Raw genomic sequence first — 143371 nt, 5'->3', positions numbered from 1 at the left:
TTAGGTGTATATAGTAAAGTAGGGCATGGGTAAGGTGTGTATAGTAAAGTAGGGCATGGGTAAGGTGTGTATAGTAGGGCATGGGTAAGGTGTATATAGTAAAGTAGGGCATGGGTAAGGTGTGTGTATAGGAAAGTAGGGCATGGGTAAGGTGTGTATAGTAAAGTAGGGCATGGGTAAGGTGTGTATAGTAAAGTAGGGCATGGGTAAGGTGTGTGTATAGGAAAGTAGGGCATGGGTAAGGTGTGTATATAGTAAAGTAGGGCATGGGTAAGGTGTGTGTATAGGAAAGTAGGGCATGGGTAAGGTGTGTATAGTATAGTAGGGCATGGGTAAGGTGTGTGTATAGTAAAGTAGGGCATGGGTTAGGTGTATATAGTATAGTAGGGCATGGGTAAGGTGTGTATATAGTAAAGTAGGGCATGGGTAAGGTGTGTATAGTAAAGTAGGGCATGGGTAAGGTGTATATAGTATAGTAGGGCATGGGTAAGGTGTGTATATAGTAAAGTAGGGCATGGGTAAGGTGTGTATAGTAAAGTAGGGCATGGGTAAGGTGTGTATAGTATGGCATGGGTAAGGTGTGTATAGGAAAGTAGGGCATGGGTAAGGTGTGTATATAGTAAAGTAGGGCATGGGTAAGGTGTGTATAGTATAGTAGGGCATGGGTAAGGTGTGTATATAGTATAGTAGGGCATGGGTAAGGTGTGTATAGTAAAGTAGGGCATGGGTAAGGTATGTATAGGAAAGTAGGTCATGGGTAAGGTGTGTATAGTATAGTAGGGCATGGGTAAGGTGTGTATATAGTAAAGTAGGGCATGGGTAAGGTGTGTGTATAGGAAAGTAGGGCATGGGTAAGGTGTGTATATAGTAAAGTAGGGCATGGGTAAGGTGTGTGTATAGGAAAGTAGGGCATGGGTAAGGTGTGTATAGTATAGTAGGGCATGGGTAAGGTGTGTGTATAGTAAAGTAGGGCATGGGTTAGGTGTATATAGTATAGTAGGGCATGGGTAAGGTGTGTATATAGTAAAGTAGGGCATGGGTAAGGTGTGTATAGTAAAGTAGGGCATGGGTAAGGTGTATATAGTATATTAGGGCATGGGTAAGGTGTGTATATAGTAAAGTAGGGCATGGGTAAGGTGTGTATAGTAAAGTAGGGCATGGGTAAGGTGTGTATAGTATAGTAGGGCATGGGTAAGGTGTGTATAGTATAGTAGGGCATGGGTAAGGTGTGTATATAGTATAGTAGGGCATGGGTAAGGTGTGTATAGTATAGTAGGGCATGGGTAAGGTGTGTATATAGTATAGTAGGGCATGGGTAAGGTGTGTATAGTAAAGTAGGGCATGGGTAAGGTATGTATAGGAAAGTAGGTCATGGGTAAGGTGTGTATAGTATAGTAGGGCATGGGTAAGGTGTGTATATAGTAAAGTAGGGCATGGGTAAGGTGTGTATAGTATAGTAGGGCATGGGTAAGGTGTGTATATAGTATAGTAGGGCATGGGTAAGGTGTATATAGTATAGTAGGGCATGGGTAAGGTGTGTATAGTAAAGTAGGGCATGGGTAAGGTGTGTATATAGTAAAGTAGGGCATGGGTAAGGTGTGTGTATATAGTAAAGTAGGGCATGGGTAAGGTGTGTATAGTAAAGTAGGGCATGGGTAAGGTGTGTATATAGTAAAGTAGGGCATGGGTAAGGTATGTATATAGTAAAGTAGGGCATGGGTAAGGTGTGTGTGTATAGTAAAGTAGGGCATGGGTAAGGTGTATATAGTATAGTAGGGCATGGGTAAGGTGTGTGTATATAGTATAGTAGGGCATGGGTAAGGTGTATATAGTAAAGTAGGGCATGGGTAAGGTGTGTATATAGTAAAGTAGGGCATGGGTAAGGTGTATATAGTAAAGTAGGGCATGGGTAAGGTGTGTATAGTATAGTAGGGCATGGGTAAGGTGTGTATAGTATAGTAGGGCATGGGTAAGGTGTGTATATAGTATAGTAGGGCATGGGTAAGGTGTGTATAGTATAGTAGGGCATGGGTAAGGTGTGTATATAGTATAGTAGGGCATGGGTAAGGTGTGTATAGTAAAGTAGGGCATGGGTAAGGTGTGTATAGTATAGTAGGGCATGGGTAAGGTGTGTATAGTATAGTAGGGCATGGGTAAGGTGTGTATAGTAAAGTAGGGCATGGGTAAGGTGTGTATAGTAAAGTAGGGCATGGGTAAGGTGTGTATAGTATAGTAGGGCATGGGTAAGGTGTGTATAGTATAGTAGGGCATGGGTAAGGTGTGTATATAGTATAGTAGGGCATGGGTAAGGTGTGTATAGTATAGTAGGGCATGGGTAAGGTGTGTATAGTATAGTAGGGCATGGGTAAGGTGTGTATAGTAAAGTAGGGCATGGGTAAGGTGTGTATATAGTATAGTAGGGCATGGGTAAGGTGTGTATATAGTAAAGTAGGGCATGGGTAAGGTGTGTATATAGTAAAGTAGGGCATGGGTAAGGTGTGTATATAGTATAGTAGGGCATGGGTAAGGTGTGCATAGTATAGTAGAGCATGGGTAAGGTGTGTATAGTATAGTAGGGCATGGGTTAGGTGTGTATAGTAAAGTAGGGCATGGGTAAGGTGTGTATAGTATAGTAGGGCATGGGTAAGGTGTGTATAGTAAAGTAGGGCATGGGTAAGGTATGTATAGTAAAGTAGGGCATGGGTAAGGTGTGTATAGTAGGGCATGGGTAAGGTGTGTATAGTAAAGTAGGGCATGGGTAAGGTGTATATAGTATAGTAGGGCATGGGTAAGGTGTGTATATAGTATAGTAGGGCATGGGTAAGGTGTGTATAGTATAGTAGGGCATGGGTAAGGTGTGTATATAGTATAGTAGGGCATGGGTAAGGTGTGTATATAGTATAGTAGGGCATGGGTAAGGTGTGTATAGTAAAGTAGGGCATGGGTAAGGTGTATATAGTATAGTAGGGCATGGGTAAGGTGTGTATATAGTATAGTAGGGCATGGGTAAGGTGTGTATAGTATAGTAGGGCATGGGTAAGGTGTGTATATAGTATAGTAGGGCATGGGTAAGGTGTGTATAGTAAAGTAGGGCATGGGTAAGGTGTATATAGTATAGTAGGGCATGGGTAAGGTGTGTATATAGTATAGTAGGGCATGGGTAAGGTGTGTATAGTATAGTAGGGCATGGGTAAGGTGTGTATATAGTAGGGCATGGGTAAGGTGTGTATAGTAGGGCATGGGTAAGGTGTGTATAGTATAGTAGGGCATGGGTAAGGTGTGTATAGTAAAGTAGGGCATGGGTAAGGTGTGTGTATAGTAAAGTAGGGCATGGGTAAGGTGTGTATAGTAAAGTAGGGCATGGGTAAGGTGTGTATAGTATAGTAGGGCATGGGTAAGGTGTGTATAGTATAGTAGGGCATGGGTAAGGTGTGTATAGTATAGTAGGGCATGGGTAAGGTGTGTATAGTAAAGTAGGGCATGGGTAAGGTGTGTATAGTATAGTAGGGCATGGGTAAGGTGTGTATAGTATAGTAGGGCATGGGTAAGGTGTGTATATAGTATAGTAGGGCATGGGTAAGGTGTGTATAGTAGGGCATGGGTAAGGTGTGTATAGTATAGTAGGGCATGGGTAAGGTGTGTATAGTAAAGTAGGGCATGGGTAAGGTGTGTATAGTAAAGTAGGGCATGGGTAAGGTGTGTATAGTATAGTAGGACATGGGTAAGGTGTGTATAGTAAAGTAGGGCATGGGTAAGGTGTGTGTATATAGTAAAGTAGGGCATGGGTAAGGTGTGTATAGTATAGTAGGGCATGGGTAAGGTGTGTGTATATAGTAAAGTAGGGCATGGGTAAGGTGTATATAGTATAGTAGGGCATGGGTAAGGTGTATATAGTATAGTAGGGCATGGGTAAGGTGTGTATATAGTAAAGTAGGGCATGGGTAAGGTGTGTATAGTAAAGTAGGGCATGGGTAAGGTGTATATAGTATAGTAGGGCATGGGTAAGGTGTATATAGTAAAGTAGGGCATGGGTAAGGTGTGTATAGTATAGTAGGGCATGGGTAAGGTGTGTATAGTAAAGTAGGGCATGGGTAAGGTGTGTGTATATAGTAAAGTAGGGCATGGGTAAGGTGTGTATATAGTATAGTAGGGCATGGGTAAGGTGTGTATAGTATAGTAGGGCATGGGTAAGGTGTGTATAGTAAAGTAGTGCATGGTTAAGGTGTGTGTATATAGTAAAGTAGGGCATGGGTAAGGTGTGTATAGTAAAGTAGGGCATGGGTAAGGTGTGTATATAGTAAAGTAGGGCATGGGTAAGGTGTATATAGTAAAGTAGGGCATGGGTAAGGTGTGTATAGTAAAGTAGGGCATGGGTAAGGTGTGTATAGTAAAGTAGGGCATGGGTAAGGTGTGTGTATAGGAAAGTAGGGCATGGGTAAGGTGTGTATAGTAAAGTAGGGCATGGGTAAGGTGTGTATAGTATAGTAGGGCATGGGTAAGGTGTATATAGTATAGTAGGGCATGGGTAAGGTGTGTATAGTAAAGTAGGGCATGGGTAAGGTGTGTATATAGTAAAGTAGGGCATGGGTAAGGTGTGTATAGTATAGTAGGGCATGGGTAAGGTGTATATAGTAAAGTAGGGCATGGGTAAGGTGTGTATAGTATAGTAGGGCATGGGTAAGGTGTATATAGTAAAGTAGGGCATGGGTAAGGTGTGTATAGTATAGTAGGGCATGGGTAAGGTGTGTATATAGTAAAGTAGGGCATGGGTAAGGTGTGTATATAGTAAAGTAGGGCATGGGTAAGGTGTGTATATAGTAAAGTAGGGCATGGGTAAGGTGTGTATATAGTAAAGTAGGGCATGGGTAAGGTGTGTATAGTATAGTAGGGCATGGGTAAGGTGTGTATATAGTATAGTAGGGCATGGGTAAGGTGTATATAGTATAGTAGGGCATGGGTAAGGTGTGTATAGTAAAGTAGGGCATGGGTAAGGTGTGTATATAGTAAAGTAGGGCATGGGTAAGGTGTGTGTATATAGTAAAGTAGGGCATGGGTAAGGTGTGTATAGTAAAGTAGGGCATGGGTAAGGTGTGTATATAGTAAAGTAGGGCATGGGTAAGGTGTGTATATAGTAAAGTAGGGCATGGGTAAGGTGTGTGTATAGTAAAGTAGGGCATGGGTAAGGTGTATATAGTATAGTAGGGCATGGGTAAGGTGTGTGTATATAGTATAGTAGGGCATGGGTAAGGTGTATATAGTAAAGTAGGGCATGGGTAAGGTGTGTATATAGTAAAGTAGGGCATGGGTAAGGTGTATATAGTAAAGTAGGGCATGGGTAAGGTGTGTATATAGTATAGTAGGGCATGGGTAAGGTGTGTATAGTAAAGTAGGGCATGGGTAAGGTGTGTATAGTATAGTAGGGCATGGGTAAGGTGTGTATAGTATAGTAGGGCATGGGTAAGGTGTGTATAGTAAAGTAGGGCATGGGTAAGGTGTGTATAGTAAAGTAGGGCATGGGTAAGGTGTGTATAGTATAGTAGGGCATGGGTAAGGTGTGTATAGTATAGTAGGGCATGGGTAAGGTGTGTATATAGTATAGTAGGGCATGGGTAAGGTGTGTATAGTATAGTAGGGCATGGGTAAGGTGTGTATAGTATAGTAGGGCATGGGTAAGGTGTGTATAGTAAAGTAGGGCATGGGTAAGGTGTGTATATAGTATAGTAGGGCATGGGTAAGGTGTGTATATAGTAAAGTAGGGCATGGGTAAGGTGTGTATATAGTAAAGTAGGGCATGGGTAAGGTGTGTATATAGTATAGTAGGGCATGGGTAAGGTGTGCATAGTATAGTAGAGCATGGGTAAGGTGTGTATAGTATAGTAGGGCATGGGTTAGGTGTGTATAGTAAAGTAGGGCATGGGTAAGGTGTGTATAGTATAGTAGGGCATGGGTAAGGTGTGTATAGTAAAGTAGGGCATGGGTAAGGTATGTATAGTAAAGTAGGGCATGGGTAAGGTGTGTATAGTAGGGCATGGGTAAGGTGTGTATAGTAAAGTAGGGCATGGGTAAGGTGTATATAGTATAGTAGGGCATGGGTAAGGTGTGTATATAGTATAGTAGGGCATGGGTAAGGTGTGTATAGTATAGTAGGGCATGGGTAAGGTGTGTATATAGTATAGTAGGGCATGGGTAAGGTGTGTATATAGTATAGTAGGGCATGGGTAAGGTGTGTATAGTAAAGTAGGGCATGGGTAAGGTGTATATAGTATAGTAGGGCATGGGTAAGGTGTGTATATAGTATAGTAGGGCATGGGTAAGGTGTGTATAGTATAGTAGGGCATGGGTAAGGTGTGTATATAGTATAGTAGGGCATGGGTAAGGTGTGTATAGTAAAGTAGGGCATGGGTAAGGTGTATATAGTATAGTAGGGCATGGGTAAGGTGTGTATATAGTATAGTAGGGCATGGGTAAGGTGTGTATAGTATAGTAGGGCATGGGTAAGGTGTGTATATAGTATAGTAGGGCATGGGTAAGGTTTGTATATAGTATAGTAGGGCATGGGTAAGGTGTGTATAGTAGGGCATGGGTAAGGTGTGTATAGTATAGTAGGGCATGGGTAAGGTGTGTATAGTAAAGTAGGGCATGGGTAAGGTGTGTATAGTAAAGTAGGGCATGGGTAAGGTGTGTATAGTAAAGTAGGGCATGGGTAAGGTGTGTATAGTATAGTAGGGCATGGGTAAGGTGTGTATAGTATAGTAGGGCATGGGTAAGGTGTGTATAGTATAGTAGGGCATGGGTAAGGTGTGTATAGTAAAGTAGGGCATGGGTAAGGTGTGTATAGTATAGTAGGGCATGGGTAAGGTGTGTATAGTATAGTAGGGCATGGGTAAGGTGTGTATATAGTATAGTAGGGCATGGGTAAGGTGTGTATAGTAGGGCATGGGTAAGGTGTGTATAGTATAGTAGGGCATGGGTAAGGTGTGTATAGTAAAGTAGGGCATGGGTAAGGTGTGTATAGTAAAGTAGGGCATGGGTAAGGTGTGTATAGTATAGTAGGGCATGGGTAAGGTGTGTATAGTAAAGTAGGGCATGGGTAAGGTGTGTGTATATAGTAAAGTAGGGCATGGGTAAGGTGTGTATAGTATAGTAGGGCATGGGTAAGGTGTGTGTATATAGTAAAGTAGGGCATGGGTAAGGTGTATATAGTATAGTAGGGCATGGGTAAGGTGTGTGTATATAGTAAAGTAGGGCATGGGTAAGGTGTGTATATAGTAAAGTAGGGCATGGGTAAGGTGTGTATAGTAAAGTAGGGCATGGGTAAGGTGTATATAGTATAGTAGGGCATGGGTAAGGTGTATATAGTAAAGTAGGGCATGGGTAAGGTGTGTATAGTATAGTAGGGCATGGGTAAGGTGTGTATAGTAAAGTAGGGCATGGGTAAGGTGTGTGTATATAGTAAAGTAGGGCATGGGTAAGGTGTGTATATAGTATAGTAGGGCATGGGTAAGGTGTGTATAGTATAGTAGGGCATGGGTAAGGTGTGTGTATATAGTAAAGTAGGGCATGGGTAAGGTGTGTGTATATAGTAAAGTAGGGCATGGGTAAGGTGTGTATAGTAAAGTAGGGCATGGGTAAGGTGTGTATATAGTAAAGTAGGGCATGGGTAAGGTGTATATAGTAAAGTAGGGCATGGGTAAGGTGTGTATAGTAAAGTAGGGCATGGGTAAGGTGTGTATAGTAAAGTAGGGCATGGGTAAGGTGTGTGTATAGGAAAGTAGGGCATGGGTAAGGTGTGTATAGTAAAGTAGGGCATGGGTAAGGTGTGTATAGTATAGTAGGGCATGGGTAAGGTGTGTATAGTATAGTAGGGCATGGGTAAGGTGTATATAGTATAGTAGGGCATGGGTAAGGTGTGTATAGTAAAGTAGGGCATGGGTAAGGTGTGTATATAGTAAAGTAGGGCATGGGTAAGGTGTGTATAGTACAGTAGGGCATGGGTAAGGTGTATATAGTAAAGTAGGGCATGGGTAAGGTGTGTTTAGTATAGTAGGGCATGGGTAAGGTGTATATAGTAAAGTAGGGCATGGGTAAGGTGTGTATAGTATAGTAGGGCATGGGTAAGGTGTGTATATAGTAAAGTAGGGCATGGGTAAGGTGTGTATATAGTAAAGTAGGGCATGGGTAAGGTGTGTATATAGTAAAGTAGGGCATGGGTAAGGTGTGTATAGTAAAGTAGGGCATGGGTAAGGTGTATATAGTAAAGTAGGGCATGGGTAAGGTGTGTATAGTAAAGTAGGGCATGGGTAAGGTGTATATAGTAAAGTAGGGCATGGGTAAGTTGTGTATTGTATAGTAGGGCATGGGTAAGGTGTGTATATAGTATAGTAGGGCATGTGTAAGGTGTGTGTATAGTATAGGAGGGCATGGGTAAGGTGTATATATAGTAAAGTAGGGCATGGGTAAGGTGTGTATAGTATAGGAGGGCATGGGTAAGGTGTGTATATAGTAAAGTAGGGCATGGGTAAGGTGTGTATAGTATAGTAGGGCATGGGTAAGGTGTGTGTATAGTATAGGAGGGCATGGGTAAGGTGTGTATATAGTAAAGTAGGGCATGGGTAAGGTGTGTATAGTATAGTAGGGCATGGGTAAGGTGTGTATAGTAAAGTAGGGCATGGGTAAGGTGTGTATATAGTATAGTAGGGCATGGGTAAGGTGTGTATATAGTATAAGAGGGCATGGGTAAGGTGTGTATAGTAAAGTAGGGCATGGGTAAGGTGTGTATATAGTAAAGTAGGGCATGGGTAAGGTGTGTATAGTAAAGTAGGGCATGGGTAAGGTGTATATAGTAAAGTAGGGCATGGGTAAGGTGTGTATAGTAAAGTAGGGCATGGGTAAGGTGTATATAGTAAAGTAGGGCATGGGTAAGGTGTGTATTGTATAGTAGGGCATGGGTAAGGTGTGTATAGTAAAGTAGAGCATGGGTAAGGTGTGTATAGTATAGTAGGGCATGGGTAAGGTGTGTATAGTAAAGTAGGGCATGGGTAAGGTGTGTATAGTAAAGTAGGGCATGGGTAAGGTGTGTATAGTAAAGTAGGGCATGGGTAAGGTGTGTATAGTATAGTAGGGCATGGGTAAGGTGTGTATAGTATAGTAGGGCATGGGTAAGGTGTGTATATAGTATAGTAGGGCATGGGTAAGGTGTGTATAGTATAGTAGGGCATGGGTAAGGTGTGTATATAGTATAGTAGGGCATGGGTAAGGTGTGTATAGTAAAGTAGGGCATGGGTAAGGTGTATATAGTATAGTAGGGCATGGGTAAGGTGTGTATATAGTATAGTAGGGCATGGGTAAGGTGTGTATAGTATAGTAGGGCATGGGTAAGGTGTGTATATAGTATAGTAGGGCATGGGTAAGGTGTGTATATAGTAGGGCATGGGTAAGGTGTGTATAGTAGGGCATGGGTAAGGTGTGTATAGTATAGTAGGGCATGGGTAAGGTGTGTATAGTAAAGTAGGGCATGGGTAAGGTGTGTGTATAGTAAAGTAGGGCATGGGTAAGGTGTGTATAGTAAAGTAGGGCATGGGTAAGGTGTGTATAGTATAGTAGGGCATGGGTAAGGTGTGTATAGTATAGTAGGGCATGGGTAAGGTGTGTATAGTATAGTAGGGCATGGGTAAGGTGTGTATAGTAAAGTAGGGCATGGGTAAGGTGTGTATAGTATAGTAGGGCATGGGTAAGGTGTGTATAGTATAGTAGGGCATGGGTAAGGTGTGTATATAGTATAGTAGGGCATGGGTAAGGTGTGTATAGTAGGGCATGGGTAAGGTGTGTATAGTATAGTAGCGCATGGGTAAGGTGTGTATAGTAAAGTAGGGCATGGGTAAGGTGTGTATAGTAAAGTAGGGCATGGGTAAGGTGTGTATAGTATAGTAGGGCATGGGTAAGGTGTGTATAGTAAAGTAGGGCATGGGTAAGGTGTGTGTATATAGTAAAGTAGGGCATGGGTAAGGTGTGTATAGTATAGTAGGGCATGGGTAAGGTGTGTGTATATAGTAAAGTAGGGCATGGGTAAGGTGTATATAGTATAGTAGGGCATGGGTAAGGTGTATATAGTATAGTAGGGCATGGGTAAGGTGTGTATATAGTAAAGTAGGGCATGGGTAAGGTGTGTATAGTAAAGTAGGGCATGGGTAAGGTGTATATAGTATAGTAGGGCATGGGTAAGGTGTATATAGTAAAGTAGGGCATGGGTAAGGTGTGTATAGTATAGTAGGGCATGGGTAAGGTGTGTATAGTAAAGTAGGGCATGGGTAAGGTGTGTGTATATAGTAAAGTAGGGCATGGGTAAGGTGTGTATATAGTATAGTAGGGCATGGGTAAGGTGTGTATAGTATAGTAGGGCATGGGTAAGGTGTGTATAGTAAAGTAGGGCATGGGTAAGGTGTGTGTATATAGTAAAGTAGGGCATGGGTAAGGTGTGTATAGTAAAGTAGGGCATGGGTAAGGTGTGTATATAGTAAAGTAGGGCATGGGTAAGGTGTATATAGTAAAGTAGGGCATGGGTAAGGTGTGTATAGTAAAGTAGGGCATGGGTAAGGTGTGTATAGTAAAGTAGGGCATGGGTAAGGTGTGTGTATAGGAAAGTAGGGCATGGGTAAGGTGTGTATAGTAAAGTAGGGCATGGGTAAGGTGTGTATAGTATAGTAGGGCATGGGTAAGGTGTATATAGTATAGTAGGGCATGGGTAAGGTGTGTATAGTAAAGTAGGGCATGGGTAAGGTGTGTATATAGTAAAGTAGGGCATGGGTAAGGTGTGTATAGTATAGTAGGGCATGGGTAAGGTGTATATAGTAAAGTAGGGCATGGGTAAGGTGTGTATAGTATAGTAGGGCATGGGTAAGGTGTATATAGTAAAGTAGGGCATGGGTAAGGTGTGTATAGTATAGTAGGGCATGGGTAAGGTGTGTATATAGTAAAGTAGGGCATGGGTAAGGTGTGTATATAGTAAAGTAGGGCATGGGTAAGGTGTGTATATAGTAAAGTAGGGCATGGGTAAGGTCTGTATATAGTAAAGTAGGGCATGGGTAAGGTGTGTATAGTATAGTAGGGCATGGGTAAGGTGTGTATATAGTATAGTAGGGCATGGGTAAGGTGTATATAGTATAGTAGGGCATGGGTAAGGTTTGTATAGTAAAGTAGGGCATGGGTAAGGTGTGTATATAGTAAAGTAGGGCATGGGTAAGGTGTGTGTATATAGTAAAGTAGGGCATGGGTAAGGTGTGTATAGTAAAGTAGGGCATGGGTAAGGTGTGTATATAGTAAAGTAGGGCATGGGTAAGGTGTGTATATAGTAAAGTAGGGCATGGGTAAGGTGTGTGTATAGTAAAGTAGGGCATGGGTAAGGTGTATATAGTATAGTAGGGCATGGGTAAGGTGTGTGTATATAGTATAGTAGGGCATGGGTAAGGTGTATATAGTAAAGTAGGGCATGGGTAAGGTGTGTATATAGTAAAGTAGGGCATGGGTAAGGTGTATATAGTAAAGTAGGGCATGGGTAAGGTGTGTATATAGTATAGTAGGGCATGGGTAAGGTGTGTATAGTAAAGTAGGGCATGGGTAAGGTGTGTATAGTATAGTAGGGCATGGGTAAGGTGTGTATAGTATAGTAGGGCATGGGTAAGGTGTGTATAGTAAAGTAGGGCATGGGTAAGGTGTGTATAGTAAAGTAGGGCATGGGTAAGGTGTGTATAGTATAGTAGGGCATGGGTAAGGTGTGTATAGTATAGTAGGGCATGGGTAAGGTGTGTATATAGTATAGTAGGGCATGGGTAAGGTGTGTATAGTATAGTAGGGCATGGGTAAGGTGTGTATAGTATAGTAGGGCATGGGTAAGGTGTGTATAGTAAAGTAGGGCATGGGTAAGGTGTGTATATAGTATAGTAGGGCATGGGTAAGGTGTGTATATAGTAGGGCATGGGTAAGGTGTGTATAGTAGGGCATGGGTAAGGTGTGTATAGTATAGTAGGGCATGGGTAAGGTGTGTATAGTAAAGTAGGGCATGGGTAAGGTGTGTATAGTAAAGTAGGGCATGGGTAAGGTGTGTATAGTAAAGTAGGGCATGGGTAAGGTGTGTATAGTATAGTAGGGCATGGGTAAGGTGTGTATAGTATAGTAGGGCATGGGTAAGGTGTGTATATAGTATAGTAGGGCATGGGTAAGGTGTGTATAGTATAGTAGGGCATGGGTAAGGTGTGTATATAGTATAGTAGGGCATGGGTAAGGTGTGTATAGTAAAGTAGGGCATGGGTAAGGTGTATATAGTATAGTAGGGCATGGGTAAGGTGTGTATATAGTATAGTAGGGCATGGGTAAGGTGTGTATAGTATAGTAGGGCATGGGTAAGGTGTGTATATAGTATAGTAGGGCATGGGTAAGGTGTGTATATAGTAGGGCATGGGTAAGGTGTGTATAGTAGGGCATGGGTAAGGTGTGTATAGTATAGTAGGGCATGGGTAAGGTGTGTATAGTAAAGTAGGGCATGGGTAAGGTGTGTGTATAGTAAAGTAGGGCATGGGTAAGGTGTGTATAGTAAAGTAGGGCATGGGTAAGGTGTGTATAGTATAGTAGGGCATGGGTAAGGTGTGTATAGTATAGTAGGGCATGGGTAAGGTGTGTATAGTATAGTAGGGCATGGGTAAGGTGTGTATAGTAAAGTAGGGCATGGGTAAGGTGTGTATAGTATAGTAGGGCATGGGTAAGGTGTGTATAGTATAGTAGGGCATGGGTAAGGTGTGTATATAGTATAGTAGGGCATGGGTAAGGTGTGTATAGTAGGGCATGGGTAAGGTGTGTATAGTATAGTAGCGCATGGGTAAGGTGTGTATAGTAAAGTAGGGCATGGGTAAGGTGTGTATAGTAAAGTAGGGCATGGGTAAGGTGTGTATAGTATAGTAGGGCATGGGTAAGGTGTGTATAGTAAAGTAGGGCATGGGTAAGGTGTGTGTATATAGTAAAGTAGGGCATGGGTAAGGTGTGTATAGTATAGTAGGGCATGGGTAAGGTGTGTGTATATAGTAAAGTAGGGCATGGGTAAGGTGTATATAGTATAGTAGGGCATGGGTAAGGTGTATATAGTATAGTAGGGCATGGGTAAGGTGTGTATATAGTAAAGTAGGGCATGGGTAAGGTGTGTATAGTAAAGTAGGGCATGGGTAAGGTGTATATAGTATAGTAGGGCATGGGTAAGGTGTATATAGTAAAGTAGGGCATGGGTAAGGTGTGTATAGTATAGTAGGGCATGGGTAAGGTGTGTATAGTAAAGTAGGGCATGGGTAAGGTGTGTGTATATAGTAAAGTAGGGCATGGGTAAGGTGTGTATATAGTATAGTAGGGCATGGGTAAGGTGTGTATAGTATAGTAGGGCATGGGTAAGGTGTGTATAGTAAAGTAGGGCATGGGTAAGGTGTGTGTATATAGTAAAGTAGGGCATGGGTAAGGTGTGTATAGTAAAGTAGGGCATGGGTAAGGTGTGTATATAGTAAAGTAGGGCATGGGTAAGGTGTATATAGTAAAGTAGGGCATGGGTAAGGTGTGTATAGTAAAGTAGGGCATGGGTAAGGTGTGTATAGTAAAGTAGGGCATGGGTAAGGTGTGTGTATAGGAAAGTAGGGCATGGGTAAGGTGTGTATAGTAAAGTAGGGCATGGGTAAGGTGTGTATAGTATAGTAGGGCATGGGTAAGGTGTATATAGTATAGTAGGGCATGGGTAAGGTGTGTATAGTAAAGTAGGGCATGGGTAAGGTGTGTATATAGTAAAGTAGGGCATGGGTAAGGTGTGTATAGTATAGTAGGGCATGGGTAAGGTGTATATAGTAAAGTAGGGCATGGGTAAGGTGTGTATAGTATAGTAGGGCATGGGTAAGGTGTATATAGTAAAGTAGGGCATGGGTAAGGTGTGTATAGTATAGTAGGGCATGGGTAAGGTGTGTATATAGTAAAGTAGGGCATGGGTAAGGTGTGTATATAGTAAAGTAGGGCATGGGTAAGGTGTGTATATAGTAAAGTAGGGCATGGGTAAGGTCTGTATATAGTAAAGTAGGGCATGGGTAAGGTGTGTATAGTATAGTAGGGCATGGGTAAGGTGTGTATATAGTATAGTAGGGCATGGGTAAGGTGTATATAGTATAGTAGGGCATGGGTAAGGTTTGTATAGTAAAGTAGGGCATGGGTAAGGTGTGTATATAGTAAAGTAGGGCATGGGTAAGGTGTGTGTATATAGTAAAGTAGGGCATGGGTAAGGTGTGTATAGTAAAGTAGGGCATGGGTAAGGTGTGTATATAGTAAAGTAGGGCATGGGTAAGGTGTGTATATAGTAAAGTAGGGCATGGGTAAGGTGTGTGTATAGTAAAGTAGGGCATGGGTAAGGTGTATATAGTATAGTAGGGCATGGGTAAGGTGTGTGTATATAGTATAGTAGGGCATGGGTAAGGTGTATATAGTAAAGTAGGGCATGGGTAAGGTGTGTATATAGTAAAGTAGGGCATGGGTAAGGTGTATATAGTAAAGTAGGGCATGGGTAAGGTGTGTATATAGTATAGTAGGGCATGGGTAAGGTGTGTATAGTAAAGTAGGGCATGGGTAAGGTGTGTATAGTATAGTAGGGCATGGGTAAGGTGTGTATAGTATAGTAGGGCATGGGTAAGGTGTGTATAGTAAAGTAGGGCATGGGTAAGGTGTGTATAGTAAAGTAGGGCATGGGTAAGGTGTGTATAGTATAGTAGGGCATGGGTAAGGTGTGTATAGTATAGTAGGGCATGGGTAAGGTGTGTATATAGTATAGTAGGGCATGGGTAAGGTGTGTATAGTATAGTAGGGCATGGGTAAGGTGTGTATAGTATAGTAGGGCATGGGTAAGGTGTGTATAGTAAAGTAGGGCATGGGTAAGGTGTGTATATAGTATAGTAGGGCATGGGTAAGGTGTGTATATAGTAAAGTAGGGCATGGGTAAGGTGTGTATATAGTAAAGTAGGGCATGGGTAAGGTGTGTATATAGTAAAGTAGGGCATGGGTAAGGTGTGTATATAGTATAGTAGGGCATGGGTAAGGTGTGCATAGTATAGTAGAGCATGGGTAAGGTGTGTATAGTATAGTAGGGCATGGGTTAGGTGTGTATAGTAAAGTAGGGCATGGGTAAGGTGTGTATAGTATAGTAGGGCATGGGTAAGGTGTGTATAGTAAAGTAGGGCATGGGTAAGGTATGTATAGTAAAGTAGGGCATGGGTAAGGTGTGTATAGTAGGGCATGGGTAAGGTGTGTATAGTAAAGTAGGGCATGGGTAAGGTGTATATAGTATAGTAGGGCATGGGTAAGGTGTGTATATAGTATAGTAGGGCATGGGTAAGGTGTGTATAGTATAGTAGGGCATGGGTAAGGTGTGTATATAGTATAGTAGGGCATGGGTAAGGTGTGTATATAGTATAGTAGGGCATGGGTAAGGTGTGTATAGTAAAGTAGGGCATGGGTAAGGTGTATATAGTATAGTAGGGCATGGGTAAGGTGTGTATATAGTATAGTAGGGCATGGGTAAGGTGTGTATAGTATAGTAGGGCATGGGTAAGGTGTGTATATAGTATAGTAGGGCATGGGTAAGGTGTGTATATAGTATAGTAGGGCATGGGTAAGGTTTGTATATAGTATAGTAGGGCATGGGTAAGGTGTGTATAGTAGGGCATGGGTAAGGTGTGTATAGTATAGTAGGGCATGGGTAAGGTGTGTATAGTATAGTAGGGCATGGGTAAGGTGTGTATAGTATAGTAGGGCATGGGTAAGGTGTGTATATAGTATAGTAGGGCATGGGTAAGGTGTGTATAGTATAGTAGGGCATGGGTAAGGTGTGTATAGTATAGTAGGGCATGGGTAAGGTGTGTATAGTAAAGTAGGGCATGGGTAAGGTGTGTATATAGTATAGTAGGGCATGGGTAAGGTGTGTATATAGTAAAGTAGGGCATGGGTAAGGTGTGTATATAGTAAAGTAGGGCATGGGTAAGGTGTGTATATAGTAAAGTAGGGCATGGGTAAGGTGTGTATATAGTATAGTAGGGCATGGGTAAGGTGTGCATAGTATAGTAGAGCATGGGTAAGGTGTGTATAGTATAGTAGGGCATGGGTTAGGTGTGTATAGTAAAGTAGGGCATGGGTAAGGTGTGTATAGTATAGTAGGGCATGGGTAAGGTGTGTATAGTAAAGTAGGGCATGGGTAAGGTATGTATAGTAAAGTAGGGCATGGGTAAGGTGTGTATAGTAGGGCATGGGTAAGGTGTGTATAGTAAAGTAGGGCATGGGTAAGGTGTATATAGTATAGTAGGGCATGGGTAAGGTGTGTATATAGTATAGTAGGGCATGGGTAAGGTGTGTATAGTATAGTAGGGCATGGGTAAGGTGTGTATATAGTATAGTAGGGCATGGGTAAGGTGTGTATATAGTATAGTAGGGCATGGGTAAGGTGTGTATAGTAAAGTAGGGCATGGGTAAGGTGTATATAGTATAGTAGGGCATGGGTAAGGTGTGTATATAGTATAGTAGGGCATGGGTAAGGTGTGTATAGTATAGTAGGGCATGGGTAAGGTGTGTATATAGTATAGTAGGGCATGGGTAAGGTGTGTATATAGTATAGTAGGGCATGGGTAAGGTTTGTATATAGTATAGTAGGGCATGGGTAAGGTGTGTATAGTAGGGCATGGGTAAGGTGTGTATAGTATAGTAGGGCATGGGTAAGGTGTGTATAGTAAAGTAGGGCATGGGTAAGGTGTGTATAGTAAAGTAGGGCATGGGTAAGGTGTGTATATAGTAAAGTAGGGCATGGGTAAGGTGTGTATATAGTATAGTAGGGCATGGGTAAGGTGTGCATAGTATAGTAGAGCATGGGTAAGGTGTGTATAGTATAGTAGGGCATGGGTTAGGTGTGTATAGTAAAGTAGGGCATGGGTAAGGTGTGTATAGTATAGTAGGGCATGGGTAAGGTGTGTATAGTAAAGTAGGGCATGGGTAAGGTATGTATAGTAAAGTAGGGCATGGGTAAGGTGTGTATAGTAGGGCATGGGTAAGGTGTGTATAGTAAAGTAGGGCATGGGTAAGGTGTATATAGTATAGTAGGGCATGGGTAAGGTGTGTATATAGTATAGTAGGGCATGGGTAAGGTGTGTATAGTATAGTAGGGCATGGGTAAGGTGTGTATATAGTATAGTAGGGCATGGGTAAGGTGTGTATATAGTATAGTAGGGCATGGGTAAGGTGTGTATAGTAAAGTAGGGCATGGGTAAGGTGTATATAGTATAGTAGGGCATGGGTAAGGTGTGTATATAGTATAGTAGGGCATGGGTAAGGTGTGTATAGTATAGTAGGGCATGGGTAAGGTGTGTATATAGTATAGTAGGGCATGGGTAAGGTGTGTATATAGTATAGTAGGGCATGGGTAAGGTTTGTATATAGTATAGTAGGGCATGGGTAAGGTGTGTATAGTAGGGCATGGGTAAGGTGTGTATAGTATAGTAGGGCATGGGTAAGGTGTGTATAGTAAAGTAGGGCATGGGTAAGGTGTGTATAGTAAAGTAGGGCATGGGTAAGGTGTGTATAGTAAAGTAGGGCATGGGTAAGGTGTGTATAGTATAGTAGGGCATGGGTAAGGTGTGTATAGTATAGTAGGGCATGGGTAAGGTGTGTATAGTATAGTAGGGCATGGGTAAGGTGTGTATAGTAAAGTAGGGCATGGGTAAGGTGTGTATAGTATAGTAGGGCATGGGTAAGGTGTGTATAGTATAGTAGGGCATGGGTAAGGTGTGTATATAGTATAGTAGGGCATGGGTAAGGTGTGTATAGTAGGGCATGGGTAAGGTGTGTATAGTATAGTAGGGCATGGGTAAGGTGTGTATAGTAAAGTAGGGCATGGGTAAGGTGTGTATAGTAAAGTAGGGCATGGGTAAGGTGTGTATAGTATAGTAGGGCATGGGTAAGGTGTGTATAGTAAAGTAGGGCATGGGTAAGGTGTGTGTATATAGTAAAGTAGGGCATGGGTAAGGTGTGTATAGTATAGTAGGAAATGGGTAAGGTGTGTGTATATAGTAAAGTAGGGCATGGGTAAGGTGTATATAGTATAGTAGGGCATGGGTAAGGTGTATATAGTATAGTAGGGCATGGGTAAGGTGTGTATATAGTAAAGTAGGGCATGGGTAAGGTGTGTATAGTAAAGTAGGGCATGGGTAAGGTGTATATAGTATAGTAGGGCATGGGTAAGGTGTATATAGTAAAGTAGGGCATGGGTAAGGTGTGTATAGTATAGTAGGGCATGGGTAAGGTGTGTATAGTAAAGTAGGGCATGGGTAAGGTGTGTGTATATAGTAAAGTAGGGCATGGGTAAGGTGTGTATATAGTATAGTAGGGCATGGGTAAGGTGTGTATAGTATAGTAGGGCATGGGTAAGGTGTGTGTATATAGTAAAGTAGGGCATGGGTAAGGTGTGTGTATATAGTAAAGTAGGGCATGGGTAAGGTGTGTATAGTAAAGTAGGGCATGGGTAAGGTGTGTATATAGTAAAGTAGGGCATGGGTAAGGTGTATATAGTAAAGTAGGGCATGGGTAAGGTGTGTATAGTAAAGTAGGGCATGGGTAAGGTGTGTATAGTAAAGTAGGGCATGGGTAAGGTGTGTGTATAGGAAAGTAGGGCATGGGTAAGGTGTGTATAGTAAAGTAGGGCATGGGTAAGGTGTGTATAGTATAGTAGGGCATGGGTAAGGTGTGTATAGTATAGTAGGGCATGGGTAAGGTGTATATAGTATAGTAGGGCATGGGTAAGGTGTGTATAGTAAAGTAGGGCATGGGTAAGGTGTGTATATAGTAAAGTAGGGCATGGGTAAGGTGTGTATAGTATAGTAGGGCATGGGTAAGGTGTATATAGTAAAGTAGGGCATGGGTAAGGTGTGTATAGTATAGTAGGGCATGGGTAAGGTGTATATAGTAAAGTAGGGCATGGGTAAGGTGTGTATAGTATAGTAGGGCATGGGTAAGGTGTGTATATAGTAAAGTAGGGCATGGGTAAGGTGTGTATATAGTAAAGTAGGGCATGGGTAAGGTGTGTATATAGTAAAGTAGGGCATGGGTAAGGTGTGTATAGTAAAGTAGGGCATGGGTAAGGTGTATATAGTAAAGTAGGGCATGGGTAAGGTGTGTATAGTAAAGTAGGGCATGGGTAAGGTGTATATAGTATAGTAGGGCATGGGTAAGGTGTGTATATAGTATAGTAGGGCATGTGTAAGGTGTGTGTATAGTATAGGAGGGCATGGGTAAGGTGTATATATAGTAAAGTAGGGCATGGGTAAGGTGTGTATAGTATAGGAGGGCATGGGTAAGGTGTGTATATAGTAAAGTAGGGCATGGGTAAGGTGTGTATAGTATAGTAGGGCATGGGTAAGGTGTGTGTATAGTATAGGAGGGCATGGGTAAGGTGTGTATATAGTAAAGTAGGGCATGGGTAAGGTGTGTATAGTATAGTAGGGCATGGGTAAGGTGTGTATAGTAAAGTAGGGCATGGGTAAGGTGTGTATATAGTATAGTAGGGCATGGGTAAGGTGTGTATATAGTATAAGAGGGCATGGGTAAGGTGTGTATAGTAAAGTAGGGCATGGGTAAGGTGTGTATATAGTAAAGTAGGGCATGGGTAAGGTGTGTATAGTAAAGTAGGGCATGGGTAAGGTGTATATAGTAAAGTAGGGCATGGGTAAGGTGTGTATAGTAAAGTAGGGCATGGGTAAGGTGTATATAGTAAAGTAGGGCATGGGTAAGGTGTGTATTGTATAGTAGGGCATGGGTAAGGTGTGTATAGTAAAGTAGAGCATGGGTAAGGTGTGTATAGTATAGTAGGGCATGGGTAAGGTGTGTATAGTAAAGTAGGGCATGGGTAAGGTGTGTATAGTAAAGTAGGGCATGGGTAAGGTGTGTATAGTAAAGTAGGGCATGGGTAAGGTGTGTATAGTATAGTAGGGCATGGGTAAGGTGTGTATAGTATAGTAGGGCATGGGTAAGGTGTGTATAGTATAGTAGGGCATGGGTAAGGTGTGTATAGTATAGTAGGGCATGGGTAAGGTGTGTATAGTAAAGTAGGGCATGGGTAAGGTGTATATAGTATAGTAGGGCATGGGTAAGGTGTGTATATAGTAAAGTAGGGCATGGGTAAGGTGTGTATAGTATAGTAGGGCATGGGTAAGGTGTGTATAGTAAAGTAGGGCATGGGTAAGGTGTATATAGTATAGTAGGGCATGGGTAAGGTGTGTATATAGTAAAGTAGGGCATGGGTAAGGTGTGTATAGTATAGTAGGGCATGGGTAAGGTGTGTATAGTATAGTAGGGCATGGGTAAGGTGTGTGTATATAGCAAAGTAGGGCATGGGTAAGGTGTGTATAGTAAAGTAGGGCATGGGTAAGGTGTGTATATAGTAAAGTAGGGCATGGGTAAGGTGTATATAGTAAAGTAGGGCATGGGTAAGGTGTGTATAGTAAAGTAGGGCATGGGTAAGGTGTGTATATAGTATAGTAGGGCATGGGTAAGGTGTGTATAGTAAAGTAGGGCATGGGTAAGGTGTGTATAGTAAAGTAGGGCATGGGTAAGGTGTGTATAGTAAAGTAGGTCATGGGTAAGGTGTGTATAGTAAAGTAGGGCATGGGTAAGGTGTATATAGTAAAGTAGGGCATGGGTAAGGTGTGTATAGTATAGTAGGGCATGGGTAAGGTGTGTATAGTATAGTAGGGCATGGGTAAGGTGTGTATAGTAAAGTAGGGCATGGGTAAGGTGTGTATAGTAAAGGAGGGCATGGGTAAGGTGTGTATAGTATAGTAGGGCATGGGTAAGGTGTGTATATAGTATAGTAGGGCATGGGTAAGGTGTATATAGTAAAGTAGGGCATGGGTAAGGTGTGTATAGTATAGTAGGGCATGGGTAAGGTGTGTATAGTAAAGTAGGGCATGGATAAGGTATGTATAGGAAAGTAGGGCATGGGTAAGGTGTATATAGTATAGTAGGGCATGGGTAAGGTGTATATAGTAAAGTAGGGCATGGGTAAGGTGTGTATAGTATAGTAGGGCATGGGTAAGGTGTGTATATAGTATAGTAGGGCATGGGTAAGGTGTATATAGTAAAGTAGGGCATGGGTAAGGTGTGTATAGTAAAGTAGGGCATGGGTAAGGTGTGTATAGTATAGTAGGGCATGGGTAAGGTGTATATAGTAAAGTAGGGCATGGGTAAGGTGTGTATAGTATAGTAGGGCATGGGTAAGGTGTGTATAGTATAGTAGGGCATGGGTAAGGTGTGTATATAGTAAAGTAGGGCATGGGTAAGGTGTATATAGTAAAGTAGGGCATGGGTAAGGTGTGTATATAGTAAAGTAGGGCATGGGTAAGGTGTATATAGTAAAGTAGGGCATGGGTAAGGTGTATATAGTATAGTAGGGCATGGGTAAGGTGTGTATAGTAAAGTAGGGCATGGGTAAGGTGTGTATATAGTAAAGTAGGGCATGGGTAAGGTGTGTATAGTAAAGTAGGGCGTGGGTAAGGTGTGTATGTAGTAAAGTAGGGCATGGGTAAGGTGTGTATAGTAAAGTAGGGCATGGGTAAGGTGTGTATAGTATAGTAGGGCATGGGTAAGGTGTGTATAGTAAAGTAGGGCATGGGTAAGGTATGTATAGGAAAGTAGGGCATGGGTAAGGTGTATATAGTATAGTAGGGCATGGGTAAGGTGTATATAGTAAAGTAGGGCATGGGTAAGGTGTGTATAGTATAGTAGGGCATGGGTAAGGTGTGTATATAGTATAGTAGGGCAGGGGTAAGGTGTATATAGTAAAGTAGGGCATGGGTAAGGTGTGTATAGTAAAGTAGGGCATGGGTAAGGTGTGTATAGTATAGTAGGGCATGGGTAAGGTGTATATAGTAAAGTAGGGCATGGGTAAGGTGTGTATAGTATAGTAGGGCATGGGTAAGGTGTGTATAGTATAGTAGGGCATGGGTAAGGTGTGTATATAGTAAAGTAGGGCATGGGTAAGGTGTATATAGTAAAGTAGGGCATGGGTAAGGTGTGTATATAGTAAAGTAGGGCATGGGTAAGGTGTATATAGTAAAGTAGGGCATGGGTAAGGTGTATATAGTATAGTAGGGCATGGGTAAGGTGTGTATAGTAAAGTAGGGCATGGGTAAGGTGTGTATATAGTAAAGTAGGGCATGGGTAAGGTGTGTATAGTAAAGTAGGGCATGGGTAAGGTGTGTATATAGTAAAGTAGGGCATGGGTAAGGTGTGTATAGTAAAGTAGGGCATGGGTAAGGTGTGTATAGTAAAGTAGGGCATGGGTAAGGTGTGTATATAGTAAAGTAGGGCATGGGTAAGGTGTGTATATAGTAAAGTAGGGCATGGGTAAGGTGTGTATAGTAAAGTAGGGCATGGGTAAGGTGTGTATAGTAAAGTAGGGCATGGGTAAGGTGTGTGTATAGTAAAGTAGGGCATGGGTAAGGTGTGTATAGTAAAGTAGGGCATGGGTAAGGTGTGTATATAGTAAAGTAGGGCATGGGTAAGGTGTGTATAGTAAAGTAGGGCATGGGTAAGGTGTGTATAGTAAAGTAGGGCATGGGTAAGGTGTGTATATAGTAAAGTAGGGCATGGGTAAGGTGTGTATATAGTAAAGTAGGGCATGGGTAAGGTGTGTATAGTAAAGTAGGGCATGGGTAAGGTGTGTATAGTAAAGTAGGGCATGGGTAAGGTGTGTGTATAGGAAAGTAGGGCATGGGTAAGGTGTGTATAGTAAAGTAGGGCATGGGTAAGGTGTGTATAGTATAGTAGGGCATGGGTAAGGTGTGTATAGTATAGTAGGGCATGGGTAAGGTGTATATAGTATAGTAGGGCATGGGTAAGGTGTGTATAGTAAAGTAGGGCATGGGTAAGGTGTGTATATAGTAAAGTAGGGCATGGGTAAGGTGTGTATAGTATAGTAGGGCATGGGTAAGGTGTATATAGTAAAGTAGGGCATGGGTAAGGTGTGTATAGTATAGTAGGGCATGGGTAAGGTGTATATAGTAAAGTAGGGCATGGGTAAGGTGTGTATAGTAGGGCATGGGTAAGGTGTGTATATAGTAAAGTAGGGCATGGGTAAGGTGTGTATATAGTAAAGTAGGGCATGGGTAAGGTGTGTATATAGTAAAGTAGGGCATGGGTAAGGTGTGTATAGTAAAGTAGGGCATGGGTAAGGTGTATATAGTAAAGTAGGGCATGGGTAAGGTGTGTATAGTAAAGTAGGGCATGGGTAAGGTGTATATAGTAAAGTAGGGCATGGGTAAGGTGTGTATGGATAGTAGGGCATGGGTAAGGTGTGTATATAGTATAGTAGGGCATGTGTAAGGTGTGTGTATAGTATAGGAGGGCATGGGTAAGGTGTATATATAGTAAAGTAGGGCATGGGTAAGGTGTGTATAGTATAGGAGGGCATGGGTAAGGTGTGTATATAGTAAAGTAGGGCATGGGTAAGGTGTGTATAGTATAGTAGGGCATGGGTAAGGTGTGTGTATAGTATAGGAGGGCATGGGTAAGGTGTGTATATAGTAAAGTAGGGCATGGGTAAGGTGTGTATAGTAAAGTAGGGCATGGGTAAGGTGTGTATAGTATAGTAGGGCATGGGTAAGGTGTGTATAGTATAGTAGGGCATGGGTAAGGTGTGTATAGTAAAGTAGGGCATGGGTAAGGTGTGTATATAGTATAGTAGGGCATGGGTAAGGTGTGTATATAGTATAGGAGGGCATGGGTAAGGTGTGTATAGTAAAGTAGGGCATGGGTAAGGTGTGTATATAGTAAAGTAGGGCATGGGTAAGGTGTGTATAGTAAAGTAGGGCATGGGTAAGGTGTATATAGTAAAGTAGGGCATGGGTAAGGTGTGTATAGTAAAGTAGGGCATGGGTAAGGTGTATATAGTAAAGTAGGGCATGGGTAAGGTGTGTATTGTATAGTAGGGCATGGGTAAGGTGTGTATAGTAAAGTAGAGCATGGGTAAGGTGTGTATAGTATAGTAGGGCATGGGTAAGGTGTGTATAGTAAAGTAGGGCATGGGTAAGGTGTGTATAGTAAAGTAGGGCATGGGTAAGGTGTGTATAGTAAAGTAGGGCATGGGTAAGGAGTGTATAGTATAGTAGGGCATGGGTAAGGTGTGTATAGTATAGTAGGGCATGGGTAAGGTGTGTATAGTATAGTAGGGCATGGGTAAGGTGTGTATAGTATAGTAGGGCATGGGTAAGGTGTGTATAGTAAAGTAGGGCATGGGTAAGGTGTATATAGTATAGTAGGGCATGGGTAAGGTGTGTATATAGTAAAGTAGGGCATGGGTAAGGTGTGTATGGTATAGTAGGGCATGGGTAAGGTGTGTATAGTAAAGTAGGGCATGGGTAAGGTGTATATAGTATAGTAGGGCATGGGTAAGGTGTGTATATAGTAAAGTAGGGCATGGGTAAGGTGTGTATAGTATAGTAGGGCATGGATAAGGTGTGTATAGTATAGTAGGGCATGGGTAAGGTGTGTGTATATAGTAAAGTAGGGCATGGGTAAGGTGTGTATAGTAAAGTAGGGCATGGGTAAGGTGTGTATATAGTAAAGTAGGGCATGGGTAAGGTGTGTATAGGAAAGTAGGGCATGGGTAAGGTGTATATAGTAAAGTAGGGCATGGGTAAGGTGTATATAGTATAGTAGGGCATGGGTAAGGTGTGTATATAGTAAAGTAGGGCATGGGTAAGGTGTGTATAGTATAGTAGGGCATGGATAAGGTGTGTATAGTATAGTAGGGCATGGGTAAGGTGTGTGTATATAGTAAAGTAGGGCATGGGTAAGGTGTGTATAGTAAAGTAGGGCATGGGTAAGGTGTGTATATAGTAAAGTAGGGCATGGGTAAGGTGTGTATAGGAAAGTAGGGCATGGGTAAGGTGTATATAGTAAAGTAGGGCATGGGTAAGGTGTGTATAGGAAAGTAGGGCATGGGTAAGGTGTGTATAGTATAGTAGGGCATGCGTAAGGTGTGTATAGTATAGTAGGGCATGGGTAAGGTGTGTATAGTATAGTAGGGCATGGGTAAGGTGTGTATAGTATAGTAGGGCATGGGTAAGGTGTGTATAGTATAGTAGGGCATGGGTAAGGTGTGTATAGGAAAGTAGGTCATGGGTTAGGTGTGTGTATATAGTAAAGTAGGGCATGGGTAAGGTGTGTATAGTAAAGTAGGGCATGGGTAAGGTGTATATATAGTAAAGTAGGGCATGGGTAAGGTGTGTATAGGAAAGTAGGGCATGGGTAAGGTGTGTATAGTATAGTAGGGCATGGGTAAGGTGTGTGTATATAGTAAAGTAGGGCATGGGTAAGGTGTGTATAGTAAAGTAGGGCATGGGTAAGGTGTGTATATAGTAAAGTAGGGCATGGGTAAGGTGTGTATAGGAAAGTAGGGCATGGGTAAGGTGTATATAGTAAAGTAGGGCATGGGTAAGGTGTGTGTATATAGTAAAGTAGGGCATGGGTAAGGTGTGTGTATATAGTAAAGTAGGGCATGGGTAAGGTGTGTATAGTAAAGTAGGGCATGGGTAAGGTGTGTATATAGTAAAGTAGGGCATGGGTAAGGTGTGTATAGGAAAGTAGGGCATGGGTAAGGTGTGTATAGTAAAGGAGGGCATGGGTAAGGTGTGTATAGTATAGTAGGGCATGGGTAAGGTGTATATAGTAAAGTAGGGCATGGGTAAGGTGTGTATAGTAAAGTAGGGCATGGGTAAGGTGTGTATAGTAAAGTAGGGCATGGGTAAGGTGTGTATAGTAAAGTAGGGCATGGGTAAGGTGTGTATAGTAAAGTAGGGCATGGGTAAGGTGTATATAGTATAGTAGGGCATGGGTAAGGTGTGTATAGTAAAGTAGGGCATGGGTAAGGTGTGTATATAGTAAAGTAGGGCATGGGTAAGGTGTGTATAGTATAGTAGGGCATGGGTAAGGTGTGTATAGTATAGTAGGGCATGGGTAAGGTGTGTATATAGTAAAGTAGGGCATGGGTAAGGTGTGTATAGTATAGTAGGGCATGGGTAAGGTGTGTATATAGTATAGTAGGGCATGGGTAAGGTGTGTATAGTATAGTAGGGCATGGGTAAGGTGTATAGTATAGTAGGGCATGGGTAAGGTGTGTATAGTAAAGTAGGGCATGTGTAAGGTGTGTATAGTATAGTAGGGCATGGGTAAGGTGTGTATAGTATAGTAGGGCATGGGTAAGGTGTATAGTATAGTAGGGCATGGGTGAGGTGTGTATAGTAAAGTAGGGCATGGGTAAGGTGTATATAGTAAAGTAGGGCATGGGTAAGGTGTGTATAATAAAGTAGGTTATGGGTAAGGTGTGTATAGTAAAGTAGGGCATGGGTAAGGTGTGTATAGTATAGTAGGGCATGGGTAAGGTGTGTATAGTAAAGTAGGGCATGGGTAAGGTGTGTATATAGTAAAGTAGGGCATGGGTAAGGTGTATATAGTAAAGTAGGGCATGGGTAAGGTGTGTATAGTAAAGTAGGGCATGGGTAAGGTGTGTATAGTAAAGTAGGGCATGGGTAAGGTGTGTATATAGTATAGTAGGGCATGGGTAAGGTGTGTATATAGTAAAGTAGGGCATGGGTAAGGTGTGTATAGTAAAGTAGGGCATGGGTAAGGTGTGTATATAGTAAAGTAGGGCATGGGTAAGGTGTGTATAGTAAAGTAGGGCATGGGTAAGTTGTGTATAGTAAAGTAGGGCATGGGTAAGGTGTGTATATAGTAAAGTAGGGCATGGGTAAGGTGTGTATAGTAAAGTAGGGCATGGGTAAGGTGTGTATATAGTAAAGTAGGGCATGGGTAAGGTGTGTATATAGTAAAGTAGGGCATGGGTAAGGTGTGTATAGTAAAGTAGGGCATGGGTAAGGTGTGTATAGTAAAGTAGGGCATGGGTAAGGTGTGTATATAGTAAAGTAGGGCATGGGTAAGGTGTGTATAGTAAAGTAGGGCATGGGTAAGGTGTGGATATAGTATAGTAGGGCATGTGTAAGGTGTGTATAGTAAAGTAGGGCATGGGTAAGGTGTGTATAGTAAAGTAGGGCATGGGTAAGGTGTATAGTATAGTAGGGCATGGGTAAGGTGTGTATAGTAAAGTAGGGCATGGGTAAGGTGTGTATAATAAAGTAGGGCATGGGTAAGGTGTGTATATAGTAAAGTAGGGCATGGGTAAGGTGTGTATAGTAAAGTAGGGCATGGGTAAGGTGTGTATATAGTAAAGTAGGGCATGGGTAAGGTGTGTATAGTAAAGTAGGGCATGGGTAAGGTGTGTATAGTAAAGTAGGGCATGGGTAAGGTGTATAGTAAAGTAGGGCATGGGTAAGGTGTGTATAGTATAGTAGGGCATGGGTAAGGTGTATATAGTAAAGTAGGGCATGGGTAAGGTGTGTATAGTATAGTAGGGCATGGGTAAGGTGTGTATATAGTATAGTAGGGCATGGGTAAGGTGTATATAGTAAAGTAGGGCATGGGTAAGGTGTGTATAGTAAAGTAGGGCATGGGTAAGGTGTGTATAGTATAGTAGGGCATGGGTAAGGTGTATATAGTAAAGTAGGGCATGGGTAAGGTGTGTATAGTATAGTAGGGCATGGGTAAGGTGTGTATAGTATAGTAGGGCATGGGTAAGGTGTGTATATAGTAAAGTAGGGCATGGGTAAGGTGTATATAGTAAAGTAGGGCATGGGTAAGGTGTGTATATAGTAAAGTAGGGCATGGGTAAGGTGTATATAGTAAAGTAGGGCATGGGTAAGGTGTATATAGTATAGTAGGGCATGGGTAAGGTGTGTATAGTAAAGTAGGGCATGGGTAAGGTGTGTATATAGTAAAGTAGGGCATGGGTAAGGTGTGTATAGTAAAGTAGGGCGTGGGTAAGGTGTGTATATAGTAAAGTAGGGCATGGGTAAGGTGTGTATAGTAAAGTAGGGCATGGGTAAGGTGTGTATAGTAAAGTAGGGCATGGGTAAGGTGTGTATAGTAAAGTAGGTCATGGGTAAGGTGTGTATAGTAAAGTAGGGCATGGGTAAGGTGTATATAGTAAAGTAGGGCATGGGTAAGGTGTGTATAGTATAGTAGGGCATGGGTAAGGTGTGTATAGTATAGTAGGGCATGGGTAAGGTGTGTATAGTATAGTAGGGCATGGGTAAGGTGTGTATAGTAAAGTAGGGCATGGGTAAGGTGTGTATAGTAAAGGAGGGCATGGGTAAGGTGTGTATAGTATAGTAGGGCATGGGTAAGGTGTGTATATAGTATAGTAGGGCATGGGTAAGGTGTATATAGTAAAGTAGGGCATGGGTAAGGTGTGTATAGTATAGTAGGGCATGGGTAAGGTGTGTATAGTAAAGTAGGGCATGGGTAAGGTATGTATAGGAAAGTAGGGCATGGGTAAGGTGTATATAGTATAGTAGGGCATGGGTAAGGTGTATATAGTAAAGTAGGGCATGGGTAAGGTGTGTATAGTATAGTAGGGCATGGGTAAGGTGTGTATATAGTATAGTAGGGCATGGGTAAGGTGTATATAGTAAAGTAGGGCATGGGTAAGGTGTGTATAGTAAAGTAGGGCATGGGTAAGGTGTGTATAGTATAGTAGGGCATGGGTAAGGTGTATATAGTAAAGTAGGGCATGGGTAAGGTGTGTATAGTATAGTAGGGCATGGGTAAGGTGTGTATAGTATAGTAGGGCATGGGTAAGGTGTTTATATAGTAAAGTAGGGCATGGGTAAGGTGTATATAGTAAAGTAGGGCATGGGTAAGGTGTGTATATAGTAAAGTAGGGCATGGGTAAGGTGTATATAGTAAAGTAGGGCATGGGTAAGGTGTATATAGTATAGTAGGGCATGGGTAAGGTGTGTATAGTAAAGTAGGGCATGGGTAAGGTGTGTATATAGTAAAGTAGGGCATGGGTAAGGTGTGTATAGTAAAGTAGGGCATGGGTAAGGTGTGTATATAGTAAAGTAGGGCATGGGTAAGGTGTGTATAGTAAAGTAGGGCATGGGTAAGGTGTGTATAGTAAAGTAGGGCATGGGTAAGGTGTGTATATAGTAAAGTAGGGCATGGGTAAGGTGTGTATATAGTAAAGTAGGGCATGGGTAAGGTGTGTATAGTAAAGTAGGGCATGGGTAAGGTGTGTATAGTAAAGTAGGGCATGGGTAAGGTGTGTGTATAGTAAAGTAGGGCATGGGTAAGGTGTGTATAGTAAAGTAGGGCATGGGTAAGGTGTGTATATAGTAAAGTAGGGCATGGGTAAGGTGTGTATAGTAAAGTAGGGCATGGGTAAGGTGTGTATAGTAAAGTAGGGCATGGGTAAGGTGTGTATATAGTAAAGTAGGGCATGGGTAAGGTGTGTATATAGTAAAGTAGGGCATGGGTAAGGTGTGTATAGTAAAGTAGGGCATGGGTAAGGTGTGTATAGTAAAGTAGGGCATGGGTAAGGTGTGTGTATAGGAAAGTAGGGCATGGGTAAGGTGTGTATAGTAAAGTAGGGCATGGGTAAGGTGTGTATAGTATAGTAGGGCATGGGTAAGGTGTGTATAGTATAGTATGGCATGGGTAAGGTGTATATAGTATAGTAGGGCATGGGTAAGGTGTGTATAGTAAAGTAGGGCATGGGTAAGGTGTGTATATAGTAAAGTAGGGCATGGGTAAGGTGTGTATAGTATAGTAGGGCATGGGTAAGGTGTATATAGTAAAGTAGGGCATGGGTAAGGTGTGTATAGTATAGTAGGGCATGGGTAAGGTGTATATAGTAAAGTAGGGCATGGGTAAGGTGTGTATAGTAGGGCATGGGTAAGGTGTGTATATAGTAAAGTAGGGCATGGGTAAGGTGTGTATATAGTAAAGTAGGGCATGGGTAAGGTGTGTATATAGTAAAGTAGGGCATGGGTAAGGTGTGTATAGTAAAGTAGGGCATGGGTAAGGTGTATATAGTAAAGTAGGGCATGGGTAAGGTGTGTATAGTAAAGTAGGGCATGGGTAAGGTGTATATAGTAAAGTAGGGCATGGGTAAGGTGTGTATGGATAGTAGGGCATGGGTAAGGTGTGTATATAGTATAGTAGGGCATGTGTAAGGTGTGTGTATAGTATAGGAGGGCATGGGTAAGGTGTATATATAGTAAAGTAGGGCATGGGTAAGGTGTGTATAGTATAGGAGGGCATGGGTAAGGTGTGTATATAGTAAAGTAGGGCATGGGTAAGGTGTGTATAGTATAGTAGGGCATGGGTAAGGTGTGTGTATAGTATAGGAGGGCATGGGTAAGGTGTGTATATAGTAAAGTAGGGCATGGGTAAGGTGTGTATAGTAAAGTAGGGCATGGGTAAGGTGTGTATAGTATAGTAGGGCATGGGTAAGGTGTGTATAGTATAGTAGGGCATGGGTAAGGTGTGTATAGTAAAGTAGGGCATGGGTAAGGTGTGTATATAGTATAGTAGAGCATGGGTAAGGTGTGTATATAGTATAGGAGGGCATGGGTAAGGTGTGTATAGTAAAGTAGGGCATGGGTAAGGTGTGTATATAGTAAAGTAGGGCATGGGTAAGGTGTGTATAGTAAAGTAGGGCATGGGTAAGGTGTATATAGTAAAGTAGGGCATGGGTAAGGTGTGTATAGTAAAGTAGGGCATGGGTAAGGTGTATATAGTAAAGTAGGGCATGGGTAAGGTGTGTATTGTATAGTAGGGCATGGGTAAGGTGTGTATAGTAAAGTAGAGCATGGGTAAGGTGTGTATAGTATAGTAGGGCATGGGTAAGGTGTGTATAGTAAAGTAGGGCATGGGTAAGGTGTGTATAGTAAAGTAGGGCATGGGTAAGGTGTGTATAGTAAAGTAGGGCATGGGTAAGGTGTGTATAGTATAGTAGGGCATGGGTAAGGTGTGTATAGTATAGTAGGGCATGGGTAAGGTGTGTATAGTATAGTAGGGCATGGGTAAGGTGTGTATAGTATAGTAGGGCATGGGTAAGGTGTGTATAGTAAAGTAGGGCATGGGTAAGGTGTATATAGTATAGTAGGGCATGGGTAAGGTGTGTATATAGTAAAGTAGGGCATGGGTAAGGTGTGTATGGTATAGTAGGGCATGGGTAAGGTGTGTATAGTAAAGTAGGGCATGGGTAAGGTGTATATAGTATAGTAGGGCATGGGTAAGGTGTGTATATAGTAAAGTAGGGCATGGGTAAGGTGTGTATAGTATAGTAGGGCATGGGTAAGGTGTGTATAGTATAGTAGGGCATGGGTAAGGTGTGTGTATATAGTAAAGTAGGGCATGGGTAAGGTGTGTATAGTAAAGTAGGGCATGGGTAAGGTGTGTATATAGTAAAGTAGGGCATGGGTAAGGTGTGTATAGGAAAGTAGGGCATGGGTAAGGTGTATATAGTAAAGTAGGGCATGGGTAAGGTGTGTATAGGAAAGTAGGGCATGGGTAAGGTGTGTATAGTATAGTAGGGCATGCGTAAGGTGTGTATAGTATAGTAGGGCATGGGTAAGGTGTGTATAGTATAGTAGGGCATGGGTAAGGTGTGTATAGTATAGTAGGGCATGGGTAAGGTGTGTATAGGAAAGTAGGTCATGGGTTAGGTGTGTGTATATAGTAAAGTAGGGCATGGGTAAGGTGTGTATAGTAAAGTAGGGCATGGGTAAGGTGTGTATATAGTAAAGTAGGGCATGGGTAAGGTGTGTATAGGAAAGTAGGGCATGGGTAAGGTGTGTATAGTATAGTAGGGCATGGGTAAGGTGTGTGTATATAGTAAAGTAGGGCATGGGTAAGGTGTGTATAGTAAAGTAGGGCATGGGTAAGGTGTGTATATAGTAAAGTAGGGCATGGGTAAGGTGTGTATAGGAAAGTAGGGCATGGGTAAGGTGTGTATAGTAAAGGAGGGCATGGGTAAGGTGTGTATAGTATAGTAGGGCATGGGTAAGGTGTGTATAGTAAAGTAGGGCATGGGTAAGGTGTGTATAGTAAAGTAGGGCATGGGTAAGGTGTGTATAGTAAAGTAGGGCATGGGTAAGGTGTGTATAGTAAAGTAGGGCATGGGTAAGGTGTGTATAGTAAAGTAGGGCATGGGTAAGGTGTATATAGTATAGTAGGGCATGGGTAAGGTGTGTATAGTAAAGTAGGGCATGGGTAAGGTGTGTATATAGTAAAGTAGGGCATGGGTAAGGTGTGTATAGTATAGTAGGGCATGGGTAAGGTGTGTATAGTATAGTAGGGCATGGGTAAGGTGTGTATATAGTAAAGTAGGGCATGGGTAAGGTGTGTATAGTATAGTAGGGCATGGGTAAGGTGTGTATATAGTATAGTAGGGCATGGGTAAGGTGTGTATAGTATAGTAGGGCATGGGTAAGGTGTATAGTATAGTAGGGCATGGGTAAGGTGTGTATAGTAAAGTAGGGCATGTGTAAGGTGTGTATAGTATAGTAGGGCATGGGTAAGGTGTGTATAGTATAGTAGGGCATGGGTAAGGTGTATAGTATAGTAGGGCATGGGTAAGGTGTGTATAGTAAAGTAGGGCATGGGTAAGGTGTATATAGTAAAGTAGGGCATGGGTAAGGTGTGTATAATAAAGTAGGTTATGGGTAAGGTGTGTATAGTAAAGTAGGGCATGGGTAAGGTGTGTATAGTATAGTAGGGCATGGGTAAGGTGTGTATAGTAAAGTAGGGCATGGGTAAGGTGTGTATATAGTAAAGTAGGGCATGGGTAAGGTGTATATAGTAAAGTAGGGCATGGGTAAGGTGTGTATAGTAAAGTAGGGCATGGGTAAGGTGTGTATAGTAAAGTAGGGCATGGGTAAGGTGTGTATATAGTATAGTAGGGCATGGGTAAGGTGTGTATATAGTAAAGTAGGGCATGGGTAAGGTGTGTATAGTAAAGTAGGGCATGGGTAAGGTGTGTATATAGTAAAGTAGGGCATGGGTAAGGTGTGTATAGTAAAGTAGGGCATGGGTAAGTTGTGTATAGTAAAGTAGGGCATGGGTAAGGTGTGTATATAGTAAAGTAGGGCATGGGTAAGGTGTGTATAGTAAAGTAGGGCATGGGTAAGGTGTGTATATAGTAAAGTAGGGCATGGGTAAGGTGTGTATATAGTAAAGTAGGGCATGGGTAAGGTGTGTATAGTAAAGTAGGGCATGGGTAAGGTGTGTATAGTAAAGTAGGGCATGGGTAAGGTGTGTATAGTAAAGTAGGGCATGGGTAAGGTGTGTATAGGAAAGTAGGGCATGGGTAAGGTGTATATATATAGTAAAGTAGGGCATGGGTAAGGTGTGTATATAGTAAAGTAGGGCATGGGTAAGGTGTGTATAGTAAAGTAGGGCATGGGTAAGGTGTGTATAGTAAAGTAGGGCATGGGTAAGGTGTGTATAGTAAAGTAGGGCATGGGTAAGGTGTGTATAGTAAAGTAGGGCATGGGTAAGGTGTGTACAGTGATCCCTCGCCACTTCGCGGTTCACTTATCGCGGATTCGCTATTTCGCGGATTTTCATAATGCATTTTTTTTTTTTTGGTGCATTGTGCTCTGCATTCTGATTCGCTAAAAACTCACTCCCGCTTCTTGTATCAAAACATGCTACGAATTGTGCTATCATTTTGTCGTCTCGTGCAGTTATGTGTACGTACATAAAACAGCTTGGCAAATTTACATTAAGTTGGCCAAATTATCTTGTAATTTCGAACATCTCCTAAACCCATAATGTCGACGAAACGGCCTGGACCGACAAAAGCACCTGCGGATGGGCCCAAACGGCGGAAGATGCTACCTATCTCAGATAAAGTTAAACTTCTGGACATGCTAAGGGAAGGTAAATGACAAAGCCACAAAGCGACGATGAAAGAGAAGAGGGAGAAGAGGACACGAGAGATGAGGAGGAAGGACTAACGCTTGGTCGCTTAGCAACCATGGTGCGAATGGCCACTGAACTTAAGCGAGTAGCTGAGGAATGGGACCCTTTGATGAGCCGTTCATTACAGTTCTCCAACGTAATCGATGGTGGCATGTCGGTGTACAAGGATCTTTTTGCAAAGAAGAAAAAAGAGCGACAACAGCTGCCTATCACTATGTTCTTCTCCCGAACAAACACACCTGCACCGCGGGCTTCAGAAGAAGAGAACACTGCAGAGCGCAGTCAGGATGCAGCGGCCCAGTCTGAAGAGCAGTGAAACGGCCTACACGTGAGTCACTGTATTTGTATACATGTAATAGTTGCTAATTGTAAAAAAAAAAAGTTTTCTATTTCGCGGATTTCACTTATCGCGGGTCATTTTCGGAACGTAACCCCCGCGATAAACGAGGGATTACTGTATATAGTAAAGTAGGGCATGGGTAAGGTGTGTATAGTAAAGTAGGGCATGGGTAAGGTGTGTATAGTAAAGTAGGGCATGGGTAAGGTGTGTATAGTAAAGTAGGGCATGGGTAAGGTGTGTATAGTAAAGTAGGGCATGGGTAAGGTGTGTATAGTAAAGTAGGGCATGGGTAAGGTGTGTATATAGTAAAGTAGGGCATGGGTTAGGTGTGTATAGTATAGTAGGGCATGGGTAAGGTGTGTATAGTATAGTAGGGCATGGGTAAGGTGTGTATAGTATAGTAGGGCATGGGTAAGGTGTGTATAGTAAAGTAGGGCATGGGTAAGGTGTGTATAGTAAAGTAGGGCATGGGTAAGGTGTGTATAGTAAAGTAGGGCATGGGTAAGGTGTGTGTATAGTAAAGTAGGGCATGGGTAAGGTGTATATAGTAAAGTAGGGCATGGGTAAGGTGTGTATATAGTAAAGTAGGGCATGGGTTAGGTGTGTATAGTATAGTAGGGCATGGGTAAGGTGTGTATAGTATAGTAGGGCATGGGTAAGGTGTGTATAGTAAAGTAGGGCATGGGTAAGGTGTGTATATAGTAAAGTAGGGCATGGGTAAGGTGTGTATAGTAAAGTAGGGCATGGGTAAGGTGTGTATAGTATAGTAGGGCATGGGTAAGGTGTGTATAGTATAGTAGGGCATGGGTAAGGTGTGTATAGTAGGGCATGGGTAAGGTGTGTATAGTATAGTAGGGCATGCGTAAGGTGTGTATAGTATAGTAGGGCATGGGTAAGGTGTGTATAGTATAGTAGGGCATGGGTAAGGTGTGTATAGTAAAGTAGGGCATGGGTAAGGTGTGTATAGTAAAGTATGGCATGGGTAAGGTGTGTATAGTATAGTAGGGCATGGGTAAGGTGTGTATAGTAGGGCATGGGTAAGGTGTGTATAGTAGGGCATGGGTAAGGTGTGTATAGTAAAGTAGGGCATGGGTTAGGTGTGTATAGTATAGTAGGGCATGGGTAAGGTGTGTATAGTAAAGTAGGGCATGGGTAAGGTGTGTATAGTAAAGTAGGGCATGGGTAAGGTGTGTATATAGTAAAGTAGGGCATGGGTAAGGTGTGTATAGTAAAGTAGGGCATGGGTAAGGTGTGTATAGTAAAGTAGGGCATGGGTAAGGTGTGTATAGTAAAGTAGGGCATGGGTAAGGTGTGTATAGTAAAGTAGGGCATGGGTAAGGTGTGTATATAGTAAAGTAGGGCATGGGTAAGGTGTGTATAGTAAAGTAGGGCATGGGTAAGGTGTGTATAGTAAAGTAGGGCATGGGTAAGGTGTGTATAGTAAAGTAGGGCATGGGTAAGGTGTGTATAGTAAAGTAGGGCATGGGTAAGGTGTGTATAGTAAAGTAGGGCATGGGTAAGGTGTGTATAGTAAAGTAGGGCATGGGTAAGGTGTGTATAGTAAAGTAGGGCATGGGTAAGGTGTGTATAGTAAAGTAGGGCATGGGTAAGGTGTGTATAGTAAAGTAGGGCATGGGTAAGGTGTGTATAGGAAAGTAGGGCATGGGTAAGGTGTATATATATAGTAAAGTAGGGCATGGGTAAGGTGTGTATATAGTAAAGTAGGGCATGGGTAAGGTGTGTATAGTAAAGTAGGGCATGGGTAAGGTGTGTATATAGTAAAGTAGGGCATGGGTAAGGTGTGTATAGTAAAGTAGGGCATGGGTAAGGTGTGTATAGTAAAGTAGGGCATGGGTAAGGTGTGTATATAGTAAAGTAGGGCATGGGTAAGGTGTGTATAGTAAAGTAGGGCATGGGTAAGGTGTGTATAGTAAAGTAGGGCATGGGTAAGGTGTGTATATAGTAAAGTAGGGCATGGGTTAGGTGTGTATAGTATAGTAGGGCATGGGTAAGGTGTGTATAGTATAGTAGGGCATGGGTAAGGTGTGTATAGTATAGTATGGCATGGGTAAGGTGTGTATAGTAAAGTAGGGCATGGGTAAGGTGTGTATAGTAAAGTAGGGCATGGGTAAGGTGTGTATAGTATAGTAGGGCATGGGTAAGGTGTGTATATAGTAAAGTAGGGCATGGGTAAGGTGTGTATAGTAAAGTAGGGCATGGGTAAGGTGTGTATAGTAAAGTAGGGCATGGGTAAGGTGTGTATATAGTAAAGTAGGGCATGGGTAAGGTGTGTATAGTAAAGTAGGGCATGGGTAAGGTGTGTATAGTAAAGTAGGGCATGGGTAAGGTGTGTATAGTAAAGTAGGGCATGGGTAAGGTGTGTATAGTAAAGTAGGGCATGGGTAAGGTGTGTATAGTAAAGTAGGGCATGGGTAAGGTGTGTATATAGTAAAGTAGGGCATGGGTTAGGTGTGTATAGTATAGTAGGGCATGGGTAAGGTGTGTATAGTATAGTAGGGCATGGGTAAGGTGTGTATAGTATAGTAGGGCATGGGTAAGGTGTGTATAGTAAAGTAGGGCATGGGTAAGGTGTGTATAGTAAAGTAGGGCATGGGTAAGGTGTGTATAGTAAAGTAGGGCATGGGTAAGGTGTGTGTATAGTAAAGTAGGGCATGGGTAAGGTGTATATAGTAAAGTAGGGCATGGGTAAGGTGTGTATATAGTAAAGTAGGGCATGGGTTAGGTGTGTATAGTATAGTAGGGCATGGGTAAGGTGTGTATAGTATAGTAGGGCATGGGTAAGGTGTGTATAGTAAAGTAGGGCATGGGTAAGGTGTGTATATAGTAAAGTAGGGCATGGGTAAGGTGTGTATAGTAAAGTAGGGCATGGGTAAGGTGTGTATAGTATAGTAGGGCATGGGTAAGGTGTGTATAGTATAGTAGGGCATGGGTAAGGTGTGTATAGTAGGGCATGGGTAAGGTGTGTATAGTATAGTAGGGCATGCGTAAGGTGTGTATAGTATAGTAGGGCATGGGTAAGGTGTGTATAGTATAGTAGGGCATGGGTAAGGTGTGTATAGTAAAGTAGGGCATGGGTAAGGTGTGTATAGTAAAGTAGGGCATGGGTAAGGTGTGTATAGTATAGTAGGGCATGGGTAAGGTGTGTATAGTAAAGTAGGGCATGGGTAAGGTGTGTATATAGTAAAGTAGGGCATGGGTAAGGTGTGTATAGTAAAGTAGGGCATGGGTAAGGTGTGTATAGTATAGTAGGGCATGGGTAAGGTGTGTATAGTATAGTAGGGCATGGGTAAGGTGTGTATAGTAGGGCATGGGTAAGGTGTGTATAGTATAGTAGGGCATGCGTAAGGTGTGTATAGTATAGTAGGGCATGGGTAAGGTGTGTATAGTATAGTAGGGCATGGGTAAGGTGTGTATAGTAAAGTAGGGCATGGGTAAGGTGTGTATAGTAAAGTATGGCATGGGTAAGGTGTGTATAGTATAGTAGGGCATGGGTAAGGTGTGTATAGTAGGGCATGGGTAAGGTGTGTATAGTATAGTAGGGCATGGGTTAGGTGTGTATAGTATAGTAGGGCATGGGTAAGGTGTGTATAGTAAAGTAGGGCATGGGTAAGGTGTGTATAGTAAAGTAGGGCATGGGTAAGGTGTGTATATAGTAAAGTAGGGCATGGGTAAGGTGTGTATAGTAAAGTAGGTCATGGGTAAGGTGTGTATAGTAAAGTAGGGCATGGGTAAGGTGTGTATAGTAAAGTAGGGCATGGGTAAGGTGTGTATAGTAAAGTAGGGCATGGGTAAGGTGTGTATATAGTAAAGTAGGGCATGGGTAAGGTGTGTATAGTAAAGTAGGGCATGGGTAAGGTGTGTATAGTAAAGTAGGGCATGGGTAAGGTGTGTATAGTAAAGTAGGGCATGGGTAAGGTGTGTATAGTAAAGTAGGGCATGGGTAAGGTGTGTATAGTAAAGTAGGGCATGGGTAAGGTGTGTATATAGTAAAGTAGGGCATGGGTAAGGTGTGTATAGTAAAGTAGGGCATGGGTAAGGTGTGTATAGTAAAGTAGGGCATGGGTAAGGTGTGTATAGTAAAGTAGGGCATGGGTAAGGTGTGTATAGGAAAGTAGGGCATGGGTAAGGTGTATATATATAGTAAAGTAGGGCATGGGTAAGGTGTGTATATAGTAAAGTAGGGCATGGGTAAGGTGTGTATATAGTAAAGTAGGGCATGGGTAAGGTGTGTATATAGTAAAGTAGGGCATGGGTAAGGTGTGTATAGTAAAGTAGGGCATGGGTAAGGTGTGTATAGTAAAGTAGGGCATGGGTAAGGTGTGTATATAGTAAAGTAGGGCATGGGTAAGGTGTGTATAGTAAAGTAGGGCATGGGTAAGGTGTGTATAGTAAAGTAGGGCATGGGTAAGGTGTGTATATAGTAAAGTAGGGCATGGGTTAGGTGTGTATAGTATAGTAGGGCATGGGTAAGGTGTGTATAGTATAGTAGGGCATGGGTAAGGTGTGTATAGTATAGTATGGCATGGGTAAGGTGTGTATAGTAAAGTAGGGCATGGGTAAGGTGTGTATAGTAAAGTAGGGCATGGGTAAGGTGTGTATAGTATAGTAGGGCATGGGTAAGGTGTGTATATAGTAAAGTAGGGCATGGGTAAGGTGTGTATAGTAAAGTAGGGCATGGGTAAGGTGTGTATAGTAAAGTAGGGCATGGGTAAGGTGTGTATATAGTAAAGTAGGGCATGGGTAAGGTGTGTATAGTAAAGTAGGGCATGGGTAAGGTGTGTATAGTATAGTAGGGCATGGGTAAGGTGTGTATAGTATAGTAGGGCATGGGTAAGGTGTGTATAGTAGGGCATGGGTAAGGTGTGTATAGTATAGTAGGGCATGCGTAAGGTGTGTATAGTATAGTAGGGCATGGGTAAGGTGTGTATAGTAAAGTAGGGCATGGGTAAGGTGTGTATAGTATAGTAGGGCATGGGTAAGGTGTGTATAGTAAAGTAGGGCATGGGTAAGGTGTGTATAGTAAAGTAGGGCATGGGTAAGGTGTGTATAGTAAAGTAGGGCATGGGTAAGGTGTGTATAGGAAAGTAGGGCATGGGTAAGGTGTATATATATAGTAAAGTAGGGCATGGGTAAGGTGTGTATATAGTAAAGTAGGGCATGGGTAAGGTGTGTATAGTAAAGTAGGGCATGGGTAAGGTGTGTATAGTAAAGTAGGGCATGGGTAAGGTGTGTATAGTAAAGTAGGGCATGGGTAAGGTGTGTATAGTAAAGTAGGGCATGGGTAAGGTGTGTATATAGTAAAGTAGGGCATGGGTAAGGTGTGTATAGTAAAGTAGGGCATGGGTAAGGTGTGTATAGTAAAGTAGGGCATGGGTAAGGTGTGTATAGTAAAGTAGGGCATGGGTAAGGTGTGTATAGTAAAGTAGGTCATGGGTTAGGTGTGTGTATATAGTAAAGTAGGGCATGGGTAAGGTGTGTATAGTAAAGTAGGGCATGGGTAAGGTGTATATATAGTAAAGTAGGGCATGGGTAAGGTGTGTATAGGAAAGTAGGGCATGGGTAAGGTGTGTATAGTATAGTAGGGCATGGGTAAGGTGTGTGTATATAGTAAAGTAGGGCATGGGTAAGGTGTGTATAGTAAAGTAGGGCATGGGTAAGGTGTGTATATAGTAAAGTAGGGCATGGGTAAGGTGTGTATAGGAAAGTAGGGCATGGGTAAGGTGTGTATAGTATAGTAGGGCATGGGTAAGGTGTGTATAGTAGGGCATGGGTAAGGTGTGTATAGTATAGTAGGGCATGCGTAAGGTGTGTATAGTATAGTAGGGCATGGGTAAGGTGTGTATAGTAAAGTAGGGCATGGGTAAGGTGTGTATAGTATAGTAGGGCATGGGTAAGGTGTGTATAGTAAAGTAGGGCATGGGTAAGGTGTGTATAGTAAAGTAGGGCATGGGTAAGGTGTGTATAGTAAAGTAGGGCATGGGTAAGGTGTGTATAGGAAAGTAGGGCATGGGTAAGGTGTATATATATAGTAAAGTAGGGCATGGGTAAGGTGTGTATATAGTAAAGTAGGGCATGGGTAAGGTGTGTATAGTAAAGTAGGGCATGGGTAAGGTGTGTATAGTAAAGTAGGGCATGGGTAAGGTGTGTATAGTAAAGTAGGGCATGGGTAAGGTGTGTATAGTAAAGTAGGGCATGGGTAAGGTGTGTATATAGTAAAGTAGGGCATGGGTAAGGTGTGTATAGTAAAGTAGGGCATGGGTAAGGTGTGTATAGTAAAGTAGGGCATGGGTAAGGTGTGTATAGTAAAGTAGGGCATGGGTAAGGTGTGTATAGTAAAGTAGGGCATGGGTAAGGTGTGTATAGTAAAGTAGGGCATGGGTAAGGTGTGTATAGTAAAGTAGGGCATGGGTAAGGTGTGTATATAGTAAAGTAGGGCATGGGTTAGGTGTGTATAGTATAGTAGGGCATGGGTAAGGTGTGTATAGTATAGTAGGGCATGGGTAAGGTGTGTATAGTATAGTAGGGCATGGGTAAGGTGTGTATAGTATAGTAGGGCATGGGTAAGGTGTGTATAGTAAAGTAGGGCATGGGTAAGGTGTGTATAGTAAAGTAGGGCATGGGTAAGGTGTGTATAGTAAAGTAGGGCATGGGTAAGGTGTGTGTATAGTAAAGTAGGGCATGGGTAAGGTGTATATAGTAAAGTAGGGCATGGGTAAGGTGTGTATATAGTAAAGTAGGGCATGGGTTAGGTGTGTATAGTATAGTAGGGCATGGGTAAGGTGTGTATAGTATAGTAGGGCATGGGTAAGGTGTGTATAGTAAAGTAGGGCATGGGTAAGGTGTGTATATAGTAAAGTAGGGCATGGGTAAGGTGTGTATAGTATAGTAGGGCATGGGTAAGGTGTGTATAGTATAGTAGGGCATGGGTAAGGTGTGTATAGTATAGTAGGGCATGGGTAAGGTGTGTATAGTAAAGTAGGGCATGGGTAAGGTGTGTATAGTAAAGTAGGGCATGGGTAAGGTGTGTATAGTAAAGTAGGGCATGGGTAAGGTGTGTGTATAGTAAAGTAGGGCATGGGTAAGGTGTATATAGTAAAGTAGGGCATGGGTAAGGTGTGTATATAGTAAAGTAGGGCATGGGTTAGGTGTGTATAGTATAGTAGGGCATGGGTAAGGTGTGTATAGTATAGTAGGGCATGGGTAAGGTGTGTATAGTAAAGTAGGGCATGGGTAAGGTGTGTATATAGTAAAGTAGGGCATGGGTAAGGTGTGTATAGTAAAGTAGGGCATGGGTAAGGTGTGTATAGTATAGTAGGGCATGGGTAAGGTGTGTATAGTATAGTAGGGCATGGGTAAGGTGTGTATAGTAGGGCATGGGTAAGGTGTGTATAGTATAGTAGGGCATGCGTAAGGTGTGTATAGTATAGTAGGGCATGGGTAAGGTGTGTATAGTATAGTAGGGCATGGGTAAGGTGTGTATAGTAAAGTAGGGCATGGGTAAGGTGTGTATAGTAAAGTAGGGCATGGGTAAGGTGTGTATAGTATAGTAGGGCATGGGTAAGGTGTGTATAGTAAAGTAGGGCATGGGTAAGGTGTGTATATAGTAAAGTAGGGCATGGGTAAGGTGTGTATAGTAAAGTAGGGCATGGGTAAGGTGTGTATAGTATAGTAGGGCATGGGTAAGGTGTGTATAGTATAGTAGGGCATGGGTAAGGTGTGTATAGTAGGGCATGGGTAAGGTGTGTATAGTATAGTAGGGCATGCGTAAGGTGTGTATAGTATAGTAGGGCATGGGTAAGGTGTGTATAGTATAGTAGGGCATGGGTAAGGTGTGTATAGTAAAGTAGGGCATGGGTAAGGTGTGTATAGTAAAGTATGGCATGGGTAAGGTGTGTATAGTATAGTAGGGCATGGGTAAGGTGTGTATAGTAGGGCATGGGTAAGGTGTGTATAGTATAGTAGGGCATGGGTTAGGTGTGTATAGTATAGTAGGGCATGGGTAAGGTGTGTATAGTAAAGTAGGGCATGGGTAAGGTGTGTATAGTAAAGTAGGGCATGGGTAAGGTGTGTATATAGTAAAGTAGGGCATGGGTAAGGTGTGTATAGTAAAGTAGGTCATGGGTAAGGTGTGTATAGTAAAGTAGGGCATGGGTAAGGTGTGTATAGTAAAGTAGGGCATGGGTAAGGTGTGTATAGTAAAGTAGGGCATGGGTAAGGTGTGTATATAGTAAAGTAGGGCATGGGTAAGGTGTGTATAGTAAAGTAGGGCATGGGTAAGGTGTGTATAGTAAAGTAGGGCATGGGTAAGGTGTGTATAGTAAAGTAGGGCATGGGTAAGGTGTGTATAGTAAAGTAGGGCATGGGTAAGGTGTGTATAGTAAAGTAGGGCATGGGTAAGGTGTGTATATAGTAAAGTAGGGCATGGGTAAGGTGTGTATAGTAAAGTAGGGCATGGGTAAGGTGTGTATAGTAAAGTAGGGCATGGGTAAGGTGTGTATAGTAAAGTAGGGCATGGGTAAGGTGTGTATAGGAAAGTAGGGCATGGGTAAGGTGTATATATATAGTAAAGTAGGGCATGGGTAAGGTGTGTATATAGTAAAGTAGGGCATGGGTAAGGTGTGTATATAGTAAAGTAGGGCATGGGTAAGGTGTGTATATAGTAAAGTAGGGCATGGGTAAGGTGTGTATAGTAAAGTAGGGCATGGGTAAGGTGTGTATAGTAAAGTAGGGCATGGGTAAGGTGTGTATATAGTAAAGTAGGGCATGGGTAAGGTGTGTATAGTAAAGTAGGGCATGGGTAAGGTGTGTATAGTAAAGTAGGGCATGGGTAAGGTGTGTATATAGTAAAGTAGGGCATGGGTTAGGTGTGTATAGTATAGTAGGGCATGGGTAAGGTGTGTATAGTATAGTAGGGCATGGGTAAGGTGTGTATAGTATAGTATGGCATGGGTAAGGTGTGTATAGTAAAGTAGGGCATGGGTAAGGTGTGTATAGTAAAGTAGGGCATGGGTAAGGTGTGTATAGTATAGTAGGGCATGGGTAAGGTGTGTATATAGTAAAGTAGGGCATGGGTAAGGTGTGTATAGTAAAGTAGGGCATGGGTAAGGTGTGTATAGTAAAGTAGGGCATGGGTAAGGTGTGTATATAGTAAAGTAGGGCATGGGTAAGGTGTGTATAGTAAAGTAGGGCATGGGTAAGGTGTGTATAGTATAGTAGGGCATGGGTAAGGTGTGTATAGTATAGTAGGGCATGGGTAAGGTGTGTATAGTAGGGCATGGGTAAGGTGTGTATAGTATAGTAGGGCATGCGTAAGGTGTGTATAGTATAGTAGGGCATGGGTAAGGTGTGTATAGTAAAGTAGGGCATGGGTAAGGTGTGTATAGTATAGTAGGGCATGGGTAAGGTGTGTATAGTAAAGTAGGGCATGGGTAAGGTGTGTATAGTAAAGTAGGGCATGGGTAAGGTGTGTATAGTAAAGTAGGGCATGGGTAAGGTGTGTATAGGAAAGTAGGGCATGGGTAAGGTGTATATATATAGTAAAGTAGGGCATGGGTAAGGTGTGTATATAGTAAAGTAGGGCATGGGTAAGGTGTGTATAGTAAAGTAGGGCATGGGTAAGGTGTGTATAGTAAAGTAGGGCATGGGTAAGGTGTGTATAGTAAAGTAGGGCATGGGTAAGGTGTGTATAGTAAAGTAGGGCATGGGTAAGGTGTGTATATAGTAAAGTAGGGCATGGGTAAGGTGTGTATAGTAAAGTAGGGCATGGGTAAGGTGTGTATAGTAAAGTAGGGCATGGGTAAGGTGTGTATAGTAAAGTAGGGCATGGGTAAGGTGTGTATAGTAAAGTAGGGCATGGGTAAGGTGTGTATAGTAAAGTAGGGCATGGGTAAGGTGTGTATAGTAAAGTAGGGCATGGGTAAGGTGTGTATATAGTAAAGTAGGGCATGGGTTAGGTGTGTATAGTATAGTAGGGCATGGGTAAGGTGTGTATAGTATAGTAGGGCATGGGTAAGGTGTGTATAGTATAGTAGGGCATGGGTAAGGTGTGTATAGTATAGTAGGGCATGGGTAAGGTGTGTATAGTAAAGTAGGGCATGGGTAAGGTGTGTATAGTAAAGTAGGGCATGGGTAAGGTGTGTATAGTAAAGTAGGGCATGGGTAAGGTGTGTGTATAGTAAAGTAGGGCATGGGTAAGGTGTATATAGTAAAGTAGGGCATGGGTAAGGTGTGTATATAGTAAAGTAGGGCATGGGTTAGGTGTGTATAGTATAGTAGGGCATGGGTAAGGTGTGTATAGTATAGTAGGGCATGGGTAAGGTGTGTATAGTAAAGTAGGGCATGGGTAAGGTGTGTATATAGTAAAGTAGGGCATGGGTAAGGTGTGTATAGTAAAGTAGGGCATGGGTAAGGTGTGTATAGTATAGTAGGGCATGGGTAAGGTGTGTATAGTATAGTATGGCATGGGTAAGGTGTGTATAGTAGGGCATGGGTAAGGTGTGTATAGTATAGTAGGGCATGCGTAAGGTGTGTATAGTATAGTAGGGCATGGGTAAGGTGTGTATAGTATAGTAGGGCATGGGTAAGGTGTGTATAGTAAAGTAGGGCATGGGTAAGGTGTGTATAGTAAAGTATGGCATGGGTAAGGTGTGTATAGTATAGTAGGGCATGGGTAAGGTGTGTATAGTATAGTAGGGCATGGGTAAGGTGTGTATAGTAGGGCATGGGTAAGGTGTGTATAGTAAAGTAGGGCATGGGTTAGGTGTGTATAGTATAGTAGGGCATGGGTAAGGTGTGTATAGTAAAGTAGGGCATGGGTAAGGTGTGTATAGTAAAGTAGGGCATGGGTAAGGTGTGTATATAGTAAAGTAGGGCATGGGTAAGGTGTGTATAGTAAAGTAGGGCATGGGTAAGGTGTGTATAGTAAAGTAGGGCATGGGTAAGGTGTGTATAGTAAAGTAGGGCATGGGTAAGGTGTGTATAGTAAAGTAGGGAATGGGTAAGGTGTGTATATAGTAAAGTAGGGCATGGGTAAGGTGTGTATAGTAAAGTAGGGCATGGGTAAGGTGTGTATAGTAAAGTAGGGCATGGGTAAGGTGTGTATAGTAAAGTAGGGCATGGGTAAGGTGTGTATAGTAAAGTAGGGCATGGGTAAGGTGTGTATAGTAAAGTAGGGCATGGGTAAGGTGTGTATAGTAAAGTAGGGCATGGGTAAGGTGTGTATATAGTAAAGTGGGGCATGGGTAAGGTGTGTATAGTAAAGTAGGGCATGGGTAAGGTGTGTATAGTAAAGTAGGGCATGGGTAAGGTGTGTATAGTAAAGTAGGGCATGGGTAAGGTGTGTATAGGAAAGTAGGGCATGGGTAAGGTGTATATATATAGTAAAGTAGGGCATGGGTAAGGTGTGTATATAGTAAAGTAGGGCATGGGTAAGGTGTGTATATAGTAAAGTAGGGCATGGGTAAGGTGTGTATAGTAAAGTAGGGCATGGGTAAGGTGTGTATAGTAAAGTAGGGCATGGGTAAGGTGTGTATATAGTAAAGTAGGGCATGGGTAAGGTGTGTATAGTAAAGTAGGGCATGGGTAAGGTGTGTATAGTAAAGTAGGGCATGGGTAAGGTGTGTATAGTATAGTAGGGCATGGGTAAGGTGTGTATAGTAGGGCATGGGTAAGGTGTGTATAGTAAAGTAGGGCATGGGTTAGGTGTGTATAGTATAGTAGGGCATGGGTAAGGTGTGTATAGTAAAGTAGGGCATGGGTAAGGTGTGTATAGTAAAGTAGTTCATGGGTAAGGTGTGTATATAGTAAAGTAGGGCATGGGTAAGGTGTGTATAGTAAAGTAGGGCATGGGTAAGGTGTGTATAGTAAAGTAGGGCATGGGTAAGGTGTGTATAGTAAAGTAGGGCATGGGTAAGGTGTGTATAGTAAAGTAGGGCATGGGTAAGGTGTGTATATAGTAAAGTAGGGCATGGGTAAGGTGTGTATAGTAAAGTAGGGCATGGGTAAGGTGTGTATAGTAAAGTAGGGCATGGGTAAGGTGTGTATAGTAAAGTAGGGCATGGGTAAGGTGTGTATAGTAAAGTAGGGCATGGGTAAGGTGTGTATAGTAAAGTAGGGCATGGGTAAGGTGTGTATAGTAAAGTAGGGCATGGGTAAGGTGTGTATATAGTAAAGTAGGGCATGGGTAAGGTGTGTATAGTAAAGTAGGGCATGGGTAAGGTGTGTATAGTAAAGTAGGGCATGGGTAAGGTGTGTATAGTAAAGTAGGGCATGGGTAAGGTGTGTATAGTAAAGTAGGGCATGGGTAAGGTGTGTATAGTAAAGTAGGGCATGGGTAAGGTGTGTATAGTAAAGTAGGGCATGGGTAAGGTGTGTATATAGTAAAGTAGGGCATGGGTTAGGTGTGTATAGTATAGTAGGGCATGGGTAAGGTGTGTATAGTATAGTAGGGCATGGGTAAGGTGTGTATAGTATAGTAGGGCATGGGTAAGGTGTGTATAGTATAGTAGGGCATGGGTAAGGTGTGTATAGTAAAGTAGGGCATGGGTAAGGTGTGTATAGTAAAGTAGGGCATGGGTAAGGTGTGTATAGTAAAGTAGGGCATGGGTAAGGTGTGTGTATAGTAAAGTAGGGCATGGGTAAGGTGTATATAGTAAAGTAGGGCATGGGTAAGGTGTGTATATAGTAAAGTAGGGCATGGGTTAGGTGTGTATAGTATAGTAGGGCATGGGTAAGGTGTGTATAGTATAGTAGGGCATGGGTAAGGTGTGTATAGTAAAGTAGGGCATGGGTAAGGTGTGTATATAGTAAAGTAGGGCATGGGTAAGGTGTGTATAGTAAAGTAGGGCATGGGTAAGGTGTGTATAGTATAGTAGGGCATGGGTAAGGTGTGTATAGTATAGTATGGCATGGGTAAGGTGTGTATAGTAGGGCATGGGTAAGGTGTGTATAGTATAGTAGGGCATGCGTAAGGTGTGTATAGTATAGTAGGGCATGGGTAAGGTGTGTATAGTATAGTAGGGCATGGGTAAGGTGTGTATAGTAAAGTAGGGCATGGGTAAGGTGTGTATAGTAAAGTATGGCATGGGTAAGGTGTGTATAGTATAGTAGGGCATGGGTAAGGTGTGTATAGTAGGGCATGGGTAAGGTGTGTATAGTAAAGTAGGGCATGGGTTAGGTGTGTATAGTATAGTAGGGCATGGGTAAGGTGTGTATAGTAAAGTAGGGCATGGGTAAGGTGTGTATAGTAAAGTAGGGCATGGGTAAGGTGTGTATATAGTAAAGTAGGGCATAGGTAAGGTGTGTATAGTAAAGTAGGGCATGGGTAAGGTGTGTATAGTAAAGTAGGGCATGGGTAAGGTGTGTATAGTAAAGTAGGGCATGGGTAAGGTGTGTATAGTAAAGTAGGGAATGGGTAAGGTGTGTATATAGTAAAGTAGGGCATGGGTAAGGTGTGTATAGTAAAGTAGGGCATGGGTAAGGTGTGTATAGTAAAGTAGGGCATGGGTAAGGTGTGTATAGTAAAGTAGGGCATGGGTAAGGTGTGTATAGTAAAGTAGGGCATGGGTAAGGTGTGTATAGTAAAGTAGGGCATGGGTAAGGTGTGTATATAGTAAAGTAGGGCATGGGTAAGGTGTGTATAGTAAAGTAGGGCATGGGTAAGGTGTGTATAGTAAAGTAGGGCATGGGTAAGGTGTGTATAGTAAAGTAGGGCATGGGTAAGGTGTGTATAGGAAAGTAGGGCATGGGTAAGGTGTATATATATAGTAAAGTAGGGCATGGGTAAGGTGTGTATATAGTAAAGTAGGGCATGGGTAAGGTGTGTATATAGTAAAGTAGGGCATGGGTAAGGTGTGTATAGTAAAGTAGGGCATGGGTAAGGTGTGTATAGTAAAGTAGGGCATGGGTAAGGTGTGTATATAGTAAAGTAGGGCATGGGTAAGGTGTGTATAGTAAAGTAGGGCATGGGTAAGGTGTGTATAGTAAAGTAGGGCATGGGTAAGGTGTGTATAGTATAGTAGGGCATGGGTAAGGTGTGTATAGTAGGGCATGGGTAAGGTGTGTATAGTAAAGTAGGGCATGGGTTAGGTGTGTATAGTATAGTAGGGCATGGGTAAGGTGTGTATAGTAAAGTAGGGCATGGGTAAGGTGTGTATAGTAAAGTAGGGCATGGGTAAGGTGTGTATATAGTAAAGTAGGGCATGGGTAAGGTGTGTATAGTAAAGTAGGGCATGGGTAAGGTGTGTATAGTAAAGTAGGGCATGGGTAAGGTGTGTATAGTAAAGTAGGGCATGGGTAAGGTGTGTATAGTAAAGTAGGGCATGGGTAAGGTGTGTATATAGTAAAGTAGGGCATGGGTAAGGTGTGTATAGTAAAGTAGGGCATGGGTAAGGTGTGTATAGTAAAGTAGGGCATGGGTAAGGTGTGTATAGTAAAGTAGGGCATGGGTAAGGTGTGTATAGTAAAGTAGGGCATGGGTAAGGTGTGTATAGTAAAGTAGGGCATGGGTAAGGTGTGTATATAGTAAAGTAGGGCATGGGTAAGGTGTGTATAGTAAAGTAGGGCATGGGTAAGGTGTGTATAGTAAAGTAGGGCATGGGTAAGGTGTGTATAGTAAAGTAGGGCATGGGTAAGGTGTGTATAGGAAAGTAGGGCATGGGTAAGGTGTATATATATAGTAAAGTAGGGCATGGGTAAGGTGTGTATATAGTAAAGTAGGGCATGGGTAAGGTGTGTATATAGTAAAATAGGGCATGGGTAAGGTGTGTATAGTAAAGTAGGGCATGGGTAAGGTGTGTATAGTAAAGTAGGGCATGGGTAAGGTGTGTATATAGTAAAGTAGGGCATGGGTAAGGTGTGTATAGTAAAGTAGGGCATGGGTAAGGTGTGTATAGTAAAGTAGGGCATGGGTAAGGTGTGTATATAGTAAAGTAGGGCATGGGTTAGGTGTGTATAGTATAGTAGGGCATGGGTAAGGTGTGTATAGTATAGTAGGGCATGGGTAAGGTGTGTATAGTATAGTAGGGCATGGGTAAGGTGTGTATAGTAAAGTAGGGCATGGGTAAGGTGTGTATAGTAAAGTAGGGCATGGGTAAGGTGTGTATAGTATAGTAGGGCATGGGTAAGGTGTGTATATAGTAAAGTAGGGCATGGGTAAGGTGTGTATAGTAAAGTAGGGCATGGGTAAGGTGTGTATAGTAAAGTAGGGCATGGGTAAGGTGTGTATATAGTAAAGTAGGGCATGGGTAAGGTGTGTATAGTAAAGTAGGGCATGGGTAAGGTGTGTATAGTATAGTAGGGCATGGGTAAGGTGTGTATAGTATAGTAGGGCATGGGTAAGGTGTGTATAGTAGGGCATGGGTAAGGTGTGTATAGTATAGTAGGGCATGCGTAAGGTGTGTATAGTATAGTAGGGCATGGGTAAGGTGTGTATAGTATAGTAGGGAATGGGTAAGGTGTGTATAGTAAAGTAGGGCATGGGTAAGGTGTGTATAGTATAGTAGGGCATGGGTAAGGTGTGTATAGTATAGTAGGGCATGGGTAAGGTGTGTATAGTATAGTAGGGCATGGGTAAGGTGTGTATAGTATAGTAGGGCATGGGTAAGGTGTGTATATAGTAAAGTAGGGCATGGGTAAGGTGTGTATATAGTATAGTAGGGCATGGGTAAGGTGTGTATAGTAAAGTAGGGCATGGGTAAGGTGTGTATATAGTATAGTAGGGCATGGGTAAGGTGTGTATAGTAAAGTAGGGCATGGGTAAGGTGTGTATAGTATAGTAGGGCATGGGTAAGGTGTGTATATAGTATAGTAGGGCATGGGTAAGGTGTGCATAGTAAAGTAGGGCATGGGTAAGGTGTGTATAGTAAAGTAGGGCATGGATAAGGTGTGTATAGTAAAGTAGGGCATGGGTAAGGTGTGTATAGTAAAGTAGGGCATGGGTAAGGTGTGTATAGTAAAGTAGGGCATGGGTAAGGTGTGTATAGTAAAGTAGGGCATGGGTAAGGTGTGTATAGTAAAGTAGGGCATGGGTAAGGTGTGTATATAGTAAAGTAGGGCATGGGTAAGGTGTGTATAGTAAAGTAGGGCATGGGTAAGGTGTGTATAGTAAAGTAGGGCATGGGTAAGGTGTGTATATAGTAAAGTAGGGCATGGGTAAGGTGTGTATATAGTAAAGTAGGGCATGGGTAAGGTGTGTATAGTAAAGTAGGGCATGGGTAAGGTGTATAGTAAAGTAGGGCATGGGTAAGGTGTGTATAGTAAAGTAGGGCATGGGTAAGGTGTGTATATAGTAAAGTAGGGCATGGGTAAGGTGTGTATAGTAAAGTAGGGCATGGGTAAGGTGTGTATAGTAAAGTAGGGCATGGGTAAGGTGTGTATAGTAAAGTAGGGCATGGGTAAGGTGTGTATATAGTAAAGTAGGGCATGGGTAAGGTGTATATAGTAAAGTAGGGCATGGGTAAGGTGTGTATAGTAAAGTAGGGCATGGGTAAGGTGTGTATATAGTAAAGTAGGTCATGGGTAAGGTGTGTATAGTAAAGTAGGGCATGGGTAAGGTGTGTATAGGAAAGTAGGGCATGGGTAAGGTGTGTATAGTAAAGTAGGGCATGGGTAAGGTGTGTATAGGAAAGTAGGGCATGGGTAAGGTGTGTATAGTAAAGTAGGGCATGGGTAAGGTGTGTATAGTAAAGTAGGGCATGGGTAAGGTGTGTATATAGTAAAGTAGGGCATGGGTAAGGTGTGTATATAGTAAAGTAGGGCATGGGTAAGGTGTGTATATAGTAAAGTAGGGCATGGGTAAGGTGTGTATAGTAAAGTAGGGCATGGGTAAGGTGTGTATAGTAAAGTAGGGCATGGGTAAGGTGTGTATAGTAAAGTAGGGCATGGGTAAGGTGTGTATAGTAAAGTAGGGCATGGGTAAGGTGTGTATAGTAAAGTAGGGCATGGGTAAGGTGTGTATATAGTAAAGTAGGGCATGGGTAAGGTGTGTATAGTAAAGTAGGGCATGGGTAAGGTGTGTATAGGAAAGTAGGGCATGGGTAAGGTGTGTATAGTAAAGTAGGGCATGGGTAAGGTGTGTATAGGAAAGTAGGGCATGGGTAAGGTGTGTATAGTAAAGTAGGGCATGGGTAAGGTGTGTATAGTAAAGTAGGGCATGGGTAAGGTGTGTATATAGTAAAGTAGGGCATGGGTAAGGTGTGTATATAGTAAAGTAGGGCATGGGTAAGGTGTGTATATAGTAAAGTAGGGCATGGGTAAGGTGTGTATAGTAAAGTAGGGCATGGGTAAGGTGTGTATAGTAAAGTAGGGCATGGGTAAGGTGTGTATAGTAAAGTAGGGCATGGGTAAGGTGTGTATATAGTAAAGTAGGGCATGGGTAAGGTGTGTATATAGTAAAGTAGGGCATGGGTAAGGTGTGTATAGTAAAGGAGGGCATGGGTAAGGTGTGTATAGTAAAGTAGGGCATGGGTAAGGTGTGTATAGTATAGTAGGGCATGGGTAAGGTGTGTATAGTAAAGTAGGGCATGGGTAAGGTGTATATAGTATAGTAGGGCATGGGTAAGGTGTGTATATAGTATAGTAGGGCATGGGTAAGGTGTGTATAGTATAGTAGGGCATGGGTAAGGTGTGTATATAGTAAAGTAGGGCATGGGTAAGGTGTATATAGTATAGTAGGGCATGGGTAAGGTGTGTGTATAGGAAAGTAGGGCATGGGTAAGGTGTGTATATAGTATAGTAGGGCATGGGTAAGGTGTGTATATAGTATAGTAGGGCATGGGTAAGGTGTGTATAGGAAAGTAGGGCATGGGTAAGGTGTGTATATTAAAGTAGGGCATGGGTAAGGTGTGTATATAGTAAAGTAGGGCATGGGTAAGGTGTGTATATAGTATAGTAGGGCATGGGTAAGGTGTGTATATAGTATAGTAGGGCATGGGTAAGGTGTGTATATAGTATAGTAGGGCATGGGTAAGGTGTGTATAGTAAAGTAGGGCATGGGTAAGGTGTGTATAGTAAAGTAGGGCATGGGTAAGGTGTGTATAGTATAGTATAGTATAGTAGGGCATGGGTAAGGTGTGTATAGTGAAGTAGGGCATGGGTAAGGTGTGTATATAGTAAAGTAGGGCATGGGTAAGGTGTGTATAGTATAGTAGGGCATGGGTAAGGTGTGTATAGTAAAGTAGGGCATGGGTAAGGTATGTATAGGAAAGTAGGGCATGGGTAAGGTGTGTATATAGTGAAGTAGGGCATGGGTAAGGTGTGTATATAGTAAAGTAGGGCATGGGTAAGGGGTGTATAGAATAATGCTACAGCGCCACATGAAATCGTGTATATATGCATTTATCAACTTCAAGTCAACTATTTTCCAGTGAGCTTCATGCGTAAAAAGGAAGACGTGGGTTCTTGACAATCATCCATTGAAAAACCACTGACTCAAACTAGCTGTATCTATAACCTGGACATTGAGGGCTTTCACCATTTTAAAGTAGTCACCTGGATGCGAGCGATCAGCCAATGATCAGAGCATTGTCTTCATTGGGTGCTATGGTTTGGAAATGACTAAGCTACTGTATATCACAGCCGTCCAAGTGGCCATGAATGATTTGGTTCAGGACTCCAGCACTGCAGATGGCGCTAAATCCCCAATATTAGCTTTACACTTTAAAAAGGAGAGCCTCAATGTCAGACACTCTAAAATGGCACAGATACAAGGATGGAGGCTAAATGAAGATGGGCCACTCAGGCCATTCAACATTAGTCAGTTCAGGTCTGCTATAGGTGGTGGCTAAATGAAGATGGGCCACTCAGGCCATTCAACATTAGTCAGTTCAGGTCTGCTATAGATGGAGGCTAAATGATGTCCTACTCAGGCCATTCAACATTAGTCAGTTCAGGTCTGCTATAGATGGAGGCTAAATGATGTCCTACTCAGGCCATTCAACATTAGTCAGTTCAGGTCTGCTATAGATGGAGGCTAAATGAAGATGTCCTACTCAGGCCATTCAACATTAGTCAGTTCAGGTCTGCTATAGATGGAGGCTAAATGAAGATGTCCTACTCAGGCCATTCAACATTAGTCAGTTCAGGTCTGCTATAGATGGTGGCTAAATGAAGATGTCCTACTCAGGCCATTCAACATTAGTCAGTTCAGGTCTGCTATAGATGGTGGCTAAATGAAGATGTCCTACTCAGGCCATTCAACATTAGTCAGTTCAGGTCTGCTATAGATGGAGGCTAAATGAAGATGGGCCACTCAGGCCATTCAACATTAGTCAGTTCAGGTCTGCTATAGATGGAGGCTAAATGAAGATGTCCTACTCAGGCCATTCAACATTAGTCAGTTCAGGTCTGCTATAGATGGAGGCTAAATGAAGATGTCCTACTCAGGCCATTCAACATTAGTCAGTTCAGGTCTGCTATAGATGGAGGCTAAATGAAGATGGGCCACTCAGGCCATTCAACATTAGTCAGTTCAGGTCTGCTATAGATGGAGGCTAAATGAAGATGGGCCACTCAGGCCATTCAACATTAGTCAGTTCAGGTCTGCTATAGATGGAGGCTAAATGAAGATGTCCTACTCAGGCCATTCAACATTAGTCAGTTCAGGTCTGCTATAGATGGAGGCTAAATGAAGATGTCCTACTCAGGCCATTCAACATTAGTCAGTTCAGGTCTGCTATAGATGGAGGCTAAATGAAGATGTCCTACTCAGGCCATTCAACATTAGTCAGTTCAGGTCTGCTATAGATGGAGGCTAAATGAAGATGGGGTTAGGGTTAGGGTTAGGGTCAGGCCATTCAACATTAGTCAGTTCAGGTCTGCTATAGATGGAGGCTCTCCCATCAGCACCAATGCATTAGCAGCTGGGTTTGGTCCGCTCAGCTCATTGACTGTATATCAATCAGAAGAAACTAGTGAGTGGGATGTGTTGCTTCCTCTTCCCTGTGGTGTCTATATACACAGAGTTAGACGGGGTCAGAGGGACGGACTTCCTGTCCTGATGACCACTTCCTCTCCGGCGGCCAGTCTCCTGTACAGAGCGCTCAGGTCGTCCGGTCCAGGTGTTTGTGAATCCGGCGTAGACGGAATGTCAAAGTCCGATGACACCTGAGACTCCGATTGGTGAGTTTGACTGCCACTCTCCTCCCCCCCAACCTCCAGATTGGTCAATACATCTCCCTGACACCAGTCTTCTGATTGGATGAGCATGCTGTCAGCCTGGCTCAGGCCCCGCCCAGCTGAGATGGGAATGGACGGCAAGGGGATTTGGGCGGAGTCATCAACAAACAGCTCTGGGGTCTGAGAGCCTGTGAGTGTGGAGTGGGAGGGGCTTGTGTGAGAGCAGGAGTGTGGTTGGCTGTTCTGGCTGTCCGTCAGAGTCTCTGTGGTAAAAAACTCCTCCCAGCGAGGAGGAGAGGGGCCAGAATTAGATGCACACCCCTCGTTCCCACCTCGCTCTTCTTCCTCCAAGTCACTCTCCTCTTCCTCATTAGATTCAGTACAGTCCATATAGTCTCCTGTGGTGAGAGGTGTGTGTGTTAGGGGTAGAGGTAGTGGTTCGTCCAGAGGGTTAGGAAGAGTTGTGGGTGTGGCCTCCTGCATCATCACCCTCTTCCTCACAGGGGCCAGGTCCGCCCCCTCAAACAGCCAATCAGCACAGTCCACATCTGACAGACACAACACAGAGCCAATCACAAAGCAGTAAAAGGATAGTGTGAAGTGATAAGGGTTAGTTGTATGTAAGAAGAGCTGGCTGTGGTCAGGAGAGAGAGAGTCTCACCGTGGGTGTGCTGCTCCTGTCTGGTGCGTTTCAGTGTTCCCAGAGGTCTGTAGATCACAGATGAAGAGGACACGTCCCTACACATTGGCTTCAACCTGGAGACACACAGTTACACACAGGCTTCAACCTGGAGACACACAGGCTTCAACCTGGAGACACACAGGCTTCAACCTGGAGACACACAGTTACACACAGGCTTCAACCTGGAGACACACAGGCTTCAACCTGGAGACACACAGTTACACACAGGCTTCAACCTGGAGACACACAGTTACACACAGGCTTCAACCTGGAGACACACAGTTACACACAGGCTTCAACCTGGAGACACACAGGCTTCAACCTGGAGACACACGGTTACACACAGGCTTCAACCTGGAGACACACGGTTACACACAGGCTTCAACCTGGAGACACACAGGCTTCAACCTGGAGACACACAGTTACACACAGGCTTCAACCTGGAGACACACAGTTACACACAGGCTTCAACCTGGAGACACACAGGCTTCAACCTGGAGACACACAGTTACACACAGGCTTCAACCTGGAGACACACAGTTACACACAGGCTTCAACCTGGAGACACACGGTTACACACAGGCTTCAACCTGGAGGCACACAGTTACACACAGGCTTCAACCTGGAGACACACAGGCTTCAACCTGGAGACACACGGTTACACACAGGCTTCAACCTGGAGACACACGGTTACACACAGGCTTCAACCTGGAGACACACGGTTACACACAGGCTTCAACCTGGAGACACACGGTTACACACAGGCTTCAACCTGGAGACACACAGTTACACACAGGCTTCAACCTGGAGACACACGGTTACACACAGGCTTCAACCTGGAGACACACAGTTACACACAGGCTTCAACCTGGAGACACACAGTTACACACAGGCTTCAACCTGGAGACACACAGTTACACACAGGCTTCAACCTGGAGACACACAGGCTTCAACCTGGAGACACACAGTTACACACAGGCTTCAACCTGGAGACACACAGGCTTCAACCTGGAGACACACGGTTACACACAGGCTTCAACCTGGAGACACACGGTTACACACAGGCTTCAACCTGGAGACACACGGTTACACACAGGCTTCAACCTGGAGACACACAGGCTTCAACCTGGAGACACACAGGCTTCAACCTGGAGACACACAGTTACACACAGGCTTCAACCTGGAGACACACAGGCTTCAACCTGGAGACACACAGTTACACACAGGCTTCAACCTGGAGACACACGGTTACACACAGGCTTCAACCTGGAGACACACGGTTACACACAGGCTTCAACCTGGAGACACACAGTTACACACAGGCTTCAACCTGGAGACATACAGTTACACACAGGCTTCAACCTGGAGACACACGGTTACACACAGGCTTCAACCTGGAGACACACAGGCTTCAACCTGGAGACACACAGTTACACACAGGCTTCAACCTGGAGACACACAGGCTTCAACCTGGAGACACACGGTTACACACAGGCTTCAACCTGGAGACACACAGTTACACACAGGCTTCAACCTGGAGACACACAGTTACACACAGGCTTCAACCTGGAGACACACAGTTACACACAGGCTTCAACCTGGAGACACACAGTTACACACAGGCTTCAACCTGGAGACACACAGGCTTCAACCTGGAGACACACAGGCTTCAACCTGGAGACACACAGTTACACACAGGCTTCAACCTGGAGACACACAGTTACACACAGGCTTCAACCTGGAGACACACAGTTACACACAGGCTTCAACCTGGAGACACACAGGCTTCAACCTGGAGACACACAGTTACACACAGGCTTCAACCTGGAGACACACAGGCTTCAACCTGGAGACACACAGTTACACACAGGCTTCAACCTGGAGACACACGGTTACACACAGGCTTCAACCTGGAGACACACGGTTACACACAGGCTTCAACCTGGAGACACACAGTTACACACAGGCTTCAACCTGGAGACACACAGTTACACACAGGCTTCAACCTGGAGACACACAGTTACACACAGGCTTCAACCTGGAGACACACAGGCTTCAACCTGGAGACACACAGTTACACACAGGCTTCAACCTGGAGACACACAGTTACACACAGGCTTCAACCTGGAGACACACAGGCTTCAACCTGGAGACACACAGTTACACACAGGCTTCAACCTGGAGACACACAGATACACACAGGCTTCAACCTGGAGACACACAGTTACACACAGGCTTCAACCTGGAGACACACAGGCTTCAACCTGGAGACACACAGTTACACACAGGCTTCAACCTGGAGACACACGGTTACACACAGGCTTCAACCTGGAGACACACAGGCTTCAACCTGGAGACACACAGTTACACACAGGCTTCAACCTGGAGACACACAGGCTTCAACCTGGAGACACACAGTTACACACAGGCTTCAACCTGGAGACACACGGTTACACACAGGCTTCAACCTGGAGACACACGGTTACACACAGGCTTCAACCTGGAGACACACGGTTACACACAGGCTTCAACCTGGAGACACACAGTTACACACAGGCTTCAACCTGGAGACACACAGTTACACACAGGCTTCAACCTGGAGACACACAGGATTCAACCTGGAGACACACAGTTACACACAGGCTTCAACCTGGAGACACACAGGCTTCAACCTGGAGACACACAGTTACACACAGGCTTCAACCTGGAGACACACGGTTACACACAGGCTTCAACCTGGAGACACACGGTTACACACAGGCTTCAACCTGGAGACACACAGTTACACACAGGCTTCAACCTGGAGACACACAGTTACACACAGGCTTCAACCTGGAGACACACAGTTACACACAGGCTTCAACCTGGAGACACACAGTTACACACAGGCTTCAACCTGGAGACACACGGTTACACACAGGCTTCAACCTGGAGACACACAGGCTTCAACCTGGAGACACACAGTTACACACAGGCTTCAACCTGGAGACACACAGTTACACACAGGCTTCAACCTGGAGACACACAGTTACACACAGGCTTCAACCTGGAGACACACAGGCTTCAACCTGGAGACACACAGTTACACACAGGCTTCAACCTGGAGACACACAGGCTTCAACCTGGAGACACACAGTTACACACAGGCTTCAACCTGGAGACACACGGTTACACACAGGCTTCAACCTGGAGACACACGGTTACACACAGGCTTCAACCTGGAGACACACAGTTACACACAGGCTTCAACCTGGAGACACACAGTTACACACAGGCTTCAACCTGGAGACACACAGTTACACACAGGCTTCAACCTGGAGACACACAGGCTTCAACCTGGAGACACACAGTTACACACAGGCTTCAACCTGGAGACACACAGTTACACACAGGCTTCAACCTGGAGACACACAGTTACACACAGGCTTCAACCTGGAGACACACAGTTACACACAGGCTTCAACCTGGAGACACACAGTTACACACAGGCTTCAACCTGGAGACACACAGGCTTCAACCTGGAGACACACAGTTACACACAGGCTTCAACCTGGAGACACACGGTTACACACAGGCTTCAACCTGGAGACACACGGTTACACACAGGCTTCAACCTGGAGACACACAGTTACACACAGGCTTCAACCTGGAGACACACAGTTACACACAGGCTTCAACCTGGAGACACACAGTTACACACAGGCTTCAACCTGGAGACACACAGTTACACACAGGCTTCAACCTGGAGACACACGGTTACACACAGGCTTCAACCTGGAGACACACAGGCTTCAACCTGGAGACACACAGTTACACACAGGCTTCAACCTGGAGACACACAGTTACACACAGGCTTCAACCTGGAGACACACAGTTACACACAGGCTTCAACCTGGAGACACACAGGCTTCAACCTGGAGACACACAGTTACACACAGGCTTCAACCTGGAGACACACAGGCTTCAACCTGGAGACACACAGTTACACACAGGCTTCAACCTGGAGACACACGGTTACACATTTAAACACACACATATGGTAACAAATACAGTGCATTCGGAAAGTATTCAGACCCCTTCACTTTTTCCACATTTTGTTACGTTACAGCCTTATTCTAAAATTGATGAGGAAAACAATTATTTAATCCATCTACACACTATATCTCATAATGACAAAGCAAAAATAGGTTTAGACATTGCTAATTTATTAAAAATAAACAAATACCTTATTTACATAAGTATTCAGACCCTTTGCTATGAGACTCGAAATTGAGCTCAGGTGCATCCTGTTTCCATTGATCATCCTTGAGATGTTTCTACAACTTGATTGGAGTCCACCTGTGGTAAATTCAATTGATTGGACATGATTTGGAAAGGTACACACCTGTCTATATAAGGTCCCACAGTTGAAAGTGCATGTCAGAGCAAAAACCAAGTCTTGAGGTCGAAGGAATTGTCCGTAGAGCTCCAAGATAGGATTGTGTTGAGGCACAGATCTGGGGAAGGGTACCAAAACATTTCTGCAGCATTGAAGGTCCCCAAGAACACAGTGGCCTCCATCATTCTTAAATGGAAGAAGTTTGGAACCACCAAGACTCTTCCTAGAGCTGGCCGCCCGGCCAAACTGAGCAATCGGGGGAGAAGGGCCTTGGTCAGGGAGGTGACCAAGAACCCGATGGTCACTCTGACAGAGCTCCAGAGTTCCTCTGCGGAGATGGGAGAACATTCCAGAAGGACAACCATCTCTGCAGCACGCCACCAATCAGGCCTTTATGGTAGAGTGGCCAGAAGCCACTCCTATAGTAAAAGGCACATGACAGCCCGCTTGGAGTTTGCCAAAAGGCACTTAAAGGACTCTCAGACCATGAGAAACAAGATTATCTGGTCTGATGAAACCAAGATTGAACTCTTTGCCTGAATGCCAAGCATCACGTCTGGAGGAAACCTGGCACCATCCCTACGGTGAAGCATGGTGGTGGCAGCATCATGCTGTGGGGATGTTTTTCAGCGGCAGAGACTGGGAGAGTAGTCAGGATCGAGGGAAAGATGAACGGAGCAAAGTACAGAGAGATCCTTGATGAAAACCTGCTCCAGAGCTCTCAGGACCTCAGACTGGGGCGACGGTTCACCTTCCAACAGGACAACGACCCTAAGCACACAGCCAAGACAACACAGGAGTGGCTTCGGGACAAGTCTCTGAATGTCGTTGAGTGGCCCAGCCAGAGCCTGGACTTGAACCTGATCGAACATCTCGGGAGAGACCTGAAAATAGCTGTGCAGCGACGCTCCCCATCCAACCTGACAAAGCTTGAGAGGATCTGCAGAGAAGAATGGGAGAAACTCCTCAAATACAGGTGTGCCAAGCTTGTAGCGTCATACCCAAGAAGACTCAAGGCTGTAATCACTGCCAAAGGTGCTTCAACAAAGTACTGAATAAAGGGTCTGAATACTTATGTACATGTTTTTTTTTTTGGGGGGGGGATACATTTGCAAAAATGTCTAAAAACCTGTTTTCGCTTTGTCATTATGGGGTATTGTGTGTAGATTGATGAGGGAAAAAAACATTTAATCCATTTTAGAATAAGGCTGTAACGTAACAAAATGTGGAAAAAGTCAAAGGGTCTGAATACTTTCTGAAGGCGCTGTATATACACACACATATACAGTTACAAATACACACACACACACACACACACACACACACACACACACACACACACACACACACTGTTACAAATATAAAAACACACACACAGGCCTAATTCTCCACAGTCCTGTCATGGATTCAACAGGATTGGGTTAGGGTGTAGGGGTTAGGGTGTAGGGGTTAGGGTGTAGGGGTTAGGGTGTAGGGGTTAGGGTGTAGGGGTTAGGGTGTAGGGGTTAGGGTCTAAGGGCTAGGGTGTAGGGGTTAGGGTGTAGGGGTTAGGGTGTAGGGGTTAGGGTGTAGGGGGTAGGGGTTAGGGTGTAAGGGGTAGGGTGTAGGGGTTAGGGGTTAGGGTGTAGGGTGTAGGGGTTAGGGTCGAAGGGTTAGGGTGTAGGGGTTAGGGTGTAAGGGGTAGGGGTTAGGGTCTAAGGGTTAGGGTGTAGGGGTTAGGGTGTAGGGGTTAGGGTGTAAGGGTTAGGGTGTAGGGGTTAGGGTGTAGGGGTTAGGGTGTAAGGGTTAGGGTGTAGGGGTTAGGGATGGGGTTAGGGTGTAGGGGTTAGGGTTAGGGGTTAGAGTGTAGGGGTTAGGGTCTAAGGGTTAGGGTGTAGGGGTTAGGGTGTAGGGGTTAGGGTGTGGGGGTTAGGGTGTAGGGGTTAGGGTCTAGGGGTTAGGGTGTAGGGGTTAGGGTGTAGGGGTTAGGGTGTAGGGGTTAGGGGTTAGGGTCTAAGGGTTAGGGTGTAGGGGTTAGGGTGTAGGGGTTAGGGTGTAGGGGTTAGGGTGTAGGGGGTAGGGTGTAGGGGGTAGGGTGTAGGGGTTAGGGTGTAAGGGGTAGGGGTTAGGGTGTAGGGGTTAGGGTGTAGGGGTTAGGGTGTAGGAGTTAGGGTGTAGGGGTTAGGGTCTAAGGGTTAGGGTCTAAGGGTTAGGGGGTAGGGTGTAGGGTGTAGGGGGTAGGGGTTAGGGTGTAGGGGTTAGGGTCTAAGGGTTAGGGTGTAGGGGTTAGGGTCTAAGGGTTAGGGTGTAGGGGTTAGGGTGTAGGGGTTAGGGTCTAAGGGTTAGGGTCTAAGGGTTAGGGTGTAGGGGGTAGGGGTTAGGGTGTAGGGGTTAGGGTCTAAGGGTTAGGGTGTAGGGGTTAGGGTCTAAGGGTTAGGGTGTAGGGGTTAGGGTGTAGGGGTTAGGGTGTAGGGGTTAGGGTGTAGGGGTTAGGGTCTAAGGGTTAGGGTGTAGGGGTTAGGGTGTAGGGGTTAGGGTCTAAGGGGTAGGGTGTAGGGGTTAGGGGTTAGGGTGTAGGGGTTAGGGTGTAGGGGTTAGGGTCTAAGGGTTAGGGTGTAGGGGTTAGGGTGTAGGGGGTAGGGTCTAAGGGTTAGGGTCTAAGGGTTAGGGTCTAAGGGTTAGGGGGTAAGGGTTAGGGTGTAGGGGTTAGGGTCTAGGGGGTAGGGTGTAGGGGTTAGGGTGTAGGGGTTAGGGTGTAGGGGTTAGGGTCTAAGGGTTAGGGTCTAAGGGTTAGGTTGTAGGGGTTAGGGTCTAAGGGTTAGGGTGTAGGGGTTAGGGTGTAGGGGTTAGGGTGTAGGGGGTAGGGTGTAGGGGTTAGGGTGTAGGGGTTAGGGTGTAGGGGTTAGGGTGTAGGGGTTAGGGTCTAAGGGTTAGGGTGTAGGGGTTAGGGTCTAAGGGTTAGGGTCAGGGGGTAGGGTGTAGGGGTTAGGGTGTAGGGGTTAGGGTCTAAGGGGTAGGGTGTAGGGGTTAGGGTGTAGGGGTTAGGGTCTAAGGGTTAGGGTGTGGGAGTTAGGGTCTAAGGGTTAGGTTGTAGGGGTTAGGGTCTAAGGGGTAGGGTGTAGGGAATAGGGGTTAGGGTGTAGGGGTTAGGGTCTAAGGGTTAGGGTCTAAGGGTTAGGGGGTAGGGTGTAGGGGGTAGGGGTTAGGGGTTAGGGTGTAAGGGGTAGGGGTTAGGGTGTAGGGGTTAGGGGGTAGGGGTTAGGGGTTAGGGTGTAAGGGGTAGGGTGTAGGGGTTAGGGTCTAAGGGTTAGGGTGTAGGGGTTAGGGTGTAGGGGTTAGGGTGTAGGGGTTAGGGTGTAAGGTGTAGGGGTTAGGGTCTAAGGGTTAGGGTGTAGGGGTTAGGGTGTAGGGGTTAGGGTGTAGGGGTTAGGGTCTAAGGGTTAGGGTGTAAGGGTTAGGGTGTAGGGGTTAGGGTGTAGGGGTTAGGGTGTAGGGGTTAGGGTGTAGGGGTTAGGGTTAGGGGTTAGAGTGTAGGGGTTAGGGTCTAAGGGTTAGGGTGTAGGGGTTAGGGTGTAGGGGTTAGGGTGTAGGGGTTAGGGTGTAGGGGTTAGGGTGTAAGGGGTAGGGGTTAGGGTCTAGGGGTTAGGGTGTAGGGGTTAGGGTGTAGGGGTTAGGGTGTAGGGGGTAGGGGTTAGGGTGTAAGGGGTAGGGGTTAGGGGGGTAGGGGTTAGGGTGTAGGGGTTAGGGGGTAGGGGTTAGGGTGTAGGGGTTAGGGTCTAAGGGTTAGGGTGTAAGGGTTGGGGTGTAATTGTTGGGGTGTAGGGGTTAGGGTGTAGGGGTTAGGGTGTAAGGGTTAGGGTGTAGGGGGTAGGGTCTAAGGGTTAGGGTGTAGGGGTTAGGGTGTAGGGGTTAGGGTGTAGGGGTTAGGGTCTAAGGGTTAGGGTGTAGGGGTTAGGGTGTAGGGGTTAGGGGTTAGGGTCTAAGGGTTAGGGTCTAAGGGTGTAGGGGGTAGGGTGTAGGGGTTAGGGTGTAGGGGTTAGGGTGTAAGGGGTAGGGGTTAGGGTCTAGGGGTTAGGGTGTAGGGGTTAGGGTGTAGGGGTTAGGGTGTAGGGGGTAGGGGTTAGGGTGTAGGGGTTAGGGGGGTAGGGGTTAGGGTGTAAGGGGTAGGGGTTAGGGGGGTAGGGGTTAGGGTGTAGGGGTTAGGGGGTAGGGGTTAGGGTGTAAGGGTTGGGGTGTAAGGGTTGGGGTGTAAGGGTTGGGGTGTAGGGGTTAGGGTGTAGGGGTTAGGGTGTAAGGGTTAGGGTGTAGGGGGTAGGGTCTAAGGGTTAGGGTGTAGGGGTTAGGGTGTAGGGGTTAGGGTCTAAGGGTTAGGGTGTAGGGGTTAGGGTGTAGGGGTTAGGGGTTAGGGTCTAAGGGTTAGGGTTTAAGGGTGTAGGGTGTAGGGGTTAGGGGTTAGGGTGTAGGGGTTAGGGTGTAAGGGGTTAGGGTGTAGGGGTTAGGGGGTAGGGGTTAGGGTGTAAGGGTTAGGGTGTAGGGGTTAGGGTCTAAGGGTTAGGGTCTAAGGGTTAGGGTGTAGGGGTTAGGGTCTAAGGGGTAGGGTGTAGGGTTAGGGTGTAGGGGTTAGGGTGTAGGGGTTAGGGTCTAAGGGTTAGGGTCTAAGGGTTAGGGTGTAGGGGTTAGGGTGTAGGGGTTAGGGTTAAGGGGTAGGGGTTAGGGTCTAAGGGTTAGGGTGTAGGGGTTAGGGTGTAAGGGTTAGGGTGTAGGGGTTAGGGTGTAGGGGGTAGGGGTTAGGGTGTAAGGGGTAGGGGTTAGGGTGTAGGGGTTAGGGTCTAAGGGTTAGGGTGTAAGGGTTAGGGTGTAGGGGTTAGGGTGTAAGGGGTTAGGGTGTAGGGGTTAGGGTCTAAGGGTTAGGGTGTAGGGGTTAGGGTCTATGGGTGTAGGGTGTAGGGGTAGGGGTTAGGGTGTAGGGGTTAGGGTGTAGGGGTTAGGGTGTAGGGGTTAGGGGTTAGGGTCTAAGGGTTAGGGTCGTAGGGGTAGGGGTTAGGGGTTGGGTCGTAGGGGTTAGGGTGTAGGGGGTAGGGGTTAGGGGGTAGGGGTTAGGGGTTAGGGTGTAAGGGTTAGGGTGTAGGGGTTAGGGTGTAAGGGGTAGGGGTTAGGGTGTAGGGGTTAGGGTGTAGGGGTAGGGGTTAGGGTGTAGGGGTTAGGGTGTAGGGGTTAGGGTCTAAGGGTTAGGGGGTAGGGGTTAGGGTGTAGGGGTTAGGGTCTAAGGGTTAGGGTGTAGGGGTTAGGGTGTAGGGGTTAGGGTGTAGGGGTTAGGGTCTAAGGGTTAGGGTGTAAGGGGTAGGGTGTAGGGGTTAGGGTCTAAGGGTTAGGGTGTAAGGGGTAGGGTGTAGGGGTTAGGGTGTAGGGGTTAGGGTGTAGGGGTTAGGGTCTAAGGGTTAGGGTGTAGGGGTAGGGTGTAGGGGTTAGGGTGTAGGGGTTAGGGTGTAGGGAGTAGGGGTTAGGGTGTAGGGGTTAGGGTGTAGGGGTTAGGGTGTAAGGGTTAGGGTGTAGGGGTTAGGGTGTAGGGGTTAGGGTCTAAGGGTTAGGGTGTAGGGGTTAGGGTGTAGGGGTTAGGGTCTAAGGGGTAGGGTGTAGGGGTTAGGGGTTAGGGTGTAGGGGTTAGGGGGTAGGGGTTAGGGGGTAGGGGTTAGGGTGTAGGGGTTAGGGTCTAGGGGTTAGGGTGTAGGGGGTAGGGTGTAGGGGGTAGGGGTTAGGGTGTAGGGGTTAGGGTCTAAGGGTTAGGGGTTAGGGTGTAAGGGGTTAGGGTGTAGGGGTTAGGGGGTAGGGGTTAGGGTGTAAGGGTTAGGGTGTAGGGGTTAGGGTCTAAGGGTTAGGGTGTAGGGGTTAGGGTCTAAGGGGTAGGGTGTAGGGGTTAGGGTGTAGGGGTTAGGGTCTAAGGGTTAGGGTGTAGGGGTTAGGGTGTAGGGGTTAGGGTGTAGGGGGTAGGGGTTAGGGTGTAAGGGGTAGGGTGTAGGGGTTAGGGTGTAAGGGGTTAGGGTGTAGGGGTTAGGGTCTAAGGGTTAGGGTGTAAGGGTTAGGGTGTAGGGGTTAGGGTGTAGGGGTTAGGGTGTAGGGGTTAGGGTCTAAGGGTTAGGGTGTAGGGTGTAGGGGTTAGGGTGTAGGGGTTAGGGTGTAGGGGTTAGGGTCTAAGGGTGTAGGGGGTAGGGGTTAGGGGTTAGGGTGTAAGGGGTTAGGGTGTAGGGGTTAGGGGGTAGGGGTTAGGGGGTAGGGGGTAGGGTGTAGGGGGTAGGGGTTAGGGTGTAAGGGTTAGGGTGTAGGAGTTAGGGTGTAAGAGGTAGGGGTTAGGGTGTAGGGGTTAGGGTGTAGGGGTAGGGGTTAGGGTGTAGGGGTTAGGGTCTAAGGGTTAGGGTCTAAGGGTTAGGGGGTAGGGTGTAGGGGGTAGGAGTTAGGGTCTAAGAGTTAGGGTGTAGGGGTTAGGGTCTAAGGGTTAGGGTGTAGGGGTTAGGGTGTAGGGGTTAGGGTGTAGGGGTTAGGGTCTAAGGGTTAGGGTGTAGGGGTTAGGGTGTAGGGGTTAGGGTGTAGGGGTTAGGGTCTAAGGGTTAGGGTCTAAGGGGTAGGGGTTAGGGTGTAGGGGTTAGGGTGTAGGGGGTAGGGGTTAGGGTGTAGGGGGTAGGGTGTAGGGGTTAGGGTGTAGGGGTTAGGGTGTAGGGGTTAGATTCTAAGGGTTAGGGTGTAGGGGTTAGGGTCTAAGGGTTAGGGTGTAGGGGTAGGGTGTAGGGGTTAGGGTGTAGGGGTTAGGGTGTAGGGGTTAGGGTGTAGGGTTTAGGGTGTAGGGAGTAGGGGTTAGGGTGTAGGGGTTAGGGTCTAAGGGTTAGGGTGTAGGGGTTAGGGTGTAGGGGTTAGGGTCTAAGGGGTAGGGGGTAGGTGTAGGGGTTAGGGGTTAGGGTGTAGGGGTTAGGGTGTAGGGGTTAGGGTGTAGGGGTTAGGGTCTAAGGGTTAGGGTGTAGGGGTTAGGGTGTAGGGGTTAGGGTGTAGGGGTTAGGGTGTAGGGGTTAGGGTCGAAGGGTTAGGGTGTAGGGGTTAGGGTGTAGGGGTTAGGGTGTAGGGGTTAGGGTGTAGGGGTTAGGGTGTAGGGTGTAGGGGTTAGGGTGTAGGGGTTAGGGTCGAAGGGTTAGGGTGTAGGGGTTAGGGTGTAGGGTGTAGGGGTTAGGGTGTAGGGGTTAGGGTGTAGGGGTTAGGGTGTAGGGGTTAGGGTCTAAGGGTTAGGGTGTAGGGGTTAGGGGTAGGGGTTAGGGTGTAGGGGTTAGGGTGTAGGGGTTAGGGTCTAAGGGTTAGGGTGTAGGGGTTAGGGTGTAGGGGTTAGGGTGTAAGGGGTAGGGGTTAGGGTGTAGGGGTTAGGGTCTAAGGGTTAGGGTGTAAGGGTTAGGGTGTAGGGGTTAGGGTGTAGGGGTTAGAGTCTAAGGGTTAGGGTGTAGGGGTTAGGGTGTAGGGGTAGGGTGTAGGGGTTAGGGTGTAGGGGTTAGGGTCTAAGGGTGTAGGGGTTAGGGTCTAAGGGTTATGGTGTAGGGGTTAGGGGGTAAGGGTTAGGGTGTAGGGGTTAGGGTGTAGGGGTTAGGGTGTACGGGTTAGGGTCTAAGGGTGTAGGGGTTAGGGTCTAAGGGTTAGGGTGTAGGGGTTAGGGTGTAGGGGGTAGGGGTTAGGGGTTAGGGTGTAGGGGTTAGGGTGTAGGGGTTAGGGTGTAGGGGTTAGGGTCTAAGGGTTAGGGGGTAGGGGTTAGGGTGTAGGGGTTAGGGTCTAAGGGTTAGGGTGTAGGGGTTAGGGTGTAGGGGTTAGGGTGTAGGGGTTAGGGTCTAAGGGTTAGGGTGTAAGGGGTAGGGTGTAGGGGTTAGGGTCTAAGGGTTAGGGTGTAAGGGGTAGGGTGTAGGGGTTAGGGTGTAGGGGTTAGGGTGTAGGGGTTAGGGTCTAAGGGTTAGGGTGTAGGGGTAGGGTGTAGGGGTTAGGGTGTAGGGGTTAGGGTGTAGGGAGTAGGGGTTAGGGTGTAGGGGTTAGGGTGTAGGGGTTAGGGTGTAAGGGTTAGGGTGTAGGGGTTAGGGTGTAGGGGTTAGGGTCTAAGGGTTAGGGTGTAGGGGTTAGGGTGTAGGGGTTAGGGTCTAAGGGGTAGGGTGTAGGGGTTAGGGGTTAGGGTGTAGGGGTTAGGGGGTAGGGGTTAGGGGGTAGGGGTTAGGGTGTAGGGGTTAGGGTCTAGGGGTTAGGGTGTAGGGGGTAGGGTGTAGGGGGTAGGGGTTAGGGTGTAGGGGTTAGGGTCTAAGGGTTAGGGGTTAGGGTGTAAGGGGTTAGGGTGTAGGGGTTAGGGGGTAGGGGTTAGGGTGTAAGGGTTAGGGTGTAGGGGTTAGGGTCTAAGGGTTAGGGTGTAGGGGTTAGGGTCTAAGGGGTAGGGTGTAGGGGTTAGGGTGTAGGGGTTAGGGTCTAAGGGTTAGGGTGTAGGGGTTAGGGTGTAGGGGTTAGGGTGTAGGGGGTAGGGGTTAGGGTGTAAGGGTTAGGGTGTAGGGGTTAGGGTGTAAGGGGTTAGGGTGTAGGGGTTAGGGTCTAAGGGTTAGGGTGTAAGGGTTAGGGTGTAGGGGTTAGGGTGTAGGGGTTAGGGTGTAGGGGTTAGGGTCTAAGGGTTAGGGTGTAGGGTGTAGGGGTTAGGGTGTAGGGGTTAGGGTGTAGGGGTTAGGGTCTAAGGGTGTAGGGGGTAGGGGTTAGGGGTTAGGGTGTAAGGGGTTAGGGTGTAGGGGTTAGGGGGTAGGGGTTAGGGGGTAGGGGGTAGGGTGTAGGGGGTAGGGGTTAGGGTGTAAGGGTTAGGGTGTAGGAGTTAGGGTGTAAGAGGTAGGGGTTAGGGTGTAGGGGTAGGGTGTAGGGGTTAGGGTGTAGGGGTTAGGGTGTAGGGAGTAGGGGTTAGGGTGTAGGGGTTAGGGTGTAGGGGTTAGGGTGTAAGGGTTAGGGTGTAGGGGTTAGGGTGTAGGGGTTAGGGTCTAAGGGTTAGGGTGTAGGGGTTAGGGTGTAGGGGTTAGGGTCTAAGGGGTAGGGTGTAGGGGTTAGGGGTTAGGGTGTAGGGGTTAGGGGGTAGGGGTTAGGGGGTAGGGGTTAGGGTGTAGGGGTTAGGGTCTAGGGGTTAGGGTGTAGGGGGTAGGGTGTAGGGGGTAGGGGTTAGGGTGTAGGGGTTAGGGTCTAAGGGTTAGGGGTTAGGGTGTAAGGGGTTAGGGTGTAGGGGTTAGGGGGTAGGGGTTAGGGTGTAAGGGTTAGGGTGTAGGGGTTAGGGTCTAAGGGTTAGGGTGTAGGGGTTAGGGTCTAAGGGGTAGGGTGTAGGGGTTAGGGTGTAGGGGTTAGGGTCTAAGGGTTAGGGTGTAGGGGTTAGGGTGTAGGGGTTAGGGTGTAGGGGGTAGGGGTTAGGGTGTAAGGGTTAGGGTGTAGGGGTTAGGGTGTAAGGGGTTAGGGTGTAGGGGTTAGGGTCTAAGGGTTAGGGTGTAAGGGTTAGGGTGTAGGGGTTAGGGTGTAGGGGTTAGGGTGTAGGGGTTAGGGTCTAAGGGTTAGGGTGTAGGGTGTAGGGGTTAGGGTGTAGGGGTTAGGGTGTAGGGGTTAGGGTCTAAGGGTGTAGGGGGTAGGGGTTAGGGGTTAGGGTGTAAGGGGTTAGGGTGTAGGGGTTAGGGGGTAGGGGTTAGGGGGTAGGGGGTAGGGTGTAGGGGGTAGGGGTTAGGGTGTAAGGGTTAGGGTGTAGGAGTTAGGGTGTAAGAGGTAGGGGTTAGGGTGTAGGGGTTAGGGTGTAGGGGTAGGGGTTAGGGTGTAGGGGTTAGGGTCTAAGGGTTAGGGTCTAAGGGTTAGGGGGTAGGGTGTAGGGGGTAGGAGTTAGGGTCTAAGAGTTAGGGTGTAGGGGTTAGGGTCTAAGGGTTAGGGTGTAGGGGTTAGGGTGTAGGGGTTAGGGTGTAGGGGTTAGGGTCTAAGGGTTAGGGTGTAGGGGTTAGGGTGTAGGGGTTAGGGTGTAGGGGTTAGGGTCTAAGGGTTAGGGTCTAAGGGGTAGGGGTTAGGGTGTAGGGGTTAGGGTGTAGGGGGTAGGGGTTAGGGTGTAGGGGGTAGGGTGTAGGGGTTAGGGTGTAGGGGTTAGGGTGTAGGGGTTAGATTCTAAGGGTTAGGGTGTAGGGGTTAGGGTCTAAGGGTTAGGGTGTAGGGGTAGGGTGTAGGGGTTAGGGTGTAGGGGTTAGGGTGTAGGGGTTAGGGTGTAGGGTTTAGGGTGTAGGGAGTAGGGGTTAGGGTGTAGGGGTTAGGGTCTAAGGGTTAGGGTGTAGGGGTTAGGGTGTAGGGGTTAGGGTCTAAGGGGTAGGGGGTAGGTGTAGGGGTTAGGGGTTAGGGTGTAGGGGTTAGGGTGTAGGGGTTAGGGTGTAGGGGTTAGGGTCTAAGGGTTAGGGTGTAGGGGTTAGGGTGTAGGGGTTAGGGTGTAGGGGTTAGGGTGTAGGGGTTAGGGTCGAAGGGTTAGGGTGTAGGGGTTAGGGTGTAGGGGTTAGGGTGTAGGGGTTAGGGTGTAGGGGTTAGGGTGTAGGGTGTAGGGGTTAGGGTGTAGGGGTTAGGGTCGAAGGGTTAGGGTGTAGGGGTTAGGGTGTAGGGTGTAGGGGTTAGGGTGTAGGGGTTAGGGTGTAGGGGTTAGGGTGTAGGGGTTAGGGTCTAAGGGTTAGGGTGTAGGGGTTAGGGGTAGGGGTTAGGGTGTAGGGGTTAGGGTGTAGGGGTTAGGGTCTAAGGGTTAGGGTGTAGGGGTTAGGGTGTAGGGGTTAGGGTGTAAGGGGTAGGGGTTAGGGTGTAGGGGTTAGGGTCTAAGGGTTAGGGTGTAAGGGTTAGGGTGTAGGGGTTAGGGTGTAGGGGTTAGAGTCTAAGGGTTAGGGTGTAGGGGTTAGGGTGTAGGGGTAGGGTGTAGGGGTTAGGGTGTAGGGGTTAGGGTCTAAGGGTGTAGGGGTTAGGGTCTAAGGGTTATGGTGTAGGGGTTAGGGGGTAAGGGTTAGGGTGTAGGGGTTAGGGTGTAGGGGTTAGGGTGTACGGGTTAGGGTCTAAGGGTGTAGGGGTTAGGGTCTAAGGGTTAGGGTGTAGGGGTTAGGGTGTAGGGGTTAGGGGTTAGGGTGTAGGGGTTAGGGTGTAGGGGTTAGGGTGTAGGGGTAAGGGTCTAAGGGTTAGGGTCTAGGAGTTAGGGGTTAGGGTGTAGGGGTTAGGGTGTAAAGGGTTAGGGTGTAGGGGTTAGGGTGTAGGGGGTAGGGGTTAGGGTGTAGGGGTTAGGGTGTAGAGGTCAGGGTGTAGGGGTTAGGGTGTAGGGGTTAGGGTGTAGGGGTTAGGGTCTAAGGGTTAGGGGGTAGGGTGTAGGGGTTAGGGTCTAAGGGTTAGGGTGTAGGTGTTAGGGTCTAAGGGTTAGGGTGTAGGGGTTAGGGTGTAGGGGTTAGGGTGTAGGGGTTAGGGTGTAGGGGTTAGGGTCTAAGGGTTAGGGTGTAGGGATTAGGGTGTAGGGGTTAGGGTGTAGGGGTTAGGGTCTAAGGGGTAGGGTGTAGGGGTTAGGGTGTAGGGGTTAGGGTCTAAGGGTTAGGGTGTAGGGGGTAGGGGTTAGGGGTTAGGGTGTAGGGGTTAGGGTGTAGGGTCTAAGGGGTAGGGTGTAGGGGTTAGGGTGTAGAGGTCAGGGTGTAGGGGTTAGGGTGTAGGGGTTAGGGTGTAGGGGTAGGGGTTAGGGTGTAGGGGTTAGGGTCTAAGGGTTAGGGGGTAGGGTGTAGGGGTTAGGGTGTAGGGGTTAGGGTCTAAGTGTTAGGGTGTAGGGGTTAGGGTCTAAGGGTTAGGGTGTAGGGGTTAGGGTGTAGGGGTTAGGGTGTAGGGGTTAGGGTCTAAGGGTTAGGGTGTAGGGGTTAGGGTGTAGGGGTTAGGGTCTAAGGGGTAGGGTGTAGGGGTTAGGGTGTAGGGGTTAGGGTCTAAGGGTTAGGGTGTAGGGGTTAGGGTCTAAGGGTTAGGGTGTAGGGGTTAGGGTCTAAGGGTTAGGGTGTAGGGGTTAGGGTGTAAGGGGTAGGGTGTAGGGGTTAGGGGTTAGGGTGTAGGGGTTAGGGTCTAAGGGTTAGGGGGTAGGGTGTAGGGGTTAGGGTGTAGGGGTTAGGGTGTAAGGGGTAGGGGTTAGGGTGTAGGGGTTAGGGTGTAGGGGTTAGGGTGTAGGGGGTAGGGGGTAGGGTGTAGGGGTAAGGGTGTAGGGGTTAGGGTGTAGGGGTTAGGGTGTAGGGGTTAGGGTCGAAGGGTTAGGGTGTAGGGGTTAGGGTGTAAGGGGTAGGGGTTAGAGTGTAGGGGTTAGGGTGTAGGGGTTAGGGTGTAGGGATTAGGGGTTAGAGTGTAGGGGTTAGGGTCTAAGGGTTAGGGTGTAGGGGTTAGGGTGTAGGGGGTAGGGGTTAGGGTCTAAGGGTTAGGGTGTAGGGGTTAGGGTGTAAGGGTTAGGGTGTAAGGGTTAGGGTGTAGGGGTTAGGGGTTAGGGTGTAGGGGTTAGGGTCTAAGTGTTAGGGTCTAAGGGTTAGGGTGTAAGGGTTAGGGTGTAGGGGGTAGGGTCTAAGGGTTAGGGTGTAGGGGTTAGGGTGTAGGGGTTAGGGTGTATGGGTTAGGGTGTAGGGGTTAGGGTCTAAGGGTGTAGGGGTTAGGGGTTAGGGTTAAGGGTTAGGGTGTAGGGTGTAAGGGGTTAGGGTGTAGGGGTTAGGGGGTAGGGTGTAAGGGTTAGGGTGTAGGGGTTAGGGTCTAAGGGTTAGGGTCTAAGGGTTAGGGTGTAGGGGTTAGGGTGTAAGGGGTAGGGTGTAGGGGTTAGGGTGTAGGGGTTAGGGTGTAGGGGTTAGGGTGTAGGGTCGAAGGGTTAGGGTCGAAGGGTTAGGGTGTAAGGGGTAGGGGTTAGGGTCTAAGGGTTAGGGTGTAGGGTGTAGGGGTTAGGGTGTAGGGGTTAGGGTGTAAGGGTTAGGGTGTAGGGGTTAGGGTTAGGGGTTAGAGTGTAGGGGTTAGAGTGTAGGGGTTAGGGTCTAAGGGTTAGGGTGTAGGGGTTAGGGTGTAGGGGTTAGGGTGTAGGGGTTAGGGTGTAGGGGTTAGGGTGTAAGGGGTAGGGGTTAGTGTGTAGGGGTTAGGGTGTAGGGGTTAGGGTGTAGGGGTTAGGGTGTAGGGGTTAGGGTGTAAGGGTTAGGGTGTATGGGGTAGGGTGTAGGGGTTAGGGTGTAGGGGTTAGGGTGTAGGGTCTAAGGGTTAGGGTGTAGGGGTTAGGGTGTAGGGGTTAGGGTGTAGGGTGTAGGGGTTAGGGTCTAAGGGTTAGGGTCTAAGGGTGTAGGGGGTAGGGGTTAGGGTGTAGGGGTTAGGGTGTAGGGGTTAGGGTGTAGGGGTTAGGGTCTAAGGGTTAGGGTCTAAGGGTGTAGGGTGTAGGGGTTAGGGTGTAGGGGTTAGGGTGTAGGGGTTAGGGTGTAGGGGTTAGGGTGTAAGGGGTAGGGGTTAGGGTCTAAGGGTTAGGGTGTAGGGGTTAGGGTGTAGGGGTTAGGGTGTAGGGGTTAGGGTGTAAGGGTTAGGGTGTAGGGGTTAGGGTGTAGGGGGTAGGGTGTAGGGGGTAGGGTGTAAGGGTTAGGGTGTAGGGGTTAGGGTGTAGGGGGTAGGGTCTAAGGGTTAGGGTGTAGGGGTTAGGGTGTAGGGGTTAGGGTGTAGGGGTTAGGGTGTAGGGGTTAGGGGTTAGGGTCTAAGGGTGTAGGGTGTAGGGGGTAGGGGTTAGGGGTTAGGGTGTAGGGGTTAGGGTGTAGGGGTTAGGGTCTAAGGGTGTAGGGTGTAGGGGTTAGGGGTTAGGGTGTAGGGGTTAGGGTGTAGGGGTTAGGGGGTAGGGGTTAGGGTGTAGGGGGTAGGGGTTAGGGTGTAAGGGTTAGGGTGTAGGGGTTAGGGTGTAAGGGGTAGGGGTTAGGGTGTAGGGGTTAGGGTGTAGGGGTTAGGGTGTAGGGGTAGGGGTTAGGGTGTAGGGTGTAGGGGTTAGGGTCTAAGGGTTAGGGTCTAAGGGTTAGGGGGTAGGGTGTAGGGGTTAGGGTTTTAGGGGTTAGGGTCTAAGGGTTAGGGTGTAGGGGTTAGGGTCTAAGGGTTAGGGTGTAGGGGTTAGGGTGTAGGGGTTAGGGTGTAAGGGTTAGGGTGTAGGGGTTAGGGTCTAAGGGTTAGGGTGTAAGGGGTTAGGGTCTAAGGGGTAGGGTGTAGGGTGTAGGGGTTAGGGTGTAGGGGTTAGGGGTTAGGGTGTAGGGGTTAGGGTGTAGGGGTTAGGGTCTAAGGGTTAGGGTGTAGGGGTTAGGGTCTAAGGGTTAGGGTGTAGGGTGTAGGGGTTAGGGTGTAGGGGTTAGGGTGTAGGGGTTAGGGGTTAGGGTGTAAGGGTTAGGGTGTAGGGGTTAGGGTGTAAGGGTTAGGGTGTAGGGGTTAGGGTGTAAGGGTTAGGGTGTAGGGGTTAGGGTGTAGGGGTTAGGGTGTAGGGGTTAGGGTGTAGGGGTTAGGGTGTAGGGGTAGGGTGTAAGGGTTAGGGTGTAGGGGTTAGGGTGTAGGGGTTAGGGTGTAGGGGTTAGGGTCTAAGGGTTAGGGTGTAGGGGTTAGGGTCTAAGGGGTAGGGTGTAGGGGTTAGGGTCTAAGGGTTAGGGTCTAAGGGTTAGGGGGTAGGGTGTAGGGTGTAGGGGTTAGGGTGGAAGGGTTAAAACATCCGCATGCTTCCCAGCCGAAACAGTTCGGTAGAGTTTGTGCATATAAACTGAACAACATTATAAACGCAACATGTAAAGTGGTTTTATGAGCTGAAATAAAAGATCCCAGAAATGTTCCATACGCACAAAAAGCGTATTTTTCAAAACTGTTGTGCACAAATGTGTTTCCATCCCTGTTAGTGAGCATTTCTCCTTTGCCAAGATAATCCATCCACCTGACAGGTGTGGCCTATCAAGAAGCTGATTAAACAGCATGATCATTACACAGGTGCACCTTGTGCTGGGGACAATAAAAGGCCACTCTAAAATGTGCAGTTTCGTCACACAACACACAATGGCCACATATGTCTCAAGTTTTGAGGGAGCGTGCAATTGGCATGTTGACTGCAGGAATGTCCACCAGAACTGTTGCCAGAGAATGTAATGTTATTTTCTCCAACATGGTTTTAGAGAACGGGGCAGAACACGTGTAACACACCAGCCCAGCGACTAAGATCTCCTCGACAAAAACATCAACATTTATGACAGATTTATCTTAGATGAATTCTGATTATTTTGAGGAAGTGTGTAATGGCTCGGCGTCTCAAGTACTATTGCCGCTTTTTTCTCTTTCTTCAAGCGAAGGTCTTTTAAGGGAGTATGGAGCAACGCATTGGGTTCAGAGTTCAGAGTTCAGCTAGACACCAGCCGAACTGAAGCATACTGACACCTTTAGGGTGGAAGGGTTAGGGTGGAAGGGCTAGGGTGGAAGGGTTAGGGTGGAAGGGTTAGGGTGGAAGGGCTAGGGTGGAAGGGCTAGGGTGGAAGGGTGGAAGGGTTAGGGTGGAAGGGCTAGGGTGGAAGGGCTAGGGTGGAAGGGTTAGGGTGGAAGGGTTAGGGTGGAAGGGTTAGGGTGGAAGGGTTAGGGTGGAAGGGTTAGGGTGGAAGGGTTAGGGTGGAAGGGGGTTAGGGTGGAAGGGTGGAAGGGTTAGGGTGGAAGGGTGAAAGGGTTAGGGTGGAAGGGCTAGGGTGGAAGGGTGGAAGGGTTAGGGTGGAAGGGTGGAAGGGTTAGGGTGGAAGGGTTAGGGTGGAAGGGTTAGGGTGGAAGGGTTAGGGTGGAAGGGGGTTAGGGTGGAAGGGGGTTAGGGTGGAAGGGCTAGGGTGGAAGGGTTAGGGTGGAAGGGTTAGGGTGGAAGGGGCTAGGGTGGAAGGACTAGGGTGGAAGGGCTAGGGTGGAAGGGTTAGGGTGGAAGGGTTAGGGTGGAAGGACTAGGGTGGAAGGACTAGGGTGGAAGGGCTAGGGTGGAAGGGTTAGGGTGGAAGGGTTAGGGTGGAAGGGGCTAGGGTGGAAGGACTAGGGTGGAAGGGCTAGGGTGGAAGGGTTAGGGTGGAAGGGCTAGGGTGGAAGGACTAGGGTGGAAGGGCTAGGGTGGAAGGGTTAGGGTGGAAGGGGCTAGGGTGGAAGGACTAGGGTGGAAGGACTAGGGTGGAAGGGCTAGGGTGGAAGGGTTAGGGTGGAAGGGTTAGGGTGGAAGGGGTTAGGGTGGAAGGACTAGGGTGGAAGGACTAGGGTGGAAGGGCTAGGGTGGAAGGGTTAGGGTGGAAGGGGCTAGGGTGGAAGGACTAGGGTGGAAGGACTAGGGTGGAAGGGGCTAGGGTGGAAGGGCTAGGGTGGAAGGGCTAGGGTGGAAGGGTTAGGGTGGAAGGGGGTTAGGGTGGAAGGGGCTAGGGTGGAAGGACTAGGGTGGAAGGGTTAGGGTGGAAGGGTTAGGGTGGAAGGGCTAGGGTGGAAGGGCTAGGGTGGAAGGGCTAGGGTGGAAGGGTTAGGGTGGAAGGGTTAGGGTGGAAGGGGGTTAGGGTGGAAGGGGCTAGGGTGGAAGGACTAGGGTGGAAGGGTTAGGGTGGAAGGGCTAGGGTGGAAGGGTTAGGGTGGAAGGGCTAGGGTGGAAGGACTAGGGTGGAAGGGCTAGGGTGGAAGGGTTAGGGTGGAAGGGGCTAGGGGCTAGGGTGGAAGGACTAGGGTGGAAGGGCTAGGGTGGAAGGGTTAGGGTGGAAGGGGCTAGGGTGGAAGGACTAGGGTGGAAGGACTAGGGTGGAAGGGGCTAGGGTGGAAGGGTTAGGGTGGAAGGGCTAGGGTGGAAGGACTAGGGTGGAAGGACTAGGGTGGAAGGGGCTAGGGTGGAAGGGTTAGGGTGGAAGGGCTAGGGTGGAAGGGGGTTAGGGTGGAAGGGGCTAGGGTGGAAGGACTAGGGTGGAAGGGCTAGGGTGGAAGGGTTAGGGTGGAAGGGCTAGGGTGGAAGGGTTAGGGTGGAAGGGCTAGGGTGGAAGGACTAGGGTGGAAGGGTTAGGGTGGAAGGACTAGGGTGGAAGGGGGTTAGGGTGGAAGGGCTAGGGCGGAAGGGTTAGGGTGGAAGGGTTAGGGTGGAAGGGCTAGGGTGGAAGGACTAGGGTGGAAGGGGGTTAGGGTGGAAGGGTTAGGGTGGAAGGGCTAGGGTGGAAGGGTTAGGGTGGAAGGGGGTTAGGGTGGAAGGGTTAGGGTGGAAGGGCTAGGGTGGAAGGGATAGGGTGGAAGGGTTAGGGTGGAAGGGCTAGGGTGGAAGGGCTAGGGTGGAAGGGTTAGGGTGGAAGGGATAGGGTGGAAGGGTTAGGGTGGAAGGGGGTTAGGGTGTGAGGGCTAGGGTGGAAGGGCTAGGGTGGAAGGGTTAGGGTGGAAGGGTGTCTTGGTTAAAGGGATGTTCCACCACTTAAAGTACCAAACATTAAGAACACCTTCCTAATATTGACTTGCCCCCCCCCCCTAGAGTGGAGAGAGGACACTCAGTATATAGAGGATGACTAGAGTGGAGAGAGGATGACTAGAGTGGAGAGAGGACACTCAGTATATAGAGGATGACTAGAGTGGAGAGAGGATGACTAGAGTGGAGAGAGGACACTCAGTATATAGAGGATGACTAGAGTGGAGAGAGGATGACTAGAGTGGAGAGAGGACACTCAGTATATAGAGGATGACTAGAGTGGAGAGAGGATGACTAGAGTGGAGAGGGGCTGACTAGAGTGGAGAGGGGCTGACTAGAGTGGAGAGAGGATGACTAGAGTGGAGAGAGGATGACTAGAGTGGAGAGAGGATGACTAGAGTGGAGAGAGGATGAGCAGAGTGGAGAGGGGATGACTAGAGTGGAGAGAGGATGAGTAGAGTGGAGATGACTAGAGTGGAGAGAGGATGACTAGAGTGGAGAGAGGATGACTAGAGTGGAGAGAGGACACTCAGCATATAGAGGATGACTAGAGTGGAGAGAGGATGACTAGAGTGGAGAGAGGACACTCAGTATATAGAGGATGACTAGAGTGGAGAGAGGATGACTAGAGTGGAGAGAGGACACTCAGCATATAGAGGATGACTAGAGTGGAGAGAGGATGACTAGAGTGGAGAGAGGATGACTAGAGTGGAGAGAGGATGACTAGAGTGGAGAGGGGCTGACTAGAGTGGAGAGAGGATGACTAGAGTGGAGAGGGGCTGACTAGAGTGGAGAGGGGATGACTAGAGTGGAGAGAGGATGACTAGAGTGGAGAGAGGATGACTAGAGTGGAGAGAGGATGACTAGAGTGGAGAGAGGATGAGTAGAGTGGAGAGGGGATGACTAGAGTGGAGAGAGGATGACTAGAGTGGAGAGAGGATGACTAGAGTGGAGAGGGGATGACTAGAGTGGAGAGAGGATGAGTAGAGTGGAGAGGGGATGACTAGAGTGGAGAGAGGATGACTAGAGTGGAGAGAGGATGACTAGAGTGGAGAGAGGACACTCAGCATATAGAGGATGACTAGAGTGGAGAGAGGATGACTAGAGTGGAGAGAGGATGACTAGAGTGGAGAGAGGACACTCAGTATATAGAGGATGACTAGAGTGGAGAGAGGATGACTAGAGTGGAGAGAGGACACTCAGCATATAGAGGATGACTAGAGTGGAGAGAGGATGACTAGAGTGGAGAGAGGATGACTAGAGTGGAGAGAGGACACTCAGTATATAGAGGATGACTAGAGTGGAGAGAGGATGACTAGAGTGGAGAGAGGATGACTAGAGTGGAGAGAGGACACTCAGTATATAGAGGATGACTAGAGTGGAGAGAGGATATATAATAATAATAATAATAATATGCCATTTAGCAGACGCTTTTATCCAAAGCGACTTACAGTCATTCGTGCATAAATTTTTTTGTATGGGTGGTCCCGGGGATCGAACCCACTACCTTGGCGCTACAAGCGCCGTGCTCTACCAGCTGAGCTACAGAGGACCACGTGGAGAGAGGAGAGAGGACACTCAGTATATAGAGGATGACTAGAGTGGAGAGGGGATGACTAGAGTGGAGAGAGGACACTCAGTATATAGAGGATGACTAGAGTGGAGAGAGGATGACTAGAGTGGAGAGAGGATGACTAGAGTGGAGAGAGGACACTCAGTATATAGAGGATGACTAGAGTGGAGAGAGGATGACTAGAGTGGAGATGGGATGACTAGAGTGGAGAGAGGATGACTAGAGTGGAGAGAGGATGACTAGAGTGGAGAGAGGACACTCAGTATATAGAGGATGACTAGAGTGGAGAGAGGTGACTAGAGTGGAGAAGGGATGACTAGAGTGGAGAGGGGATGACTAGAGTGGAGAGAGGATGACTAGAGTGGAGAGAGGACACTCAGTATATAGAGGATGACTAGAGTGGAGAGAGGATGACTAGAGTGGAGAAGGGATGACTAGAGTGGAGAGGGGATGACTAGAGTGGAGAGAGGACACTCAGTATATAGAGGATGACTAGAGTGGAGAGAGGATGACTAGAGTGGAGAAGGGATGACTAGAGTGGAGAGAGGATGACTAGAGTGGAGAGAGGATGACTAGAGTGGAGAGAGGACACTCAGTATATAGAGGATGACTAGAGTGGAGAGAGGATGACTAGAGTGGAGAAGGGATGACTAGAGTGGAGAGGGGATGACTAGAGTGGAGAGAGGATGACTAGAGTGGAGAGAGGACACTCAGTATATAGAGGATGACTAGAGTGGAGAGAGGATGACTAGAGTGGAGAAGGGATGACTAGAGTGGAGAGAGGATGACTAGAGTGGAGAGAGGATGACTAGAGTGGAGAGAGGACACTCAGTATATAGAGGATGACTAGAGTGGAGAGAGGATGACTAGAGTGGAGAAGGGATGACTAGAGTGGAGAGAGGATGACTAGAGTGGAGAGGGGATGACTAGAGTGGAGAAGGGATGACTAGAGTGGAGAGGGGATGACTAGAGTGGAGAGGGGATGACTAGAGTGGAGAGAGGATGACTAGAGTGGAGAGAGGATGACTAGAGTGGAGAGGGGATGACTAGAGTGGAGAAGGGATGACTAGAGTGGAGAGGGGATGACTAGAGTGGAGAGGGGATGACTAGAGTGGAGAAGGGATGACTAGAGTGGAGAGGGGATGACTAGAGTGGAGAGAGGATGACTAGAGTGGAGAGAGGATGACTAGAGTGGAGAGAGGACACTCAGTATATAGAGGATGACTAGAGTGGAGAGGGGATGACTAGAGTGGAGAGGGGATGACTAGAGTGGAGAGAGGACACTCAGTATATAGAGGATGACTAGAGTGGAGAGGGGATGACTAGAGTGGAGAGGGGATGACTAGAGTGGAGAGAGGATGACTAGAGTGGAGAGGGGATGACTAGAGTGGAGAGAGGATGACTAGAGTGGAGAGAGGACACTCAGTATATAGAGGATGACTAGAGTGGAGAGAGGACACTCAGTATATAGAGGATGACTAGAGTGGAGAGAGGATGACTAGAGTGGAGAGAGGACACTCAGTATATAGAGGATGACTAGAGTGGAGAGAGGATGACTAGAGTGGAGAGAGGACACTCAGTATATAGAGGATGACTAGAGTGGAGAGGGGATGACTAGAGTGGAGAGGGGATGACTAGAGTGGAGAGAGGATGACTAGAGTGGAGAGAGGATGACTAGAGTGGAGAGAGGATGACTAGAGTGGAGAGAGGATGACTAGAGTGGAGAGAGGATGACTAGAGTGGAGAGAGGACACTCAGTATATAGAGGATGACTAGAGTGGAGAGGGGATGACTAGAGTGGAGAGGGGATGACTAGAGTGGAGAGAGGACACTCAGTATATAGAGGATGACTAGAGTGGAGAGAGGATGACTAGAGTGGAGAGGGGATGACTAGAGTGGAGAGAGAATGACTAGAGTGGAGAGGGGATGACTAGAGTGGAGAGAGGATGACTAGAGTGGAGAGGGGATGACTAGAGTGGAGAGAGGACACTCAGTATATAGAGGATGACTAGAGTGGAGAGGGGATGACTAGAGTGGAGAGGGGATGACTAGAGTGGAGAGAGGATGACTAGAGTGGAGAGAGGATGACTAGAGTGGAGAGAGGATGACTAGAGTGGAGAGAGGATGACTAGAGTGGAGAGGGGATGACTAGAGTGGAGAGGGGATGACTAGAGTGGAGAGGGGATGACTAGAGTGGAGAGGGGATGACTAGAGTGGAGAGGGGATGACTAGAGTGGAGAGGGGATGACTAGAGTGGAGAGAGGACACTCAGTATATAGAGGATGACTAGAGTGGAGAGGGGATGACTAGAGTGGAGAGGGGATGACTAGAGTGGAGAGAGGATGACTAGAGTGGAGAGAGGATGACTAGAGTGGAGAGGGGATGACTAGAGTGGAGAGGGGATGACTAGAGTGGAGAGAGGATGACTAGAGTGGAGAGGGGACACTCAGTATATAGAGGATGACTAGAGTGGAGAGAGGATGACTAGAGTGGAGAGGGGATGACTAGAGTGGAGAGGGGATGACTAGAGTGGAGAGGGGATGACTAGAGTGGAGAGGGGATGACTAGAGTGGAGAGGGGATGACTAGAGTGGAGAGAGGATGACTAGAGTGGAGAGGGGATGACTAGAGTGGAGAGAGGGCACTCAGTATATAGAGGATGACTAGAGTGAATGATGATTGGCTCACAGCTCTGTGACATCAGCGTGGGTTCGGCCAATAGGAATGACACTGGGGTAGATGTTGATTGGCTGGAGATAAGACAGGAAGTCTTTGATCTGAAAACAGGAAGAAGATAAGAGCATCACACACAGAGCCAGACAGACAGATAGACAGGCAGGCAGGCAGGCAGGAGTGGAGAGAGGCAGGCAGGCAGGCAGAGAGGCAGGCAGGCAGGAGTGGAGAGAGGCAGAGAGGCAGGCAGAGAGGCAGGCAGGCAGGAGTGGAGAGAGGCAGGCAGAGAGGCAGGCAGGCAGGAGTGGAGAGAGGCAGAGAGGCAGGCAGAGAGGCAGGCAGGCAGGAGTGGAGAGAGGCAGAGAGGCAGGCAGGCAGGAGTGGAGAGAGGCAGGCAGGCAGGAGTGGAGAGAGGCAGAGAGGCAGGCAGGCAGGAGTGGAGAGAGGCAGAGAGGCAGGCAGGCAGGAGTGGAGAGAGGCAGAGAGGCAGGCAGGCAGGAGTGGAGAGAGGCAGAGAGGCAGGCAGGCAGGAGTGGAGAGAGGCAGAGAGGCAGGCAGGCAGGAGTGGAGAGGGGCAGAGAGGCAGGCAGGCAGAGAGGCAGGCAGAGAGGCAGGCAGAGAGGCAGGCAGGCAGGCAGGCAGGCAGGCAGGCAGACAGACAGACAGACAGACAGACAGACAGACAGACAGACAGACAGACAGACAGACAGACAGACAGACAGACAGACAGACAGACAGACAGACAGACAGACAGACGTCTCACCTCAGAGTAGGATGAGTGGAAGGAAAAGCAGGCTCTGTAGGAACTGGCGCCTGTCCTGAAAACATTCCACATCTGTGTAAGATGATAGTGTGAGTGTGTTTATACTGTGTGTGTGTGTGTGTTTATACTGTGTGTGTGTGTGTGTGTGTGTGTACCTGACGATGACGTTAGTCCTCTGTGTTCTCTCTCCAAACCAGATAGTGGAGGGTTTGATACTGATGATCCTCAGAGGAGTTCCATCTGGTGCAGAGGAACCACAGGGCAGCCTGCTGGCACGCACAAACTCCTCATCCTACACACAGACCACAACATGCCTAATGTTTCCATTGGTTAGGGCTTGGTAAGGGGCTAATGTTTCCATTGGTTAGGGCTTGGTAAGGGGCTAATGTTTCCATTGGTTAGGGCTTGGTAAGGGAAAGGGGGCGTGAAGCAGCGTTACCTTGGGGTGACGGCAGGCATGGATCTGAGTGGCTCGATCCGTGGTCACATGACTCAGAATCTCTGGCATCTTCTTAAACATGTCCAGGGTGTTGACATGAATCTACAACACACCATGTGTCATTATTTGTCATCCTTAACACAAAGTGTGTGTGTGTTGGTCACCTACCTGTGTGTGAAACTCGTCCCCCAGGTTAGTGAAGAGGTATTCATATCCGTATGCAGCTTTACAGTTGAGCCACACTGCATGGTACTCACTCCTACTGACCCAGTCCTGTACCAGCCCCCGGATAGCATGTAGACACGTCTCCTACACACACACACACACACACACACACACACACACACACACACACACACACAGTCCTACTGACTCAGTCCTGTACCAGACAATGAATACCACAGGACATCAAAAGTAGACTCACCAATCTGATATATTATAAAACTCTCTCTTTGTATCACTCTCTCTCTCTCTCTCTCTCTCTCCCTCTCTCTCTAGCCTCCCTCTCCCTCTCTCTCTCTCCCTCCCTCTCTCTAGCTCTCCCTCTCTAGCTCTCTCTCTCCCTCCCTCTCTCTAGCTTTCTCCGAATCCCACTCACTCACCCTGCTGGGGATCTGGTAGAAGCGAGGGTCGTAGAAGGTGGAGTCCAGATACACACTCTTGATGTCTTTCACCCTGGAACACCACACAGCATACTGTCTGGCATTGGAACTGAGGACTGGTGACAGTATATTGTTTAGGTGTTGCTTGGTGTGTTCACTCCAGTGTGCTGTAAGGGTGGATGTATATTCTCTAGGTGTTGCTTGATGTGTTCACTCCAGTGTGCTGGTAAGGGTGGATGTACAGTGGAGGAAAAAAGTATTTAGTCAGCCACCAATTGTGCAAGTTCTCCCACTTAAAAAGATGAGAGAGGCCTGTAATTTTCATCATAGGTACACGTCAACTATGACAGACAAAATGAGAGAAGAAATTCCAGAAAATCACATTGTAGGATTTTTAATGAATTTATTTGCAAATTATGGTGGAAAATAAGTATTTGGTCAATAACAAAAGTTTCTCAATACTTTGTTATATACCCTTTGTTGGCAATGACACAGGTCAAACGTTTTCTGTAAGTCTTCACAAGGTTTTCACACACTGTTGCTGGTATTTTGGCCCATTCCTCCATGCAGATCTCCTCTAGAGCAGTGATGTTTTGGGGCTGTCGCTGGGCAACACGGACTTTCAACTCCCTCCAAAGATTTTCTATGGGGTTGAGATCTGGAGACTGGCTAGGCCACTCCAGGACTTTGAAATGCTTCTTACAAAGCCACTCCTTCGTTGCCCGGGCGGTGTGTTTGGGATCATTGTCATGCTGAAAGACCCAGCCACGTTTCATCTTCAATGCCCTTGCTGATGGAAGGAGGTTTTCACTCAAAATCTCACGATACATGGCCCCATTCATTCTTTCCTTTACACGGATCAGTCGTCCTGGTCCCTTTGCAGAAAAACAGCCCCAAAGCATGATGTTTCCACCCCCATGCTTCGCAGTAGGTATGGTGTTCTTTGGATGCAACTCAGCATTCTTTGTCCTCCAAACACGACGAGTTGAGTTTTTACCAAAAAGTTATATTTTGGTTTCATCTGACCATATGACATTCTCCCAATCCTCTTCTGGATAATCCAAATGCACTCTAGCAAACTTCAGACGGGCCTGGACATGTACTGGCTTAAGCAGGAGGACACGTCTGGCACTGCAGGATTTGAGTCCCTGGCGGCGTAGTGTGTTACTGATGGTAGACTTTGTTACTTTGGTCCCAGCTCTCTGCAGGTCATTCACTAGTTCGCCCCGTGTGGTTCTGGGATTTTTGCTCACCGTTCTTGTGATCATTTTGACCCCACGGGGTGAGATCTTGCGTGGAGCCCCAGATCGAGGGAGATTATCAGTGGTCTTGTATGTCTTCCATTTCCTAATAATTGCTCCCACAGTTGATTTCTTCAAACCAAGCTGCTTACCTATTGCAGATTCAGTCTTCCCAGCCTGGTGCAGGTCTACAATTTTGTTTCTGGTGTCCTTTGACAGCTCTTTGGTCTTGGCCATAGTGGAGTTTGGAGTGTGACTGTTTGAGGTTGTGGACAGGTGTCTTTTATACTGATAACAAGTTCAAACAGGTGCCATTAATACAGGTAACGAGTGGAGGACAGATGAGCCTCTTAAATAAGAAGTTACAGGTCTGTGAGAGCCAGAAATCTTGCTTGTTTGTAGGTGACCAAATACTTATTTTCCACCATAATTTGCAAATAAATTCATTAAAAATCCTACAATGTGATTTTCTTGATTTTTTCCCCTCAATTTGTCTGTCATAGTTGACGTGTACCTATGATGAAAATTACAGGCCTCTCTCATCTTTTTAAGTGGGAGAACTTGCACAATTGGTGGCTGACTAAATACTTTTTTCCCCCACTGTAGTTTATTGTCGGGGACAGCCCTAGTACATGTAACCCATTCCAATGTGGACTAGCTACTAGCAGATCAACTCACCAACACCTGTGTTGTCTAAGTTGAAATCATTTGGAATCATGGATGAAAATGAGGTATTTGTCTGACAGTGTTCAGGTCTGTTGTGAACAGCCAATAGCAGGGCTGAAAGTCAGTCATGTGACAGCAGGGAAAATATGTTAGAGGGACAATAGAGCCCTGAGTACCAGGCCATTAGGACCTGATGGTTAGAGGGACAATAGAGCCCTGAGTACCAGGCCATTAGGACCTGATGGTTAGGGGGACAATAGAGCCCTGAGTACCAGGCCATTAGGACCTGATGGTTAGAGGGACAATAGAGCCCTGAGTACCAGGCCATTAGGACCTGATGGTTAGAGGGACAATAGAGCCCTGAGTACCAGGCCATTAGGAACTGATGGTTAGAGGGACAATAGAGCCCTGAGTACCAGGCCATTAGGACCTGATGGTTAGAGGGACAATAGAGCCCTGAGTACCAGGCCATTAGGACCTGATGGTTAGAGGGACAATAGAGCCCTGAGTACCAGACCATTAGGACCTGATGGTTAGAGGGACAATAGAGCCCTGAGTACCAGGCCATTAGGACCTGATGGTCGTTAGCCAGTTGGGCTCTACCAATGCATGTCCACAGGACCTGATGATCGTTAGGCAGTTGGGCTCTACCAATGCATGTCCACAGGACCTGATGGTCGTTAGCCAGTTGGGCTCTACCAATGCATGTCCAAAGGTCCTGATGATCGTTAGCCAGTTGGGCTCTACCAATGCATGTCCAAAGGACCTGATGATCGTTAGCCAGTTGGGCTCTACCAATGCATGTCCAAAGGACCTGATGGTCGTTAGCCAGTTGGGCTCTACCAATGCATGTCCAAAGGACCTGATGATCGTTAGCCAGTTGGGCTCTACCAATGCATGTCCACAGGACCTGATGATCGTTAGCCAGTTGGGCTCTACCAATGCATGTCCACAGGACCTGATGATCGTTAGCCAGTTGGGCTCTACCAATGCATGTCCACAGGACCTGATGATCGTTAGCCAGTTGGGCTCTACCAATGCATGTCCACAGGACCTGATGATCGTTAGCCAGTTGGGCTCTACCAATGCATGTCCACAGGACCTGATGATCGTTAGCCAGTTGGGCTCTACCAATGCATGTCCACAGGACCTGATGATCGTTAGCCAGTTGGGCTCTACCAATGCATGTCCACAGGACCTGATGATCGTTAGCCAGTTGGGCTCTACCAATGCATGTCCACAGGACCTGATGATCGTTAGCCAGTTGGGCTCTACCAATGCATGTCCACAGGACCTGATGATCGTTAGCCAGTTGGGCTCTACCAATGCATGTCCACAGGACCTGATGATCGTTAGCCAGTTGGGCTCTACCAATGCATGTCCACAGGACCTGATGATCGTTAGCCAGTTGGGCTCTACCAATGCATGTCCACAGGACCTGATGATCGTTAGCCAGTTGGGCTCTACCAATGCATGTCCAAAGGACCTGATGATCGTTAGCCAGTTGGGCTCTACCAATGCATGTCCACAGGACCTGATGATCGTTAGCCAGTTGGGCTCTACCAATGCATGTCCACAGGACCTGATGATCGTTAGCCAGTTGGGCTCTACCAATGCATGTCCACAGGACCTGATGATCGTTAGCCAGTTGGGCTCTACCAATGCATGTCCACAGGACCTGATGATCGTTAGCCAGTTGGGCTCTACCAATGCATGTCCAAAGGTCCTGATGATCGTTAGCCAGTTGGGCTCTACCAATGCATGTCCACAGGACCTGATGATCGTTAGCCAGTTGGGCTCTACCAATGCATGTCCAAAGGACCTGATGATCGTTAGCCAGTTGGGCTCTACCAATGCATGTCCACAGGACCTGATGATCGTTAGCCAGTTGGGCTCTACCAATGCATGTCCACAGGACCTGATGATCGTTAGCCAGTTGGGCTCTACCAATGCATGTCCACAGGACCTGATGATCGTTAGCCAGTTGGGCTCTACCAATGCATGTCCAAAGGACCTGATGATCGTTAGCCAGTTGGGCTCTACCAATGCATGTCCACAGGACCTGATGATCGTTAGCCAGTTGGGCTCTACCAATGCATGTCCAAAGGACCTGATGGTCGTTAGCCAGTTGGGCTCTACCAATGCATGTCCACAGGACCTGATGGTCGTTAGCCAGTTGGGCTCTACCAATGCATGTCCACAGGACCTGATGATCGTTAGCCAGTTGGGCTCTACCAATGCATGTCCACAGGACCTGATGATCGTTAGCCAGTTGGGCTCTACCAATGCATGTCCACAGGACCTGATGATCGTTAGCCAGTTGGGCTCTACCAATGCATGTCCAAAGGACCTGATGATCGTTAGCCAGTTGGGCTCTACCAATGCATGTCCACAGGACCTGATGATCGTTAGCCAGTTGGGCTCTACCAATGCATGTCCACAGGACCTGATGATCGTTAGCCAGTTGGGCTCTACCAATGCATGTCCACAGGACCTGATGATCGTTAGCCAGTTGGGCTCTACCAATGCATGTCCACAGGACCTGATGGTCGTTAGCCAGTTGGGCTCTACCAATGCATGTCCAAAGGACCTGATGATCGTTAGCCAGTTGGGCTCTACCAATGCATGTCCACAGGACCTGATGATCGTTAGCCAGTTGGGCTCTACCAATGCATGTCCAAAGGACCTGATGGTCATTAGCCAGTTGGGCTCTACCAATGCATGTCCACAGGACCTGATGGTCGTTAGCCAGTTGGGCTCTACCAATGCATGTCCACAGGACCTGATGATCGTTAGCCAGTTGGGCTCTACCAATGCATGTCCACAGGACCTGATGATCGTTAGCCAGTTGGGCTCTACCAATGCATGTCCAAAGGACCTGATGATCGTTAGGCAGTTGGGCTCTACCAATGCATGTCCACAGGACCTGATGGTCGTTAGCCAGTTGGGCTCTACCAATGCATGTCCAAAGGACCTGATGATCGTTAGCCAGTTGGGCTCTACCAATGCATGTCCACAGGACCTGATGATCGTTAGCCAGTTGGGCTCTACCAATGCATGTCCAAAGTGCATAAGAGGAGATTACCGTGACTCAACGGTCACATAGAATTCTACAGCGGTCATGACTCATGACTGCCAGTGTGGCGGTAATTTGGTCACCACTACAGCCCTAGACACAGAACAGCACAGCACAGTGTATGTAGCATGAATGGGCTAAGGCACAGCACAGCACAGTGTATGTAGCATGAATGGGCTAAGGCACAGCACAGTGTATGTAGCATGAATGGGCTAAGGCACAGCACAGCACAGCACAGTGTATGTAGCATGAATGGGCTAAGGCACAGCACAGCACAGTGTATGTAGCATGAATGGGCTAAGGCACAGCACTGTGTATGTAGCATGAATGGGCTAAGGCACAGCACTGTGTATGTAGCATGAATGGGCTAAGGCACAGCACAGCACAGCACAGTGTATGTAGCATGAATGGGCTAAGGCACAGCACTGTGTATGTAGCATGAATGGGCTAAGGCACAGCATAGAACAGTGTATATAGCATGAATGGGCTAAGGCACAGCACAGCACAGTGTATATAGCATGAATGGGCTAAGGCACAGCACAGCACAGTGTATGTAGCATGAATGGGCTAAGGCACAGCACAGCACAGCACAGTGTATGTAGCATGAATGGGCTAAGGCACAGCACAGCACAGTGTATGTAGCATGAATGGGCTAAGGCACAGCACAGCACAGTGTATATAGCATGAATGGGCTAAGGCACAGCACAGCACAGTGTATATAGCATGAATGGGCTAAGGCACAGCACAGCACAGCACAGTGTATGTAGCATGAATGGGCTAAGGCACAGCACAGCACAGTGTATATAGCATGAATGGGCTAAGGCACAGCACAGAACAGTGTATGTAGCATGAATGGGCTAAGGCACAGCACAGCACAGTGTATGTAGCATGAATGGGCTAAGGCACAGCACAGTGTATGTAGCATGAATGGGCTAAGGCACAGCATAGAACAGTGTATATAGCATGAATGGGCTAAGGCACAGCACAGAACAGTGTATGTAGCATGAATGGGCTAAGGCACAGCACAGAACAGTGTATGTAGCATGAATGGGCTAAGGCACAGCACAGCACAGTGTATGTAGCATGAATGGGCTAAGGCACAGCACAGTGTATGTAGCATGAATGGGCTAAGGCACAGCATAGAACAGTGTATATAGCATGAATGGGCTAAGGCAGTGTGTTGTCTGCAAGTAAAGAGAGATCTAAAGATCCAATAGTGAATGACAGATATATACATAATAAATCTCTAATTCACTATACTACAAACAATATGCATGTAATAGTAGCATGGCTGTAATGGCTTCCTGCTATACAAGACAACCCAATGGCAGGCTATACAACGTGACTTCACTCATTAAAGATCAAAGGGGAGCCGTCCACAACTTCAAACCAGGACTGTGATCCTCACACAACTGAATAAACTTGATATGTAAACTTCTAAACAGTTTGCAATGAAATACCCATATATAATATAATAATATGCCATTTAGCAGACGCTTTTATCCAAAGCGACTTACAGTCATGCGTGCATACATTTTTTGTGTGTATGGGTGGTCCCGGGGATCGAACCCACTACCTTGGCGTTACAAGCGCCATGCTCTACCAGCTGAGCTCCAGAGGACCAAGCGCCGTGCTCTACCAGCTGAGCTCCAGAGGACCAAGCACCATGCTCTACCAGCTGAGCTCCAGAGGACCAAGCACCATGCTCTACCAGCTGAGCTCCAGAGGACCAAGCGCCGTGCTCTACCAGCTGAGCTCCAGAGGACCAAGCGCCGTGCTCTACCAGCTGAGCTCCAGAGGACCAAGCACCATGCTCTACCAGCTGAGCTCCAGAGGACCAAGCGCCGTGCTCTACCAGCTGAGCTCCAGAGGACCAAGCGCCGTGCTCTACCAGCTGAGCTCCAGAGGACCAAGCGCCGTGCTCTACCAGCTGAGCTCCAGAGGACCAAGCGCCGTGCTCTACCAGCTGAGCTCCAGAGGACCAAGCGCCGTGCTCTACCAGCTGAGCTCCAGAGGACCAAGCGCCGTGCTCTACCAGCTGAGCTCCAGAGGACCAAGCGCCGTGCTCTACCAGCTGAGCTACAGAGGACCACATCTATATAATTACAGGGCATATAAACAAAGTACTGGGGGACATTATCATATAGAAATACAGGGCTAAATGGCCAAAATGATATGACACTGAAAACGGAGCTAGCAAGCCCGCAGCAGCTAGCTCGCGGTAGCTCGTGCTAAACACTTAATTAGAAGAACCATAAAATATGACAATAACATAGGTAAGTGCATAAACACATGAATGTAGAATATGGGTTAGGGTTAGGGTTAGGGTTAGGGTTATATGGACTTACATATCAGCAAGGACGCACACTGGCCTTGGCTCACACAACGAGAGCTGGAACTTCCTGTCACTAGACTCCTCTAACAGAACGAGAGCTAACTGGTGGGAAAACACAGGATGGCTGGAACTTCCTGTCACTAGACTCCTCTAACAGAACGAGAGCTAACTGGTGGGAAAACACAGGATGGCTGGAACTTCCTGTCACTAGACTCCTCTAACAGAACGAGAGCTAACTGGTGGGAAAACACAGGATGGCTGGAACTTCCTGTCACTAGACTCCTCTAACAGAACGAGAGCTAACTGGTGGGAAAACACAGGATGGCTGGAACTTTCTGTCACTAGACTCCTCTAACAGAACGAGAGCTAACTGGTGGGAAAACACAGGATGGCTGGAACTTCCTGTCACTAGACTCCTCTAACACAACGAGAGCTAACTGGTGGGAAAACACAGGATGGCTGGAACTTCCTGTCACTAGACTCCTCTAACAGAACGAGAGCTAACTGGTGGGAAAACACAGGATGGCTGGAACTTCCTGTCACTAGACTCCTCTAACAGAACGAGAGCTAACTGGTGGGAAAACACAGGATGGCTGGAACTTCCTGTCACTAGACTCCTCTAACAGAACGAGAGCTAACTGGTGGGAAAACACAGGATGGCTGGAACTTCCTGTCACTAGACTCCTCTAACACAACGAGAACTAACTGGTGGGAAAACACAGGATGGCTGGAACTTCCTGTCACTAGACTCCTCTAACAGAACGAGAGCTAACTGGTGGGAAAACACAGGATGGCTGGAACTTCCTGTCACTAGACTCCTCTAACAGAACGAGAGCTAACTGGTGGGAAAACACAGGATGGCTGGAACTTCCTGTCACGAGACTCCTCTAACAGAACGAGAGCTAACTGGTGGGAAAACACAGGATGGCTGGAACTTCCTGTCACTAGACTCCTCTAACAGAACGAGAGCTAACTGGTGGGAAAACACAGGATGGCTGGAACTTCCTGTCACTAGACTCCTCTAACAGAACGAGAGCTAACTGGTGGGAAAACACAGGATGGCTGGAACTTCCTGTCACTAGACTCCTCTAACAGAACGAGAGCTAACTGGTGGGAAAACACAGGATGGCTGGAACTTCCTGTCACTAGACTCCTCTAACAGAACGAGAGCTAACTGGTGGGAAAACACAGGATGGCTGGAACTTCCTGTCACTAGACTCCTCTAACAGAACGAGAGCTAACTGGTGGGAAAACACAGGATGGCTGGAACTTCCTGTCACTAGACTCCTCTAACAGAACGAGAGCTAACTGGTGGGAAAACACAGGATGGCTGGAACTTCCTGTCACTAGACTCCTCTAACAGAACGAGAGCTAACTGGTGGGAAAACACAGGATGGCTGGAACTTTCTGTCACTAGACTCCTCTAACACAACGAGAGCTAACTGGTGGGAAAACACAGGATGGCTGGAACTTCCTGTCACTAGACTCCTCTAACAGAACGAGAGCTAACTGGTGGGAAAACACAGGATGGCTGGAACTTCCTGTCACTAGACTCCTCTAACAGAACGAGAGCTAACTGGTGGGAAAACAAAGGATGGCTGGAACTTCCTGTCACTAGACTCCTCTAACAGAACGAGAGCTAACTGGTGGGAAAACACAGGATGGCTGGAACTTTCTGTCACTAGACTCCTCTAACACAACGAGAGCTAACTGGTGGGAAAACACAGGATGGCTGGAACTTCCTGTCACTAGACTCCTCTAACAGAACGAGAGCTAACTGGTGGGAAAACACAGGATGGCTGGAACTTTCTGTCACTAGACTCCTCTAACAGAACGAGAGCTAACTGGTGGGAAAACACAGGATGGCTGGAACTTCCTGTCACTAGACTCCTCTAACAGAACGAGAGCTAACTGGTGGGAAAACACAGGATGGCTGGAACTTCCTGTCACTAGACTCCTCTAACAGAACGAGAGCTAACTGGTGGGAAAACACAGGATGGCTGGAACTTCCTGTCACTAGACTCCTCTAACAGAACGAGAGCTAACTGGTGGGAAAACACAGGATGGCTGGAACTTCCTGTCACTAGACTCCTCTAACAGAACGAGAGCTAACTGGTGGGAAAACACAGGATGGCTGGAACTTCCTGTCACTAGACTCCTCTAACAGAACGAGAGCTAACTGGTGGGAAAACACAGGATGGCTGGAACTTCCTGTCACTAGACTCCTCTAACAGAACGAGAGCTAACTGGTGGGAAAACACAGCATGGCTGGAACTTCCTGTCACTAGACTCCTCTAACAGAACGAGAGCTAACTGGTGGGAAAACACAGGATGGCTGGAACTTCCTGTCACTAGACTCCTCTAACAGAACGAGAGCTAACTGGTGGGAAAACACAGGATGGCTGGAACTTCCTGTCACTAGACTCCTCTAACAGAACGAGAGCTAACTGGTGGGAAAACACAGGATGGCTGGAACTTCCTGTCACTAGACTCCTCTAACAGAACGAGAGCTAACTGGTGGGAAAACACAGGATGGCTGGAACTTCCTGTCACTAGACTCCTCTAACAGAACGAGAGCTAACTGGTGGGAAAACACAGGATGGCTGGAACTTCCTGTCACTAGACTCCTCTAACAGAACGAGAGCTAACTGGTGGGAAAACACAGGATGGCTGGAACTTCCTGTCACTAGACTCCTCTAACAGAACGAGAGCTAACTGGTGGGAAAACACAGGATGGCTGGAACTTCCTGTCACTAGACTCCTCTAACAGAACGAGAGCTAACTGGTGGGAAAACACAGGATGGCTGGAACTTCCTGTCACTAGACTCCTCTAACAGAACGAGAGCTAACTGGTGGGAAAACACAGGATGGCTGGAACTTCCTGTCACTAGACTCCTCCAACAGAACGAGAGCTAACTGGTGGGAAAACACAGGATGGCTGGAACTTCCTGTCACTAGACTCCTCTAACAGAACGAGAGCTAACTGGTGGGAAAACACAGGATGGCTGGAACTTCCTGTCACTAGACTCCTCTAACACAACGAGAGCTAACTGGTGGGAAAACACAGGATGGCTGGAACTTCCTGTCACTAGACTCCTCTAACAGAACGAGAGCTAACTGGTGGGAAAACACAGGATGGCTGGAACTTCCTGTCACTAGACTCCTCTAACAGAACGAGAGCTAACTGGTGGGAAAACACAGGATGGCTGGAACTTCCTGTCACTAGACTCCTCTAACAGAACGAGAGCTAACTGGTGGGAAAACACAGGATGGCTGGAACCTTCTGTCACTAGACTCCTCTAACAGAACGAGAGCTAACTGGTGGGAAAACACAGGATGGCTGGAACTTCCTGTCACGAGACTTCTCTAACAGAACGAGAGCTAACTGGTGGGAAAACACAGGATGGCTGGAACTTCCTGTCACTAGACTCCTCTAACACAACGAGAGCTAACTGGTGGGAAAACACAGGATGGCTGGAACTTCCTGTCACGAGACTCCTCTAACAGAACGAGAGCTAACTGGTGGGAAAACACAGGATGGCTGGAACTTTCTGTCACTAGACTCCTCTAACAGAACGAGAGCTAACTGGTGGGAAAACACAGGATGGCTGGAACTTTCTGTCACTAGACTCCTCTAACACAACGAGAGCTAACTGGTGGGAAAACACAGGATGGCTGGAACTTCCTGTCACTAGACTCCTCTAACAGAACGAGAGCTAACTGGTGGGAAAACACAGGATGGCTGGAACTTTCTGTCACTAGACTCCTCTAACAGAACGAGAGCTAACTGGTGGGAAAACACAGGATGGCTGGAACTTCCTGTCACTAGACTCCTCTAACAGAACGAGAGGTAACTGGTGGGAAAACACAGGATGGCTGGAACTTCCTGTCACTAGACTCCTCTAACACAACGAGAGCTAACTGGTGGGAAAACACAGGATGGCTGGAACTTCCTGTCACTAGACTCCTCTAACAGAACGAGAGCTAACTGGTGGGAAAACACAGGATGGCTGGAACTTTCTGTCACTAGACTCCTCTAACAGAACGAGAACTAACTGGTGGGAAAACACAGGATGGCTGGAACTTCCTGTCACTAGACTCCTCTAACAGAACGAGAGCTAACTGGTGGGAAAACACAGGATGGCTGGAACTTCCTGTCACTAGACTCCTCTAACAGAACGAGAGCTAACTGGTGGGAAAACACAGGATGGCTGGAATTTCCTGTCAATAGACTCCTCTAACAGAACGAGAGGTAACTGGTGGGAAAACACAGGATGGCTGGAACTTCCTGTCACTAGACTCCTCTAACAGAACGAGAGGTAACTGGTGGGAAAACACAGGATGGCTGGAACTTCCTGTCACTAGACTCCTCTAACAGAACGAGAGCTAACTGGTGGGAAAACACAGGATGGCTGGAACTTCCTGTCACTAGACTCCTCTAACACAACGAGAGCTAACTGGTGGGAAAACACAGGATGGCTGGAACTTCCTGTCACTAGACTCCTCTAACAGAACGAGAGCTAACTGGTGGGAAAACAAAGGATGGCTGGAACTTCCTGTCACGAGACTCCTCTAACAGAACGAGAGCTAACTGGTGGGAAAACACAGGATGGCTGGAACTTCCTGTCACTAGACTCCTCTAACAGAACGAGAGCTAACTGGTGGGAAAACACAGGATGGCTGGAATTTCCTGTCACAAGACTCCTCTAACAGAACGAGAGCTAACTGGTGGGAAAACACAGGATGGCTGGAACTTCCTGTCACTAGACTCCTCTAACAGAACGAGAGCTAACTGGTGGGAAAACACAGGATGGCTGGAACTTCCTGTCACTAGACTCCTCTAACAGAACGAGAGCTAACTGGTGGGAAAACACAGGATGGCTGGAACTTCCTGTCACTAGACTCCTCTAACAGAACGAGAGCTAACTGGTGGGAAAACACAGGATGGCTGGAACCTTCTGTCACTAGACTCCTCTAACAGAACGAGAGCTAACTGGTGGGAAAACACAGGATGGCTGGAACTTCCTGTCACGAGACTCCTCTAACAGAACGAGAGCTAACTGGTGGGAAAACACAGGATGGCTGGAACTTCCTGTCACTAGACTCCTCTAACACAACGAGAGCTAACTGGTGGGAAAACACAGGATGGCTGGAACTTCCTGTCACGAGACTCCTCTAACAGAACGAGAGCTAACTGGTGGGAAAACACAGGATGGCTGGAACTTCCTGTCACTAGACTCCTCTAACAGAACGAGAGCTAACTGGTGGGAAAACACAGGATGGCTGGAACTTCCTGTCACTAGACTCCTCTAACAGAACGAGAGCTAACTGGTGGGAAAACACAGGATGGCTGGAACTTCCTGTCACTAGACTCCTCTAACAGAACGAGAGCTAACTGGTGGGAAAACACAGGATGGCTGGAACTTCCTGTCACTAGACTCCTCTAACAGAACGAGAGCTAACTGGTGGGAAAACACAGGATGGCTGGAACTTCCTGTCACTAGACTCCTCTAACAGAACGAGAGCTAACTGGTGGGAAAACACAGGATGGCTGGAACTTTCTGTCACTAGACTCCTCTAACACAACGAGAGCTAACTGGTGGGAAAACACAGGATGGCTGGAACTTCCTGTCACTAGACTCCTCTAACAGAACGAGAGCTAACTGGTGGGAAAACACAGGATGGCTGGAACTTCCTGTCACTAGACTCCTCTAACAGAACGAGAGCTAACTGGTGGGAAAACACAGGATGGCTGGAACTTCCTGTCACTAGACTCCTCTAACACAACGAGAGCTAACTGGTGGGAAAACACAGGATGGCTGGAACTTCCTGTCACTAGACTCCTCAGCTGATGTTCTCTGAGCTGGAGATCACCCAGCATGCTCTGCTCCACTTCACAGCTCTGATACGATCACCCAGCATGCTCTGCTCCACTTCACAGCTCTGATACGATCACCCAGCATGCTCTGCTCCACTTCACAGCTCTGATACGATCACCCAGCATGCTCTGCTCCACTTCACAGCTCTGATACGATCACCCAGCATGCTCTGCTCCACTTCACAGCTCTGATACGATCACCCAGCATGCTCTGCTCCACTTCACAGCTCTGATACGATCACCCAGCATGCTCTGCTCCACTTCACAGCTCTGATACGATCACCCAGCATGCTCTGCTCCACTTCACAGCTCTGATACCACCAACTTCTCTCTATTGTCCTATGATAAGTAGTATTTCTTCACAGCCTTTGGTAGTCATTCTGTCTGTATATACTGTAGGTAGTATATATATGTGTTTACCTGTTCCCAGAGTGGAGGAGTTCTATGCGGGAGGCGTCTCCCTTTGCCAGTCTGAAGTCTCCTGTGTACAACACCGTCCCCTGGGCCCCCTCTACCAAGAACCTACACACAAACACAAACACACACACTGGGGTTGGGTGATAACCCACACACTAGGGTTGGGTGATAACCTACAGACACTAGGGTTGGGTGATAACCCACACACACTAGGGTTGGGTGATAACCTACAGACACTAGGGTTGGGTGATAACCTACAGACACTAGGGTTGGGTGATAACCTACAGACACTGGGGTTGGGTGATAACCTACAGACACTAGGGTTGGGCGATAGTCTACACACACAAGGGTTGGGTGATAACCTACACACACTGGGGTTGGGTGATAACCTACAGACACACACAAGGGTTGGGTGATAACCTACAGACACTAGGGTTGGGCGATAGTCTACACACACAAGGGTAGGGTGATAACCTACAGACACACACAAGGGTTGGGTGATAACCTACAGACACACACTGGGGTTGGGTGATAACCTACAGACACACACTGGGGTTGGGTGATAACCTACAGACACACACTAGGGTTGGGTGATAACCTACACACACTAGGGTTGGGTGATAACCTACAGACACTGGGGTTGGGCGATAACCCACACACACTAGGGTTGGGCGATAGTCTACACACACAAGGGTTGGGTGATAACCTACAGACACACACTAGGGTTGGGTGATAACCCACACACACAAGGGTTGGGTGATAACCTACAGACACACACTGGGGTTGGGTGATAACCTACAGACACACACTGGGGTTGGGTGATAACCTACAGACACACACTAGTGTTGGGTGATAACCTACAGACACACACCAGGGTTGGGTGATAACCTAGAGACACACACTGGGGTTGGGTGATAACCTACAGACACACACTGGGGTTGGGTGATAACCTACAGACACACACTGGGGTTGGGTGATAACCTACAGACACACACTAGGGTTGGGTGATAACCTACAGACACACACTGGGGTTGGGTGATAACCCACAGACACACGCTAGGGTTGGGTGATAACCTACAGACACACACTAGGGTTGGGTGATAACCTACAGACACTAGGGTTGGGCGATAACCTACACACACTGGGGTTGGGTGATAACCTACAGACACACACTAGGGTTGGGTGATAACCCACAGACACACACTGGGGTTGGGTGATAACCCACACACACTGGGGTTGGGTGATAACCCACACACACTGGGGTTGGGTGATAACCCACACACACTGGGGTTGGGTGATAACCCACACACACTGGGGTTGGGTGATAACCCACACACACTGGGGTTGGGTGATAACCCACACACACTGGGGTTGGGCGATAACCTACAGACACACACTGTGGTTGGGTGATAACCTACAGACACACACTAGGGTTGGGTGATAACCTACAGACACACACTGGGGTTGGGTGATAACCCACAGACACACACTGGGGTTGGGTGATAACCTACAGACACACACTAGGGTTGGGTGATAACCCACAGACACACACTGGGGTTGGGTGATAACCTACAGACACACACTAGGGTTGGGTGATAACCTACAGACACACACTGGGGTTGGGTGATAACCTACAGACACACACTAGGGTTGGGTGATAACCCACACACACTGGGGTTGGGTGATAACCTACAGACACACACTAGGGTTGGGTGATAACCCACACACACTGGGGTTGGGTGATAACCCACAGACACACACTAGGGTTGGGTGATAACCCACAGACACACACTAGGGTTGGGTGATAACCCACAGACACACACTGGGGTTGGGTGATAACCTACAGACACTGGGGTTGGGTGATAACCTACAGACACTGGGGTTGGGTGATAACCTACAGACACACACTAGGGTTGGGTGATAACCTACAGACACACACTAGGGTTCGGTGATAACCTACAGACACACACTGGGGTTGGGTGATAACCTACAGACACACACTGGGGTTGGGTGATAACCTAAAGACACACACTGGGGTTGGGTGATAACCTACACACACAAGGGTTGGGTGATAACCCACACACACTGGGGTTGGGTGATAACCTACACACACTAGGGTTGGGTGATAACCCACAGACACACACTAGGGTTGGGTGATAACCCACAAACACACACTAGGGTTGGGTGATAACCTACAGACACACACTAGGGTTGGGTGATAACCTACAGACACTAGGGTTGGGTGATAACCTACAGACACACACTAGGGTTGGGTGATAACCTACAGACACACACTAGGGTTGGGTGATAACCTACAGACACACACTAGGGTTGGGTGATAACCCACAGACACACACTAGGGTCGGGTGATAACCTACAGACACACACTAGGGTTGGGTGATAACCCACAGACACACACTAGGGTTGGGTGATAACCCACAGACACACACTAGGGTTGGGTGATAACCCACAGACACACACTAGGGTTGGGTGATAACCCACAGACACACACTAGGGTTGGGTGATAACCCACAGACACACACTAGGGTTGGGTGATAACCTACAGACACACACTAGGGTTGGGTGATAACCTACAGACACACACTAGGGTTGGGTGATAACCTACAGACACACACTAGGGTTGGGTGATAACCCACACACACTGGGGTTGGGTGATAACCCACACACACTAGGGTTGGGTGATAACCTACAGACACACACTGGGGTTGGGTGATAACCTACAGACACACACTAGGGTTGGGTGATAACCTACAGACACACACTAGGGTTGGGTGATAACCTACAGACACACACTAGGGTTGGGTGATAACCTACAGACACACACTAGGGTTGGGTGATAACCTACAGACACACACTAGGGTTGGGTGATAACCTACATACACACACTAGGGTTGGGTGATAACCTACAGACACACACTGGGGTTGGGTGATAACCTACAGACACACACTGGGGTTGGGTGATAACCTACAGACACACACTAGGGTTGGGTGATAACCCACAGACACACACTAGGGTTGGGTGATAACCCACAGACACACACTAGGGTTGGGTGATAACCCACAGACACACACTAGGGTTGGGTGATAACCTACAGACACACACTAGGGTTGGGTGATAACCTACAGACACACACTGGGGTTGGGTGATAACCCACACACACACTGGGGTTGGGTGATAACCCACACACACTAGGGTTGGGTGATAACCTACAGACACACACTAGGGTTGGGTGATAACCTACAGACACACACTGGGGTTGGGTGATAACCTACAGACACACACTGGGGTTGGGTGATAACCTACAGAGACACACTAGGGTTGGGCGATAACCTACAGACACTAGGGTTGGGTGATAGTCTACACACACACACTGGGGTTTGGTGATAACCTACAGACACACACTGGGGTTGGGTGATAACCTACAGACACACACTAGGGTTGGGTGATAACCTACAGACACACACTGGGGTTGGGCGATAACCTACAGACACTAGGGTTGGGTGATAACCTACAGACACACACTGGGGTTGGGTGATAACCTACAGACACACACTGGGGTTGGGTGATAACCTACAGACACACACTGGGGTTGGGTGATAGTCTACACACACAAGGGTTGGGTGATAACCTACAGACACACACTGGGGTTGGGTGATAACCTACAGACACACACTAGGGTTGGGCGATAACCTACAGACACACACTGGGGTTGGGTGATAACCTACAGACACACACTGGGGTTTGGTGATAGTCTACACACACAAGGGTTGGGTGATAACCTACAGACACACACTAGGGTTGGGCGATAACCTACAGACACACGCTGGGGTTGGGCGATAACCTACAGACACACACTGGGGTTGGGTGATAACCTACAGACACACACTAGGGTTGGGTGATAACCCACAGACACACACTAGGGTTGGGTGATAACCTACAGACACACACTAGGGTTGGGTGATAACCTACAGACACACACTAGGGTTGGGTGATAACCTACAGACACACACTAGGGTTGGGTGATAACCCACACACACTGGGGTTGGGTGATAACCCACACAAACTAGGGTTGGGTGATAACCTACAGACACACACTGGGGTTGGGTGATAACCTACAGACACACACTAGGGTTGGGTGATAACCTACAGACACACACTAGGGGTGGGTGATAACCTACAGACACACACTGGGGTTGGGTGATAACCTACAGACACTGGGGTTGGGTGATAACCTACAGACACACACTAGGGTTGGGTGATAACCTACAGACACACACTAGGGTTGGGTGATAACCTACAGACACACACTAGGGTTGGGTGATAACCTACAGACACACACTAGGGTTGGGTGATAACCTACAGACACACACTAGGGTTGGGTGATAACCTACAGACACACACTAGGGTTCGGTGATAACCTACAGACACACACTGGGGTTGGGTGATAACCTACAGACACACACTGGGGTTGGGTGATAACCTACACACACAAGGGTTGGGTGATAACCTACACACACTAGGGTTGGGTGATAACCCACAGACACACACTAGGGTTGGGTGATAACCCACAGACACACACTAGGGTTGGGTGATAACCTACAGACACACACTAGGGTTGGGTGATAACCCACAGACACACACTAGGGTTGGGTGATAACCCACAGACACACACTAGGGTTGGGTGCATGGGCGGTGTGTTCAATAGGGCGATATGGGCGACGCACTGCCAAACGGGAAAAGGAAGGGATTTTTTTTCTAATCAATTATATCATGGCAACAGTAGTTCAGTGTTCACGTCTGATCTGCCAGCCACTAAATGTCCAATCAGGCTAAAGTCGTGCTTCAAATGTCCCCGCCCGTTTTGGGGCGATTTCAGTCAGGTTGAAAATCGCCCAGAAGTCTCTCATAGCCTCTAATGTAAAATATTTTTTTTTCAAATTTCTGAGCTTTCAATACATTCTCTATGGGTGTCTGAGGGCTTGCACTTATGCGCTTTCGTCATACGTAACGTAACGTAACCATGAACGGCAGACAGCAACGCTTGGACAGCGACTGGTGTAACCGACATGCACCATCTTTCAGAAAAGATTAAGAAAAATGAGCTGTCAAAGACCCACATTGATAGCTGTTTGAGATTGTCTGCTTTGGTGAGAGTGAATATTGCCACTCAACTGGATGAGGGATACAGGCTAGCTGTCCGCCGCCACAACGATGAGGTTAGCAACAGCAGAGTCGTGAACACTGTCTACGAGAATCGAGACGACCTCATAGAATGTTTTGAAGCCATCCGGACGGGTTCATTGGGTTCATTTGACCAGCCCACCGTACCAGAAGCTACAGAATAAGGACATCGATGCTGTCTTTATCAAACGTGCCCTCGACAGCTTCGCAAGCAGTGTGCAGGCCATAAGGTAAGATAAAGATTAAACAATATCATTCGATCTTTCTCAAAGCAGAGCTTTATTTGAAAATGTATGCATGAAAGGAGACTGCATTTGTGTTTGAAATTACATTATTGTCATTATATATGGCCAGTGGTGTAATCTATCTTATTTTATATACTATGTGTACTGTACAGTGGTGCTCATAAGTGTATGAACACATTCTAAAGCTGACTAAAAAGAGGAATAAAAAAATAAAAAAATCATCTTTTGGAAATTGATCTTAATGACTTAATTAAAAAAGTTGGAAAATCCAACCTTTAAGGACACCAATTTTCTTTTCTTTTTTATTCCTCTTTTTAGTCAACTTTAGCATGGGATCATAAGCTTATGAGCACCACTGTATACTGTGCTGAACATCCAGGCTATGTGAGACACAAAGGCTAACTTAAACACTAAAGACTTTATGCATCCCTGCCCATTTTAAGTGGAACTGAAGTATTTGTACTATACATGGATACATTGCATATACCTGTGCATCACATAGACAACAATACTGTACAAAGCCAACAAACACATTGGTCTGTTTGCCTTCAGGGACTCCTCTCAACAGCAGCTGCAAGAAGCAACAGGAGCCAAAAGACCCAGAACAGCTTTGAGAGAAGAGGAGAAGCAGAGGCTGTCTGAAGAGGTCTGCAACACCATCCTGGATCACACCAAAGAAAGGTTCTCTTTCTCTGGCCACCTTGTGAGTGCTACCTTACTGCAAGCAGACATGTTTGAAAGGTACTGCCATTCAAAAAAATAAAAAATCTGTTCATGTTCATTTTTACAAATCTATACAATTGGCCAGAATATGGTTGTTCATATTTACAAATCTATACAATTGGCCAGAATATGGTTGTTCATTTTTACAAAGCCATACATATTGTTTATGCAGTGTTGAGGAATGTGAAAGAACACCCTTGATTATTTTTACTGTGATAACTTATTTTGCTTTTGTAAGCCAACACTTTTGAGATCAGTCAATAAATGCTTCTGGTATTGACTTATATGCTGCCCCTGTCTTCATGTTGTTGCTGGACATATCTTTTAAAAAATGTGTGTAGGTCACCTAAATCATCAGAAAAATTGCCCCTCCTGAGAATTTTTTCAGGAGCCGCCACTGGTTGGGTGATAACCCACAGACACACACTAGGGTTGGGTGATAACCCACAGACACACACTAGGGTTGGGTGATAACCCACAGACACACACTAGGGTTGGGTGATAACCTACAGACACACACTAGGGTTGGGTGATAACCTACAGACACACACTAGGGTTGGGTGATAACCTACAGACACACACTAGGGTTGGGTGATAACCCACACACACTGGGGTTGGGTGATAACCCACACACACAAGGGTTGGGTGATAACCTACAGACACACACTGGGGTTGGGTGATAACCTACAGACACACACTAGGGTTGGGTGATAACCTACAGACACACACTAGGGTTGGGTGATAACCTACAGACACACACTAGGGTTGGGTGATAACCTACAGACACACACTAGGGTTGGGTGATAACCTACAGACACACACTAGGGTTGGGTGATAACCTACAGACACACACTGGGGTTGGGTGATAACCTACAGACACACACTGGGGTTGGGTGATAACCTACAGACACACACTAGGGTTGGGTGATAACCCACAGACACACACTAGGGTTGGGTGATAACCCACAGACACACACTAGGGTTGGGTGATAACCCACAGACACACACTAGGGTTGGGTGATAACCTACAGACACACACTAGGGTTGGGTGATAACCTACAGACACTAGGGTTGGGTGATAACCTACAGACACACACTAGGGTTGGGTGATAACCTACAGACACACACTGGGGTTGGGTGATAACCCACACACACACTGGGGTTGGGTGATAACCCACACACACTAGGGTTGGGTGATAACCTACATACACACACTAGGGTTGGGTGATAACCTACAGACACACACTGGGGTTGGGTGATAACCTACAGACACACACTGGGGTTGGGTGATAACCTACAGACACACACTAGGGTTGGGCGATAACCTACAGACACTAGGGTTGGGTGATAGTCTACACACACACACACTGGGGTTTGGTGATAACCTACAGACACACACTGGGGTTGGGTGATAACCTACAGACACACACTAGGGTTGGGTGATAACCTACAGACACACACTAGGGTTGGGCGATAACCTACAGACACTAGGGTTGGGTGATAACCTACAGACACACACTGGGGTTGGGTGATAACCTACAGACACACACTGGGGTTGGGTGATAGTCAACACACACAAGGGTTGGGTGATAACCTACAGACACACACTAGGGTTGGGTGATAACCTACAGACACACACTGGGGTTGGGTGATAACCTACAGACACACACTGGGGTTGGGTGATAACCTACACACACAAGGGTTGGGTGATAACCTACAGACACACACTGGGGTTGGGTGATAACCTACAGACACACACTGGGGTTGGGTGATAACCTACAGACACACACTAGGGTTGGGCGATAACCTACAGACACACACTGGGGTTGGGTGATAACCTACAGACACACACTGGGGTTTGGTGATAACCTACAGACACACACTAGGGTTGGGTGATAACCTACAGACACACACTGGGGTTGGGTGATAACCTACAGACACACACTAGGGTTGGGTGATAACCTACAGACACACACTAGGGTTGGGTGATAACCTACACACACTAGGGTTGGGTGATAACCTACAGACACTAGGGTTGGGTGATAGTCTACACACACAAGGGTTGGGTGATAACCTACAGACACACACTAGGGTTGGGTGATAACCTACAGACACACACTAGGGTTGGGTGATAACCTACATACACTAGGGTTGGGTGATAACCCACACACACTGGGGTTGGGTGATAACCCACAGACACTAGGGTTGGGTGATAACCTACAGACACTAGGGTTGGGTGATAACCTACAGACACACAATAGGGTTGGGTGATAACCTACAGACACACACTGGGGTTGGGTGATAACCCACACACACTGGGGTTGGGTGATAACCCACACACACTAGGGTTGGGTGATAACCTACAGACACACACCAGGGTTGGGTGATAACCTACAGACACACACTGGGGTTGGGTGATAACCTACAGACACACACTGGGGTTGGGTGATAACCTACAGACACACACTAGGGTTGGGCGATAACCTACAGACACTAGGGTTGGGTGATAGTCTACACACACACACTGGGGTTTGGTGATAACCTACAGACACACACTGGGGTTGGGTGATAACCTACAGACACACACTAGGGTTGGGTGATAACCTACAGACACACACTAGGGTTGGGCGATAACCTACAGACACTAGGGTTGGGTGATAACCTACAGACACACACTGGGGTTGGGTGATAACCTACAGACACACACTGGGGTTGGGTGATAGTCTACACACACAAGGGTTGGGTGATAACCTACAGACACACACTAGGGTTGGGTGATAACCTACAGACACACACTGGGGTTGGGTGATAACCTACAGACACACACTGGGGTTGGGTGATAACCTACACACACAAGGGTTGGGTGATAACCTACAGACACACACTGGGGTTGGGTGATAACCTACAGACACACACTGGGGTTGGGTGATAACCTACAGACACACACTAGGGTTGGGCGATAACCTACAGACACACACTAGGGTTGGGTGATAACCTACAGACACACACTGGGGTTTGGTGATAGTCTACACACACAAGGGTTGGGTGATAACCTACAGACACACACTAGGGTTGGGTGATAACCTACAGACACACACTGGGGTTGGGTGATAACCTACAGACACACACTGGGGTTGGGTGATAACCTACACACACAAGGGTTGGGTGATAACCTACAGACACACACTGGGGTTGGGTGATAACCTACAGACACACACACTGGGGTTGGGTGATAACCTACAGACACACACTAGGGTTGGGCGATAACCTACAGACACACACTGGGGTTGGGTGATAACCTACAGACACACACTGGGGTTGGGCGATAACCTACACACACACACTGGGGTTGGGCGATAACCTACACACACACACTAGGGTTGGGTGATAACCTACAGACACACACTAGGGTTGGGTGATAACCTACAGACACACACTAGGGTTGGGTGATAACCTACACACACTAGGGTTGGGTGATAACCTACAGACACTAGGGTTGGGTGATAGTCTACACACACAAGGGTTGGGTGATAACCTACAGACACACACTAGGGTTGGGTGATAACCTACAGACACACACTAGGGTTGGGTGATAACCCACACACACTGGGGTTGGGTGATAACCCACACACACTAGGGTTGGGTGATAACCTACAGACACACACTAGGGTTGGGTGATAACCTACAGACACACACTAGGGTTGGGTGATAACCTACACACACTGGGGTTGGGTGATAACCTACAGACACTAGGGTTGGGTGATAACCTACAGACACTAGGGTTGGGTGATAACCCACACACACTGGGGTTGGGTGATAACCCACAGACACTAGGGTTGGGTGATAACCTACAGACACTAGGGTTGGGTGATAACCAGATTAGCATTCCTTTATATTGTTCCTGTACCATACCGGGGTATATGGTATTACTGTCAGTCACTGAATGAATGAATATATACACTACCGTTCAAAAGGTTGGGGTCACTTAGAAATGTCCTTGTTTTCCATGAAAACATACATGAAATGAGTTTGAATAGGAAATATAGCTAAATTAATAGGAAATGTAGTCATTGACAAGGTTAGAAATAATGATTTTTAATTTAAATAATAATTGTGTCCTTCAAACTTTGCTTTCATTAAAGAATCCTCCATTTGGGGCGGCAGGTAGCTTAGTGTTTAAGAGCATTGTGCCAGTAACCGAAAGGTCGCTGGTTCTAATCCCCGAGCCGACTAGGTGAAAAATCTGTCGATGTGCCCTTGAGCAAGGCACTTAACCCTAATTGCTCATGTAAGTCGCTCTGGATAAGAGCGTCTGCTAAATGACTAAAAAAATAAAATAAAAAAAATTTGCAGCAATTACAGCCTTGCAGACCTTTGGCATTCTAGTTGTCAATTTGCTGAGGTAATCTGAAGAGATTTCACCCCATGCTTCCTGAAGCACCTCCCACAAGTTGGCTTGAACTTTTAAAAAGGCACACCTGTTAATTGTATATATATATAATAATATATATAATAATATATATATATATATATATATATATATATAGGATTTTTAAGCCTTGAGACATGGATTGTGTATGTGTTCCATTCAGAGGTTGAATGGGCAAGACAAAAGATTGAAGTGCCTTTGAACAGGGTATGGAAGTAGGTGCCAGGTGCAACGATTTGTGTCAAGAACTGCAACGCTGCTTGGTTTTTCACGCTCAACAGTTTCCTGTGTGTATCAAGGGTGCAACTCAATATTAGGAAGTTGTTCTTAATGTTTCGTACACTCACCTTCATAATATTGAGTTGCACCCCCCCCCCCCCCCCCCCCCCCCCCCTGAATGGCACACATACACAATCCATGTCTCAAGGCCTTCTTTAACCAGTCTCCTCCCCTTCATCTACACTGATTGAAGTGGATTTAACAGGTGACATCAATAAGGGGTCATAGCTTTCACCTGGATTCACCTGGTCAGTCTGTCATGGAAAGAGCAGGTGTTCCTAATGTTTTCAGTTGGGGTCCCAACAAATGCTTACAAATTACTAGCGAATTCCCATAGCGGACGCTAGCTAAATGCTAACAAGCGCACATAAACGAATTGCAAGGACAGACGACCCAGCTCATAAAGTTCTACAACTATCTCAAAAGGCTACTCACAGTTTGCTGCACGCACACAACAGATATTAGACAGCAGGGATCTGGATCCAGACATTGATTGTGTCTGCTGTAACCAAGAGGCTTGATCTTGCCGTCTAACATTTAGCTAGCAAGTTAGCAAACCAAACGCAGAGCTGGATCCCTGGCTGGAGATCCTTTACTTGGTACATCTTAGTTAGTTAACTTATAGTTATAAGCAGTGGCGTAGCACGAAGCCCCACGAGACTCAGAGCTTTAGAAGGCCGCCCCACAAAAATATCCAACTGTCAGTATTTCTAAATACCCCGGTATACGGTAGCTATATAGGGTATATCACCCAAGCCTAACACACACACAAACACACCAGCTAGGTGATAGGTCATTTTACCACATAAACACACACACACACGCTCGCATGCTCACACACACACACACACACGCTCGCATGCTCACACACACACACACACGCTCGCATGCTCACACACACACAATACTCACATGACGGAGCCTGGACAGTGACCTGCAGGAAGCAGAGTCACCACAAGCTCTTCCCTCTGTGGACACACACAATATCAGTCATCAAAGAGGCGGTCATATAGCAAACTAACAGTGATCAGCCCTTATATGACCCTATATGTGTTGTAATGATGAACCAGTGTTGTACCTCTCCTGAAGCCTCATCTATCAATATGACCCTATATGTGTTGTAATGATGAACCAGTGTTGTACCTCTCCTGAAGCCTCATCTATCAATATGACCCTATATGTGTTGTAATGATGAACCAGTGTTGTACCTCTCCTGAAGCCTCATCTATCAATATGACCCTATATGTGTTGTAATGATGAACCAGTGTTGTACCTCTCCTGAAGCCTCATCTATCAATATGACCCTATATGTGTTGTAATGATGAACCAGTGTTGTACCTCTCCTGAAGCCTCATCTATCAAAGTGATTAGTGTGGGACTCTCCAGTTCCAAAGCAACCTGGACAAACAGAAGCATGTCAAATCAAATCAAACAAAACAAAGCTTACCTAGCAATACGTCCATAACCAGTGTTCAGTATTCAGAATGATTTTAGACAACTAGCTACTTACTATGTGATCTTCCCAGAAGGCATATTTTGGATTGCTGAGCAACAGTTCCTTAGTTACAAATGAACAGTACAGTTTGACTGTCAGACTGGAACAAATGAACAGACAGTAACGTTAGGCCATTAACAACATCAGTTAGCCAGCCTTGTACAAGCTTGAAACTTTTCATTGAACTTTCAGACCATCAAAATAAAACGTTGTGAAATCACCTGAATTTCAACTTTCTTTTCAACAGAGGCCCCTTCAGTCCCTTCATGTGATCTGCAGAGAATACATGACAGATAAGTAGCTAGCTAGTTACATGTACACTGTGTAACAGTTAACGTTAGAGCAAATCCTGGCTAGTTATCTTTAGCTAGCTAACTGCTGTTTGGCTCACTGTATTTCAAAGAGTATTTCTTTACCTTTATGACAGTGAGATAAAAAATAAGCCCTTGCATGTAGATTCTCCCTGTCAAAACGGTCCAGCGACATGTTGGGATACTCCTTCATGCGACCGGCGAACGAACTCATTTTGATTGAAGATTAGCTCCAATCTTTTCGAAACTCCCACCCTCTCGTTGACTGCTGCTAGGTGACATTTGTGCTGATTTTGGCCGGGAGACTTGACTAGCTAACTAAGCCACCTAGTGGATGGGAGCCGAAACAAAACGTTGCCACTGCCAGCATTGGATCTCAATTTGACCTAGAAGGAAGGTTTGGGTTGCTAGGCTACTGAGGACAAGCTACCTCATCATCAACACTTGAGACTTGTGAGTCTTGCCCGATACAGCTGTAAGTAACGTGGTATTAGCTACTTAATCAAATTGAGAAAAAATGTATAGCTAGCCAGATTCAGTCTATTTTCGTAATTGTGACTTCTATATTATATCTACCATAGCCTGAAGCTAGTGCTAACATGTTTGGGTTAATTCTAATCTTGGCTAGCTAGCTAACGTTAGCTAGCTAGCAACTGTACGTTTGGCAACGTTAGTGTCAAGTGTGCAAATTCAATTTGATTGGTTTCAGCCAAATATTGAAACTGAAATCAGCTCGAGAAATATGTAGATTGTATTTTTTCGCCATTAAGATGGTTAGCGTGTAAGAATGAAGAGAGCAGTTCTGCCTGGTCTCCCTCTACAATTTCCTGTACCGAGACTGGCTATCTGACAAGTGACAGGCAGAACCACCTGCTGCACCCCAGGACAGGAGAACGGAGAGAAATAGAATATCAGCCATACCCTACTTCTGCCACCTAATGAACATTAGAGGATCCCCCTCCCCATATAACCTACTATGTAATTGCCATTCTTTTTAAATAGTGTTTTACTGTTTATTTATTTTGTCCATATGTATTTCAGTGTCTATGACTGTCATGTGGGTATATAGAGAAACTTGAACTTGAACCACTATTTGCTCCTGTAGGTCGCCTGTGGACATCCTCTCTGCAGCACAATGTCTTGTGCAGCATACTTAGATGGCAACGCAACGCCAAAGTCCATGAGCAGAGCCAAACAATGGACTGACGAGGTGGAGAACTTATACAGATTCCAACAGGCAGGCTACAGAGATGAACTGGAATACAAACAAGTAAAGCAAGTTGACTTGGTAAACAACTTAAATGAATCCTTAATCACTGGCTAAAAGCATTGCCACTGACAGTTGGTTCATTACAAGATGAATGTGTCACTATGGAATTGCTTCTTTGTCTTAGATTGACAGGTGGCCTGAGACTGGGTTTGTGAAGAAGCTTCAGCGTCGAGACAACACATTCTATTACTACAACAGAAAAAGAGAATGTGCAGACAGAGAAGTCCATAAAGTGAAGGTCTATGCATACTAAAGTCAGAAGTGTACAGCAATCTCTTTTCCATTTTGAATAACTTTTCCCATATTTTTGAAGAAGACGTCAGTAGGAAGGAAGGCAGCACCATCCCAGCTGTGGAATGTAGATCAGTTCACTGAATAAAGGGTGTGAGGCTGAAGCTGTCTGATGTGTGTGAACCTGTGAGGGGAGGTATGTGTGTGTGTGTGTTATAAGGGTCCTCTGATGAATGTTTCATTGTGGATCCAGATGAAGTATTGAAGCGTGTGAGAGGGGATTTGGGACGGAGGCTATCACACCCTCATCATGTGATGTTAGTATGAGGACTGGGATTACCGTAAAAAAAATACTTAAACTCTGACCCCCTGACGTGGTTAATCACATACCAGTACACTAACTATGATTCACATATACCAGTACTCCAACTGAAACACAGAGCTGCTGAGGACATATTCTGCTGCATGACATTCATGGTTATTCTATAAACATACATTTCTATATGAATGTTCTGTAAAGTTGCATCTTCCTGGATACTCCTGTGGGTGATATGGGGTCCAGTTAGAGTGGATTGAGAGCTGAACTGGTATGGCAGTTAGCAGGTAGGTAAAACACTTTACAACTATTTGGGCTAAGTATTGGTTCTGATTAATATACTTACAAGTTTACAATGATCATTCATATGATATGAAGATAACGACTGGATTTCCACAAACATTTCTGCAGAATGGTGTCCATAAAGAAGGTTTGCATTAATCTACACTCATCAACTCAATTAAAACAGACCCATCAATGCATGTAGTACACTGTATTGAATAAAGGCAAATCTTTCTTTGCCGAAATGTTTATCGGCGTAATAACACATTTTGCCTTTAAGAGTACTGTCGCGTTCCCTTTAAACTGGCAGGCTGTCATTTCTGGTTGACCCGATCAGAATAAATTTGCTCCTGGAAGTTTTGTGGACACTGGATAAGTGACAAGTAGTTGACACACATTCATCTGAAACACAACCTCTTATTATGCTCTGACACGTAAGTACATTGAAACAAAATAAAAGTTTGGTTCAACCTTTTCGGCAGATGATTGGAACCGTCCTAGCTGTATTATTGTTAGCGGACATGCTATCAATAACAAACTAATGTTAGACAACCAGCAGGCTTACTAGCTAGCTAGCCGTCTTCTATTAAGCTCGTAAATATGTTTTGTGAGCTTTGATTAGTTTTTTAAAATTAATTTTAAATGAAGAACTGCGAGGTCAGCGCCCAAGATAGGCGTGGGTAGCTAGCTAGTTTAGCTAACGACTACCAGCTGTTAGCCGACTATTTCCAACGAGTGATTTAGTTAGCTAGCCAGTTGGGGTTCCCGGATGTCCTAACGTCGTGGAGTAGCCAATATGATTGGCAGTTCAATTGAATTATTTAATGTTCTTCTTCGATTAGGTCTTAAGGCTGTTGGCATCCAATGCATGTTGTATTACTGCCACCTACTAGACTGGAGTATAATGGTTCTAATCCCCGAGCCGACTAGGAGAAAAATCTGTCGATGTGCCCTTGAGCAAGGCACTTAACCCAAATTGCTCCTGTAAGTCGCTCTGGATAAGAGCGTCTGCTAAATGACAAAAACAAAACAAACCTCCCTTATACTTTGCTTGGAAAAACGGAAATAAATAAACAAATAACCTGCTATCAAATCCAGTTTTATTTGTCACTTGCGCCGAATACAACCTTACTGTGAAATGCTTACTGACAAGCCCTTAACCAAGAATGCAGTTCAAGAAATAGAGTTAAGAAAATATTTACGAAAATAAAATAAAAAGTAACACAATAAAATAACATTAACAAGGCTATATACAGTGGGTACCGGTACCGAGGTACAGGTTAGTCGAGGTAATTTGTACATGTAGGTAGGGGTAAAGTGACTGCTTAGATAATAAACAGCGAGTAGCAGCAGTGTAAAAACAAAGGGGGGGGTGTCAATGTAAATAGTCCGGGTGCCATTTGATTAATTGTTCAGCAGTCTTATGGCTTGGGGTTGCAAGCTGTTAAGGAGCCATTTGGACCTAGACTTGGCGCTCCGGTACCGCTTGCAGTGCGGTAGCAGAGAGAAATGTATATGACTTGGGTGACTGGAGTCTTTGACAATTTTTTGGGCCTTCCTCTGACACCGCCTGGTATAGAGGTCCTGGATGGCAGGAAGCTTGGCCCCAGTGATGTACTGGGCCGTACGCACTACCCTCTGTAGCGCCTTACAGTCGGATGCCGAGCAGTTGCCATACCAGGTGGTGATGCAACCGGTCAGGATGCTCGCAATGGTGGAGCTGTGTAACTTTTTGAGGATCTGGGGACCCATGCCAAATCTTTTCAGTCTCTAACTCATTAAAAACCCACCACCCTACTCCATTATTTTAACCTATCTAGTCCTACCTCAGGCCAACAGTTTGAAAGGACTGGACACCACCGCTCAACACACCCTGTAACTCTTCTGACGTCAAATCTCCTACACCCAAATACTTCTCTGCAGCTGCCACCACAACCTCTATTTTCTGCAACTTATGTTCCATCCCTGCAGTACAGTTGATAACCATTGCTATAAATGCTAAAAAGCCAATCTTACTGAAGCATATGTATATCACTCATTGGCCGATCCCTCTGTACTGGTACAGATCTTCTACACACACAAATCCTCTCAGGATCCGTCCCCCTTAACCCATCTTCTACTGTCTCCCCTGCCTCAGCATATGACACACTCTGCACTACTCTAAACCTGGTAACCTCAACCTGCCTCAGCATACGACACACTCTGCACTACTCTAACCCTGGTAACCTCAACCTGCCTCAGCATACGACACACTCTGCACTACTCTAACCCTGGTAACCTCAACCTGCCTCAGCATACGGCACACTCTGCACTACTCTAAACCTGGTAACCTCAACCTGCCTCAGCATACGGCACACTCTGCACTACTCTAAACCTGGTAACCTCAACCTGCCTCAGCATACGACACACTCTGCACTACTCTAACCCTGGTAACCTCAACCTGCCTCAGCATACGGCACACTCTGCACTACTCTAAACCTGGTAACCTCAACCTGCCTCAGCATACGGCACACTCTGCACTACTCTAAACCTGGTAACCTCAACCTGCCTCAGCATACGACACACTCTGCACTACTCTAAACCTGGTAACCTCAACCTGCCTCAGCATACGACACACTCTGCACTACTCTAAACCTGGTAACCTCAACCTGCCTCAGCATACGGCACACTCTGCACTACTCTAACCCTGGAAACCTCAACCTGCCTCAGCATACGGCACACTCTGCACTACTCTAAACCTGGTAACCTCAACCTGCCTCAGCATACGACACACTCTGCACTACTCTAACCCTGGTAACCTCAACCTGCCTCAGCATACGGCACACTCTGCACTACTCTAACCCTGGTAACCTCAACCTGCCTCAGCATACGGCACTCTGCACTACTCTAACCCTGGTAACCTCAACCTGCCTCAGCATACGACACACTCTGCACTACTCTAACCCTGGTAACCTCAACCTGCCTCAGCATACGGCACACTCTGCACTACTCTAACCCTGGAAACCTCAACCTGCCTCAGCATACGCCACACTCTGCACTACTCTAACCCTGGTAACCTCAACCTGCCTCAGCATACGGCACACTCTGCACTACTCTAAACCTGGTAACCTCAACCTGCCTCAGCATACGGCACACTCTGCACTACTCTAACCCTGGAAACCTCAACCTGCCTCAGCATACGGCACACTCTGCACTACTCTAACCCTGGAAACCTCAACCTGCCTCAGCATACGACACACTCTGCACTACTCTAAACCTGGTAACCTCAACCTGCCTCAGCATACGACACACTCTGCACTACTCTAAACCTGGTAACCTCAACCTGCCTCAGCATACGACACACTCTGCACTACTCTAACCCTGGAAACCTCAACCTGCCTCAGCATACGACACACTCTGCACTACTCTAACCCTGGAAACCTCAACCTGCCTCAGCATACGCCACACTCTGCACTACTCTAAACCTGGTAACCTCAACCTGCCTCAGCATACGACACACTCTGCACTACTCTAACCCTGGAAACCTCAACCTGCCTCAGCATACGGCACACTCTGCACTACTCTAACCCTGGTAACCTCAACCTGCCTCAGCATACGACACACTCTGCACTACTCTAAACCTGGTAACCTCAACCTGCCTCAGCATACGGCACACTCTGCACTACTCTAAACCTGGTAACCTCAACCTGCCTCAGCATACGACACACTCTGCACTACTCTAACCCTGGTAACCTCAACCTGCCTCAGCATACGACACACTCTGCACTACTCTAAACCTGGTAACCTCAACCTGCCTCAGCATACGACACACTCTGCACTACTCTAAACCTGGTAACCTCAACCTGCCTCAGCATACGGCACACTCTGCACTACTCTAAACCTGGTAACCTCAACCTGCCTCAGCATACGACACACTCTGCACTACTCTAAACCTGGTAACCTCAACCTGCCTCAGCATACGACACACTCTGCACTACTCTAAACCTGGTAACCTCAACCTGCCTCAGCATACGACACACTCTGCACTACTCTAAACCTGGTAACCTCAACCTGCCTCAGCATACGGCACACTCTGCACTACTCTAAACCTGGTAACCTCAACCTGCCTCAGCATACGACACACTCTGCACTACTCTAACCCTGGTAACCTCAACCTGCCTCTCTCGCACCGGACATTTCTGATCCCCAGCCCCATGGACACCCCTACAATTAACACATACCGCTTCTTTCTTTAATGCTACACATTCCTTTGTCTCATGCCCTTCTGCACACTTCTCACATCTAGGACCCTCCCTTCTACACACTGCTGCAACATACCCATCAGCTTGACACCTGTAACAATGTAATGTATTTGGCACAAAGCTCGTACAGGATAACTGAAATATCCTAACATCACTTTGTCAGGCAAAGGCTCAACATCAAAACTGAAAATAACAGAATCTTCTCTTTCACCACTCACGCCACCCTGTCTGCGTCGCACCAAATGACGAGCATCACAAACACCGGGAATCTTCCCCTTCAGTTGATCCACTTTCACATTTACCGCTACCCCAGTAATCACTCCTTTCAATGGCGCCCTTTTCTTGAGAGCAAAACAATTCACATCTCTTGTCCCCATTGGTTTAACACGGAGCGCCTTCTCCCTCTGACCAGCAGAAACACATCAGAAACCACTTCTGGTTACCCTCACCGATTCCACAGCACCCAACTCCGTTTTCACCCACCCTGAAACCACAAATGAGTCAGCCAAAAGAAAAGGGTCCACTTTCCCAAAAATGTCACTCCTACCGTCACGGACGCATGTTTATCCTGACCATCGGTGCAAGCCTCGCGCTCAGAGAACTTCACCACACCTGCCACCTTCGATAATTCACCCTCATTCTCTTCCATTTCTCCTCCTGTCTTCAGCTCACTCTGCTAAAACTTTCTACCATTCTTCATCGACAAACCATCTCCCTTTTCCCCGCCATTTTTAACTGATTCAAGCTCCCCCTCTTCCTCCCTCTCTCCGACCTTCTCTGCCTCTTTTTCCCTCCATTCCTCCTCCGTATTCCAAGTACTGTATACTTCTCCTCCATATCTCGTTCTTGCCCTCTTAAGGGACGCCATTTTTACCGACAGGTGTCTACCAGTATTTAACGCTAGCTAGATATGGGTTGTAGCTAGCCCAAGATGTACTCCTAAGGAGCTTAACGTTAGCTAGATATGGGTTGTAGCTAGCCCAAGATGTACTCTTAAGGAGCTTAACGTTAGCTAGATATGGGTTGTGGCTAGCCCAAGATGTACTCTTAAGGAGCCTAACGTTAGCTAGATATGGGTTGTAGCTAGACCAAGATGTACTCTTAAGGAGCCTAACGTTAGCTAGATATGGGTTGTAGCTAGCCCAAGATGTACTCTTAAGGAGCTTAACGTTAGCTAGATATGGGTTGTAGCTTGCCCAAGATGTACTCTTAAGGAGCCAAACGGTACCTTTATTCCTTAAAGGTCCTGAACAGTCATTCTGAATCCCATCTAAAATGGCCTTTTGACTGACTAAAATATCACCCATAATATTTGTTTTGGATAGAAATTATTAAACATTTGAGAAAAAGTACTTTTTCTCTCATGGCCAACTACCAGGAAGTTTGAAAAGACAGGCTGAGTGGGCGGGGAGCTTATATTCATTATATTCCTCTTTGAAATGTCAAGCAACTTGGATGCAGTGTTGCAGTAAAATCATCTCAAGCAAATTTGGTGATCCACAAAGCAACTCAAACAACATCGAAATTGCATCAATGATGTCAAAAATGTCTCTTGTGATGTGGTTCACAGCAGCACTGACGGATGTGTTGACATGACAACTGCGTCAGAGTTTTGAACTATCCCCCCCCCCCCCTTGTACCATGCTGGCTGAAGACCTAGCTAGCCAGTAACTAGCTAACACCAGACAGATGGAGACCTAGCTAGCCAGTAACTAGCTAACACCAGACAGATGAAGACCTAGCTAGCCAGTAACTAGCTAACACCAGACAGATGAAGACCTAGCTAGCCAGTAACTAGCTAACACCAGACAGATGAAGACCTAGCTAGCCAGTAACTAGCTAACACCAGACAGATGAAGACCTAGCTAGCCAGTAACTAGCTAACACCAGACAGATGAAGACCTAGCTAGCCAGTAACTAGCTAAAACCAGACAGATGAAGACCTAGCTAGCCAGTAACTAGCTAACACCAGACAGATGAAGACCTAGCTAGCCAGTAACTAGCTAACACCAGACAGATGAAGACCTAGCTAGCCAGTAACTAGCTAACACCAGACAGATGAAGACCTAGCTAGCCAGTAACTAGCTAACACCAGACAGATGAAGACCTAGCTAGCCAGTAACTAGCTAACACCAGAGATGAAGACCTAGCTAGCCAGTAACTAGCTAACACCAGACTCTGATGAAGACCTAGCTAGCCAGTAACTAGCTAACACCAGACTCTGATGAAGACCTAGCTAGCCAGTAACTAGCTAAAATCAGACAGATGACGACCTTGCTACCCACTAACTAGCAAACACGAGACAGATGAAGACTTAGCTAGCTAGCCAGTAACTAGCTAACACCAGACAGATAACACCTAGCTAGCCAGTAACTAGTTAAAACCAGACAGATGAAGACCTAGCTAGCCAGTAACTAGCTAACACCAGACAGATGGAGACCTAGCTAGCCAGTAACTAGCTAACACCAGACAGATGAAGACCTAGCTAGCCAGTAACTAGCTAACACCAGACTCTGATGAAGACCTAGCTAGCCAGTAACTAGCTAACACCAGACTCTGATGAAGACCTAGCTAGCCAGTAACTAGCTAACACCAGACAGATGAAGACCTAGCTAGCCAGTAACTAGCTAACACCAGACAGATGGAGACCTAGCTAGCCAGTAACTAGCTAACACCAGACAGATGAAGACCTAGCTAGCCAGTAACTAGCTAAAACCAGACAGATGAAGACCTAGCTAGCCAGTAACTAGCTAACACCAGACAGATGAATACCTAGCTAGCCAGTAACTAGCTAACACCAGACAGATAAGACCTAGCTAGCCAGTAACTAGCTAACACCAGACAGATGAAGACCTAGCTAGCCAGTAACTAGCTAACACCAGACAGATGAAGACCTAGCTAGCCAGTAACTAGCTAACACCAGACAGATAAGACCTAGCTAGCCAGTAACTAGCTAACACCAGACAGATGAAGACCTAGCTAGCCAGTAACTAGCTAACACCAGACAGATGAAGACCTAGCTAGCCAGTAACTAGCTAACACCAGACAGATGAAGACCTAGCTAGCCAGTAACTAGCTAACACCAGACAGATGAAGACCTAGCTAGCCAGTAACTAGCTAACACCAGACAGATGAAGACCTAGCTAGCCAGTAACTAGCTAACACCAGACAGATGAAGACCTAGCTAGCCAGTAACTAGCTAACACCAGACAGATGAAGACCTAGCTAGCCAGTAACTAGCTAACACCAGACAGATGAAGACCTAGCTAGCCAGTAACTAGCTAACACCAGACAGATGAAGACCTAGCTAGCCAGTAACTAGCTAACACCAGACAGATGAAGACCTAGCTAGCCAGTAACTAGCTAACACCAGACATATTATAGGGGAAACATAAGTATCTTTGCCATAGATGAATAGGGTAAACTTCTAATGATATTTTCTGACACCCTACAGTAACATTTTGGCACCAGTAGAGTAGCTTCTAGCTATATAAACCACGCCCCTCTGCAAACACACCTTCTCCGATGATGGTTGCAAGGCGGTAATTATTTAAATGAGGTAAGAGAATATCATGTTACCATTGGTGTATTAAAATTAGAGTTAAAGGAGCAATATGCAGAAATGGCTCAGCCATTTCCTGGTTGCTAAAATTCTAATAGTTTGCCTAATTTCAGTTTGTGTGATAGGACAAGCAAAGTATGCATTCAGGAATTTTTTTTTGCAGTTTTACTTTAGTGCCTTAATGCAAACAGGATGCATGTTTTGGAATATTATTTATTCTGTACAGGCTTCCTTTTCACTCTGTCATTTAGGTTAGTATTGTGGGATAACTACAGTGTTGTTGATCCATCCTCAGTTTTCTCCTATCACAGCCATTAAACTCTGTAACTGTTTTAAAGTCACCATTGGTGCCATGGTGAAATCCCTGAGCGGTTTCCTTCCTCTTCGGCTACTGAGTTAGGAAGGATGCCTGTATCTTTGTAGTGACTGGGTGTATTGATACACCATCCAAAGTGTAATTAATAACATCACCATGCTCAAAGGGATATTCAGTGTCTGCTTTTCTATGCGAGGCATATGAAAACGTCCCTGGTCTTTGTGGTTGAATGTTTGTTTGAAATTCACTGCTCGGCTGAGGGACCTTACAGATAAATGTGTGGGGTACAGAGATGAGGTAGCCTTTCAAAAATCATGTTAAACACTATTATTGCACAAAGAGTGAGTCCATGCAACTTAGGTTACTTGTTAAACAAAATGTTCTACGTTGTTTCGGTTCGATTATTAAAAAAGCAATGTATAGTGTAGACTAGAGAATCATTATGCCATCTAAACCGCTGTGAAATATATTTTAAATAACCAAACATATTGTATTTTCAGCTGTTTTGAAGCTGGTGTCCAAAACCGAAAGTAAAAGATACAAAAACGAAACGTAAGAACAGGATGCATAGAAATGGCACACATAGAACATCTACTGCTTCTTAGACTGGCTTTCAATGAGTGACAGATCTATATATCACATTTCTATGTGAATTTGGTCAGGTCGCCCAAAAAGTTACTTATTGCAGTTTTAATAATCCCACCTCCTTAATCCAAGTGTTTGACACGGGAGGGGACCAGTAACTTTATGATCAAACTTTATTAGTGCAGAAGCAACAGTCATTTTTCAGACTTTGGTCATCATACTTTGATCTGGTTTCATCCAAATATCACAAAATAGCCAAATACTCCATCTAAACGTGAATCGGTTCTCAATTGCGATACAGTTCTAGAAACATAAAGCCCTTTTTATTTTCATATCGCATCAAAATAATTTCACAAATGCACACCACAGGAAGTTGGTGGCACCTTAATTGGGGAGGACGGGCTCGTGGTAATGGCTGGAGCGGAAAGGGATAAAATACATCAAACACATGTTTTCAGTCACAGCTGACATTGGTCCTCTGGTCAACTAGCAACTACAGCTAACATTGGTCCTCTGGTCAACTAGCAACTACAGCTAACATTGATCCTCTGGTCAACTAGCAACTACAGCTAACATTGATCCTCTGGTCAACTAGCAACTACAGCTAACATTGATCCTCTGGTCAACTAGCAACTACAGCTAACATTGATCCTCTGGTCAACTAGCAACTACAGCTAACATTGATCCTCTGGTCAACTAGCAACTACAGCTAACATTGATCCTCTGGTCAACTAGCAACTACAGCTAACATTGATCCTCTGGTCAACTAGCAACTACAGCTAACATTGATCCTCTGGTCAACTAGCAACTACAGCTAACATTGATCCTCTGGTCAACTAGCAACTACAGCTGACATTGATCCTCTGGTCAACTAGCAACTACAGCTGACATGATCCTCTGTTATCATCAACTAGCAACTACAGCTAACATTGATCCTCTGGTCAACTAGCAACTACAGCTGACATGATCCTCTGTTATCATCAACTAGCAACTACAGCTAACATTGATCCTCTGGTCAACTAGCAACTACAGCTAACATTGATCCTCTGTTCTCATCAACTAGCAACTACAGCTGACATTGATCCTCTGGTCAACTAGCAACTACAGCTAGCATTGATCCTCTGTTCTCATCTCTCTCTGCTGCAGCAGTCTGTTAGGGTCTGTACGGGCCCTTCCGGACAAGTCAGTTCATATTGCACATATCAGATCCAACCCAGACCCGTGACATTATTTAGAATTCTGAATCCGGACCCGCTCGGGTCCCGGATCGGGTCTCTGGTATTCAGGTACAGGTGGATCCGTGAAGACCTCTACCCCAAAGTGCTGCATGTCATGATGACAGACACCTTTTTATTTTTTATTTAACCAGGTAAGCCAGTTGAGAACAAGTTCTCATTTACAACTGCGACCTGGCCAAGATAAAGCAAAGCAGTGCGATAAAAACAACAACAACACAGAGTTACATATGGGGTAAACAAAACGTACAGTCAAAAATACAACAGAAAATATATATACAGTGTGTGCAAATGTAGCAAGTTATGGAGGTAAGGCAATAAATAGGCCATAGTGCAAAATAATTACAATTAGTATTAACACTGCAATGATGTGCAAGAGATGATGTGCAAATAGAGATACTGGGGTGCAAATGAGCAAAATAAATAACAATATAGGGATGAGGTAGTTGGGTGGGCTAATTTCAGATGTGCAGTGATCGGTAAGGTGCTCTGACAACTGATGCTTAAAGTTAGTGAGGGAGATAAGAGTCTCCAGCTTCAGAGATTTTTGCTATTTGTTCCAGTCATTGGCAGCAGAGAACCGGAAGGAATGGCGGCCAAAGGAGGTGTTGGCTTTGGGGATGACCAGTGAGATATACCTGCTGGAGCGCATACTACGGGTGGGTGTTGCTATGGTGACCAATGAGCTAAGATAAGTCGGGGATTTGCCTAGCAGTGATTTATAGATGGCCTGGAGCCAGTGGGTTTGGCGACGAATATGTATTGAGGACCAGCCAACAAGAGCGTACAGGTCACAGTGGTGTGTAGTGTATGGGGCTTTGGTGACAAAACGGATGGCACTGTGATAGACTACATCCAATTTGCTGAGTAGAGTGTTGGAGGCTATTTTGTAAATGACATCGCCGAAGTCAAGGATCGGTAGGATAGTCAGTTTTACGAGGGCATGTTTGGCAGCATGAGTGAAGGAGGCTTTGATGCGAAATAGGAAGCCAATTCTAGATTTAACTTTGGATTGGAGATTCTTAATGTGAGTCTGGAAGGAGAGTTTACAGTCTAACCAGACACCTAGGTATTTGTAGTTGTCAGACCCGTCGAGAGTAGTGATTCTAGTCGGGTGGGCGGGTGCCAGCAGCGTTCGATTGAAGAGCATGCATTTAGTTTTACTAGTGTTTAAGAGCAGTTGGAGGCTACTGAAGGATTGTTGTATGGCATTGAAGCTCGTTTGGAGGTTTGTTAACACAGTGTCCAATGAAGGGCCAGATGTATACAAAATGGTGTCGTCTGCGTAGAGGTGGATCTGAGAGTCACTAGCAGCAAGAGCGACATCATTGATATACACAGAGAATAGAGCCGGCCCGAGAATTGAACCCTGTGGCACCCCCATAGAGACTGCCATAGGTCCAGACAACAGGCCCTCCGATTTGACACATTGAACTCTATCTGAGAAGTAGTTGGTAAACCAGGCGAGGCAGTCATTTGAGAAACCAAGGCTATTTAGTCTGCCAATAAGAATGCGGTGGTTGACAGAGTCGAAAGCCTTGGCCAGGTCGATGAAGACGGCTGCACAGTACTGTCTATTATCGATCGCGGTTATAATATCGTTTAGGACCTTGAGCGTGGCTGAAGTGCACCCATGACCAGCTCGGAAACCGGATTGCATAGCGGAGAAGGTACGGTGGGATTCGAAATGGTCGGTGATCTGTTTGTTAACTTGGCTTTCAAAAACTTTCAAAAGGCAGGGCAGGATGGATATAGGTCTGTAACAGTTTGGATCTAGAGTGTCACCCCCTTTGAAGAGGGGGATGACCGCGGCAGCTTTCCAATCTCTGGGGATCTCAGACGTTACGAAAGAGAGGTTGAACAGGCTAGTAATAGGGATTGCGACAATTTCGGCGGCTAGTTTTAGAAAGAAAGGGTCCAGATTGTCTGTCTCGATCAATGAGAGAAGACTTGAAATAGACTAGATGGCGGCGTACACATTGTTGGATTACTTCATGAACCAAAACAAGTATTTATTTTAATAACAGAGCATTTTCTAAATTCAAACAGACCCCCTGCAACTGGACAAGGACATTTTTAGTGAGACTCCTGTTTCCACAAATTCTGTGCTACACCAAACAGTACCTATCCTGTAACTCCAACAATGATCTGGTGTAACAAGCTGTAGGTGGGCTTCTCAGGGCTGCTGGGCTGCTGACAGCTGTTGGGTTATTGGATGAAAAGATTTGGATCATAATAATGGTCAAACTCAGTCATCTTCATTAATATGAGAGGATGTTTAGTAACTAGCAAGGCCATTTAGACTCCAGTTGGGTGACTGCTGTTGTTTTCAGTGTAGCTGTTCACATGATCCCAGGCATCAGATCTTAGGGTTGTGATGTGTTACGGAGCGCAGGGGATCACAAGGCCAGGCTGGAATGGAGCTGGAGGCTAGAGAGTGGAGATGGAGTAGAGGGGATGCAGGGGATCACAAGGCCAGGCTGGAATGGAGCTGGAGGCTAGAGAGTGGCGGCTGGTTCCCATGTCATAATGGACCTCTTGTTCCTGTGGGTTCGGAGCACAAAGCTGGATCAGGACTTCTGGCTTCTTTTCACCCAGAATGTTGTTGCAACAGGAAACAGTCTAGAATGGTCTTCTGCTCTGTGCAGTGACATACAGCTAGGGTAGAGAGGAAACAGACTCCTTCTGGGATTAAAGCATTTCTGAAAACTGGGACTGAACACAGGAGAATGTAGGAGAGGGAGGAGGAGGAGATGGATGCAGGGGGGAACGGAGGAGGAGATGGAGTAGAGGGGAACGGAGGAGATGGAGTAGAGGGGATGCAGGGGGGAACTGAGGAGATGGAGTAGAGGGGGAACGGAGGAGGAGATGGAGTAGAGGGGATGCAGGGGGGAACGGAGGAGGAGATGGAGTAGAGGGGATGCAGGGGGGAACGGAGGAGATGGAGTAGAGGGGATGCAGGGGGGAACGGAGGAGATGGAGTAGAGGGGATGCAGGGGGGAACGGAGGAGATGGAGTAGAGGGGATGCGGGCGGGGGGGGCGGGCGGGGGGGGGGGGGGGGGTGGAAGCAGTTGGAGAATAGTTGTAACTTTCCCTCTGATAAACTAGGTGGAAGTTTCACCATATTGCTTAGACCTATTCAATCATCTCAGATCTCCACTAGGGCATAGGGATTTGGGGATTGGGCTGGGGACAGAGATGGGAGGGGGTGGATTTGGGATTGGGCTGGGGACAGAGATGGGAGGGGGTAGATTTGGGATTGGGCTGGGGACAGAGATGGGAGGGGATGGATTTGGGATTGGGCTGGGGACAGAGATGGGAGGGGGTGGATTTGGGACAGAGATGGGAGGGGGTGGATGTGGGATTGGGCTGGGGACAGATGGGAGGGGGTGGATTTGGGATTGGGCTGGGGACAGAGATGGGAGGGGGTAGATTTGGGATTGGGCTGGGGACAGAGATGGGAGGGGGTGGATTTGGGACAGAGATGGGAGGGGGTGGATGTGGGATTGGGCTGGGGACAGATGGGAGGGGGTGGATTTGGGATTGGGCTGGGGACAGAGATGGCAGGGGGTGGATTTGGGATTGATTTGGGATAGAGATGGAAGGGGGTGGATTTGGGACAGAGATGGCAGGGGGTGGATTTGGGACAGAGATGGGAGGGGGTGGATTTGGGATTGGGCTGGGGACAGAGATGGGAGGAGGTGGATGTGGGACAGAGATGGGAGGGGGTGGATTTGGGACAGAGATGGGAGGGGGTGGATTTGGGATTGGGCTGGGGACAGAGATGGCAGGGGGTGGATTTGGGATTGATTTGGGATAGAGATGGAAGGGGGTGGATTTGGGACAGAGATGGGAGGGGGTGGATTTGGGACAGAGATGGGAGGGGGTGGATTTGGGACAGAGATGGGAGGGGGTGGATTTGGGACAGAGATGGGAGGGGGTGGATTTGGGATTGGGCTGGGGACAGAGATGGGAGGAGGTGGATGTGGGACAGAGATGGGAGGGGGGAAGGGGAAGAGAGGGGGATCAAGGAGAGAGAGGAGGGACAGCAGTGGAACAGGGAAGTATGGGAGGAAGTGTTACAGCCAGTCCCATTATGGGAGGAGGGACAGGCTATTAACTTCCCTCTCCTCTTCCTTCCATCTGGTTGGCTGGCCCTGCTTCCTGTCCAGTAAGACCTGCCCCTGTGGAGGTGCTAGCATGCAGTTCCTCTGTGTGTCCATGAGGTGGAGCTGCTGAGCCATGGATGACTTCACTACCAATGACTTCACCACCAGAACATATGGCACCAGCGGCCTTGACAACAGACCTCTGTTTGGAGAAACCTCTGCTCGGGTATGCCGTGTGTGTGTGTGTGTGTGTAGGGCTGTTGTGGTGACCGTATTACTGCCACACCCACAGTCATCAGTCTCCTCTTATGCACTGTGGACATGCGTTGGTAGAACCCAACTCACTGACGGCCATCAGGTCCTAATGGCCTGGTACTCAGGGCTCTATTGTCCCTCTAACCATCAGGTCCTAATGGCCTGGTACTCAGGGCTCTATTGTCCCTCTAACCATCAGGTCCTAATGGCCTGGTACTCAGGGCTCTATTGTCCCTCTAACCATCAGGTCCTAATGACCTGGTACTCAGGGCTCTATTGTCCCTCTAACCATCAGGTCCTAATGGCCTGGTACTCAGGGCTCTATTGTCCCTCTAACCATCAGGTCCTAATGACCTGGTACTCAGGGCTCTATTGTCCCTCTAACCATCAGGTCCTAATGGCCTGGTACTCAGGGCTCTATTGTCCCTCTAACCATCAGGTCCTAATGGCCTGGTACTCAGGGCTCTATTGACCCTCTAACCATCAGGTCCTAATGGCCTGGTACTCAGGGCTCTATTGACCCTCTAACCATCAGGTCCTAATGGCCTGGTACTCAGGGCTCTATTGTCCCTCTAACCATCAGGTCCTAATGACCTGGTACTCAGGGCTCTATTGTCCCTCTAACCATCAGGTCCTAATGGCCTGGTACTCAGGGCTCTATTGTCCCTCTAACCATCAGGTCCTAATGACCTGGTACTCAGGGCTCTATTGTCCCTCTAACCATCAGGTCCTAATGGCCTGGTACTCAGGGCTCTATTGTCCCTCTAACCATCAGGTCCTAATGACCTGGTACTCAGGGCTCTATTGTCCCTCTAACCATCAGGTCCTAATGGCCTGGTACTCAGGGCTCTATTGTCCCTCTAACCATCAGGTCCTAATGGCCTGGTACTCAGGGCTCTATTGACCCTCTAACCATCAGGTCCTAATGGCCTGGTACTCAGGGCTCTATTGTCCCTCTAACCATCAGGTCCTAATGACCTGGTACTCAGGGCTCTATTGTCCCTCTAACCATCAGGTCCTGATGGCCTGGTACTCAGGGCTCTATTGTCCCTCTAACCATCAGGTCCTGATGGCCTGGTACTCAGGGCTCTATTGTCCCTCTAACCATCAGGTCCTAATGGCCTGGTACTCAGGGCTCTATTGTCCCTCTAACCATCAGGTCCTAATGGCCTGGTACTCAGGGCTCTATTGTCCCTCTAACCATCAGGTCCTAATGGCCTGGTACTCAGGGCTCTATTGTCCCTCTAACCATCAGGTCCTAATGGCCTGGTACTCAGGGCTCTATTGTCCCTCTAACCATCAGGTCCTAATGGCCTGGTACTCAGGGCTCTATTGTCCCTCTAACCATCAGGTCCTAATGGCCTGGTACTCAGGGCTCTATTGTCCCTCTAACCATCAGGTCCTTATGGCCTGGTACTCAGGGCTCTATTGTCCCTCTAACCATCAGGTCCTAATGGCCTGGTACTCAGGGCTCTATTGTCCCTCTAACCATCAGGTCATAATGGCCTGGTACTCAGGGCTCTATTGTCCCTCTAACCATCAGGTCCTAATGGCCTGGTACTCAGGGCTCTATTGTCCCTCTAACCATCAGGTCCTAATGGCCTGGTACTCAGGGCTCTATTGTCCCTCTAACCATCAGGTCCTAATGGCCTGGTACTCAGGGCTCTATTGTCCCTCTAACCATCAGGTCCTAATGGCCTGGTACTCAGGGCTCTATTGTCCCTCTAACCATCAGGTCCTAATGGCCTGGTACTCAGGGCTCTATTGTCCCTCTAACCATCAGGTCCTAATGGCCTGGTACTCAGGGCTCTATTGTCCCTCTAACCATCAGGTCCTAATGGCCTGGTACTCAGGGCTCTATTGTCCCTCTAACCATCAGGTCCTAATGGCCTGGTACTCAGGGCTCTATTGTCCCTCTAACCATCAGGTCCTAATGGCCTGGTACTCAGGGCTCTATTGTCCCTCTAACCATCAGGTCCTAATGGCCTGGTACTCAGGGCTCTATTGTCCCTCTAACCATCAGGTCCTAATGGCCTGGTACTCAGGGCTCTATTGTCCCTCTAACCATCAGGTCCTAATGGCCTGGTACTCAGGGCTCTATTGTCCCTCTAACCATCAGGTCCTAATGGCCTGGTACTCAGGGCTCTATTGTCCCTCTAACCATCAGGTCCTAATGGCCTGGTACTCAGGGCTCTATTGTCCCTCTAACCATCAGGTCCTAATGGCCTGGTACTCAGGGCTCTATTGTCCCTCTAACCATCAGGTCCTAATGGCCTGGTACTCAGGGCTCTATTGTCCCTCTAACCATCAGGTCCTAATGGCCTGGTACTCAGGGCTCTATTGTCCCTCTAACCATCAGGTCCTAATGGCCTGGTACTCAGGGCTCTATTGTCCCTCTAACCATCAGGTCCTAATGGCCTGGTACTCAGGGCTCTATTGTCCCTCTAACCATCAGGTCCTAATGGCCTGGTACTCAGGACTCTATTGTCCCTCTAACCATCAGGTCCTAATGACCTGGTACTCAGGGCTCTATTGTCCCTCTAACCATCAGGTCCTAATGGCCTGGTACTCAGGGCTCTATTGTCCCTCTAACCATCAGGTCCCTAATGGCCTGGTACTCAGGGCTCTATTGTCCCTCTAACCATCAGGTCCCTAATGGCCTGGTACTCAGGGCTCTATTGTCCCTCTAACCATCAGGTCCCTAATGGCCTGGTACTCAGGCTCTATTGTCCCTCTAACCATCAGGTCCTAATGGCCTGGTACTCAGGGCTCTATTGTCCCTCTAACCATCAGGTCCCTAATGGCCTGGTACTCAGGGCTCTATTGTCCCTCTAACCATCAGGTCCCTAATGGCCTGGTACTCAGGCTCTATTGTCCCTCTAACCATCAGGTCCTAATGGCCTGGTACTCCGGGCTCTATTGTCCCTCTAACCATCAGGTCCCTAATGGCCTGGTACTCAGGGCTCTATTGTCCCTCTAACCATCAGGTCCCTAATGGCCTGGTACTCAGGGCTCTATTGTCCCTCTAACCATCAGGTCCCTAATGGCCTGGTACTCAGGGCTCTATTGTCCCTCTAACCATCAGGTCCCTAATGGCCTGGTACTCAGGGCTCTATTGTCCCTCTAACCATCAGGTCCTAATGGCCTGGTACTCAGGCTCTATTGTCCCTCTAACCATCAGGTCCTAATGGCCTGGTACTCAGGGCTCTATTGTCCCTCTAACCATCAGGTCCCTAATGGCCTGGTACTCAGGGCTCTATTGTCCCTCTAACCATCAGGTCCTAATGGCCTGGTACTCAGGGCTCTATTGTCCCTCTAACCATCAGGTCCCTAATGGCCTGGTACTCAGGGCTCTATTGTCCCTCTAACCATCAGGTCCTAATGGCCTGGTACTCAGGCTCTATTGTCCCTCTAACCATCAGGTCCTAATGGCCTGGTACTCAGGGCTCTATTGTCCCTCTAACCATCAGGTCCTAATGGCCTGGTACTCAGGGCTCTATTGTCCCTCTAACCATCAGGTCCTAATGGCCTGGTACTCAGGGCTCTATTGTCCCTCTAACCATCAGGTCCTAATGGCCTGGTACTCAGGGCTCTATTGTCCCTCTAACCATCAGGTCCTAATGGCCTGGTACTCAGGGCTCTATTGTCCCTCTAACCATCAGGTCCTAATGGCCTGGTACTCAGGGCTCTATTGTCCCTCTAACCACTCTGACATCAATGCCATCTAAAATCACATCAAACACTTATCATCAAAACAGTATCATGCTTTTAAAACTCACCTCACTGTGACTGAAAGAAGTTCAACAACAGGTTGAAACTGAGTGGAAACATGATCGTTGTGGATTGTGGATGTTGTTTCAAAGCCAAACACAACGAAATGGACAGCGCTTTCTAAGGGGATGATTATTTCAAAACACCCATACTCCATCTCACAGCTTATTCATAGGTATAGGTGTATATATGAGCCTAAGCCCCTCCCCCCAAAATTAAATAATGATTGTGTCGTTATACAATACATAGTCTACCACATATTACACATGGCAGAAAAACATTTAAATAAACTGATTGAAGATGTCTTTGGTACATCATTGGTCTAACCTAGACTCCAACATTATACACATTCTAGTAATGGCCTCGGAGTGTGGACTGTATTATTATTCATACTGGATGGACTGGTTACCTTATGGATGGACTGGTTACCTTATGGATGGACTGGTTACCTTATGGATGGACTGGTTACCTTATGGATGGACTGGTTACCTTATGGGTGGACTGGTTACCTTATGGGTGGACTGGTTACCTTGTGGGTGGACTGGTTACCTTATGGATGGACTGGTTACCTTATGGATGGACTGGTTACCTTATGGATGGACTGGTTACCTTATGGATGGACTGGTTACCTTATGGATGGACTGGTTACCTTATGGGTGGACTGGTTACCTTATGGATGGACTGGTTACCTTATGTTACGCTCCAGAATGTCTATCCATGAGTCTGGGAGAGAATGTATAGGTCTAGGCCATGCTGTTGGTTCATTGGGAGAGAACGTATAGGTCTAGGCCATGCTGTTGGTTCATTGGGAGAGAACGTATAGGTCTAGGTGATGCTGTTGGTTCATTGGGAGAGAACGTATAGGTCTAGGCCATGCTGTTGGTTCATTGGGAGAGAACGTATAGGTCTAGGCCATGCTGTTGGTTCATTGGGAGAGAACGTATAGGTCTAGGTGATGCTGTTGGTTCATTGGGAGAGAACGTATAGGTCTAGGTGATGCTGTTGGTTCATTGGGAGAGAACATATAGGTCTAGGTGATGCTGTTGGTTCATTGGGAGAGAACGTATAGGTCTAGGCCATGCTGTTGGTTCATTGGGAGAGAACGTATAGGTCTAGGTGATGCTGTTGGTTCATTGGGAGAGAACGTATAGGTCTAGGTGATGCTGTTGGTTCATTGGGAGAGAACGTATAGGTCTAGGCCATGCTGTTGATTCATTGGGAGAGAACGTATAGGTCTAGGTGATGCTGTTGGTTCATTGGGAGAGAACGTATAGGTCTAGGTGATGCTGTTGGTTCATTGGGAGAGAATGTATAGGTCTAGGTGATGCTGTTGGTTCATTGGGAGAGAACATATAGGTCTAGGCCATGCTGTTGGTTCATTGGGAGAGAACGTATAGGTCTAGGCCATGCTGTTGGTTCATTGGGAGAGAACGTATAGGTCTAGGTGATGCTGTTGGTCCATTGGGAGAGAACGTATAGGTCTAGGTGATGCTGTTGGTTCATTGGGAGAGAACGTATAGGTCTAGGCCATGCTGTTGGTTCATTGGGAGAGAACGTATAGGTCTAGGTGATGCTGTTGGTTCATTGGGAGAGAACGTATAGGTCTAGGCCATGCTGTTGGTTCATTGGGAGAGAACGTATAGGTCTAGGTGATGCTGTTGGTTCATTGGGAGAGAACGTATAGGTCTAGGTGATGCTGTTGGTTCATTGGGAGAGAACGTATAGGTCTAGGTGATGCTGTTGGTTCATTGGGAGAGAACGTATAGGTCTAGGTGATGCTGTTGGTTCATTGATTGTGCAGGGCGGCTTACAAAGTTAGCATACAATTAATGAATTTGTATTTCATTTTGAAATGCCTAGTATAAGGCATTTTCTATATTTCATAATGAATAGGCTGACACATTACCTTTTAGCTACAGAATCTCACCACCGTGCGTTTCCATCTCATCCTCTCTCTCCTTCATTCCTTTCTCCAGCACGCATAGAGAGGGGCTTAATGAAATATGTTTTGTTGTGTTCCCAAATGGATTTCACTTGGTTTCCCAAATTTAAGCACTGGGTAGCTGCAGGAACAGGGTTGGAGAGCCCATGGCATCCAGAGTACTGGGTAGATACAGGAACAGGGTTGGAGAGCCCATGGCATACAGAGTACTGGGTAGCTGGAGGAACAGGGTTGGAGAGCCCATGGCATACAGAGTACTGGGTAGCTGGAGGAACAGGGTTGGAGAGCCCATGGCATACAGAGTACTGGGTAGCTGGAGGAACAGGGTTGGAGAGCCCGTGGCATACAGAGTACTGGGTAGCTGGGGGAACAGGGTTGGAGAGCCCATGGCATACAGAGTACTGGGTAGCTGGAGGAACAGGGTTGGAGAGCCCATGGCATACAGAGTACTGGGTAGCTGGAGGAACAGGGTTGGAGAGCCCATGGCATACAGAGTACTGGGTAGCTGGAGGAACAGGGTTGGAGAGCCCATGGCATACAGAGTACTGGGTAGCTGGAGGAACAGGGTTGGAGAGCCCATGGCATACAGAGTACTGGGTAGCTGGAGGAACAGGGTTGGAGAGCCCATGGCATACAGAGTACTGGGTAGCTGGAGGAACAGGGTTGGAGAGCCCATGGCATACAGAGTACTGGGTAGCTGGAGGAACAGGGTTGGAGAGCCCATGGCATACAGAGTACTGGGTAGCTGGAGGAACAGGGTTGGAGAGCCCATGGCATACAGAGTACTGGGTAGCTGGAGGAACAGGGTTGGAGAGCCCATGGCATACAGAGTACTGGGTAGCTGGAGGAACAGGGTTGGAGAGCCCATGGCATACAGAGTACTGGGTAGCTGGAGGAACAGGGTTGGAGAGCCCATGGCATACAGAGTACTGGGTAGCTGGAGGAACAGGGTTGGAGAGCCCATGGCATACAGAGTACTGGGTAGCTGGAGGAACAGGGTTGGAGAGCCCATGGCATACAGAGTACTGGGTAGCTGGAGGAACAGGGTTGGAGAGCCCATGGCATACAGAGTACTGGGTAGCTGGAGGAACAGGGTTGGAGAGCCCATGGCATACAGAGTACTGGGTAGCTGGAGGAACAGGGTTGGAGAGCCCATGGCATACAGAGTACTGGGTAGCTGGAGGAACAGGGTTGGAGAGCCCATGGCATACAGAGTACTGGGTAGCTGGAGGAACAGGGTTGGAGAGCCCATGGCATACAGAGTACTGGGTAGCTGGAGGAACAGGGTTGGAGAGCCCATGGCATACAGAGTACTGGGTAGCTGGATGAACAGGTTTGGAGAGCCCATGGCATACAGAGTACTGGGTAGCTGGAGGGACAGGGTTGGAGAGCCCATGGCATACAGAGTTTGGGCGGAATATCACCTGTCGCGCAGCGAGAGGCTGCATGCTCCTCAAGCAGTGGTTGATGTGTGCAGTGAAATAACCGGAGTAGCCGACCCAGCATGAGTGAAAAACAAACGGGTGGGAAAGCGTTCTCCATTCACTATTAGAGTGCATACGGATTACATATCTTTCCCCCTTCCCCTGTTCCTGCCCATTGGAAAATGGGCCATTCTAAATCTGAACTAATTTTACATACAGTTCATTCGGAAAGTATTCAGACCCCTTGACTTTTTCCACATATTTTTACGTTACAGCCTTATTCTAAAAGCGATTACATTAATTTTAATAAAATAAAAAAACGTATTTACATAAGTATTCAGACCCTTTGCTATGAGACTCGAAATTGAGCTCAGTTGCATCTTGTTTCCATTGATCATCCTTGAGATGTTTCTACAACTTGATTGGAGTCCACCTGTGGTAAATTCAATTGATTGGACATGATTTGGAAAGGCACACACCTGTCTATATAAGGTCCCACAGTTGACAGTGCATGTCTGAGCAAAAACCAAGTCTTGAGGTTGAAGGAATTGTCCGTAGAGCTCCAAGACAGGATTGTGTCGAGGCACAGATCTGGGGAAGGGTACCAAAAAATGTCTGCAGCATTGAAGGTCCCCAAGAACACAGTGGCCTCCATCATTCTTAAATGGAAGAAGTTTGGAACCACCAAGACTCTTCCTAGAGCTGGCCGCCTGGCCAAACTGAGCAATCGGGGGAGAAGGGCTTTGGCCAGGGAGGTGACCAAGAACCTGATGGTCACTTTGACAGAGCTCCAGAGTTACTCTGTGGAGATGGGAGAACCTTCCAGAAGGACAACTATCTCAGCAGCACTCCACCAATCAGGCCTTTATGGTAGAGTGGCCAGACGGAAGCCACTCCTCAGTAAAAGGCACATGACAGCCCGCTTGGAGTTTGCCAAAAGGCACCTAAAGACTCTCAGACCGTGAGAAACAAGATTCTCTTGTCTGATGAAACCAAGATTGAACTCTCTGGCCTGAATGCCACACGTCACATCTGGAGGAAACCTGGCACCATCCCTACGGTGAAGCATGGTGGTGGCAGCATCATGCTGTGGGGATGTTTCTCAGCTGAAGGGACTGGGTGACTAGTCAGGATCGAGGGAAAGATGAACGGAGCAAAGTACAGAGAGATCCTTGATGAAAACCTGCTCCAGAGCGCTCAGGACCTCAGACTGGGGCGAAGGTTCACCTTCCAACAGGACAACGACCCTAAACACACAGCCAAGACAATGCAGGAGTGGCTTTGGGACAAGTCTCTGAATGTCCTTGAGTGGCCCAGCCAGAGCCCTGACTTGAACCCGATCAAACATCTCTGGAGAGACCTGAAAATAGCTGTGCAGCGACGCTCCCCATCCAACCTGACAGAGCTTGAGAGGATCTGCAGAGAAGAATGGGAGAAACTCCCAAAATACAGGTGTGCCAAGCTTGTAGCGTCATACCCAAGAAGACTCAAGGTTGTAATTGCTGCCAAAGGTGCTTCAACAAAGTACTGAGTAAAAGGTCTGAATACTTATGTAAATGTCTTATTTCTGGGGATTTTTTAAAATAAATTTGCAAAAATGTCTAAAAACCTGTATTTTCACTTTGTCATCATGGGGTATTGTGTGGAGATTTGATTGAGGGGGAAAAAACTATTTAATCAATTTTAGAATAAGGCTGTAACGTAACAAAATGTGGAAAAAGTCAAGTGTTCTGAATACTTTCCGAATGCACTGTATTAGTAAAGACAAGATTAAATTGAGAATAGTCTGATGGGTGAAAATATGATGACTTGATGAGAGAACAGCTGTGCAGCCTGAGGCAAGGAACAGAGCGCAAGCTTCTCAGATCATCAGTATCCTGTAGTCGCGTCATGCAGCCCACATGTCTTTTCATTTCTAAGACATTCTAAGGTTTGTATCGTTCACAACTACAGTTGCCAAATAACTCTACATCTAGGGTATAGGACCTGTTTCAAGTGAACACTTTTACACTCAACACTTTATATGTGGCTCTCGCTCCGGAATGGGAAAAATATCATTTTCTATTTTATTCAGCTAAGTTCAATTATATTAAATAATTAAAATAAATAAATAAATAAATTAATTATATTCTTCTTACTATAAAATCATATCATGTAAAATAATGACACGGGACTTATGAGCGTATCTTGTCTGCTAAATGAACAAGCCTACAGCCTATGGCATGGAGCACAGCCAGATAACATATAGTCGGCCAACTCATATTCTGTTCTTCTGAAATACATTTTCTTCATATCATAATGTTTCTTTAGACCTGCCTAAAATAAATAATGGATTTATTGTGACTGTGTATATTAAATTGATTTATTAGACTTTTCTAAATGTAGATGTTCCAATCAGCCTGGAGATGCTAAACGTGTTTATGTTAATTAACGGTCAATTACCGTGAGACCGGCAGTCGTTTGCATGACTAACCGGCTGACAAAATGTCATGACCGCCAGCCACAGTGTGTGTTATTGGCTTGTCTCATGTAATCTCCTCTTGTCCCTGCAGGACAGAGCCATTAACCTGCTGGTCGGAGGACTGATATCCCTGCTAGTTCTAGTAAGTAACCCTGGACTTTTTGTTACAGCCTGAATTTAAAATGGATGACATTGAGATGTTTGTGTCACTGGCCTACACACAATACCCCAAAATGTCAAAGTGGATTTATGTTTTTCGAAATGTTTACAAATTAATAAACAATGAGAAGCTGAAATGTCTTGAGTCAATAAGTATTCAACCCCTTTGTTATGGCCGAGCCTAAATAAGTTCAGGAGTAAAAATGTGCTTAACAGGTCACATAATATGTTGCATGGACTCACTCTGTCTGCAGAAATAGTGTTTAATATGATTTATGAATGACTACACTATTATTGCACAGAGTGACTTGTTAAGCAAATGTTTACTCCTGAACTTATTTATTATTGCCATAACAAAGAGGTTGAATACTTATTGACTCAAGGTTTTTCAGCTTTTCATTTTTAATTTGTGAACATTTATAAAAACATAATTTGGGTATTGTGTGTGTCGGCCACTGACAAAAAAAACCTAAATGTAATCATTTTAACTTCAGGCTGTAACACAACAGAATGTGGAAAAAGTAAAGGGGTGTGAATACTTTGTGAAGGCCTGTAAACTGTCTGACACAAAAAGAGGCTGATTTCTCTCCTACTGAAGCAGGAGCCAGGAGGGCAGTATAAAGACAGTCTGTCTAAAACATTGGAGGCCCCTCACCCTTCAATGTTGCCATGTAAATATATTGGCAAAATGTATTGCTCATAGCATTGAAAAGGTATTAAAGGATATTATTCATCATGATCAGACAGGATTCTTAAAAGGAAAATATATTGGAGATAACATTTAGACAATGATGCGCTCAACTTCCATGCCCTCCCGGGCGTTGAGCGGGGCTTGGTCCTTCCATGCCCTCCCGGGCGTTGAGCGGGGCTTGGTCCTTCCATGCCCTCCCGGGCGTTGAGCGGGGCTTGGTCCTTCCATGGCCTCCCGGGCGTTGAGCGGGGCTTGGTCCTTCCATGCCCTCCCGGGCGTTGAGCGGGGCTTGGTCCTTCCATGCCCTCCCGGGCGTTGAGCGGGGCTTGGTCCTTCCATGCCCTCCCGGGCGTTGAGCGGGGCTTGGTCCTTCCAAGGTGTGTGTGTGTGTGTGTCCTGGTAGTGTGAGAGGTGTGTGCTGTTCCTGGTAGTTATGGGTGGGCTCCCTTCCATGCCCTCCTGGGCGTTGAGCGGGGCTTGGTCCTTCCCACCCTTGGAGAATCCCTTGGGGGGGCTTCGCTCTGCTGGCGTCTAGGGGCGGGTGGGGGGTTGAGCGCACCCACTGACCAGAGCACCCACTGACCAGAGCACCCACTGACCAGAGCACCCACTGACCAGAGCACCCACTGACCAGAGCACCCACTGACCAGAGCACCCACTGATGGGAGTGGCCATTCATATGGTCTTTATATTGTATTGTGTTTTTTTTTTTTAAACAAAACAAAACTGTGATCAGTTAGGTGGTGTTTGGTTGATAAGTGATTGTGTTCCCTAGGTAACAGTGATCAGTTAGGTGGTGTTTGGTTGATAAGTGATTGTGTTCCCTAGGTAACAGTGATCAGTTAGGTGGTGTTTGGTTGATAAGTGATTGTGTTCCCTAGGTAACAGTGATCAGTTAGGTGGTGTTTGGTTGATATGTGATTGTGTTCCCTAGGTAACAGTGATCAGTTAGGTGGTGTTTGGTTGATAAGTGATTGTGTTCCCTAGGTAACAGTGATCAGTTAGGTGGTGTTTGGTTGATATGTGATTGTGTTCCCTAGGTAACAGTGATCAGTTAGGTGGTGTTTGGTTGATATGTGATTGTGTTCCCTAGGTAACAGTGATCAGTTAGGTGGTGTTTGGTTGATAAGTGATTGTGTTCCCTAGGTAACAGTGATCAGTTAGGTGGTGTTTGGTTGATAAGTGATTGTGTTCCCTAGGTAACAGTGATCAGTTAGGTGGTGTTTGGTTGATATGTGATTGTGTTCCCTAGGTAACAGTGATCAGTTAGGTGGTGTTTGGTTGATATGTGATTGTGTTCCCTAGGTAACAGTGATCAGTTAGGTGGTGTTTGGTTGATATGTGATTGTGTTCCCTAGGTAACAGTGATCAGTTAGGTGGTGTTTGGTTGATAAGTGATTGTGTTCCCTAGGTAACAGTGATCAGTTAGGTGGTGTTTGGTTGATATGTGATTGTGTTCCCTAGGTAACAGTGATCAGTTAGGTGGTGTTTGGTTGATATGTGATTGTGTTCCCTAGGTAACAGTGATCAGTTAGGTGGTGTTTGGTTGATATGTGATTGTGTTCCCTAGGTAACAGTGATCAGTTAGGTGGTGTTTGGTTGATATGTGATTGTGTTCCCTAGGTAACAGTGATCAGTTCATTCCTGTTCCCCTCATTGCCTCCCTGGCCGCTCAACGTCTTCTTGGCTTTCTGTATCCTGCTGACCTGCGGCTCGGCCATGGTGCTGGTAAGAACACACTGCTTTCTTTGGGTCTGAAGAGGCTAAATCTCTCCCTCCTCTTGATCTTCTGGTACCAGCAGGGGGACTTGGATTAGGGTTAGGTACCGGCAGGGGGACTTGGGTTAGGTAATGGCAGGGAGACTTGGGTTAGGTACTGGCAGGGGGACTTGGGTTAGGTACTGGCAGGGGGACTTGGATTAGGGTTAGGTACCGGCAGGGGGACTTGGGTTAGGTACTGGCAGGGGGACTTGGATTAGGGTTAGGTACCGGCAGGGGGACTTGGGTTAGGTACTGGCAGGGGGACTTGGGTTAGGTACTGGCAGGGGGACTTGGGTTAGGTACTGGCAGGGGGACTTGGGTTAGGTACTGGCAGGGGGACTTGGATTAGGGTTAGGTACCGGCAGGGGGACTTGGGTTAGGTACTGGCAGGGGGACTTGGGTTAGGTACCAGCAGGGGGACTTGGATTAGGGTTAGGTACCGGCAGGGGGACTTGGGTTAGGTACAGGCAGGGGGACTTGGGTTAGGTACAGGCAGGGAGACTTGGGTTAGGTACAGGCAGGGAGACTTGGGTTAGGTACCGGCAGGGAGACTTGGGTTAGGTACCGGCAGGGGGACTTGGGTTAGGTAATGGCAGGGAGACTTGGGTTCGGTACAGGCAGGGGGACTTGGGTTAGGTACAGGCAGGGGGACTTGGGTTAGGTACAGGCAGGGGGACTTGGGTTAGGTACAGGCAGGGGGACTTGGGTTAGGTACAGGCAGGAGGACTTGGGTTAGGTACAGGCAGGGAGACTTGGGTTAGGTACAGGCAGGGAGACTTGGGTAAGGTACCGGCAGGGAGACTTGGGTTAGGTAATGGCAGGGAGACTTGGGTTAGGTAATGGCAGGGAGACTTGGGTTAGGTACAGGCAGGGGGACTTGGGTTAGGTACAGGCAGGGGGACTTGGGTTAGGTAATGGCAGGGGGACTTGGGTTAGGTACAGGCAGGGAGACTTGGGCTAGGTACAGGCAGGGAGACTTGGGTAAGGTACCGGCAGGGAGACTTGGGTTAGGTACAGGCAGGGGGACTTGGGATAGGTAATGGCACGGAGACTTGGGTTAGGTAATGGCAGGGAGACTTGGGTTAGGTACAGGCAGGGAGACTTGGGTTAGGTACAGGCAGGGGGACTTGGGTTAGGTACAGGCAGGGGGACTTGGGTTAGGTACAGGCAGGGAGACTTGGGTTAGGTACAGGCAGGGAGACTTGGGTTAGGTACAGGCATGGAGACTTGGGTTAGGTACAGGCATGGAGACTTGGGTTAGGTACCGTTAGTGGGACTTGGGTTAGGTATCGGCAGGGGTGAGGCTGAATCTCTCTCTCTCTTCCTCCTGTAGATAGTCTGGTACCGGCAGGGGGACTTGGGTTAGGTACCGTTAGTGGGACTTGGGTTAGGTACAGGCAGGGGGACTTGGGTTAGGTACAGGCAGGGAGACTTGGGTTAGGTACAGGCAGGGGGACTTGGGTTAGGTACCGGCAGGGGGACTTGGGTTAGGTACCGTTAGTGGGACTTGGGTTAGGTACCGTTAGTGGGACTTGGGTTAGTTACCGTTAGTGGGACTTGGGTTAGGTACCGGCAGGGGGACTTGGGTTAGGTACCGGCAGGGGGACTTGGGTTAGGTACCGGCAGGGGGACTTGGGTTAGGTACCGTTAGTGGGACTTGGGTTAGGTACCGGCAGGGGGACTTGGGTTAGTTACCGGCAGGGGGACTTGGGTTAGGTACCGGCAGGGGGACTTGGGTTAGGTACCGGCAGGGGGACTTGGGTTAGGTACAGGCATGGAGACTTGGGTTAGGTACCGTTAGTGGGACTTGGGTTAGGTATCGGCAGGGGTGAGGCTGAATCTCTCTCTCTTCCTCCTGTAGATTGTCTGGTACCGGCAGGGGGACTTGGGTTAGTTACCGGCAGGGGGACTTGGGTTAGGTAATGGCAGGGGGACTTGGGTTAGGTAATGGCAGGCGTGAGGCTGAATCTCTCTCTCTTCCTCCTGTAGATTGTCTGGTACCGGCAGGGGGACTTGGGTTAGGTACAGGCAGGCGTGAGGCTGAATCTCTCTCTCTTCCTCCTGTAGATTGTCTGGTACCGGCAGGGGGACTTGGGTTAGGTAATGGCAGGGGGACTTGGGTTAGGTACCGGCAGGGGTGAGGCTGAATCTCTCTCTCTTCCTCCTGTAGATTGTCTGGTACCGGCAGGGAGACTTGGGTTAGGTACCGGCAGGGGGACTTGGGTTAGGTACCGGCAGGGGTGAGGCTGAATCTCTCTCTCTCTTCCTCCTGTAGATTGTCTGGTACCGGCAGGGGGACTTGGAGCCGAAGTTCAGGAAGTTAATATACTACATGCTGGCCTCTATCATGCTGCTGTGTCTCTGTGCCAACCTGTACTTCCACGACGTGGGCAGAGGGACGTGAGACTGGACATGCCTTAGTCACCCTCACTGCCACACATGGTCACTGACTGGACTAGTGGGACCAGGAGGATGGTTGACCTGCCCAGGACCAGTTATTGGGTGGGGGGGGGCACATTCCACACAAGCACAAAAAGGACAGACGGTTTCCAGACTAGTGACTGTCCACCAATCGTAGTCAAGTGACTGTTTCTACTCCACCAATCAAAGGCGCTGCACAGATCATCTGACCACTCAGCTCTGCACAGCAAAGACCTTAGGATGGTTCAGACAATTTGTTTCTTTTTTATTTAATATTTTATGCAATAAATAATCCTATCCTGTCTGGCCTGTGAGTTGGTGTCCTGCACCTCTGTCATAAACCTTGTTTATACCTGGCGTCTCATGCGTCCTGTGTCTTGATCTTGGCCACATTCTGAATGTCCCACATTTCCAGATATGTCTACACATGGTATTGAGATGTCTTATCAGAAATATGTCTACACATGGTATTGAGATGTCTCTTGTCAGAAATATGTCTACACATGGTATTGAGATGTCTCTTGTCAGAAATATGTCTCCACATGGTATTGAGATGTCTCTTATCAGAAATATGTCTCCACATGGTATTGAGATGTCTCTTGTCAGAAATATGTCAACACATGGTATTGAGATGTCTCTTATCAGAAATATGTCTACACATGGTATTGAGATGTCTCTTATCAGAAATATGTCAACACATGGTATTGAGATGTCTCTTGTCAGAAATATGTCTACACATGGTATTGAGATGTCTTGTCAGAAATATGTCACCACATGGTATTGAGATGTCTAAATATGTCACCACATGGTATTGAGATGTCTCTTATCCATTCACTGTCTCTGCATTGCCACCACATTTCCTGATCCCTCCTTGTGTGCAAATTATTTGACAGAGATTATTTATTTTAAGACACTTTGGCTGCGTTTACAGTCAGCCTAATTCTGATCTTTTACCCAGTTATTGGCGAAAGAGCTGATCTGATTGGTCAAAAGACAAATGAGTGTGAAAAAAGATCAGAATTGGGCTGCGTGTGTAAACACAGCTGTGTGTCCTGACTACCTCCGGAGGTGGACAGGAAGATCTGATACCCTAACCCTAACCCTAACCTCCGGAGGTGGACAGGAAGATCTGATACCCTAACCCTACCCCTAACCCTAACCCTAACCCTACCTCCGGAGGTGGTCAGGAAGATCTGATACCCTAACCCTAACCCTAACCCTACCTCCAGAGGTGGACAGGAAGATCTGATACCCTAACCCTAACCCTACCTCCGGAGGTGGTCAGGAAGATCTGATACCCTAACCCTAACCCTACCTCCGGAGGTGGTCAGGAAGATCTGATACCCTAACCCTAACCCTAACCTCCGGAGGACAGGAAGATCTGATACCCTAACCCTAACCCTACCTCCGGAGGTGGACAGGAAGATCTGATACCCTAACCCTAACCCTAACCCTACCTCCGGAGGTGGACAGGAAGATCTGATACCCTAACCCTACCCCTAACCCTAACCCTAACCCTACCTCCGGAGGTGGACAGGAAGATCTGATACCCTAACCCTAACCCTAACCCTAACCCTACCTCCGGAGGTGGTCAGGAAGATCTGATACCCTAACCCTAACCCTAACCCTACCTCCGGAGGTGGTCAGGAAGATCTGATACCCTAACCCTAACCCTAACCCTACCTCCGGAGGTGGTCAGGAAGATCTGATACCCTAACCCTAACCCTAACCCTACCTCCGGAGGTGGTCAGGAAGATCTGATACCCTAACCCTAACCCTACCTCCGGAGGTGGTCAGGAAGATCTGATACCCTAACCCTACCTCCGGAGGTGGTCAGGAAGATCTGATACCCTAACCCTAACCCTAACCCTAACCCTACCTCCGGAGGTGGACAGGAAGATCTGATACCAATCAGGTTACAGTAGCTACGTCCAATCAGGTTACAGTAGCTACGTCCAATCAGGTTACAGTAGCTACGTTCCATCAGGTTACCGTAGCTACGTCCAATCAGGTTACAGTAGCTACGTTCCCATTCAATTGGCCAGTCATTTTTTGTTGTTGTTGACATTTAGAATGTTTGCATAGAAGATAGATGCACCAATGGCCTGCTGTGGTGCGTTTCCATTCAACTGCCGTCGATTCAAATCAGCTGGATGTAATGTCACACAAAATAAAAATACAACTTTTCAGAAAAACTACGTGCTTGATTCAATCAGATCCGCTTTAGCTGACATCGGCCTAGTGGTTGTTTTTGGCGGTGGAACTGCGTTAGTGCTGTCAAACGCACAAATGGCTCCAGGCGTTATACAGTGGGGAAAATAAGTATTTAGTCAGCCACCAATTGTGCAGGTTCTCCCACTTAAAAAGATGAGAGAGGCCTGTAATTTTCATCATAGGTACACGGGACGATGGAAGGGGCCCATGTACCGTCAAATCTTGGGTGAGAACCTCCTTCCCTCAGCCAGGGCATTGAAAATGGGTTGTGGATGGGTATTCCAGCATGACAATGACCCAAAACACACGGCCAAGGCAACAAAGGAGTGGCTCAAGAAGAAGCACATTAAGGTCCTGGAGTGGCCTAGCCAGTCTCCAGACCTTAATCCCATAGAAAATCTGTGGAGGGAGCTGAAGATTCGAGTTGCCAAACGTCAGATTTTCTGGATTTATTTTCCTCATTTTGTCTGTCATAGTTGACGTGTACCTATGATGAAAATTATTAATGATTAATCTTTTTAAGTGGGAGAACTTGGACCATTGGTGGCTGACTAAATCCTTTTTTTCCCCCCCTGTACCTGAAGTCGGACATTACAGTTGGCTGCACGACTCACCCTAACAGAAATCCCATGAAGCCTCGTTTACAAGTTTGAACACTGGAACGTGATAGGATGATAGAAATCCTCATTAATTAGTTGAATGATTCATTATTCATTATTTTTTTATATAGCCTACACATTCTCTTTCTGAACGTCTAACCAGAGTGGGGCGGGCGTGGCTTTTTCATGACAATGATCGCAAGAGCTGCTTAACGATTTGACGGCTCCAACAGCCGTTCCACCGCTGACACCTCCAAAATAGCCACGATGCAGTGTCTGCTATTGCCGGTTAATGCTTGATCTGA

General features: G+C 46.9%; 3 protein-coding genes across 4 annotated transcripts; 2 read left to right on the top strand and 1 right to left on the bottom strand.

Annotated features, from left to right (window-relative positions):
- Positions 1–54253: 54253 nt before the first annotated feature.
- On the bottom strand, positions 54254–109434 carry dclre1c (DNA cross-link repair 1C, PSO2 homolog; the record flags this gene model as incomplete). The annotated part of the gene is made up of 14 exons (XM_084191795.1): positions 54254–54945; positions 55059–55153; positions 81134–81222; positions 81882–81936; positions 82037–82173; positions 82321–82422; positions 82489–82629; positions 82923–82995; positions 96539–96640; positions 108327–108382; positions 108753–108812; positions 108925–109009; positions 109131–109182; positions 109326–109434. 14 exons carry the CDS (start codon positions 109432–109434, stop codon positions 54254–54256), a joined length of 1848 nt encoding a protein of 615 aa, XP_084047921.1.
- Positions 109435–109612: 178 nt separating this feature from the next.
- Positions 109613–110919, top strand: meig1 (meiosis/spermiogenesis associated 1). The gene is made up of 3 exons (XM_084191796.1): positions 109613–109695; positions 110326–110508; positions 110615–110919. The coding sequence occupies exons 2-3, from the start codon at positions 110356–110358 to the stop codon at positions 110741–110743; spliced, it is 282 nt and encodes a 93-aa protein (XP_084047922.1). The 5' UTR covers positions 109613–109695; positions 110326–110355; the 3' UTR covers positions 110744–110919.
- Positions 110920–111624: 705 nt separating this feature from the next.
- On the top strand, positions 111625–142451 carry LOC311116758 (transmembrane protein 243-like). Of its 2 annotated transcripts, none has more exons than XM_084191797.1 (5): positions 111625–111753; positions 125432–125594; positions 135313–135363; positions 137695–137799; positions 140108–142451. In XM_084191797.1, exons 2-5 carry the CDS (start codon positions 125502–125504, stop codon positions 140234–140236), a joined length of 378 nt encoding a protein of 125 aa, XP_084047923.1. In that variant the 5' UTR covers positions 111625–111753; positions 125432–125501; the 3' UTR covers positions 140237–142451. The 2 variants fall into 2 exon arrangements, with proteins under 2 accessions (XP_084047923.1, XP_084047924.1); XM_084191798.1 differs by having other exon boundaries at positions 111644–111753; positions 125436–125594.
- Positions 142452–143371: the final 920 nt, after the last annotated feature.

Source organism: Coregonus lavaretus (genome assembly GCF_964263955.1).
Source record: "Coregonus lavaretus genome assembly, contig: HAP1_SCAFFOLD_1172, whole genome shotgun sequence".
NCBI classification, from domain to species: domain Eukaryota; kingdom Metazoa; phylum Chordata; class Actinopteri; order Salmoniformes; family Salmonidae; genus Coregonus; species Coregonus lavaretus.
Note: the sequence above shows the minus strand (reverse complement) of the source record. Positions and strands in the feature narration are given on the sequence as shown.

Bases quoted from the DNA above. Each gene is read 5' to 3' on its own strand.
- LOC311116758 (XM_084191797.1), top strand. From the start codon at position 125,502: ATGGATGACTTCACTACCAATGACTTCACCACCAGAACATATGGCACC. The intron at 125,595-135,312 runs GTATGCCGTGTG...TTGTCCCTGCAG, and splicing joins TTGGAGAAACCTCTGCTCGG to GACAGAGCCATTAACCTGCT. The intron at 137,800-140,107 runs GTAAGAACACAC...TTCCTCCTGTAG, and splicing joins GCGGCTCGGCCATGGTGCTG to ATTGTCTGGTACCGGCAGGG.
- meig1 (XM_084191796.1), top strand. From the start codon at position 110,356: ATGTCTTGTGCAGCATACTTAGATGGCAACGCAACGCCAAAGTCCATG. The intron at 110,509-110,614 runs GTAAACAACTTA...TCTTTGTCTTAG, and splicing joins AAGTAAAGCAAGTTGACTTG to ATTGACAGGTGGCCTGAGAC.